The 144,179-nt window shown below is 41.7% G+C and overlaps 9 protein-coding genes across 10 annotated transcripts; 4 read left to right on the plus strand and 5 right to left on the minus strand.

Moving 5' to 3' along the window:
• The first annotated feature begins 13,154 nt into the window (after positions 1-13,154).
• On the plus strand, positions 13,155-16,738 carry LOC147858600 (DTW domain-containing protein). Of its 2 annotated transcripts, none has more exons than XM_087326500.1 (8): positions 13,155-13,539; positions 14,431-14,571; positions 14,935-15,027; positions 15,157-15,283; positions 15,372-15,475; positions 15,553-15,633; positions 15,724-15,812; positions 15,945-16,161. In XM_087326500.1, the coding sequence occupies exons 1-8, from the start codon at positions 13,168-13,170 to the stop codon at positions 15,976-15,978; spliced, it is 1,041 nt and encodes a 346-aa protein (XP_087182626.1). In that variant the 5' UTR covers positions 13,155-13,167; the 3' UTR covers positions 15,979-16,161. The 2 variants fall into 2 exon arrangements, with proteins under 2 accessions (XP_087182626.1, XP_087182625.1); XM_087326499.1 differs by lacking the exon at positions 15,945-16,161 and adding an exon at positions 16,203-16,738 and having other exon boundaries at positions 13,156-13,539.
• A 3,443-nt stretch (positions 16,739-20,181) lies between these two features.
• Positions 20,182-21,615, plus strand: LOC147858601 (zinc finger protein CONSTANS-LIKE 3-like). The gene is made up of 2 exons (XM_087325349.1): positions 20,182-20,984; positions 21,192-21,615. The coding sequence occupies exons 1-2, from the start codon at positions 20,307-20,309 to the stop codon at positions 21,501-21,503; spliced, it is 990 nt and encodes a 329-aa protein (XP_087181475.1). The 5' UTR covers positions 20,182-20,306; the 3' UTR covers positions 21,504-21,615.
• A 954-nt stretch (positions 21,616-22,569) lies between these two features.
• On the minus strand, positions 22,570-24,988 carry LOC147858602 (pentatricopeptide repeat-containing protein At2g13600-like). The gene has a single exon (XM_087325348.1). The coding sequence runs from the start codon at positions 24,941-24,943 to the stop codon at positions 23,174-23,176; it is 1,770 nt and encodes a 589-aa protein (XP_087181474.1). The 5' UTR covers positions 24,944-24,988; the 3' UTR covers positions 22,570-23,173.
• Positions 24,989-25,811: 823 nt separating this feature from the next.
• LOC147858603 (uncharacterized) lies at positions 25,812-26,964 on the minus strand. The gene is made up of 2 exons (XM_087325619.1): positions 26,877-26,964; positions 25,812-26,590 (listed from the first exon to the last, which is right to left on the minus strand). The coding sequence occupies exons 1-2, from the start codon at positions 26,933-26,935 to the stop codon at positions 26,281-26,283; spliced, it is 369 nt and encodes a 122-aa protein (XP_087181745.1). The 5' UTR covers positions 26,936-26,964; the 3' UTR covers positions 25,812-26,280.
• A 674-nt stretch (positions 26,965-27,638) lies between these two features.
• LOC147858604 (pentatricopeptide repeat-containing protein At3g53360, mitochondrial-like) lies at positions 27,639-31,105 on the minus strand. The gene is made up of 2 exons (XM_087325617.1): positions 30,966-31,105; positions 27,639-30,826 (listed from the first exon to the last, which is right to left on the minus strand). The coding sequence occupies exon 2, from the start codon at positions 30,779-30,781 to the stop codon at positions 27,680-27,682; it is 3,102 nt and encodes a 1,033-aa protein (XP_087181743.1). The 5' UTR covers positions 30,782-30,826; positions 30,966-31,105; the 3' UTR covers positions 27,639-27,679.
• Positions 31,106-58,095: 26,990 nt separating this feature from the next.
• On the minus strand, positions 58,096-63,652 carry LOC147858605 (malonate--CoA ligase-like). Its single transcript, XM_087325837.1, has 16 exons — positions 63,397-63,652; positions 63,157-63,297; positions 62,790-62,964; positions 62,627-62,715; positions 62,387-62,456; positions 62,224-62,276; positions 61,639-61,746; positions 61,405-61,503; positions 60,686-60,778; positions 60,426-60,503; positions 60,008-60,103; positions 59,735-59,825; positions 59,498-59,571; positions 58,974-59,156; positions 58,709-58,762; positions 58,096-58,500 (listed from the first exon to the last, which is right to left on the minus strand). Exons 1-16 carry the CDS (start codon positions 63,553-63,555, stop codon positions 58,456-58,458), a joined length of 1,608 nt encoding a protein of 535 aa, XP_087181963.1. The 5' UTR covers positions 63,556-63,652; the 3' UTR covers positions 58,096-58,455.
• Positions 63,653-93,379: 29,727 nt separating this feature from the next.
• LOC147858606 (alpha,alpha-trehalose-phosphate synthase [UDP-forming] 1-like) lies at positions 93,380-100,193 on the plus strand. The gene is made up of 17 exons (XM_087325484.1): positions 93,380-94,124; positions 94,481-94,578; positions 94,726-95,114; positions 95,218-95,338; positions 95,670-95,771; positions 95,872-96,022; positions 96,339-96,427; positions 96,680-96,728; positions 97,131-97,231; positions 97,390-97,577; positions 97,942-98,059; positions 98,501-98,680; positions 98,807-98,929; positions 99,007-99,094; positions 99,227-99,357; positions 99,567-99,665; positions 99,760-100,193. The coding sequence occupies exons 1-17, from the start codon at positions 93,407-93,409 to the stop codon at positions 100,126-100,128; spliced, it is 3,114 nt and encodes a 1,037-aa protein (XP_087181610.1). The 5' UTR covers positions 93,380-93,406; the 3' UTR covers positions 100,129-100,193.
• A 3,072-nt stretch (positions 100,194-103,265) lies between these two features.
• LOC147858607 (uncharacterized) lies at positions 103,266-104,784 on the plus strand. The gene is made up of 2 exons (XM_087326591.1): positions 103,266-103,285; positions 103,323-104,784. Exon 2 carries the CDS (start codon positions 103,392-103,394, stop codon positions 104,427-104,429), a length of 1,038 nt encoding a protein of 345 aa, XP_087182717.1. The 5' UTR covers positions 103,266-103,285; positions 103,323-103,391; the 3' UTR covers positions 104,430-104,784.
• Positions 104,785-107,921: 3,137 nt separating this feature from the next.
• On the minus strand, positions 107,922-116,754 carry LOC147858608 (ABC transporter F family member 2-like). Its single transcript, XM_087325521.1, has 10 exons — positions 116,337-116,754; positions 111,888-112,486; positions 111,408-111,749; positions 111,060-111,200; positions 110,798-110,977; positions 109,212-109,367; positions 108,931-109,032; positions 108,725-108,853; positions 108,302-108,406; positions 107,922-108,217 (listed from the first exon to the last, which is right to left on the minus strand). Exons 1-10 carry the CDS (start codon positions 116,572-116,574, stop codon positions 108,122-108,124), a joined length of 2,088 nt encoding a protein of 695 aa, XP_087181647.1. The 5' UTR covers positions 116,575-116,754; the 3' UTR covers positions 107,922-108,121.
• Positions 116,755-144,179: the final 27,425 nt, after the last annotated feature.

Below are 144,179 nucleotides of genomic sequence, written 5' to 3' on the forward strand. Positions count from 1 at the left end.
AAAGAAGATAGTATTAAAGGAAAGACTCCATAACTGGTGTTGTTAACCTTGAATTCCTTCAAGGTGAACTCCTCTATTTATACTACATGGCATGCATACTTGTTGCACGCATGTGAATCTACAATAGAGCATGTAGGTATGCATGCATGTGCCAAGTGTAAATACTACAAGGGAGCAACTATGCACATGATGCTAGCAAAATAATAAGGACCAATTACATACATAACTATGTACTAGATATCTTGGTTGGCTCATAATACTAGATTATAACATGGTCGTGTCAAGAGTTCGAATCTTGACATTATCCCCCCTCCTACGCCGCCTTCCCAAATCAGGCGCGGGTTTGTGGGGATATCGGTGATGAAAATCTTGGACGACCTCTGGGGCATTTTGTAAATTTGCCGATGGTTCCCACGTGGCCTCAGACATGGGGTAACCCCTCCATAGGACGAGGTATTGCAAGACTTGTCGACGGTGCCAACGTGAGTCAAGGATTTGGTCGACCTCGTATTCCTTCCCTGTTGTCAATTGCACAAGTGGTGGTGGTGGGACCTGACGTCCTGGGAGTTGTGAAGCATAATGGGGTTCGAGGAGGGAGACATGAAAAACATCGTGAATCCGGAAGTGGGATGGAAGGGCGAGCCGGAAGGCGACGGGATTGATGCACTCAATGATACGGAATGGTCCCAACTTCTTGTAATCAAGTTTCGCACATGGACGAGTAGTAGAGATGTGTCGACATAACAACAAGACCATGTCTCCAACGACAAAGTGTGGAGTGGAAGATCGATGGCGATCAGCCTGCTTCTTGTATCGTTCACTAGCAAGACTAAGCTCCAAGGATAAATCATGATGTAGTTCTTCCAAAATGCGGGCGCAATCCTCTGCTGAAGGGTTCACGGAAGTGGTAGGAAGGGAAATGTTGAAGCGAGGATGTAAACCATAGTTGGCAAAGAAGGGAGTGACGCCAATCGATGCATGGAGAGAATTATTGTAGGCGAATTCCGCGAGCGAAAGCAAGTTGACCCAATCATCTTGTTGGTAACTAACAGAGCACCGAAGATACTGCTCAAGGATTTGGTTGACACGCTCCGTTTGCCCGTCAGTTTGGGGGTGATAAGCGGAGGACAACTTGATAGAGATGCCTAAAGTTTGTAGCAGGCGTTGCTAGAAGTGGGAGACAAACTGGGGTCCGCGATCCGAGATGACATCATCGGGGAGTCCATGCAAGTGTACCACAGTGTTGAGTAGTAGATGCACCATTCCTTCTTCGGAAATGGTTTTGGAGCATGGAGTGAAGTGAGCCATCTTCGTAAATTGATCGACAACGACCAACACCGAGTCATAACTATTGACCAAGGGTAGATCAATTATCAAGTCCATAGAGATAGAGACCCAAGGACGACGAGGACATGGAAGCGGCTGTAGTAAGTCGTATGGCCGATGATGAATGGCTTTGGAGCGAGCACAAACCTCACAACTCTTTATGTATTCTTTGACCAACTTCCATGGTTGTGGCCACCAATACCCCCAAGAGATTAGCTCGAGGGTTTTCGCGACCCCGAAATGACCTGCAAGTGGGTCATCGTGGCATTCCCGCAACACCCGAGTGCGACATGGGCCCTCTGGGACGTATAAGAGATGATCTCGGAACAGCAAACCCTCTTGTATGGTGAAGGTGTCAAGATCCTTCCTTTTGGTTGCCTTGGAGGGGTTTTGCAGACTATCTCGAATCTCGTTGGCGAACACATCGGTCTTGGATGCATCAGTGATTTGTTGGAGTAAAGAATCATCCTGCAACATACAAGTGGCAAAAAGATGCAATTGGTTGGGTTTCAACAAACGTCTAGATTGTTGAGCATAAGTAGCATACCCAAGGTGGAGTGCAAGGTCAGCTCGGCGAGAAAGGGCATCAGCCTTCCCATGTTGGCCACCAGGTCGAAATACGATCTCAAAATCGTAGTCGGCGAGAAATGTCGACCAACGGGCCTGCCTTCGATTCAAAGTACGAGTGGTGGAAAAATAAACTAAATTTTTATGATCAGTCACTACCTGGACACGATGTTGTGTGCCGGCCAAGTAGGGTCGCCATTTTTCAAAGGCAACAATGATAACAGCAAGCTCCTTGTCGTAAATGGGATAATTGATTTCGGATGCCGTAAATTTTCGGGAATAGTAAGCCATTGGGTGCATTAGGTTGTTGTCGTCTGCCTGGGATAAGATGGCGCCAATGGCAAAGTCAAAGGCATCGATTTCGACTTGGAAGGGTTTTGTGGGGTCGGTATGTAGCAGCATCGGGGCAGTGATGAATGCGTGTTTGAGTGAGTCCAACGCATTTTGCGCCTCCGAGGTCCATAAAAATGGAGTGCCTTTATGGGTGAGAGCGATAAGAGGTTGTGCTAGGGTGGAAAATCCCTTGATGAAGCGATGGTAAAAATTCGCGAAGCCGAGGAAGGATTGCACATCTTTAAGTCGCCTTGGAGTCGCCCACGCCTGAACGATAGAGACCTTCTTCATATCCATGGTGATGCCAGTGGGCGAGATGATGTAGCCCAGAAATTCGATCGAGGTACGGTCGAAGTCGCATTTCTCGCCTTTGGCATAAAGGCCATGCTCGCGAAGTTTGGCAAGAACTAATCGGACTTGGCGAGTGTGCTCCTCCATGTTTGGCGAGAAAATGAGTGTCATAACTAGACTCGAACCCATAACCTGTTGTTACATGGGTCGAGTCTTTACCGTTATATTATACATTGTAATTCGAAGTATATTATTTTCATTTATATTTTATTAGGAAATGGATGTATATTCCAGATTTCTCTGGAACATTCTAGAAACTTCAGGAGTATTCCTGAAGACACTATAAAAGGAGGCGCAAGGCATTAGTTCGAACCAAATCGGTTCAACGCCAGTCTTAAGCCTTCTAGCTGTTATTGTATATTTTCCTTCACCTAATACATATATCCTTCGTATCATCATTCTCTCTCTCTGTCTCTCTCTCTCCCTCTCACTCGTTCCTTCTCTCAACGTTCTACACCTCTCATAGTACTAATCCTTCTCTGTCTTAGTACTGTTCTCAACAATTGTACTAATCCTTCTTTTAGTACTAATTCCTTCTCCGCCTAGGTAGCGTTCCTGACAGTTTGAACCGATTTTCCTCCATCTGGTCTTTCTCTCCCTCTTCCTTCCCTTTTATCCTCCTTCTCTTCATACTAATACCCTTATTCTCCCTATCAAAATGGAAACTGTTAGCGCTCAAGAATACCAATCTGTTTTCTCGGAGCTCCAGTCCTTAAAGGAGAAATTTTTAGCGCTTGAACAAGAAAATCACCGCCTGTTGGGGGATCTTCAACAAACGGCGCTGGAAAAACAGCAACAACATGGGGAGCTGACGCTACGGGTACAACAACTCGAAGCGACCATTATATCACTCCAACAACAAGGATCAGGTAATCAAGGGATTCACAGAGAACCCAAGATCGGTCTCCCTACAAAATTTGATGGGACCAGATCACAGTTTAGAGGATTCCTCAACCAGGTACGTCTAGTGATCCAAATGCATCCTTCTCGATATCCCACCGATGCATCCCGAGTGGGACTAGTTGGCACTCTACTTAGTGGCACGGCTTTGGCATGGTTCGCCCCTCTGTTAGAGAAAAACTCTCCCATGTTAAATAATTTTGAAGAGTTTATGAGCGAGTTTAAATCCTGTTTCGGAGATACTGACAGTGTCAGAACCGCCATCAACAAAATCCGGAGATTGCGCCAAGGTGAGCGGCCGGCCTCAGCTTATGCTGCGGACTTCCGTCTTCTTGCCAGCGATATTCCCTGGGATGACCAGGCATTGATGGAACAATTTCGCTTTGGCCTACGGAATGATGTTAAAGATCTACTCTTAACTTTCCCCGAAGAGCCAAAATCATTGACCGAAGCAATCAGTCGTGCGGTGCGATGCGATAACCGCCTCTTCGAACGACGCTCGGAACGTCAGTTCCAAATGCCAAGGACAAGATCGGAGCCTACCTATGCTTCAATCGTAGCAAAGCCTTTTTCAAGGGAGTCCTTCAGTACATCTCCAACGAATACTCCGACTCCAATGGAGATCGACACCACACGTCGTCGCGGACCACTATCGGAAGAAGAAAAGCAGCGACACAGGGCACATCGACTATGTTTGTATTGCGGGGGACCAGGGCATATTGCAGTAAACTGTCCCAATAGACCAAAAAGACAGGTAAACCAAATAATTGCCTGTACTAATAGTACTAAACCCGAGTCTGTTTCCCTAGGTGTGTCTGATAGTCTTAATAATACTAAAACTGAGTCTACTTCCCTAGGTATGCATGAAAGTTCTAATAGTACTTATAGTCCAAATTTAGTCAACAAATTTGATGTCCTTAGTCAGTTAGAAGAAGAGTTAAACTATTAAGTCCAGCCAAAATAGGAGCCGTTTGGTTGGACAGCCCTAGATCTGTGCAGCCCATTAGTGGTTCCATTCCCTCTAAGCAAGTTAGCGATGTGTTCGTAGCCCAAGTAGCAGTTAGTACTAAAAGTACCCCTCCAGTACATACCTTAGCACTTCTAGATTCCGGAGCTAATTCTTGCTTTATGGATAGGAATTTTGCCCAAGCCCATCAGATATCCCTCAGTAAGCTCCCGTGTCCAGCCTCAGTAGTAGTCATTGATGGTCGTCCCATTGCTTCTGGGAATATCATAGAAGAGTCAGAACCTGTTAATATTGTCCTAGATAACTTAGCATGTGTAGTGTCGTTTAATATTATTAGTATCCCAGAACATCCCATAGTTTTAGGATTACCATGGTTCGAATTACACAATCCAAACATAGATTGGAGAACAAGGGCAATCCGGTGTCGACAAACCCAAAAGACAATGGCAACCATTTCGCTACATCAGTTGCGTGAAGAAGGGCGCAAGGAGGAGATGTTCCTTTTCGCAATATCAGTAAACCCCTCCATCACCACTAAAGAAGACAGTACTGTTCAACTCCCCGAGAAGTATCGTCAGTACGCTGATGTGTTCGATAAAGTACAAGCCAACACACTTCCTCATCATCGGCCGTACGATTGCGCCATCGACTTACAACCGGGAAAAGAGCCGCCATGGGGGCCGATCTACAATTTGTCACCAACCGAGCTAGAAGTCCTTCGAGCCTATATAGAGGAGAATTTGGAGAATGGTTTCATTCGGCATTCGAAATCTCCAGCCGGCGCACCCATTTTCTTCGTCAAGAAAAAAGATGGCTCGCTTCGACTTGTTGTAGATTACCGTGGCTTGAATAAGGTTACAATAAGAAATAGGTATGCTCTTCCCCTTATCTCAAGTCTTTTAGAACGAATCAATGGTGCCAGGTTCTTCACGAAGATCGATTTACGAGGAGCCTATAACCTCGTACGAATCCGACCAGGAGATGAATGGAAGACCGCGTTTCGCACCAGATATGGGCACTTCGAGTATACGGTCATGCCGTTCGGACTCACTAATGCGCCAGCAGTCTTCCAGCACATGGCGAATGATATATTTCGAGATCTATTGGATGATTTTTTGATCATCTATTTAGATGATCTACTGGTTTATTCAAAGACCCAAGAAGAACATGATTCTCATGTACTATTAGTACTAAAACGACTTCGAGAACATGGGCTATATGCAAAGCTAGAGAAATGTAGTTTCGGGTGCAACCAGGTGGAATTTCTCGGATATGTCATCTCCTCAGAAGGCATCTCTATGGACCCAGCTAAGGTCAAAACGGTGGTAGAATGGCAAACTCCGCGTTCGGTGCGGGATGTGCAGTGCTTCCTAGGCTTTGCAAATTTTTACCGGAAGTTCATACAAGACTACTCAAAAATAGTTCTGCCTCTCACACAGCTCACCAGGAAAGGACAATCATTTATCTGGTCTAAAGAAACGGACATGGCTTTCGAGAGTCTTAAGAAGGCGTTCACATCAGCTCCAATTCTAGGTCATGTGGATCCGGAACAACCATTCATTATCGAAGCTGACGCATCTGATTTCGCATTGGGGAGCATTTTGTCACAACAGGGTAATGACGAGAAGCTGCATCCTGTGGCTTTCCACTCCCGTAAGTTTGACGCCGCCGAAATCAACTACGAAATTCACGATAAAGAGCTATTGGCAATAGTTGATTCTTTTATACAGTGGAGGCATTTTCTCGAGGGATCTCCTCATCAAGTCACTGTATTCAATGACCACAAGAACCTTGCCTACTTTCAAGATGCTCGTGTACTGAATCGACGTCAAGCTCGATGGGCCCACTTCCTCACACGCTTCGACTTCAAAATTACATATCGTCCGGGGAAGCACCAAGGGAAGGCAGATGCATTATCACGACGTTCGTATCTAACACCACGTCCCGGGGAGCCAGCTTTCGATAACCAGAAGCAAGTAATCTTGGGACCAGCACGACTACAAGGAGCACAGGTCTTTGACATGCCCATGGACTCTGACGTCACCAATACTATACGTGAGGACTTGAAGACTGACGCCTTCGCCCAAGCTATACTAGCACAAATTGACCCCTGTCGAGCGTCATGTTCACAGTCACAACCACCAGGTACTGACTATCGGCAATTTAAATACTGTGATGGATTACTCTTCTTTAAAGAACTTTTGTATGTTCCTAATGGTTCTTGCCGCCTTCGAGTAGTACAAAACTGCCATGACACATATACAGCAGGACATTTCGGTAGTACTAAAACATTAGATTTAGTACAACGATCATTCTGGTGGCCCCGTATGCAACAATTTGTCAAAGATTTTGTTCGGACTTGTGACACCTGTTGCAGAGCGAAAATGCCAAGGCATCATCCATATGGTTTATTAGAACCATTACCAATTCCAAGCAAGCCATGGCAATCCATTGCTCTCGACTTCATCACAGATCTTCCAGTCTCTAAGGAGTTCAACGCGATTCTAACAGTGGTGGATCGATATACGAAGATGGCTCATTTCTTACCATGTACTAAGGAAATATCTAGTGAAGACACCGCCGAAATTGTCATGCGGGAAGTATGTCGGCATCATGGACTTCCCGATAGTATCATTAGCGATCGTGGACCCCAGTTTGTATCCAAATTCTGGAAGCACCTTTTTAAGATGCTCAAGGTGACTTGTAACCTCTCCTCCGGCTACCACCCACAAACCGACGGTCAAGCCGAACGAACAAATCAAACATTGGAGCAGTATCTGCGGTGCTTTCTCAGCTATCATCAGGATGACTGGGCAGATATTCTTCACTTCGCCGAATTTGCCTATAATAACGCTATCCACGCATCGACTAAAGTTACGCCATTCTATGCTTATACGGGATGTCATCCCCGGTGGTCTGTCCTTGAAGTCCCAGAAGTGTCCACAAATCCGTGCGCGGAGGATCGTTTGGAGCGATTACGCAAGATACAAGAAGATTTATCTACTCAACTCCAGCATGCTCAACAATCACACAAGGACTACGCGGATCGTCATCGACTTCCATCCAGTTTTAACATTGGGGATCGGGTGTGGCTGCTACGACGACACATCAAGACTACTCGCCCATGTGAAAAATTGGATTATCGGCGATTAGGTCCTTTCCGTATTATCGGAAAGATTAATGATGTCGCTTTTCGTCTCGATCTACCTCCGCAACTTCGGATACATCCGGTATTTCATAGTTCCCTCCTTGAACCTTATCACGAGAGCACTATCCCAGGACGGATTACACAACCTCCACCTCCTATCGAGCTTGAAGATGGACCTGAGTATGAGGTTGCTGCCATCCTTGATTCCAAGATTGTTCGCAATAAGCTCTACTATCTAGTCGATTGGCTAGGGTATAGTCCCAGCGAGCGTACTTGGGAGCCGATCGAGAACGTGACCAATGCTCGTGCTCTTCTTGAAGACTTCCATCGTCGATATCCAGAGAAACCGGGTCCTCAATCTAAAACGACTCGTGGAACTCGTCGTTTTAAAGGGGGGATAGTGTCATAACTAGACTCGAACCCATAACCTGTTGTTACATGGGTCGAGTCTTTACCGTTATATTATACATTGTAATTCGAAGTATATTATTTTCATTTATATTTTATTAGGAAATGGATGTATATTCCAGATTTCTCTGGAACATTCTAGAAACTTCAGGAGTATTCCTGAAGACACTATAAAAGGAGGCGCAAGGCATTAGTTCGAACCAAATCGGTTCAACGCCAGTCTTAAGCCTTCTAGCTGTTATTGTATATTTTCCTTCACCTAATACATATATCCTTCGTATCATCATTCTCTCTCTCTCTCTCTCTCTCTCCCTCTCACTCGTTCCTTCTCTCAACGTTCTACACCTCTCATAGTACTAATCCTTCTCTGTCTTAGTACTGTTCTCAACAATTGTACTAATCCTTCTTTTAGTACTAATTCCTTCTCCGCCTAGGTAGCGTTCCTGACAATGAGAATATCATCGAGGTAAATGACAACAAAAAGATCAAGATATTCCCGGAATTTATCGTTCATCATATGTTGAAAAACTGTGGGAGTGTTAGTAAGACCAAAAGGCATTACCTTGTATTCGAAATGCCCATACCGTGTTCGAAATGCGGTTTTCCATTCATCCCCCAGCTCGATGCGTACTAGATTGTACGCTCCACGCAGATCAACTTTGGAGAAGACACGCGCAACTCGGAGCCGATCAAGGAGTTCGGGGATCAGAGGTAGCGGATAACGGTTGCGCACAATGAGTTTGTTGAGACCTCGGTAGTCGACGCATAAGCGTAGAGAGTCGTTCTTCTTCTTCACAAATAAAATGGGGGCCCTGGCTGGTGACTTAGAAGGTTGAATAAATCCTTTCTTGAGGTTCTCATCGAGATACACACAAAGGGCCTTCAACTCTGGTGCAGACAACGCATATAGAGGACCAAAGGGTGGACACGCACCTTCTTGAAGATCAATCGGACAATCGTAGAGCAGGTGTTCAGGCAAACGATCAGCATTACATTTTTCAAATACGTCAGAGAAGTGTTGGTATTTTTTGGGAATAACATGGAGTGTGTTAGAAATGGCGCCACAAACAAACCCATCTTGGACCGATGATGGGGTAGTCAATTCGGAGTCGACCGTCTCCGAAGGATAGGAAACTGAATTTACCTTCATACTGTTGCACACGCATCTTGGCTTGCTAAATGTGATCAAGCGGTTGCACCAATCCACTATTGGATTGTGCGCCTCCAACCACGTTAGTCCAAAGATGATCGGATGTCGAGGAGATGCGATGAGGTAAAAGGCGAGGTCCTCCTGGTGTGAGCCCACCCAAAGCCCTAATGGGATTGTAGCTTGAGTAATTGCACCTGACGAGAGGACGCACCCATCGATGGCTTCAACTAGAATGGGTTTTGAGAGGCCAACGACAGGTACGCCATGTGCTTGGGCAAACGCGACGTCGATGAAGCAAGAAGATGTCCCAGAATCAAGTAAAGCAACAGACTAAATGGAACTAGAGTTAAACGAAAGCCATACCTCCAATGTGAAATTGCATGATGGTCCGGCAATGGAACCAAGAGAATGTAGGCGACGGGAGATGTCCAGTTGCATGGCTCCTACTGCAACCGAACGATGTCGTTTTCCGGATGTTGGGGTCCGTTAGCTCGATGGAATTGTGGGCGAGTACTCCTAGGACAATGGCGAACGACATGGCCGGAGGCGCCACAATACATGCACAAGCCATTAGCCCGCCGAAATTGTCGTTCAACATCAGTTAATGGCTGAAATCAGGCTTGATCAATTTCCATGGGGATAGGAGCATCTGCCAAAGTAGGCGAGTGTGAGGATGCCTAGGGTTGTATGACCGGGGCATGGCGTGGAAGTGAATGAGGTGGAACCCAAGTCCGGCGCTCTTCTTGGCGAAATTCGAAAAGACGATTGTCACAATGGACTGCTTGTGAAATCGTTTGGGATAATGAGGTGGGCTCCGGAATGTTTAAGAGAAGATTCTTGACATTGATTTGAAGGCCGTGCCGAAAGTGATCAGCTAAAGCTTGATCATCCCAATTGACGTCGCATGCTAGTTGTCGAAATTCTGAAGCATAGACCGAAGCTGCACACAAACCTTGTTTGAGTGCATAAATCTTGTTAAGAGCTGTACGTTGTTGGTCCGTCTCTCCAAATGTGGCCTCTAACTCGGCGAAGAAGGCGGGAAAGTCCTCCAATAGAGGTGACGAGGTTTCTACCAATGGTGCAAACCAAGCTTGGGCTGGACCGGAGAGAAGGGTGCCCACAAGGCCGACTTGTCGAAGACCATCTCCATAACGTTGAAGTTGTAGCCGAATGATAAGTCGAATTTGATTGATGAACCCTCGGAAACGCGACCTCATTCCATCAAATTTTTCTGGGAGGCTAACCTTAGGCTCAAGAAACTGTGACGAAGCTAGGCTAAATGTTGGTAGAAGATTGGGCTCTAGGCTAGGTTGTTGTGGGAGACTAGGGTTCGGGGGTTGTGAGGATAGGGAGGTACCGACTTGAAGTTCTTGTAAAGAATTTCGAAGAGCTTCATTTTCAAGCTGTAGTTGTCGTAAGGCTACCATTATTTGGCCTAACTCACTAGTTGAGTCGGACATAGCTATGGCTTATGAGAGGGAGAGCTATGAGGATGGGAAGGTGAACAAATTGTCACGGATCATAAGCTCAAGAGACAAGTAAGAAGATAACCAAATGGACAAGAAAGAAGATAGTATTAAAGGAAAGACTCCATAACTGGTGTTGTTCACCTTGAATTCCTTCAAGGTGAACTCCTCTATTTATACTACATGGCATGCATACTTGTTGCACGCATGTGAATCTACAATAGAGCATGTAGGTATGCATGCATGTGCCAAGTGTAAATACTACAAGGGAGCAACTATGCACATGATGCTAGCAAAATAATAAGGACCAATTATATACATAACTATGTGCTAGATATCTTGGTTGGCTCATAATACTAGATTATAACATGGTCGTGTCAAGAGTTCGAATCTTGATAAATGGAAGGAGTAATAAAATGAAATAAAATAAATAAATAAATAAAATCTACAAAAAGGAGGAAGAGAGCTTGTTGTGAGGGATCAAACTTTTGACAATTAGGCATAGGCTTTGTTGACATTCATAGTACACTAATAATATTTTTATAGTAAATGTAAAAGTGTTCATTTTATTTCTAATAAATAAAAATATAAAACCATAGATTGACACATGCATGCTATTCGTGATATTCGCAATATTCGAGAATATATGAAATGGCCCCAAGAATTTATAAAACCATTTGTTTTGCAAAATAAAATATAATAAAAGTTAATTATTATTAATTTTAGGAAAAATAAAGATTAATATTAATTCACTAAAAAAAGAAATATCATTCATTAAAAGATTATGAAAATATGGTTAGTGTCAATAGAGGAGACTTGACACTAAATTAATATAAATATAATAAAAATTAATTAATTAATTTTTAGAAAATAAAAATAAAAATCAATTCACTAAATAAAAGAACAATCATTCCTTTTTTTTTTTTGTAACACTTTTATTACTAGTGGGAAACCGCAAAATGAGGTGAAAACCCACAAAGAATAAAGAAAAATATACAAGTGTCGATTAAACACTAAAGTGCTTAAAAGCACTCAAAGCAAAGGTTGTAAATTTGGAGTGTGATGTCTCTAAGTTGCCTCGAGGATTGCTTAAAGAAGCTAACTTCATGCAGTTGGTTTCGATCAAAGACCTTATTATTGCGGGTTGTCCAAATGGTCCAAAGTGCCCAAAATCGTGTCCATTGGAGAAAATAGGCATTGTCGAATAAGGTGCATGGAATTTGTCTAAATATCCAAAAGTGTTTACCAAACCTTCGGCTAGGAAATCTGTGATAAATAGATGCACTTAGTCTTTGTACAAATGTTGTAGTGAATGAACAAGTCCATAATAAGTGTGGGACTGTTTCCAACTGTCCACCACATCTTGCACAATGCAGTGAGGCTACCAATCTCTTTTGAAGATTCGACCCAGTCGGGAGCACACCCAATAAGCATCTCCATAGGAATACCCGTTGCTTAAGTGGAAGACTAGAGCTCCATAAGCTTGCAAGCCTGTTATTCCACCATGACTGTGTTTTGTGTAGGTTCCATAATGCATTTCCATGTTCGTGAAACCATGGGACAAGTTGCAACAACATATACATTGAATGTGTTGTAATGTTATGAATTGGAATAACAATGTTCCCTTTTTGTAACATCCAATCCTGAATCCTGCGATCTCCATTGAGAGGTGGCACAAGTACTAAGGAAAGCACCAACTCAGTGACTTGATTCCATATAATGCGATGATGTGGCCCAAGATTATAACGACATGTCATGTCATTGAAGTGCAATAAGTGACCTTGGTCATTTACCACATCTACAATTGATTTTAGCCCCTTCTTTGCTAAAAAAAAAAGCTTTCCTAGGCTCTTGTTCAGCTCAAATAATTCATTAATAGATTATAATAATAGAATCTCTCCTTTTCTTAGAATCTCTTTCTATACAACAAAGCAGCTCAAATCTACTCCAAGCACAAAGGGGAAGAGGATGTAGGAGTTCTAGGTGAGCATACCAACAAAATGCCTTTGAACATTGCAAGCATGAGCATCGAGTGCACATTTGAAGAAATGAACGTAGTTTCTCTTAAGGCAAGGGTGTGCTAGGGAGGCCTTTTACGAGGGCCAAGGTTAAGGGGGAGGGGGGGGGGGGGGGTCAGCGAAGAGTCTCTCGAGTTAATGCATGAACAAATATACATCCATCCAGACATTCCAAGTACAAGCATTGCATACGTAGTCAGAATATGTGAAAGGATATGTTCTTAGAGCAAGGAATGCCAAAGGAGTCAAGGCCAAGGAAGGCTTCACCAGGCTCGAACAAAATACAACCATCCCAGACATTCCAAGTCCAAGCATTGCATATGTAGTCGGAATACGTGGAAGGATATGTTCGTAGAGCAAGGAATGCCGAAGGAGTCGAGGCCAAGGAGGGCTTCACTAGGGCGAGCCCGAGCCCGAGCCCGAGCCCGAGCCTGAGCCTGAGTGTGAGCCTGAGCTGGAGCCAAGGGCCTTTCTTGGCTTAAGGTTATAGAAAGAGTTATGTTAATGGTGATCCTCCCCCTCATCATATACATATGTATATGCATAGTTTCATGAGTCACCCAACAACACTTCTGTGCAGGCCTTTAGGAACAGGGCACCCTGCTTGGCTGCACAAACTCTCCATCTTTCCCAGACGAGCATGTGAGAATCATCACAAGCCCTTTTCCTCTAGAATCCCCATGCCTTTGGGAACCCTGATCACATCAGAACCAGAATGCACACAGACCAATCCCCCTCCTTCGGGGGATGCTATGGATGTCCGAGATCTGTCTCAGAGCTGGAAAGCATTTGCAAGATCCACAGATTTGCCCCCTCTGGTGAAGAAACTCATGCTTGAAGTCGTGTCTCTTGAATCGGAACTCGGCGAAAAGCTTGTTTTCGGAGGACCTCGTGGTAACCTGCAGGTGCAACCCAAGTTATATATTTGTATATTTTCATGGTTTAGAAAGGTTGGCTGTGATCAAAGCATGACACATTATTACTATGATTGAATTTGCATACAATTTATTGAATGGGGCTTGTGGTGAAACTCTTCTAGTGCCATTAACCTTTATGTTATTGTGGCACCCCCTCAATGTCAAATTTATTCAAGAATCATATTGGCATGGAAAGAAGTTTGAGAGTAGATTCATATATGCGTTTCTTCATGAAGTTTAGAATGAGCAAAGTAATGAGTTTTTGTTTGCTACATACTTTGCTGAAAGGGTGTATTGTGCACCAAGGGTATCATATAGATTGTAGAATACAACATTAAAATCATGACAATAGAGATTTCTGTGATGGAGGTTACCCAAAGCCTGCGTCTTTTGTTTGAGATTGTGGATGGCTACTGAAACTGAAAGGTTTTCATTGGAAAGTGACATAGTTATACACTTTCAGGCATCCAGTGAGTTATATCTACCTAGTGTTCATGAATCTAAATCTGAACTTTGGTTTACTTAATATTTAGGAATTGATACTTGTCTTAGGATGATGGATAAGTACTTCATTAGGAAGATAATACTATACATTTTGAACTTCGTTGTATATATTTAGTTATCATTTATGCTGGATATCCTTGTCATATTAAATTTGAATTGTCAAGACAATGTTGATGATCAGTCTTGTGAGCAATATTCATTTCCTTCATTCCAAGTATATGTTAAAGTAGGCACTCATGGAGTAAAGTTGAACCAAACTCCGGGGAATGGATAATAAACAACAAAATTAGTCTTTGTAAGCTAAGGTATGATTGATGTGGTGTGTGAATTCCCCAATAAGTAAGTTAATTCTAATGTTGTTAACTCTTCCATCAGGGTCGAGCTAAAGCTGCAGAGGAGCATAGGCACAGGGCCTTCTATGGGCATCTTCCGGATGGTGAAGAAAAGCTGCAATTCTATTCAGCTCGACAAATTGCATGTAGAATCCTGGGGAGCAAAGGATATCTTTGTGAAAATGTATTTCCTTTTCTAGTACCCGTTGTCTTGTATACCACAAAGTTTGCAGGTTATAAGAGAAATTTATTAAAAGGATACCCACAACTTTTTGAATATTTGCCACAATAGCCCCCAGAAGTCCCTCTCTAATACAGTTTTTGGAAGATGAGGAGTGTTCTGTAATTTTGACATTCAAACAATATTCTGATAAATATATTCAGATAAAAAATATGTATTTCAATCTTGATAGAAGTAACAGCTGTGTTCAGAAGTTATGAACCTTGCTTTTATCAAGATGTTAATGATCTTTGTTTCAATAATTAACATATTGATTTTGAAATGGCATAGGAGGAGAATGATAAAACTCTTTTGATGTATATGCAGTGTTGGCTCCCATCTTTTGACTGCATTTGCAAAAAAGTAGAAAGATTGTCACTTTGGCCAGGTGTTCAATTCTGGCTCTATATGCATCCAAAGGTAAATTAATTTAAGAACTTCCAAAATTTACAAATGACAGATGGTGTTCTAATATTGTTCATATTTAAGCTACAAAAAAATGAAGCATTCTCTATATAAATGGGAACTTCCCCTGAATTTGTTTTTCAGGATTTTTTACGGAAAAACAATTCAGGAAAGTTGCTTTGGCAAACTTTTGGCGAAGATTCTGCACGCCTATGTATCTTTGGTATACAAGAACATGAGGATATCATGTGGGATGCTCTCAGAAAGTCAGGTTTTTTCTTTGTTCTTGCTTATTATTCAAATGAAAAAAACCATATATGATCGATTCATTTTACTAAATTGTACCTTCATGTGTATAGGCCAAGGATTGGTATGGTATCTTTATCCAGAACAGAGCCCAACAGACTATCATGTTGATGATATCAAAATTCCCAAGGAGTTAGCATGTCAAGGGGTTCCTACTGTAAGAAAATAAAATTCTAAATTGCTATGGTAAAATCTGTTTTGTTTCCTTCTTTTTTATTGACCTAATGGATACAGGAAGTATACAACCCTATTTTGAACTTCATACTGATCGATGGAACATGGAGCAATTCCAAAGCAATGGTTAACCGCCTCCAGGTCTTTGGCAATCATCCCTTGCGTAATAATATCATTAAGTTAATTGAGAGCATTAACTGAATTCCAAACTGCATAATATTTCTGTCTTAGGACCGTGCAAAACAAGCTTGGCCGGACCAACCATTTATGAATTCTGTTTCATTATCTCCTGAAAAGCTTTCAGTGCTACACAATCTCAGGTAAAAATAAATGCTAAAAACAAGTTATATGGAGCAAGTTGAGATTTTCAAAAAATTGCAAGTCTTTTAAAGTGTATTCGCAAAAATAGATGGTTTTTGTATTTGCTCTGACATGTCACACTTTAAGCTTAGTTATTCTGAAGATGCTGAGAATCAAACTACTTAAAACAATGTGTTGTGTTCCTGCTTAATCAAGCTGTACGGGAGTTTAGTTAATTAAGCATGCGATTCTTTGTGTTTTCGAGCAAAAGAGTGATTACATTTTAGCAAATTCAGAAGTGGTATTTTTGCAAATTACACAAACAATAAGTGGAACTTTTTTGAAATAAAAAGAATATCTCTGAAAACAACAAACACTATCTATGCTTTGAAAAACATGTTCTCCTCTAGGCCGCAACCATCTTTGGATCGGACATGCACTGCAGCTGCTGCAGCACAGTTGCTCCGTGAGTTAGACTTGAGGCAAGGATTCAAACATTACGGACTCACTGAGGCTGCTGATGGCTTGGAATATGCATTGGAACACCTTCTTGATGCATTGACTACTAGGCGTGAACGAATGGGTCGTGCGATTATCCGGTACTTGTAGTGCATTTGCCACCTCACTGGTGGTTTTTAATGATCCGTTTCGTTTTTGCATTGGATTGGAGACTTCATCATGCTTTTCCTCCCAAGGAAAAACTACCATGCACTGTGAGGCAATGTGGATTCTTTACATACAGAAAGAGTGTAACAACATTCTCCATTGCAATGCAGTTTTGTGAGTAAATTTCAACATGATCGTTACATGCGTAAAAGTGTTAACAAGATTGTTGATGCAGTTCAAGATGGGTTCATCTCTCAAGATTATTTTGTGAATCCATTCATTCCATCGAACGCACCTTACTATGATGTTTTGTTAGTAAAGTATAAGTATATTAGTTCCATTAATTGCATATTAATAGTTCTATATTTTTACATGAGTTATAAGTAGTTATAATAGAAGCTCAGCATGTTGCAAATAAAACATGTTTTCGTTGTTTTATACAGTCTTGTTATTTGGTGAAAAATCAAATTTAGGCAAGATGGTTATTGTCTCTAAGAACTTTGTTGCTTTTGATTGTAGCATGAAATATTATCCCATACTATTGTTTTAGATACTTGTTGTATCATGGGAACTTATGTTAATAACCATTCTAATAGATTAACCATGGTTTATACATTCAAGTAATTTCATTTTATGGTTTTTAATTAGGGCAAAGTACCAGGATACCCCTGGAAGTTCGTCTATTTTTTGGACATAGGGGTAGTTTGGTAAATTTGGAACTTCCAGGGGCATTCTAGTAAATAGACGAACTTCCAGGGGCATTCTGGTAAATAGACGAACTTCCAGGGGTATCCTGGTACTTTTCCCTTTTAATTATTGATGGTGATTATGGGTAGGAAAAATGAACAAATTTAGGTAATTCCTATTAACTATCAAAATGTCAAGAAGGAAATTTGTAAGGGTATTGATTAGAAACGGTTGCAAGCACTATATTAGCATATGTATCAGTGAAACACCTTTTGATATTATGAGGCAAATGTACATTATAATAGTTGTAGGTGTCATGGGTTTCTTGGATTTCCTGTGAACAAAATGTGAAAAATGATGGTTCATAGACTAGCTTATTTACTACTTAAAAATCGAGGTGTACCAAACTTTATGGCATGAAAACTCAAATCTTCCCTTCTATTTAATGGAAATCATATTTCCAATCAAATATGATGTATGAAAACTAAATATGATTATGTACTTTGACATGTAGGCGTGTTATTGCACTTGTTAGGGAGGCTATAAGAAACTTGGATTGGATGTTAAATTATCTATGTGATTGCACTTGTTAGGAAAACTACATGAAACTTGGATTAGAGTATAATTAATTTGATTGCTAGGATAATTAAGCTATATTGTCTTAATTAGGACAATGAGGCTAAGTAACCTAATATTATAAGGATTGACCGAGGCATATACAAACGGTTTTGCAAAATAATTGTACTTTTCAAAAGATGTACACATAAACAATTTCTCATGTGTTTGGTACAAAGTTCACAAACCTCACATCACCTTAAATGATGTGAGAAAGAAAGTGGCAGAAGAGTAAAAACAGTATTTGAAAGAGGTGCAACCGAAAGTGGTAGAAGATAAGAGGAAAAGTATTTGAAAGAGGTGCAACCAATGATCAATCCTAGAAAGGAGAAGTGAATTCCATCAAGAAGAAGATGAGAGAGACATATAGGTGGTGCACAAGATAGTGGGAATTTACATGGTCAAAATCACAGCCTACAATGGGGTCGTATAACACTCAATATCAGTTTATGGGATATGAGGCCTCCTCTTTGTGAAGTTCTAAAGGAGGTAGGAAACAAATAAGCTAACTATAAACATATATGTCATTAGAAAATTGGGAAGCTTCTATGATGATTGATCATTCCTATCAATGTGATGTTGACAACATTGCAAACTTGGGTTCAAAAAAACACAGCAAAAAAACAAGGACAAGTGCAACATGCGGGAGGGAGGCCTCTTTGAATGATGAAATGACCATTGAGGGTTGGGTACCTTACAAGAGTTTAGGTGGTATACAATAAAAGTTCCAAAAAGTATTGAGCGAAACAAAGAACTTTCTGACGGGTTGGTGGCAAGTCTAGAAAGAAAGAAGAATACATTAACATCTTTTAGGAGGCCAAAATAGCCAATAAGACCAAACAAGCGATTACATTGTAAGTGTTGCCTCGCCTTTGAGAACAACAAATGAAAATCATTGCTAATAAGTAAAAATGTAACTAAGATAAAAAGTGACCAAAGAATTTTGTTATCAGTACATGTAAGATTTTCTATTAAGATATATACTGTAAATATCGTCATTGAAAGACCTCTAGCACAGGTTGATTTAGAATGGATAAGTCTCCAAAGCAAGGGAATCACTTGTGGTGGTGGCAGATAATGGGGTTTATCTATCGATGACAAAGGAGGGAGGGTGGGTGGGGGATGAGCACATAGTTTAGTGACAATAAATGAGAAGAAAACCTCACCATCGAATGAATTAAAGAAGTGTGACACCCACAAGCATAGTACGTAAAATTCGTGTTCGTCTAGTATAACATTTGTTTTCCTACGTTGGAAAATGAATGCGAATGTTATTCAAACATTCTTGTGTTTTGTTTTTGTTTTTTTCCCATTTTTTGAATGTTTTTTTTTCCATTTTTAGGCTTATCTACCTCATAATAAATAGTTAATCCAAAAGTATGGTATTTATCATTCTTTGAGGGTGTTTTTCTTTCGTGAATGATTGAACCATTCGCGAATGAGAATGCATGTATGGTTCATACTATGCCCACAAGAACCATTGTATTTATTTGATAACATATAACATTAAAATAGCGATTGGGAGTGTCTGGTTTCGGCTCAAACCAGTTGAGGAGGCTCAAACTAGAGCCATTTAAAGCCAGCCCAGATAAGAAAATTGAAGTTTAAACAAAAACCTCGCAAACTCATTTAAATTGAACCATCTATTACCAAACCATTTGGCCATGAAATAAAATTCAAAACCATGAAACTTTAAAATGTAAAAAATAAAAACATTGAAGAAAAGGGAAAGATGGTTTACATATTGAATTAATACTATAAAATTGACACTAAAGATCATTTAAGTCCATGGTTTTGAGCTCGCGAAATGATTAAACGGATACAATATGAAACCTGGACTATTAATCCCTCCCAAAATCCCCTCCTTCCAAGCAAAACCAAATTGTCGAAGCCATTATGCAATTAACCATGGTTTTGTGGTTAACCGAAACAACAGTTTCAAGATCGATAAAGCATTACAGTCGGATGCATTCATTTCAAACCGAAAGTATTAATCCCCCCTGATCCGAACCCGAAAATCGTTCAAGCCATTACATCCACGGTTTCACGATTTATAGTACATATTGGCTCGATGCGGGCAAAGGGAGGCCGGGTCGCAGATTGCTGTGTCTGTGTGTGGGAGAGAGAGAGAGAGAGAGAGACAGAGAGATAAGGGTGAAGAAAAGAGAGGAATGCAGTAATGGCTGTGGGTCCCCAACAAAGACACACACACACACACAAAAGTATGTATAGGACAAAAATGATTGGGCAGGCAGGCAACCACCCAAAATAGGCTGAGTCAGCTGAAGGCAAGATCTAGCAAGCAAAAGGAAAGGAAAGCTTGTCTTCATTAGGGGCAGTGTCCTGCCTCCTACTATATGTTTATCAGATCTATTGTACCCAACACTCAACTTTCCCCTGCTCTCTTCATTCATTCATCATCATCATCATTGTTGCTGCTGCTGCCTTCCCCTTCTCCATCCATCCATCCATCCATCCATCCATGCATCTTTCATCATCACCATCACCATTGCTTGATTTCTTGATTGTTTGATTGCTTGGCTGCTTGATTTCTTGATTTCTTGATTTCTTGATTGCTAGATTGCTTGTTTTCTGTCTTGGAATCAATGCCCAAGCCCTGTGATGCATGCCATCTGGCAAATGCCCTGTTCTTCTGCAGGGCAGATTCGGCCTTCCTATGCATGGCCTGCGATTCGGGCATCCACACAGCCAATCAGCTCGCTTCCCGGCATGAGCGTGTCCTCATCTGCGAGGTCTGCGAGAATGCCCCTGCTGCCGTCGTGTGCAATGCTGATGCCGCATCTCTCTGCCTCGATTGTGATGCCGACATCCACTCTGCTAACCCCCTTGCCCGCCGACATGAAAGAGTGCCTGTCACCCCCCTTATCCCCACTCATAACAGTAACTCTAACCATAATCATACCTATGATCATGAAGATAGCCTCGGAACAGCAGTTGTAGAAGGGTCACCATGGCCTTTGTATGATGATAATGATTATCTGGATGATGGTTTTGGTGGTGTGGGCAAGACTCATGGTAACAGAGCTACTTATGGTAATGATGGCTACATGGGTAAGGGTGGTCTATTTACTGCTTCTTTTGGTGGTGATTTCGATGAGGATCGGAAAGATCAGTTCGTTGTAACCGACAGTGTAGTTCCTGTGTATAATCCTTCATCTCGGGTGCACTTTTTTGTTAATGGATCACAACCACCTTCTCTAGGTAAATTAATGGTTGAAAACAAGAGCCTCTCCATCACTGCAGCAGCTTCACAGAACCAAAGTGTAAGTACTTTGTTACATAAATCTTGTGTGTGTGTGTGTGTGTGGTGTAAATGCGCATATCCAAGATGCGACATATGTTGAGATCCGAGATAATGTCACCAACCTGAAGTACATATATATTGGATCCGATAATTAGTATATGTTTGAAATATCCAGATTTCATCATAGATATTTGTATCTGAGATTTGACTGCTATACCTCTTCCAGATCTCTTCCACTTCTGGAGATATTGGAGTGGTTCCAGATGTGAATTACTCCTATGAAAAAGCTATACCAGCAGCGCCTTTTGCATCGTTATGTGGAGTAAAGAAATTGGAACCCAATAACAGAGAAGCTAGGGTTCTGAGATATAAGGAGAGGAGGAAGAATCGTCGGTTCGACAAGACCATCAGGTATGCTTCTAGGAAAGTATATGCTGAGAGCCGACCGAGGATCAAAGGTAGGTTTGCAAAGAGATCCCAAAGCAATATTGATGAGTTAACTTCCGATTGTGGTTTTGGAGTTGTGCCTTCTTTGTAGCAGTTTTCAAGAACCATTAGGCTATCTCTTGTTAAGATATGACATTAATTATACTCATAAGTGTATCGTTTGTGAAGGAATATGCATTTCCTCTTATCATTTGCGACCTTTACATGTGTGCTTATGTTTCAGCTGGACTTTTTAAGACATCAGTAAGAAATGATATGGAAATCTAAAGCAATATGCACAACCTACATACTATTACATTATAGCAAATGTGTAGATGTGGAGATGGATCTGCTTCATCTTTACTTATAAGACATCAGTAAGAAAGTTTTACAGGAATATAATTGAATACACGCAACCTACACACTACTGAGAGTGTATATGTTCCACTTATGCTTGCAAATCTTTCGCCCATGGGTCAAGATTGGCCTCCTTGTAGACGCTAAAAATTTCTAGTTGTAGGCTTGAAGCGAACCTATCAGCAAATCTGTGGTTCAGGGAAATTTCAAAGTCAGTGTTATATCAACAAATAAACAACTTGATTTAATAACTTCTAATGTGAACCCTAACCTTGGAGTCAGTGATTATCCCAGTAAATGTTCAGCAACTTGATTATGTTTTCCCTACAAGATTAAATACAGTCAACATCGTACAAAAGGTGCACCTGTGATAAACTTATAGATTTTGAAAGAAATTCTCAAGCTACCAGCCTAAAATTCTATATTGAGCAATTTGAAGATTGTTTTATATGTTATCCAGAATATGAACCACTGCACACCCCTGCACTAACCCATGAACGAAGTGAATTCATGCATGGGCATCCATAATGCTTCAGATTTTTATATATATTTTATCTTATTCGAGTTTTTTGAAAGCATAATTGGGCAATAGTAAGCATTTTATAACGTTATTGAGCTAATTCAATGCACCAAGTTTATTTTTTAAGCATCGACTTTCATTAGGTTGAGCTCAGCTATTGTACCCCTAAAGTTTGGTTTCTAGCCAAAGATTTAACTTTCACTAGATTCAAAAGGGTTTCTCAAACAAGCCATAACAAGGGCAAGAGTATGATGTGGCAAATGAATAATTTAACATCACTGACATGCCATGGTGAGCATTGTGCCACATATCTCTTTGTTCTGAACGATGATTCTGTCATACCACCACATCCATGTATGCACCAAAGTATCATCACTAGGCTCTTTTCATGATCAGCTGGAGGGATGGATGTCCAACGTCTTGTTTCATGATCAGCTGGAAAATGCCCATGAATAGATGATTCTGAATAGCCATAGCAAGTGAATTATCAGCATCACTAAGATGTCAAGGTGAATTATTGTTTGACATGGAAACGACGAGAGGATTATGAAGTGGCAGATGAATAATTGGCATCACTAAGATGTCCTGGTGAAGCACGATTCCACATATTTGTCTTTATTCTGAACAACTATCATCACTATGCTCTCTTCACAATCAGCTGGGGAAATGGGTGTCTGACCACTTGCTTCATTAAAATGACTTCAAAAATGACCATGAAAAAAAGAGGATTCTGAATAGCCATGTCATCCCCTCTTCATAAAGTTGATAAATTCACAATGCCCTTCTTAAAAGAGTATCATTTGTACCCTTGGAATGAATTGACTGGATTCCTCTAAAACAATTCAGACACACAAGAAACAAGTGGGCACTTCAAATTTACTTCAATCTGGCATTATACCTCACCACTATTTTTCAATGCTCATCACTTCCAGCTTTCTTGCATCCTCTTTCCTACCCGCAGCAACATAAATATTTGACATCAAGACATAAGCCATTGTACTACAACCATCACTCAGCAATGCCCGTTCAAAAGCCCATCTCCCAACTTCCACATTTCCCCATTTTTCACATGCACCAAGTAGTGCAAGCCATATGTGAATATTACCATCAGAAGGAATCCTCTTGATCACTTCCACTGCCTTTTCAAAGTGTGCGGCTCGACCATAAAGACCAGCCATACAAGCATGATGGTCCATACCTGGTGTGAGACCATATTTTTCTGTCATCTCCATGTAATAAGCTTCACCCTTATCAACAAGGCCCGAGTGACTACATGCATTAAGTATACAAAGAAAAGTGGGTGCATCAGGAACAACGCCAGCTTTTTGCATTTTTTCGAAACAATTTACCGCTTCTTCTCCATGTCCTTGTTGTGCATATCCTGCAATGAGTGCCGTCCAGCAAGCCACATCATGAACTACAAGCTCATCAAACACTTGTTGGGCTTTTCCTAACACTCCACATTTTGCATACATATCCACCAAAGCAGTAGCAATAACAACATTTTTCTCCAATAAGTTGTGTTTCATAATCTCATCATGGATCTCCTTTCCTTTCTCAATATCCCCTATGCCAGCACAAGCCTTTAAGATACAACTAAATGTAATAGGATCTGGAGAGAACCCTTCCTTTTGCATTTTCTCATAACAATTTAGAGCTTCTTCCCCTTGCTCCTGTTGTGCATATCCAGTGATCAATGCATCCCAACATATCGCATCACGAACACGAAGACAGTCAAAGACTTGTTGAGCCTTGCTTAATTCACCACATTTAGCATACATATCTACCAAAGCAGTGCCAAGGGCAACATCACCATCTTTAATTAATCCATCCATAACAATATCCTCATGAATTTGTTTCCCCTTATCGATGGCTCGTGCACCTGTACAAGCCTTCAAGACACATAAATAAGTTACAGAATCCGGTGAGACAGCATCCTTTCGCATTAGTTCATAGCAATTTAGTGCCTCTTCAGTAAGTTCATGTTGTGCATATCCAAAAATAAGTGCATTCCAAGAACCCACATTCCGTATTTGAAGCTCGTCGAAGACATCTTTTGCTCTTTTAAGTGCACCACATTTAGCATACATATCCACTAAAGCAGTACCAAGAATCACATTTTTTACGAACAATTTCTTCCTATCAATCTCATTGTGAATTTGTTTTCCTTTATCAAAAGCAACTATGGAAGCACAAGCCTTCAAGGCACAAGTATAGGTTATCGAATCTGGAACAAAACCTTCTTTCTGCATTCTTTCAAAACAATTCAATGCTTGTAGCCCTTGCCCCTGTTGGGCATATCCAGAAATCAATGCATTCCAACATACCAAGTCACGAACCCAAAGCTCATCGAATACTGATTGTGACATGGCCATAGCACCGCACTTGGCATACATGCTAATTAATGAGCTCCCAAGGTAAGGATTCTTTTGCAATAAATCCTTCTGAATAATGCTGTCATGGACTCTAGAGCCTTGATTTAAATCTTTGGTTTTAGCACAAGCTTTCAATATAGCAATGAAAGGAAGAGATTCAATGCGAGAATTCGACACAATGATGTTATGTTCCTTCTCTGAACCAGAAAACCCTGGCTTTGACTTACTACAATGAGTTGAGGGTTTTCTGAAGCTCTTCTTCCACAACAACAACGGAGGAACCTTCTCTGCTGAAGACATCTCTCACACAGAAATAGATGAACACACAGACAGGGGGGGCTTTGTTAAAAATTGTACGCAAATTATGTAATGCCTCTGTTTCTAAGATTCTACATGAAGAGATGAAATGTTCTGAAACATTTACATATGTATATAGCTTAGTATATATGGGAAATTATGTAATTAGTTTACTCGAGTGGTAAGTTGTTTTACTATTAGCATAATGTCTAGGGTTCGAAACCGAATTTACTTACCTCTCTATTACCCCATACATATCCTCTTAATTTTCTCATCTCTCTCTCTCTACTATGCATTTTAAAAACAGCATAATGGTTATGGATAGCTTAGAGCAACGCCAAATGCTTTGAGAAAATGTTTCACAACGATTCCATCCGCCAAATTTTATCCCTATGGACGATAATCAAATTTGTCAATCGGTCAAAAACAATAAAATTTGGAAACAAGCTTGGTTTTTCATGTCAAAATTTGCTTCTCCTTGTTCTATCATTTTCTCCCATCTACATAGATGAGAAGAGTGCTTTGCGGTAATTGCTGGTCCCATGGGGGTCAATGATGTTGCTTATCGTCATCACCTCTCTCTTTGCAAAAGTAACATTAAAGTTCCTTTAAATTTAATTCCAGTTTATGATCATGCTCCACGTCTTATGTGAGAGAATCTATGGATCTAACCTTAAAACTCTGTAATAATATATATGTATATATACATTCTGACAAAATATTCATTTTCCACTATTGGGCCACTGCCCTTTATATAACAGCTTTCAAATAACATGAGTCAAAAAAATTTATAAAATTAATCTCGACAAATAACACGTTTTCCTACATGACAAAATAAGAGATAGTTTGTATTCCAGATTAGAGACGACAATTTTGAAATCTGCAATTCGTAATCTTATTAAATTCTTCTTTGACAAACTTTACATTGAGAATAATACATTCTTTTATAAAACCCATAAATTTAAAACATTTATGCCACAACCCCTCGATTTGCATTTGCATTTGCGCAATCCTACAACAACAAGCTTTCCAGATCCTTTTAAAACTTTGTTTTCTTCTAATTCTTTCATGTGAAGTTGATAATGGAGTTGGACACTTCCATTGGGGATCTGAAAATGAAGCTGGAACCTTGAAACAAGTCTCTCATCATAATGTCCATTTTTTTGAGAAACTTCATTAGTCAACATGATATATTCAGTGCAATCTTGCTTCAGTTCTTCCTTATTTTCAAATGAGATTGGCCTTACCTCCATGGATTCTCGCTCTTGCACTTCTCAAACCAAGTCCTGCATGTTTTCACTGGAAAACAATCTATTTTTTTGGATTCAATGAGCAGATTTTTAAGCTGACTGTTCTCCTCTTCTAGCTTGTTTATTTGTGTCAAATAGGAAAACCTTTAATGACAGTGAGCTTTGACACAATGGGCTCCATCCCATGAACTCTGGCTTTGGATCTTTAATGATTTGTTGGCATAGTGAGAGCACAAACATACACCTTAGACATAGCATAGCTGTTAAGAAATGTTGCAAAGTGAGTTCATCACACTGGCTGTCCTGCATTAAGCCCATCTTTGCTAACCACTGTAGGAATATTCCCTGCCTGTCTGGAATTTCGGGATTCTGAACTGCAGTGTAATCAAGTTCCTGCACACTGTAAAGGCAGCTGAATTAGAACATTTTCAAGAAATGAGAAAACAATTTACAGCACAACGGCAAGCAACTGAGCAGGTACTATTGAATATCACAACTCATTATTCTACACTGAGATATGCAAAATGGGTGATGAAATGCCATCTCAATGATAATTTCTTTATTGTATAATATTGATCTTGTCAGATTTCTGAAGCCAAGGAAACATCAAGTATACTGGAACAAGAAAAAGCATGCTTATAAATGTTTTGCGTGCTCAGATCTAAAAGTAAATGCTAGTATCTTACCTGTATCCCAGTGATTGCATCCCCATGATTTGGAGGTGTATATAGCTGAATAACTTCATTAAATGTTGAGCTCGATCATGCTTATTATGGAATCTTCATGTTTTCAATTTTGGGCACCGTGTAGGACTCCACCATGCGTAGTAGATGCATCAGAATCAGTTTAGGTTCCTTGCATGGTAATTGAATCAGAATTAGTTTAGATTCCTTGCATGGTATTTGAATCAGAACTGCTTTTGTTGTTTCCTGAGATTGAGACTATCACTTCTAATTATTTCTGTCAAGCATGAGTCCTTGGTTGAATCTGCCTTAAAAAACAGAAATATTTCGACATCATTTGAATGCAGATGGTAACATCAATTTTCCCATGGATGTTCCATGGATACCACTAAATGCATGTACAGAATCCATTGCATCTAAATGTTCAATCATTAGGTTTGTAACTGCTTATGCAATCCTCAACTTTTCAATATTGGGCACCACGTAGGACTCCACTATGCATAGCAGATGCATCAGCTTTAGATTCCTTGCATGGTAGTTGCATTGAATCAATTTTGTTGTTTCTTGAAGTTGAAACTGCCCCTTATACATTTTTTCTGTTGATCATATGTCTGCCCTCAAAAATAGAAATGGTTCTACATCATTCCAGTGGACATGACGACATCAATATTTCGATGGATACTGAATGAGTATGTACAGAAACCATTGTGTAAATATTCAATCATTAGGCTGCAGATTAGAGGTCATTTACTGTAATAATGTTAAAGGCCATTGCGGAATGCATGCCATTAACACCTTGCTACCTCCTATATGCTAGCATTGGCATAGATATTTGACATACAAACATAAGCTGAAGAATCACTTAGGTTCCACTCTATTAAATGTTCAAAAACCTCCCTTGCAAGCTCCAAATTGCCCCATTTTTTACAAGCACTCAATACTGTATGCCATATTATAAGACTAGGGTTATCAGAATTTTTCTTGACGATTGCCATTGCTTTATCTAGCTGACCAGCACGAGAAAATAGATCAATCACACATATATTGTGCTCTAGAGCAGGAACAAGGCCATGTTCATTATTCATGGCCTCATAGTAAGCCTGCCCCTCCTGCAATAGACCTGCATGGTTGCATGCATTTAAGACATTGAGGAAAGTAATTAGATTAGGTTCTACCCCTTGTTGTATCATGTTACGAAAGATTAAGAAGACAGTTTCGCACTGTCCAAGCTGGGCATATCCTCCAATCAGTGCATTCCATGAAAAAATATCTTTAACAGTGAGCCTATTGAACACCTCTTCTGCCTTCATAAGCAATCCATATTTTGCATACATATCAACCAAGCTGCTGCCAACAAGAACATCCTTGTCAAACCCCAATCTGGCAATTTCTTTGTGTAAATATTTGCCCTTATAACTGGCACCTAAGCTGCCACAGGCTTTTAAAGCAAAAATAAATGTAATAACATTCGGACTGACATTCTCAACCCGCATTGTTTCATAGCATTTTAGGGCCTCCTCATAAAGTCCATTTTCTACAAATCCTGTAATTAATGTAGTCCATGAAACAACATCTCGAATTGAAAGTCTATGAAAAACTTCTTTTGCTTTCTCCAATGCACCACATTTGATGAACACACCAACCAATGCATTACCAATTCTGTGGTCGCTTTCTAACCATCCCACTCTACAAATCTCAGTGTACAACTCTTCTACTTTGCTTGTAGCTACTAAAATACCATAAGCTTTCAGAATGCAAATAAAAGTCACAGCATTTGGAGAGATGCCCCTGGCTTGCATCTCTTCAAAACATCGGATTGCTTCCTCAGCATATCCCCAATTAGCATATCCTGAAATAAGCGCAGTCCATGAGAATACATCTTGCACACAAACCTTGTCGTGTACATCCTGTGCTTCCATGAGATAACCACATTTTGCATACATGTCAACTAAAGCATTGTTAACGCCAATGTCTCCTAGAAATCCCATGGATGTTACTTTACTGTGCATTTCTATACCTTTGGATATTGCTTCTATGTCAGCACAAGCTTTCAAGCTACAAACAAATGTCCCCGAATTTGGTGAGATGCCCTCATGTTGCATCTTCTCATAATAAACCAGTGCTTGCTTTGCATGTCCAGATTCACAATATCCATCGATTATTGCAGTCCATGAAATGACATTACGAACAGAAAATGTGTCAAATACTTCTTTTGCACGAGAGAGTAAGCCACACTTGGCATAAATATCGATTAATGCATTACCAACAAGCTCTCTCTCGAGCAATAATTCTTTTGCCAATGCTGCGTGCATTTCTATTCCATTAGAGATTAACTCTATATTACACGAGGCTTTTAACCTGGCAATATATGTAGTTGTGTTCGGACAAATTCCCTCTGCTTGCATTTGTTTGAAACAATCTGATGCTTCTTTGTTACATCCTTCTTCCTGATAAGCCATGATAAGTGTGTTCCACGATATTGCATCACGGTCTTGAAGCTTATTAAACATTTCTCGAGCTTCAGAAAGAAAACCACATTTAGCATACATATCAACCAAGGTATTTCCAACACGCAGATCTCTTTCCAAACCTGTTCTAACAATCTCAGAATGAATTTCTCGGCCTTTCTCGGCATCACCTATGCTACTCCAAGCTTTCAAAATGCAAACAAATGTAGCACAGTTGGGAGAAAAGCCTTCTGATTTCATGTTGTAGAAATACGTTAATGCTTCCTCATAATAGCCATGTTTCACATATCCTACCATAAGGGAAGTCCATAAAACAATATCTCTTTTGGGAAGCTTATCAAATATCTCTTTTGATGTTGAAATGGATCCACATTTCTCATAGAGATCTAGCAAACAGCTGGCAACAGAAAGATCCATCTCCAGTCCATGATTTACAACCGCAGCATGTATTTCTTGACCCTTCACCATATCTCCTATGCTACCACAAGCTTTCAAGGTACACGCAAAGCTGGAAGCATTCGGAGACACACCTTCAAGCTGCATCTGTGCAAGATAATCTAATGCTTTCTGAGAAGGTCCATAGTCAGCATAACCTGAAATAAGTGCAGTCCATGTGACCACATCTCTGACCTTAAGGTTATCAAATACTTCTTGTGCTTTTGCAATTGAGCCACATTTCATATACATATCCACCAAAGTGCTTCCAATGAAAGGGTCACTTTGTAAGAAAACCTTCTTGGAGATTTGATGGTGAATTTCAATTCCTCGTTTTATGTCTTCTACCTTAGTGCATGCTTTGAGCAATGCAACAAATGTGTATGCATTAGGGCAAACCGACGCATCCTCTTGCATCCTCTCATACACCATAAAAGCAGAACGAATGTCACCACCACTGATATATCCAGTGATAAGAGTGTTCCACAGGCATTCATCTCTATATAACAATCTATCAAAAACACATCGAGCATTGTTAATGTCTCCAATTTCAACCAAAATAATGATGAGTTCGTTTGCCACAACCGGATGTATATTGAGACCATTTCGGCACAATAATGCATGTAATTGGTGAGCAAAACCATGGCTTTTCAATCTTTTGCATGCTTGAAAGACGTGCAGAAGTTCTAGAGTTTGAGGAAAGAGAAGATAATCTTCCGTTCCAAGTGTTTCCTGAATCATTTTGATATGATCCATGTCACGATGATTCATGTCTTTGTGAGTTAGACGCAAAGGAACTTTCATATCTTGATGATTCATGTCATTTTGAAGCATAAGTGCAGAATCTTTCACGAAACATAGATCCTCTCTGATCGAACGAGAATCGAAAGGTGGTGATCTATGAAAGAGGGGAGGAGGAGGAGGAGGAAGAATAACACTTACTTCGACGCCTTGTGGATGGTGCCATTGCGAACACCATGTTTTCTCTGGCGATGAGGCCATCATCTGAATGCAGCCTATCAGTCCTAAACCCTAACCATAACCATAACCCTAACCCTAATCAGCAACTAAAAGGATGAAGGGAATTATAGCTCAAACGATCCACTTGATGCAAAAGCCTGCCATGGAAATGAATGGCCTTTCCATAACTTGGATTTGACCAATGATTCATCATCGAACGGACCCCAACCCTACCCTAAACAGAAACCAGAAGGATGAAGAGAATTACAGCTCAAACGATCCACATGATGCAAAAGCTTGCCATGGAAGGAATGAGCTCTCCATAACTAGGCATTGTCCAACGATTCATCATCCACACACATGGATTATCCGGTCATTGACCAGAATATTGCGGTCCTCAACCAGAATGCATTTTTCAGTCATTGACCAGAATCTCGCAGTCCTCGATGGGAATGCATTTTCCGGTCATTGACCAGAATATCGTGGTCCTCATCGGAATGAATTTTCCGGTCATCGACCCGAATATCGCAGTTTTCATAGGAATGCATTTTCCAATCATTGACCCGACTATCACAGTCCTCATCAAAAAGCATTTTTTGGTCATTGACCAGAACATCGCGAACCTCAATCGGAAAAAGTCGACTCTGACTAGACTCAGTTTTGGCCTCCAACCTTTAAAATGTCGATACCTCGTTTCATACACGATGACTAGAGATCCTTTCTCGGAGGACCATTCATTTAATAGTCGTTCGTAGGTAGCCCATAGTCGTCCTCACCTTGAACTTTCATAATGTGCACTTAGGCCCTGTCAAGCTTCCCCTCCAGAAAGACATGTGGCACTTGATTTCAATGTTGGTGGTTCCACCCAAGTCACTTCTAGTAGTTGATGTACATTTCTTCACTTCTTGTCTAGGCAATGAAACCATCTGAATGGGACTTCTTTTGTTGATCCTCGCAAGGGAATCTTTGCAGGTTTAGTTTTTCTCCTTACCTATCTATTGTGGTTGCATCGGGTTGTGGAAAGACCTCACATTGATGGAGTGTGTAAAGGAGCATGGTGTCTTAACATAGAGAATTATCAGGTGTTTAGTTTGAAATCAACTCCCGCTAAGTTTATCCACATGCTACTCTATAATTCATAGTTGGATATTGGACATGTGTTCAATAACACCTCAAACAACACACGCTTCAATACTATCTCTATTTGGCAACATCCCATGTGTAGGTGATTCCTCCACCTAACATTGGTGCTAGCATGATCTCCATGAGTAATTGATATCGTGGGCAACCCATAAGACAATGTTTTAGCAAATCTCATTAGTGTATCACAATAGTCGTTTCTTGTACCTAGGTTAAGCATGAGTGCATAGGTTTAATCATATGTTGATGTTATGTTTTATTGATGGTCATGCCTACTTAACCTACAACAATAGTATATCTAATTGGTTCTTGTTTGATGGATCAAAGTAGGTTACCACCCTTTTTTTTTCGTTTTTTCTTTTTCAAACTACACCATAGTTTCCATTACCAATCCAAAAAGCATATACAAGACATATAATGATACAATGTAGTGGCGGGTAAGATATCCCCCATTATGTCATAATTAACACCAACGTCCACCTATGGAGGAAACAACCATTGGAGGGTACATATTGCCAATCCATTTTGTCATTTCTCTCCACAAAAACTAACAAATCCTTTCATTTGCCTTTAAAGGATTGTTGTTTCATAAAAATCATATCTTCATTACCTATGAAGGAGTCATATTGACCTTTTAAAATTGAGATAAGCATCAACCAAATTTCCTTCACACAATGAACAAGATTTTGTGTTATTTGCTGAAACACATTTTTGCATTGATCTATCCAAATATTCCATAGAACCACCGATGATATCGTAGCCCATATTGTGGCATCCACATTCAACCGATTTGAGCTTGAGTATGGTATGTCCTTAACTTGCCTTCCCCTAGTTTGAAGGGTAAATAATATCTTTTCCCTTTCATAATTATGCTTAGGTCCATATGCAACATCAATGAGGCGCAACATACGTTTCCAAACAGAACATGTGGCTATATAGTTCCATCAGACATGTTGCATTGATCCACAAAAAGAGCAAGTTTTGGTTCCCTCTTCCCTATGCATCCATTCCAAGACTGGAAGTGCATAGTGGACACATAACCATCTAAATGATGATTTTGCGAGGAATCTGTAGAGCCCACAACCATTTCCAAAATGCCAATATTGAATGCATAGGACTATTATTATTTAACCATACCTTAGCTGCAACCGGCATATCTGGATTCCTCCTTCGTTGGAATTCCCTACCTAATTTTACCAAGTAGTCAAAGAAAGAAACCATCTTACCATTAGCATCTCTCCACCACCATTCCACCGGATCCCACTCTAACTCCAATAAGGGCTTACAATCACAAACCCAAATATCCCAGAAAGGGTTTACTTTTTCAGGATGGGGATCAATAATACATACTTTCCCTGTTTTTGCAACCACCCTAATAGGATTCCACTCCACTAATTTGAGAAGGTCATCCTCCATAGAGACCCATTGCAATTTTCCCTCCAAAACTATTATATATGCTAAGAAGGATTCATTAGATATATAAGCTCTTGCTCCAATCAAGACATTAAAAGAAGAGAATACCCCGTACCATGCATGGTTTGAATTAAACGAAGAAGGCAAAATCCTATTAGAAACATTACTTATCGCTTGGAGCATTAAAAGAAGTAGGTTACCACCCTTGTTGGTGCAACAAGTAAGATAAGGTATCAACCACTCTCGAGCATATCGGTAGAATGAATTAACTAGTTCACACAATGAACCATCTCTCCCTAATCTCGCTCTCACATGGAATTAAGAGTAATAAAGAATGCATTAACCAATAAGATTAACCTACGTTATCACATTTAATTAATCGATTATCACAAATGTAGGATCAACCAAAGCAAGCAAACACAAATCGTGAATCATTGATTGAGGATGGTAGCTGAAGGATCATGATAAATGTCCAACAAGGGGTATATGGGGTTCCTTCATCACCGGAATATAAATCCTTACACTAGACAAGTGTAGATGGTGCCTTTGTCCACAGCGGTAGATGTATGTGGATAAATTATGTAAACCCTTGACCATGTATATTGTCCTTTGGTGGTAGATGGTTGTATATAGGCCTATGGTGAACCGAGCTAGAGAGACAACTCTTGTACTTTGTATTGTACCTACTATCATGAATAATGAAGCTTACATATTTGGCATAGTGTAGTGATTCTTAATGGCCTTCCATCTTTTAGTGTTGTGTATAGCTTGTGTGATCTTGACCATTGTTTGATATTACTTCCTATAGTATTCTTGTAGCATCTTGAGTGCTCAAAGAGTTGGCTTCCCAAAATCCAACAATCTTGTCTGACAAAGACATCTAGACGAAGCGGGTGTGGTTTCAGAATATGGAACTCTTGGAGAGTGTCCTAGTATTGTTGAGTTATTTGTCTAGTTTGTCAATAGTTTCCAAAGTGGCCAGCCCTTCCTTGAGACTTATATAGTTGGGGGCATTTTAATGTAAAACTGTTTGAAAAATGGTATGATGCATTCATTATATCTACTTTATTACTCAAGTTATGCTTGATCTTGAGACAAAGTTCATGGAGATATAAAAATGATGAGAATGTTCAAGTTGACTTATTTTGTGCTATTGTGTATATAAATTCACCTCATATCTAAGTTTCATCTTCTTTCAATACAACAAGTTACAGGTATTCTTCCACATGGGAAAATGCCCATTTTATTTAATGCATCGACATGTTTGGTTGTGGGAATTTTGTTTCTTGTGCTTGTAAACAGGAAATTGATACTTATTATCACATTTAATTATTGTTTCAAAGCCTTGAAACCATGATTCATTGCTAATAACTAGCTTTGAAAACAAGAATGTGATACCAAATACTAATGTTGTTTTTGACATGTCTCGTTCAAATAATTGTTTTCTATGTTTTGGGTTGGCGGGCTATGTTTCTTTATCTCTCTATGTTAGGTTGTCCATAGCAAAGTAGATCACCAACATTAACCTAAATAAATAATATATAGTTGTTTGATGTTTTAACTAAAACTTCAATTCACAGACTTCATAGGTTATAAGGATATTGACTTTGTTTTACATGTTTTTGACACATACGTATTCTGAAAGTTTGACATTATGACATTACTAAACATCCACATTTTGTTTTCTGTGTTTATCAAACTTATTTGTTGAATAGATATTTCTCAAAATATAGCAATTTTATTAGAATGATTTAGGGGGAATCACTAAGAAAAACTTTCAAACATCACACAATTATAATGGAAAAATGGTTTAAGATGATCATCTCTCATTGCATCCTATAATATCATCCAAGAATGACCTTGAACAATATCAAACACTAGCATTCAACAAGCAATTCTCTTAATTGTTTGTAATTTGTATTGTACAACATGACTATTTGCAATTCATTAATTCAAAAACTATAAGATTATAAAATAATGGCATTGACATAGTTTCAATGTATTGTTTATTTATGGAAAGAATAAAACAATATAGGTGCTCTAGTCCATTTTCATGGTTTTGGGCCTTGGCAATTTAATGATGTCTACTATAGTAAAGTTAAGCTACATAAAGTTTACATAGAAAAGTTTTTAAAGCATGCAGATGTTCAATGACTAGTGCCGCTCAAGATGTGGATTAGGAGTTTTATTTTTTCCAAAAACAAAACTCCTTCCATTAGTTATAAAATTTTACAACTAAGAATGCTATTAATAAATCCCGGTAGGGATGTGATAGTTCTATCTTATATGGAGGCCCACTTACTCAAGAAAGGGAGAGGGCGACCATTGTTGGATGAACGCTAATCGTTGTCTTCCATCTCCATCGGATCCGCTCGTGATGCAATCGTATTAGCTCTTTAGCGTGGTTACAACGTCACTTCATATCGCCTACAAAAACATCGCTTGATGCATGGTTTGATTGGAGAAGACCCCCCTACAACATTGTTTCCAAAGAATCCATAGTGTTATTGGCTTGACCAATTCCAGCATGACTTGAGCTTTGGCATTGATGGGAGTTGATTAGATATTGTCGATGATGGAAAACAAGATCTTTTGTGCCTTTATCACCAACACCATCCCATCCTCCTAGTGTTCCTATTTGTCAATTGGGGCTTGCCATGATAACCAGCATACATCCCCCCACTTGATTGTGGCTTGCACATAGTATAATTGCAATAGTTGGCCAACCCCCTGCCATATTTGATGGGCATATGGGTAAGTCCTACAGAGCATGTCAGGTTTGATTCTTACCATTGCATTGGAGCATGCTACACAATTAGGAGAGCTAAGCATCCCACGTTTCCACACTCTAATCGGCAGTGACCTATGTGTTAATAGTCATTACCACGTGGTAATTCGCCTACATTGTTGTTGTTTCCATCATTGTTGCCAAAACTTGGTAATAATTGTATGGGGAACATGATATGTGTGCCATATCTTTAAAGTAGCCGGTTCTTTATCGGTTTGAGCAGCTAGGATGTGGCGACCCAATCTAATAATGAATTGGAAGAAGGGGATGGTTTTGCTTCCTTAGCCCGCATAAGGATTGCACCACGTCCATTGCAAAGGGTCCCAGGTGACCTTACTTAGCCATGTGTTTTCATGCGCGCATATATGCTATTCTGGTTCTACTTTGATCAAATCGGGACCCACAATCCACTTATAGCCTATATACGCGAGCATTCGAATTGTCATGTTCAATGTTGTTGGTTCCTCATTGTCTCGCAGCTCGTGGCCTTGGATCCTATATGGTGTTTCCCTACCTCTTAGAATCGAAGAACCATCTTTCTCGTTGCCTATCCACTTCTCCATTGCTGTCCTTGAACTAGCAACTTCCCTACGCAATAGAGAGTTCATAATTTTAGATCTCATAGTTCATCTACCCCAAATTTCATGGAGTATGTTGGCTTGATCTTGTAATGGTAGTGACATAAACCGCCTCCAACATTCTATACTCTTTGCCAAACCTTCTACAATGCTTCCCCATGACAACCCCTTACTTGATCCAATTAGTCCGAATTCATCTCGAATACATGGGTTCTACAAGGTGCTTTGATTGAGCCAACGTCTTATGTCACACCACACCTTCCACATGGATGCACTAAATCTATCCTCCAATTAGCATGAGAACCTTGGTTGGAGATACATGTTTAGAATTCATACCGTCTAAGGGGCCCAATTAGCCCCTATTTGTGGCTTAAAGTAAGTGAATCGTAGTTTTAGTAGCATTTTCCAACAGTCATCCCTTGGTTGGAGTCCCCACAACACAAATTTGGTGAGTAATGCTTTGGACTGTGAGAGGGGATCAATCAAACCCATCCCTCCTCACATGCCACGCCAAGGAGGATTAGAAATTTATATTTTCATTCCATATTCATGCAATGATTTCTAACATATATTTATTTATTGTGTATGTCATAGCATTAAATGAACATTTTAAAACTCTTTGTACAAGGAAAATAGGAGGGAACGTTGCAACTTTGTACCTCTCCTTGATCTTTTCTTCCAAGCCAGACAATTCATGTTAAAGAATTGCAAACTTTTAGTTGCTTTTCTTCTTCATACACTTACTACATTTTAGAAGTTTTAGGTCAATGCTCATGAAAGAGCCTATAATCACAAATATAATATAGAAATCACAATGAATCAAATTACAAAGGTATAATCAATAGAAAGCTACCATACTTGGAAAGCTTTGTACTCTAAATTGCGCATTCTATAATCTAATCTACCATGTTTTAGCAAAGATGAAAATCAATAAACATCTCCAAAAGCATTTGTGGACTTATGTGAAAATGTATTTACTCTCTTATATCTTACTAATTCATAGGGAATCTTTGCCTTGTAATGAATATTTTTAATGTTAAGTGTTTTGTTTATTATTCACACTCCTCTTAGATGCAATGGTTTACACCTTTTATTATTTTCTCTATGCTTTGATCTGCCCTTGTATGAATCCCTCATCACATAAACATGAAAGTATTTTTGACTCTTCATCACCAAAGGATATGAGCCATGGGCCAAGTGTCAAAATTTCCACTTTTTTTAGTAAATTTTATTGACATAAACTGCTAGGTTGGAATGATGATAATCATTTTCATGGAAGGCGCATGTGTGCCAAGTGCCAAAATTTCCACCTTTTCTAGTCAATTTTATTGACATAAAATGCTAGTTTGGAAAGATGATAATCATTTTCATCGAAGGCACATGTGTACGTATCACAATGATTCTCAAGCATAAGAACATTAAGTATAGAGAAAAATATACACCACATTTTTATCTCTGAATCACCAAAGGATCTAAGCCATGGGCCATGCGCCATGTGCCAAAACTTTCACCTTTGTTAGAAACTTTGCATGGCATAAAAAGGTGATATGCAAAGATGATAATCATTTTGATGAAAGGCACATGTGTACATATCATAGTTTTTAACTACAATTAAAATGATTCTCAAGAATATGATTGTTAAGCATAGTGAAAAATATACACTTCACATTTTCTTCTATCAAAGAACCATGATGCAATGACAAATTTATACTTGCAATTACGTAGGGATATAATCTTGATTCATCACGTTCACTCGTGGAAAGTTTGGATATTGGATAGGTATAGACACCAATGTGTCGTCCATTGATTGACCCTTAACTAGTCAAGTTCCTAAAAGTATATAATAATTAATGTATTTGCAGATAAAACTTTCGATCCAAAATTCTCCATTCTTTTCCAAACGAAGGCGTGTTGAACCCACTTTTTTCTTTGATTTCACATCAACGAAGGAGGAAACAACCAACACGTAAAGAACAAGAACCATATGTTTAAAATAAAAGTCTTGCGAGCTGGCCTTAGTAAGGGTAAGTTTGTCTCCTTGGGAAACATGTGAACTAGGAAAGGTGAATTGACAAAAACATCGAAGGATGAGGATAACCAAAATATGACATTGATGTTGACACGAAGGATGGCATAATGTGATGGTGCAAACATGTTGGAATTACCCATGTGGACAATAATATTGAATGTGGAAGGATATAACTGTAGGCGTAAAGTGGCTTTGATGTTGGAACTCGGAAGGTCTTTCTAAATTCTTACATTAACAATAAACGTTAAAGCCATGGAACAAGGGGGACAAAAGGCAAAGTACAAAGGACAACATGTGGAGTGTGAGGCTTGAGGGAAGAAAGTGGAAAAAGAAGAAGACGAGGGTAGAAGCAGGTGAGATAGTTAATGCGTTAAAACATATTGTAACTAGGAACATCACTTTTGTTATAATTTGTCATCCAAATCTATAAGTTCCCACCATGATACCATCTTCTGCACTCCTTCCATCTATGTTTCCGTGCTGGTAGCTAGATCAAACCCTTTTCATAGTTTACCATATGGATGGAGTGGATATGTGCATTTAAAAGTTACATTATTTATACTCATTCATCTAACAACACCCCTCCCCCCCAAAAAAAGAAAAGCTTCTCAAGGCTAGATTCCATAGCTTTGACCTCACTCCGTATGCTCTAATGTACTTTTTGCATGTAGTATTGAAGGTCATAATTCCTTTAACTCGAATCACATCTTCCTCATTATGTCCTGCTTACCTCTTGCTCTTCCTTTCATTTCCTTTGTCCTCTAATTGGTCCATGGTAATCACACAACAAACGAATAAGCAATTGAGACAACATATTCGCCAAAATATATTTGATAATTGAAAGCATCTCCTTTAAAACAAGTATGCATCAAGGCCTTGTGCAATTTATTGTGTGAATGACACATGGGTAAGCTAAACATAGAGTCAAGATAATTCAAGCATAGTGTTTAACTTTTATGTTTGTATCCGTTTTCATGGCATTCTAACATGTTAAAGCACTTCAAACATTATGATCTCCAGCATAATGCCCATACTAGGCGTTTTATGATCTTTCTTATTGTCCACCAATGGGGTACGTTTAATGTATACCTTGACAATGACTAGAGCATAAAGCAACAAATGTAAGTACCAAGTGGAGGGAATGGATACAAACTATATGGATAAGTGAGCACAACTACCATGAACCAAGCCTAAAAACATATTTGTTGGTGTTTGTGAATGTAGATGTCATGATGGTCTATGTTTCTCAAAGTTTGTTGAGTAAATTCAATCATTTCAAGTTAAAAATTACTGGATGGATGTTGAGATCGTGATCAAGCATTTAATGTATATTGAGAAGGTAATGCCATATCTCCATCCTTTGAATGCCTTTCCATTAGACAAAACTGCACCAAATACTTCGGTCGTGCTTCGAATGTTGTGGTTGATTGTCTTAAATCAATAATCAAGATTCTTTTTGTTACGTGCATAACCATAATTGATCATGAGATATATTTTATATATGTTTCCGTAATCTTATGATGAGTACATGCGGGTTAATTTTGAAAGAAATTTGGGCATGAATTCAATTACAAAGCTATTGTGCGAGATAACTATTATGTATGTTATCACTTTACCACTTCATATGGAGTAGTCAAGTGTGTGAACAAACTAAGGCCAAGGGTTTTTGCGGCCAAGGCTAGCTACCTTCTTATTGAGGGAGGTGTGGCTTATGTTGGGATTATGTGAGTGTGGATATGACTCTTGTTAACTAAGCAAGTGTGATCCTCACGGAAACCAAGGTACAACTTGTATCAACACTTACTTGATGGTATGGGACATTGAGGAGGCTTAGGTTCATCTCACGCCGTCGGTAAGGGGTGATTGGGTGGTTTGTCACACCTCTTTCCTTTCTTTGGTCTATAAATATTGATGTTTTCTTTCAATATTTAGTTTGACTCTTACACCTCTAGTGCATTGGATGGCGACTATGGAGCAACACCAACCTAGCATATCCCCATATTGGTCTTGAGTGCCTCCCTTCCAAAATTTAGGCATAAATTTCTAATCAAATCATACCATTACAAAAAATGTGTTGGTGAGGCCAACACCTTAAAATGTTGCAAATAGAAAGAATGATTGAAGATGAAGCAAACGAATGAAAGTGATGGTGCGACCTAGGCTGCAACTATGGTAATTGAGGCTTTGTGTTGTAATCTTGAAGTACTTAGTTCCCTAATAGAAATTTTCTTAAAAGGTTGGAGGATCTAGTCAAAGAAAATGATAGCCTCGAAGAAATAGTTTATCATAGATGCACTTTTTCATTGAAACAATGGAATTGCTTCTTCTAATTTTATGTTTTTATTATGGCATATATTTGCTATTCAAATAGGCCCATAGTTATGTGACTCAAAGAATGTAGCCCATCATGGGAAGAAGCTATGCATGACCTCAGTAAGACCTCCCCACAAGAGAAAGACATTGTGCCATCGTGAGGTTCAACAAAAATATATTCTTGTCGTGTAGTAGTTAAAATCCCAACAAATGAGCATCCTCAATATAAAAACTAAAAAAGTTTATGTGGCATGATAAGGAATCATCCATTAAGTCAATATCATTACTTTTACCTTTTTGGGGCCGTATGGAAATACCTTATATATAATGTTGGAATCATAAAATATCCTAAAAAAAGTGAGTCCCCTCCATGTTGATTGCATGTTAGATCCTCGTAATGTCATGTAAATCAGGTAGAGTTTGTATCATTGAAGAGTATGATCCCAATAATTATAGTTTAAGCATGACATGCAAATTATATATGGGACCCAATTGCGGACATGTAATCACTTAGTCACCCTCTTTGGTTACAAAATCTGAAATATTTGTTAGTTATCTTAATGGTGCAAGTCAAAATATAGTATTTACACATAACTTAAGTCTTATCAATAAAGCATAGTGTGCAAATTATGCATGAAAAGTCGATTGTATTGTTTCAAGGTGATGCACAATTGTAATAAGAGTGTTTATGGCACCAGAAGATGACTACAAAATGATGAATGTATTGGTATAAGTGGTGTAAAGTTGATAACTAACATTGAGCCTTGTTAATGGTTAACGTAAAATAATCAATGATCAAATAATCATGAATGTTTAAGTCCAATAACTCGTGAAAATTTAATGGAGATCAATGGTTTGCCAATTTGGATACTTAATAACAAATTCAAATTCATACCCTAGTGCTGTGGTCGTGCTTAAGTTGTAGATTTTATGATTAATTGGTTATTAGGGAAACCATTTTCAACATATTTATACTTAAGACTCACACATATATTCTCAACGCTTTGTTTGATCTTCAAGGTTACCTTTACATCCCATACTCACACATACACTATATTAAGGTTCGTTTCATTATTCATAAGCATTCGTCACTGAGTCTCTAGTCTTTGATACATCAACATGCCATGTTATCTAATGGCCATGCACAACATGTAACGTGCAAAGATTTCCATTCGCAAGGCTTTTACACATTGATGACAATAGCTACACACACAAAAACGAAAGAAACATATGACGTGTACGATCCCACCCATAGAACAAGAATCGAGAGGTGAGGAAAAAAACTCCATGAATCCACGATATTGTCAAACCAAGTGGATGCTCAAGAAGTGGCACCGCATGGGTTACTGGTCGATACGAGGACCAATTGTAAGCAACCCCAAAGAGAACTAGTGGCGCCGACTATGTGATCTTCGAGAACATACATACATACATAGCTTCCAAAGTGTGTTCCAATGATCGAAGCCGTGTCGATGTGTAAGCCGAGTGCCTTTTTTCAAAGGGAGAGAGAGAGAGAGAGAGAGAGAGAGAGAGAGAGAGAGAGAGAGAGAGAGAGAGAGTGACATTTGACATGATCATTCACCAACAAAAAGCTCAGAAAAACACACACACACACAACACAACAACAAAAGTACAAACATTAATTGGATTTGATATAATTCCTAATATAATATCATATAATACAATTCTTTATTTTATAAAGTTTTGAGGTATATATATATACTGTATACATATATATAAAGGCCCCACCCTCCTCAACCCCCATTTTACACACACTCTCACATAGCAAATTGCCCACAACCTCCACCTAGGACTTCATCATCAAATCTGCACATTCTATCACATCTTTTTGACATGATTCCTCCATCCAATCTGCTGATTATTTGTCTCCGTTAATGACTCAATCCCTCATACGATGATTCAATCAGGCCCATTATGAGTCCATCATTACATTACCAATTCCTGCCAGATGGATCGAGCTTAAACCTGGATTGGATTGAACGAGCATAAAGGATTTCCATCCTTTCGATCTGTGGATTAGCGCCAATGAAGCGGGAACCGTCGATGGATGAATTCGGCACTAGCCGTTTACATATGGCCGGGCGAGAGTATATAGTGGACAACTACAGGGAGGCTGAAGAGTATAATAATAATAATAATAATAATAATAATAATAGGCCAGGATTAGGGTTAAATGAAGGGGAGCAGTCAAATAGAAATGTGGATGATGATCATCCAGAAGCTACGATAAGCAGCTGCATAATTAGGAGTGATAGTGAGGAGAGTGAGCATGACATGGAGATAAAGAGGAATAAGGAATATAAATGTGGCGGCGGGGGCCGTAGTAGTAGTAGTCGAGGGGGGGGAGGTACGAGGGCTCCGGCCGCCACCGCCGGTCCGATGATAAAGCACCCAGTGTATCGAGGCATACGGCAGAGGCGGTGGGGGAAGTGGGTGTCGGAGATACGGGAGCCGAGGAAGAAGCGGCGGATATGGCTGGGCAGCTTCTCGACCGCCGAGATGGCGGCCCGCGCATATGATGTCGGTGCCGTGAGTGTGAAGGGCTCGGGCGCCGCGCTCAATTTCCCGGACATTGCGCACACGCTGCCCCGCCCCCTCACGCTCTCCCCACGCGACATCCAGACGGCCGCGGCCGCGGCCGCTGCGGCCTTCGCCACATCGTGTGGCCACCACCGGTCAAAGCCGGCCCCGGCCCCGGCCACATTAGAAACCCCCACACCATTGCCACGGCCCGACCACGGTACCACGAAGAATGCCCCTCATACCGACAACGACAACAACAACAAGCACACGCTCTATTCCGCCGAATCTTCGCCCATTGCCCCCCCTCCCCATGGACCCATTGGAGACACCATCAAGCTGGAGCCCCATGATGATGACAATCATTACAGCTGCATGATTACCACGGATCATGGAGATCATTACGACATCATTAGCGCGCCCGTCGCACCTAATTATGTCACGCTGTGCGGCGGCGAGATTAACGATTGCGAGATCGAATGGAATGTCTCACTCTGGGATCATGAAGAGCTTTAATTCACGTTGTCATGAATCTGATGACCCCCAACATTGTAATTAAATTGTTTTTCTGAGGGGTATCCGAGTCGTAAATCTATGAATTTAGCCAGATGAAACATTTCCATTCGTGTGTTCAAGAGTCAAAACCCCGTGGGTGGCTCAATGTCCGGACACACCGTGTCCGTCCGGACAAAACCCCATCCATATATGTGATGATTACGAGAGAGCGTTATTTGAAACAACATGGAGTGTGGTGGGGTGCTCAATTGTCTCATCCTAGCAATAGTGAATGTTATGAAGATCGAGGGGTATTTCGGCAAATTTTTTAAAACCCGAATGTTACCGGTGACCACACAACGACCAACTTATGTATGTGCTAATGCGGATAATTATTGCAGGTCATCAATACCCATGTAAATGTGCCAAGGGTGGGGCTTAATGTCCCCTAGTACTTGGAACTCATAGGTTATTTAGTGTGAGCTTAATTAGGTCTAGCAATTTGTTGTCTGAATTGCTCCTACCAATCTCTCGTTTTACTCAATTAGTTCCTCGTGGAATACCGATGTATAACTATTTAAATTTTAAAATATTTGATGTGTTATGGCTCGTTCTCTCAATCTTTGCATAGTTTGGTTGCTTGTTTCACACACTTTTTATGTAGGAATATAGGTAATGACAATCCTAACATGATCACGATGATTTTGTTCCCTAGTATGTGTCAATCTAGATACACATGGATGGGTATTATTGAAACACATTGTATTGGAGTTGGTTTAATTGCCTAGAAATTGGCTTTGATTAAAGCATGTAATTGCTACCATGGCACTAAAGTTTTGTTACTTCTAGAGCGGAAGGCTGGAGCATTTCTTGAAAATTGGTAGTGCATCCAAGTGTAAGCTTTAGATACTTGATTTGGTTTAGCCATGTCTAACTTGAAACCTTAATGTGTTATGAACTTGGCTACAAATTGATCCAATAAGAAATGTCTCGTAAAAAACTAGCTGGTTTCTCGAATTTACCTTTGCCTCATAAACTCTATATTAATCATATTCCAGTATATACTTAGGGTTTTAAAGGAGATATTTATGTACTCAAAAGTCGTTATAGATGCAATGCTTTTTAGGTGCTTGGGGAGGGGGGTAAGTCAAACATTTTTGTTAAGTAAAAGGTTATGGTTTCACTGATTTACCTTTGTCTCGCCCATTCTATATTATACTCAAAAGCAAAAATTATGCAATTATATACCTAAAGCAAAAATTTATGTATTCAAAAGTCTTTATAGAAGCAATGTCACTAATTTACCTTTGTCTTGTTTTGTCTTGTCTATATTAATCATATTCAACTACATACTTAGGGCCCTAAAGTAAAAATTTATGTACACAAAAATCTTTATAGAAGTGGTGCTTTGTATGTATAAGAATGGATGTTTTGCTTGCGGAGGAGCGAGTTATACATTATTGTTCAATGAAAAGTCTATATTAATCACGCTAGTCTATATGTTTAGGGTATTAAAGCAAAACTTAAGTCTTTAGAGAGTTGAAAGTTTTTCGTTCAAATAATTTGCCGTTAATCTTGTAAAGTGTATACTAATAATGTCTAATTATATACTTACAGTTTTAAAGCAAACATTTATATACTCAAAAGTCTTTATAGATGTGGTGCTTTCTACGTTTTACAAGCAAATGTTATGCTTGTGGGATGAGTTGAGATTTCCAAATGTGACGAGTTAGTGTAAAATTCTCTACTGAAATTGAAAAAAATCATAGTTCATAACTTCCAGGGCGTACTTTAGTTTCCCTTCCAAAATGAATGGATGATTTTGTTATAATTCCCAACACACAAGTTGTTTTTCCCAAGAAGATCTCGGTTTCATGGAAAACCTTGCTCTTGATTTTGCGAACCTAAAATTCCTCTACTTGGTATAATTTTTGGCTTATATATTTTGATATTTCAAAATTCTCATCTAGAAGCTGCCTTCAATTCTATGGGTTTAGAAAGGAGTTTTGAGTGAGCCCTCGTAATAGTAAGGAATAACATTGATAAAGCGGATTTTGCGAGGGCCATGTTCACGAGTCACGACTAACATTATTCTAGTTATGTGGAATCTTTAAATTTCATATTTCAAAGAGAACAAAGACATTCAACGTTTGGGTCCCACGGTACTTAGAGACAAGGTGCACATTTTGAGCAAGGATCTAGCAGTGATTAAATGATGGTGACACGTGCTGGCCCATGATAGAGATAGATCCATCATGAAGACCATATATGATGTCGTGACCAGCCTTTATGCCCAAAGACATGGCTTTTTGGTTTTGCCTCAACTTATTTTTCCATTTGCTTCAGGAAAGTGAAATGACAGAGAGTGTGAGAATACGAAGTGTCTTTTAATCTAGACATGTAATTCAAACTTTATCCTTCGAGCATTAAAGTTTAATGGTGTCCTTGACCTTTCCTCTCCTTGTCATAAGTATTATAATATTCACTTTTATACTCAATTGATATGTGCGGATACATGCTATACGCAATAGAACTTGTCACAATTCCTAAGTATAGGCCTTCCTAAAACCTTTTTAGCCAACTTTTTTCAAGCTCCCCTCGTGTAGTTGGAACCAAACCCTATGAGTTGTTGGACTCTAAGCTACTTTGCAGTTTCGAACATTGTATGCTTATCTCACCTTTGGTATCTTCACTTTCTAATCCTCCCCCCCCCCCCCCCCCCCCCCCAAGTTTCCAGATTTTAAATGTAATTCTCCTCCATTATAAGCAAGTCATTTCAAGAATTTTGTTGTTGTGATTCGTAGATGCATTAAATTTTACCAAAAAAATACTCATCTCGTGCGTTGGCAGATCATGCAGATGTTAAAGAGCCTTGTCTTATCCTTCACCTAATAAGAGTTTGTTCTTACACACATTAGGCAACATTCATTGTTTATTGACAAATATGTCGAAAGCGGAATGTACTATGGTCAATGGTAACATTGTCATTGTTTTTAAATTTTGTATAGAATATTCTCCTACATCATCAATGCTAGAGTGCAAAATTCCCTACATGGTCCAAGCCCCCGATGGTATAGAATGTTCGTGAGCATGCACACATTGAAAGACCTCACTTGTATTATGTAAGCATAAAAAATATGAAGGTGCTCAAAAGTAATCCTAATATTATATTGTATTATTTACTTACACCAAAGAGTGTATGGGCCAGGTACATCAAATTGTATAATTGCTACCGATATGTAGAATGGGGATTATTAATCAAATTCTATTAAATGGATTCAGACATTTAAAGAGTGTATGGGCTAGGTTTGTGATACAATCAAATTGTATAATTGCGACCGATATGTAGAATGGGGATTATTAAGCAAAATCTATAAAATGGATTTAGAGATTAAATGGATTCATGAAAGGATGGAGATAGGTTATGCGAATTATGAAAAGATAGATGATGGGGTTAAGGTAGATATGTAGGTTGAGAGCAAATGGAGGACAATGTGATTAATATGGATGGTGATAAATTATTAAGGAATAAATCAAGATTTTTGAAAAACACAATAAATTATTTTGAGTTCAAGATGTTGCTAGGCATACCTTCAACAATCATTTAAAATCTTTCACAATCAACTTTTTACCGTTGAATAGTATTCATAAAGAGCTAATTAGACTATGCTCGATTAGGGGTACTCTTTTTGTACTAGGATTGTGATATTTGATAAGCTTTTATAAAGTGAAGAAAGTGATGGTAAAGTGCTTGGGGGAGAAGGGGGAGGAGGTAATCATAGCCATTGCTTTCACATTTAGCTAAATTGTTGTGAGGTTCATTGAGCGTGAAAGTAAAGTAGAGAACCATAGGCTTTTCTTTTCCTTTCGTACTTTTCATATAATTAGAAACTAGAATTGCATGTTGAGTTAGATTTTTGAATTCATGTGCAACTCTCTTGCGTCTAATTCTGTTGGCTAGATGGTTTAGTTGTAGTAAAAAACATCATAGAGTCAATAGTTTCCAAGTTTGAAACATGGATTCATAGTAAAATGCAAGAAAGAATTGCTTGAGTGCTTGGACATAGAACTCCCTCTATTGATACATGTCTATATATATTATTACTTCGAGTCGAAATGTATATATGTATACATTTCGCTACCAAAGAAGACAAAGAACAAAAGTAGCACAAAATTGTGTTTCAATTAATTTTATCCTTTTTTCTCTAACATACAAATTACAATATTGTTTCTCCCCCCTCTAATAATAATGGTATATTAGATTGTATTGTTTAATGTCATGTTGCTTCTTGCTTGCATTGCGTAGTCTTCTTTAGGTTTAGTAAGAGTTAACATTCTATTAATAAGATCATTTTAGATTTTCCATCATTTTTTATTTATTTATGTTGATCATTATGGAGCAACAATAATCAAGTAGTATGATTGTCCAAAGTTCTTGCTGAAATGGGGTAATTCTCCTATGGTGGGCAGATCATCATCAGGGCCTCAATGGAACTACCAAGCACCCCGATGGCTGTTTCCGGTTTCCAACAACGTCTAGGTGCTATAAATCTCAAATTATTAGGTTATTGGAGTTGTTTGGATACGTTTGTTGAAAATGAGGTGGGGACTATGTCCACTTTGGTGGGAAGGCCAGAGTGAGGGCTGGTGAGAGGAACTTTGGGTGTTCTATGATGTAATTTTGTTTGCTAACTAATGCGTAGTAGTGTTTTTTTGGAAAAAAAAGAAGTAGTATGATTGTCAATTAGAAGTGATAATGAGAAAAGAGATATCATAATTTTCTCCACATTAAAACCTCAATAGTGTGACTGCCAATTAGAAGTGTTAATGAGATGGAAGGAGTTTTTTTGGGGGAAAAAAAAGAAGTGTTATTAATGAGAAAAGAGTTATCATAATTTTCTTCATATTAAAACCTCAATATAGTCCTTTGGTGAATCTCTCTTCCATAATAGGCCCTTTAGTGAGGAGAATTGTATCATTTGCGAAAATCGTTATCATAATTTTCTTCATATTAAAACCTCAATATAGTCCTTTGGTGAATCTCTCTTCCATAGTAGGCCCTTTAGTGAGGAGAATTGTATCATTTGCGAAAATCATATGTTAAATAAAATCAAACAATGAAATATATGTAAACAAAATGAATCTTTTAAGTTTTTAGAAATGTGTCGTGTACTTATTTGATTAGTATGGTATGATGGAGGCACAATATAATTGTGTCGAATCAATCTATGCAATCAAAGCCCTCACCTTGATATTGGCCACAATTATGCCTCATTGCCAATGTGACAATCATCTACTCCATCACTAGTTAAAGAGCAGATTAGTAGGTGCAACTGTCAGTCACCCTTAAGCTACTACGACTCATTTAAACACTCAAGATGAACCCTCTATCAGCTATCTCATGAGTCACCACACTCAGTTAATTACTTAAGCACTTAATAAACTTAAATAGATTAAGTAAGTAAGAGATGCACTTCAAGACAAATACACTTCCATGAATTAAGGAGTTCAAACTAAAATAAAATATTAGTGTGAACTAATACTTTAGTTGAAAGAAAGGGAGGCTCAAGTCTATAATGAGAAGAAAAACATTTGAGAGAAACTAACTCATTAGCTTTTATCCTCTTTAGGTGCATATTCCTTTTCCCCTTTTCAAGGGTGACTCATGATATCTTGCATGAGCTTGGTAACCATAAATTTGTTCATGTTGGCTATTAACCCACAGGCCGCAATGGTGGTGAATATAGAATGAAATATTGCAGTATTCCAACTTGGTGAAGAATGAGTAATAGAATTTGCAATTGGAGTGGCTACTACAACGAAGGAAGGCCTTCATCAACTTACAAAATATACACCTCAAGAAAACTAGTTTCATAAGGGCACAATCATCCTCATGTTCCAGACCAAGTTGGAAAAGTATGCCTTTGATTGGTGGACTCAAATTGTTATACTCCAGACTAGACATTCCAACTCAAAACACTGAATGAGCATATTGAGCCAAAGCCTCCAACAACTAAATCCTCAAGTGCATTCTCTCAACTAGTATGGATAGGTAAGTCTAAGTATGTACCTAAAGTTGTACACTAGGTGTGTGAGATTTTATGGATAATTCTAATTATACAACATAACCATTTCCCCTTGAGCTAGATGTGTTAGATTTGATTTTTTTTATCAATTCCATCTTGCTCTTCATTGTTAGGCTCAATTTTGGTCTATCTCAACCTCTGGCGCCTCTCTTTAGCAAATGGGCTCTTTGACATATTTATGTTAGGAAAGAGTGCCGCAACAATAATTGACAACCAAGCACAATGGAAATAGAATCAATTTTCTTTTCTTTTAATTACCATTAATAAATATGGTAACATTCAAATACAAAATCTCCCTAGATCATCAAGGGGCACATTAATTTAACAAATTACTTTCAAGAGAACACCAGTTGGCTACCACTTACCAATGTCAACACAAGCTTCTCTCTTGGCAAACACTTTGTCATCTTGTCAGAACCATTCTAATCAGTATGAGCCTTCTCAGTGTCAATGTGCTTTTCTTCAATCACATCCCAAATCCAATGGTATCTCACATAAATGTGTTTAGACCTAGAATGGAAAGTAGAGTTCTTGCATAAATGTATAACACACTATCATAATGTAGATTGTGGATTTTCTATATCAAGCCCAACTCATGTACAAACTTCTTCAACCACAACACCTCTTTACAAGCTTCTATTGCAATAATGTACTTGCCACTATCGTGGATTATGTTTGATATTTATTTTTTGAAGTCTTGAATACCAAGAGACAACTCCCCCGACAAAGATCATCAAATACCTAGATGTGGACTTCCTATGTTCAATATTACCAACCATGTCTACATTTGTGTACCCATCTAACACATTTTGGTTATCACCAAATTTTAGATAAACTCTATAAGTGTCTCTCAAATATTGTAGAATCCATTTAATTACTTCCCAATTATTTGTACCAAGATTAGAGAGAAACCAACTTACACTGACTAGATGATTATCTCCATCTTGAGCCTGTAAACCCATTTGTTTCTCAACGCTCTCTTGCCCTTAGGAGGCTTTAAACTATTTATCTTGAAAAGACTTCATCTCATATCTCATGGCTTCAAACTATTTATATTTCTAATCATGTGTCATAGCTTCTCTGAAACTCTTTGGTTCTTCCCCACTATGGTCTCTATCTTGTTGACCTTTTGATCACTTCCTCTTGTAGTAGAACTTGAGAAGTATCATCAATTTGTATAGGTGGAATTTGATCATCATCAACAACATCATTATACTCATCCTAGATGTCTACATTATGGCCTTGAATTGTTAATGACGGAACTCAACCTATGTTGATTGGAATATTAGGATGGAAATTGGGTACCTCACTTGGCTCTAGATCCTATAATGGTTGATCTTCAAGGAATACAATGTCTTGACTTCTGATACCTTTCTTAGTCATGGAGTTACACAACCTACAACCAAACTCTTTATGAACATATCTAAGAAAATACTTGGTCAACTCTTGTCATGTAACTTGAATATTTTATCTTTAAAATGTGAACATGGACGTTGTACCCAGACATTGTCCAATGCTTGTATGAGACATATTTTCCTATCCAAAATCTCCCTGGAACATCATCTTCAAAAGGAACTGACAGAGAAAGGCTAATAAGGTTAGTTGCAATCCTCATTACTTCACCACAAAAGGGTTTATGAAATTTAGAGTGTGGTAGCATACACTTCATTTGATCACAACTTCTTCTTCTTTTCCAAAAAAAAGAATATCCTTCCATTAGATAAGAAAACCAAATTTGCTACAACATACAAAGTATGTGGAAAGAAAGCCAAGATACTTCCTAAACCCCTCTTGTAAAATTCAATGGGCAACCATAGATCCTTCCCTAAAGAGGCTAAGGAGATGGATCTATATACATCCCAACTTACAACGGAGAACAACCAACAAAAGGGGGGAAACTGCTAGATCATCTTACAATCTACTCATCGAAAAACTGGAATACAACTTCAAAGCTTCTGAAAAGAAATTTGTAATAACAATGTAGAATCCATGTGTAGCAATACTATCATATTTGTCATTTGATCACAACTTGTTTTATGTCTTTATTCTTTCAACCACACTATTGTGCTACGATGGTTTTGGAACACTCCTCTCAACCCTGATACCATGAATATGACAATACTACTCAACTGAAACCCCAAATCTACTAGAATGTACTTAAACTTCCATCCAATTTCTATTTCAACACTTCCATGAAAACCCATAAAGAACTTTGAGAGAAATAATTAATATATGTAGGGAAATACAATGCACTGCCAACAATTCTATCTTTCATATAACACAAACCAACATATGCCAATTCTAAAGGATAGGATTTTCTTTCTGAGGTTAAATATTGAAAAGTAACTTTGTGTTTTTTTATTAGCCAAACACTCAACACAAGTCTCTAAGTGCATACATGTCGCCTCATGGAGTATATTCTTCCTTTTTGATGTACGTGTTGAAGTCTCTTGTGCCATAACTCAATGGAGGCATCCTTGTTAATTACAATTACCTCTCTATTTGATAACATAACATGCATAAGGTACAAAGAATTTTGCTTCTAACACTTTGCAACATTAGAGAGGCTTTGGTGAATTTCCTTCTTATTATGCATCATTCCCTTTTATTTACTAAACCAAAAGCTTAAAGCAACTACCTAAGCCTCAAGCATTGGGAGAGAGAGAGAGAGAGAGAGAGAGAGAGAGAGAGAGAGAGAGAGGCCCAAGTCTAAGGAATTCATCAAGTTCTATACCTCTTTACAAGTTGGGTGCACTTTCACAAATGTGGGGAATCGAGGTCTTTTCTTAAGTTCTACCAATTCTACTCCTCATAATACATGTCAATACCAATGTTCGAACCAATGAAAGCATTGACACATTACAAGTACTTGGAGACTAGTGTGACGCTACATATTTGTTTTGGCAAATTCTCCAAACCAACATTGATCATGGTATAGGAAGGCAAATCAACACAATTCACCATCTCCCAACATATGCGGCATTGACTTTGATTTATACAAAGCTGCCAAGAAGTCACGTGAAAGCAAAAATACACTTGTTCTATGGTACATGCAATATTTCGAACCAATTTGTTATATATATATATATATATATATATATATATAAATAAGTAATTTGTAACCCTTCGAATCCACGATCAATTGTGCATGGAAAAAGACCGAATTCGGGGAAATACATCCGGAGATGGCCCCAAGATTCTGAACACTTCATATAGCTATTAATGATGCCACACAATGCATGCCAGATAAACACCATTATGTTCAAAACCTTAAGATGGAAACATGCGCTACCTCGATCGAATATACTTTGGACTCCTCATTCCATATATCAAGCATCAATGCTGATCATGGAATCCTTTCTGATTGAAGAATCATCTAAAACCATTGCTATTTCCTGAAAGTAGTCTAATGAATTGGATTAGATGTCGTCCAACAATGGCATCGATGGATTGGATTGAATCCAGTGAACCTTACTTTCCAGGAAAGGTTTCATGCAGATAAGAGAATAATAAGCAAGCAATCAGAGACCACCAATAAACCCTTGGAACGCTCATAGGAATGACTTCATGGAGAGAAGGTAAATCCTGGCAAAAACCATTGGGCATATGTAATAATGGACTGCATATAGAACAAATGTACATAGCCTCTAAAATCACCGTTCATCTAAATATGTGTACACAAACAAGGGCTGCTAAAGCTCTTGACAGTAAATTTATTAACAAATCATCATTGTACAGACTATCTATAAACCCCCGACAGCCCCCTACCATAATCCAAAAGAGGACAACTGAAAGCACATGCATTGGTCATAAACCAGCAAAAAACATATCAAATACAGCAAACAAGAACAACTTGTTAGAAGATAGAAAAACACTACTAGAAGCATCACTTTTCCGCATATGGATTAGCACATGAATCATCGATAAAGCCCAAGAATCTCGATACGGGCAAGTTATGAACAGAAATCATGAATACTTCCTAAAGGATACGGAAACCAAATAACCAATAAGCATGCATACATGCAACAATTTTCATTATTTCATGATCAAGCAAATATTCGCGTACATTATACAAAATAATACCTTTTAACATTCATAACACATAGCAATGAATCATGACATTATACGCAACATCTGAACATCCATACAAGAAAATAATTATACCAAAACATCCATAAACAATTTGGGTATACACATGGATCCTTGATAGTTTTCCACAAGAAGGTTCATAATTAGTGCATGTCACTTTGACATCATCGCCAATCAATAACTGATCTGTACAAGATTATACGACACTCAAAACATTGGGTTCAAACACTCAAAAGAGATTTTACTATCGTAAAGAGAAGTAGCATAATTTACATTGCATGAACTACCCTCAATTTAGATAAATTATATATAACTAAGGGCTATAGAGCTTCTATTGTACCGGTAGTAGGGTTATTAGAATTGGGGGATGTAGGACTAGGTTTGTCCCATGATTTTGTGGTTGATGTTACTCTGTGGAGGCGACACCTAAATGAGCCAACATGTGTCGTGGGTGCACATAAGCATTGTCGTTTACTACTACTATTACCATCACCCGTACTAGTCCCCTTTACACCGGTAGAAACTACCACAACATTCTCCTTCACATCTGTAGATAATGAAGTTGGTGTAGACACTAGAGGTGACCTTGGTGATGAAGCCCACCAAGAAGACCTAGGTGACGAGACGTCCGGTGGAGACGAAGGAGACCTTGGAGAGGAAAGCCTAGGAGAAGAAACCCTTGGGAATAGGGCATTCTGCGAGAAGGTTCTTGACGTGGTAATTACTTTTGTCGTCGATACCCTTGGTGATGATATATCGTCTTCACTCAGAACACTTCTGCTATAGAACGAATCCATTACCGTACACTACATTCAACAATATGAAAAAACATTCAGATTGGAAACCTTGATGAAGGAAGTGTGAGTTTCAATTGCCATGTATAGTAGAGTAAGATCTTTGATATAACATTTTGAATTTCAATTACCATGCATTATACAGTAACACCTTGGATATAACATTATGAAATTCAACTGCCATATACTATAGAGTAAGATCTTATAACATTGATAACAATTTGTTGGGAGGATTGAAAAGACACAACTTTCAGTAATCTTTGCATTTAAATTTTCAATAAAAACCAAAAGAAAAACATAAATTTTGTGAAATAACCCATCCCCTCCAACAGATACAAGGAAACAGTAAAATATAAATTCTCTACATAGAAAACCAGGGTAATAATAAACATGATATATCATGACCTTGTTTTGGTTTTATTGAAACAAACTAATGAGTTTCATGACAATTTTCGAAATGTAACCCCACATATAAATGTACATAATCTTAATTATCGTATTCCTTGAAAGCATGGTACATAAAAATGCATATAATCTTAAAATAAACTCCTCCACAGGAAAATGAAACCCTATATAAATCTGCATAATTTCTGAAACCAACCCCTTGGAGAGCTCAATGAAACCCTACATAGAAGATGAATATAATCCTAAGAACCAATTCCATGAAAATCCTACCAACCAATTCCTAGCAATATACCCATGCTGTGTGATTCGTCCAGAACACAGGCTTAGATTGAATAGAATACCAGTGGCTCCAAGGTACAATGAAACCCTACATAGGGCTGGACAGTTTCTTAAACCAATCCCTCAAAAGCACGATAAAAACTCTTCATAATGAATTATGCATACAACCCTAATCAAAATTTACTTGAAAAATACATGCAGCAAAGATGATATAAACAAGGAATTCTTTGACATAAGCTTAGATTGAACGGAACACATAAAGAGGAAATTATATGCGTGTATACATCATTAAACTACAGGAAAGGGCAGTTGTAGGAGAAAACAGAGCCCAACCAAAAAGAATTGGAAGACAGAATCGAAGAAAAACAATTAGAAAAAGCACACAAAAGAGACAAATCGGAAGTCCACAGAATGGAAAGAAAAAACAATCAAAAAATCACAAAAAAACAGACACCACCCCAAAATGGGATAAATTTAAGACAACAAATTAAACACAACCTCATACGATTAAGCATTAAAGAGAAACCCCAATAAAGAACAAACCACACGAAGCATCAGGCCACCCCAAGAGAAGATAAATTGAAGAGAACCGATTAAAAATCTACACGATTAAGCATTCAAAGAGAAACCCATTACCAGAGAACCACAAGATCAAAAGCAGATACTAACCGAAATCAAGCTTTCCAGAGAGAGAGAGAGAGAGAGAGGACAAGAACAGCAAAGCAAGCAAAAATTCGTTCTCTCTTTGTCTCTTCTGTGATTCTTTCTATAAATAAACTTTTTATTTTATTTTAATTATTATATACCAAATGGGTATTTTTCATTAATAGTATTTTTGGCTTGAGAAAGAAGATGAGGTGTCATCACTACCAAGAGCTCCACCATGCAAAACCTTTTTTGTTGGCTAGGTATGGATCATGCTCTACTGTGCTGTACTTCATTGGCCAATCTCTCTCTCATTTCGGTACGGGCCGGAGACAATGATCATCGGACATCGAGTAATGATCTCGTCCTTTGGACCATGCTTCCGAACCTACAATGGCATTGGACCGTGCTCGTGGAGCTTCCAGTTATGATGCCATTGGACCATGTCCACACCAATCACAAGCTTCCATGCCCAATGCGATAAAAATGTCCATGGGTGCTGAACCTCACGGTTGTAGTTCAGCAAATTGGATACTCTTGTTGTTTTGGTCATGCCGATGACTTACAATTGTTGGTCCTGCTACATGAGAACTAATGATGTTCTTCAATGTATGTTGATCTTGGACATATACTACTAATGATCGTATTCATGCAATTGTGAGCTTCCACACACAATGAGATAATGTCATGTTGGGTAGGTTTGTGTTGTCAAGTTTTTCTTCACAAGATAATGTCATGGTAGAGTAGTAGATCGTGTTACTTGTTGTTAGACATTATATCGTGTGCTTATTCCATGGTAACAATACTCGTGCTTATGGACAATATCACCAAGCAATGTGATATCTTTGAATACAAATGTTTATATTATTCTCAAGTGGCCACATAAAGGAAGGTTTCAATTCTCATGGCATGACTAGCTCAACATACACGTCGTATTATGGTATTCAGGAATCTTTGTAATCATCTTCACATTAGTATATTTGCAATTTCTTCAAGGTACCTTTAACATAATGCATGTGATGTCTATGGGAGAAAATCATTGTGGTGACCATTCAACTTTGCCATAAGAGAGGGCCCATTTACAAGAAAACAAATTGTTGGCGGCGTTCAAACTCAATCTAGTGGAACATCCATATGAAGATTTATGTTCGCATTAGCTATTCAAACAAAAGAGAATCTCCCCAATAGAACAATAAGATCAATAGCTCTTGTTTACAGTGTGTTGTTGGTTCTCAATTGCAATGAAGCTTGACCATTTCTTGACTTGTGATTGCAAATTTTCATTGATGTGCATAATTATGGAATGAAGGTGCTCCTATTGTGTGGGTGTGGGTTTCTCATGCTTTATGGCAGTCAATTGGCACATGACCCAGCAACTTCAAAGTTGGTACATCCTAGCGAGTTTTACACATGTATGCAAGAAGTAACTATACAACCATTCTAACCAGTGATTCTCCAAAAAAACATGTGAGGGGGGACAGACGTTCAATTGAGAATACCCCTTGAATGTAGGTACACATGCACACAAAAAAGAAAACTTTAGAAGTGTGAGAACAAAATATTGCTTTCTAGATACTTACTAGCTCGATCAGTGTACTCCCCCTCATCACTATGAAAAGAGCTTATTCACACTTATCCTCACTCAAATTCTATTTCATAATCATGCGTCCAATTCTAGGATTCTCATGTATTAGAGCAGGTCGTGATAGTTGGCAATGGAATGTAAATCACAACTCATGTATGAGAGAGAGTCAACACCAGCACTAAGGAATGAATATTTCATTTAAAAGATGAATGAAAAGAATATTATCTCTTAAGGAACAAGCTGTAGATACAGATGTCGTTATCGATATCAAACACATTTAAGTTGTCATTGCACTTTGAATAGTTGAAATACTTCTTCCAACGATTATTTTGCCGAATGTGAGCAAATCATACCGTTGGCATGCCTCGAGCGAAGTTAGAGACTTTGAGCTTCTTATGGATCTCCATGCCCCAAGCCCTTCGTATGTGACATACTATTCCCAAACATTTCGTTTCCATATGTTCAACACAGTACATATTTTTGTTTTTGTGATATATCCAAACCCTTTCCTCAAACACTGTAGAGCTCTCTCCAACTCATCACATTTGGCTTAACACCAGTCTCTTCAGATCCTTTTTATTCACCTGAATTCCATTTATTTTTTTAAATCAAGTATTGTAAATAGCGAAAACACCAACAAAATACCCACAACTTTGCAAAAAATGCCAAATTATACAAACCACAAAGAGAGATGCTTGTAGAGTTTTGAGAACTGAAGGTATTCTAGTAAAATATTGAAAATGATACGAGGTGTTTTTGTGTTTTTACTGAATTCTTTCGTGAGGTAAATACCTTTCCCATAGCATTCCTAGGCATCTCTTCCCAGATGATCAACTTGCTTGGAATCTGTGGAAGTATGAAAATATTTAATCCAATGGGAATCAGAACAAAATGAATAATTCTCACCAAAAATAATCCGTTGTAAAGATGCAACCCCTTTTAATGTATTAGATATTCTTGCCCTGTCTTGTAACAGCATGTTTAATGAAATGCTCCCTTTACATGATGGTTAGAACTTTTTCCCCTATGACGAAAAAGCGCACATATATGTGCACACCTTGTAATGTGCCAATCTTTCTTTTGCCCATCCTTGAAGTTGAGGCAAAGTGAATGGAGCATCATCATCATTGCCAGTTAGTCCAGATTTGGATTCATGAGATAGCACGATCACAGCACCAATTGCTTCACCGTAATATTGGTCTGGTAATCCCAGAACAGCGCATTCAGCAATACAAGGGTGCTGTTTTCCATTCACACAAAACAAACATTGTTTGTTCACAATGCATAAGTTTCATCACCTAGAAATACATCACATACACAGACTTCTAAAATATTCCAGCCAATCAATTTTGTGAAGTATATAAGCATGATGGTGGTGTCGTAATGTTTGTGCTTTGCAACATTAAGGTTGTGGGATCAAGTCTTGGGCAATGAGTTTGATGTTTCATTCATAAAATTTATTACAGCAATGCAACATGTTTTCTCATCAATACCCATGAAAAGGAAAGAGTAACCTAACCACCTTTCATTTTTTTTATGATTAAGATCTTAACAGTATCTAGAGTCTATCCATGAGAATACCTCAATCAATACAGCTTCTATTTCAAGGGCAGACACTTTGAAACCCCCAACCTTCAAGATATCGACACTACTTCCTGTCGGGAAAAGAAACCAATAAATAAGAAGATAAATATGCCGGAAGCACCTTCATGACATTAACCTTAGCAACTCTAGTCTTACACCCTCTACTAAATGCACATATTTAATTTTAATTAATATTAGATGAATAGAAATCAATATGATTACTTCATGCCTTACTTCCTAGAATGATGTAATATCCATCCTTATCGATGGTAACTGAATCTCCTGTCTTGAAATACCCATCTTCCGTAAAAGAATCCTTTGTTGCCTGCAAGAGAAAAAACAAAGATCATAAACATTTCTGCTCACATTTGCCTACTATTTCTGTCTTTCCTTTTATTTTCTTTCATTATGTATATTGATGCTTTGACAGATAGCAACAATATGTATGTAACTGAAATTCCTTAAAAAATATTGAAAAACAAAAACAATGAATGAAAAAAAAAATACCTCTGGCCTTTGCCAGTATTCCTTGAACATAGATGGACTCTTCACATACAATTCCCCAACACCTGGTTCAGCTGGATCATCTTCCATTATTTTTACCTGGAAGTTTTCTTATACTTGTTAAAGTTAGGACATTGGGTATTTAAACGTCAAAATACCAACACACCCTTAACTTATTGAAATACCCCCAAAACCAAATCAAAATATTCCTATTCTCATTCTAAAGATACCCCCAACATTCTAAAGGGGTGCTTTGATTGTTCTTGTTTTTTCTACTATAGATGGTCATTCTGGTGAATCTTGAAAACTTAGGGCTACTCTGGTAAAATATCCGAAAAAGGATTAGGAGTTTTTTTATGGTCTTCCCTGGAATCTTTTGCATGCTCAGCACAAATACATGGGATCCTCTATCATTTCATACCTGGACTCCTGGTAGAGGCTTGCCTACAGTCCCGGCTCTTCTCTCCCCACTGCAAGGGTTTGATAATGCCATCACAAACTGCAAAGACATAACAGAAAATTTAGCTGTTACAAAACATTCAGCAAAATAGAACTGACCTAAATCTAAATTGCAGTCTACAAAATAGGATAACATGCCTATTCTATGCATCATTACATTATCAACCATATCTTCTTATTCTCACAAGAATCGGATATTTTTTCAGCTATAAGGATTCTCACCTCAGTCATACCATATCTTTCCAGTAGCCTATGTCCTGTTAACTCTTCCCATTCTTTCATGACTGGCATTGGAAGGGCAGATGATCCACTCATCTGCATTAAACATGTACACTTTATTTCCCTCGAAATATGAACTTCTGAAAAAAACCACCGACCATATGTCTCTAATGTAAACAGCTGTGACAAGTGATCGATATAGTAACTATAGCATATAAAGGCTTATAAGGAAGAATTACAATGCCATGTGCATCCAAGCAACAAAACAGCTTCTCTCTTGTTGCTCCGTTAGATGTGTCTAAAGCAATGAATTGTGTGTCTAATGTTATATTTATTGTGTAAGAATACAATTTGAGAACATTATATAAATAGTTAATCAACACGTCTTTCCTATTAAAATGGCCTTTAAAATTCACTCTCCATATAGTCCAGGGGTTTTAAAATGATCATATTCCCTAAAAAACAGCAATGATACAAGAAATTGTGTACTCAAAAGCAAGACATATCACAGACCATTGCTAAAAGAAATGGCCTACTCAAAAGCAAGACATATCACAGACCATTGCTAAAAGAAATGGCCTACTCAAAAGCAAGACATATATCACAGAACATTGCTAAAAGAAATGGCCTATTAAAAGCAAGACATAGATCACAGAACATTGCTAAAAGAAATGTTCTACTCAAAAGTAAGACATATATCACAGAAAAAAAAAATCACAAACCATCAGACGCAACTGTCGAGCAGCTGGGGCAGCGACTTTCTGTGAATCTTCATCCATGCTCTTATAACCTTGAAGCAAATAAGCATACATTGTTGGAACCTGGTTGCAGCCAAAACAGTTCAAAATATGTGGATATTAGAAAGAATATAATCCAGTACTCTACTCTAAGATTAAAAATATTAGGAAATATCTTGCAAACCAGGTCTTTGTTTTCAATGTGATTATTTTACCTACCCCTGTGAACACAGTTATGGCATTTGCATCTTTACTGCCTTTTAATGGATAAGATTCACTCCATCGTTTCCATACTCCTTTTACACTGAACTTTGGCAAAAACTCAACCTTGAAAATACACATATCTTCAGTCAGACCACGTCAATCACTTCCAAACATGTATATGCATACAAAATGATACCTATGCAAAAACAATCACCATTTACACTACTTCTCTTCATGAAGGAAATGTTTGAGAAGTGGTCAATCCTGTGATGATCTGACAAAATGTGCGCAAATGATACCTATGCAAAAACAATCACCATTGACACTACTTCTCTTCATGAAGGAAATGTTTGAGAAGTGGTCAATCCTGTGATGATCTGACAAAATGTGCGCAAATGATACCTATGCAAAAACAATCACCATTGACACTACTTCTCTTCATGAAGGAAATGTCCGAGAAGTGGTCAATCCTGTGATGATCTAACAAAATGTGCGCATTGCAGGAATGCCCACTTGATGATCTTTGCATTTGAATCATTAAACACTTAAAACATACAAATGATAACTGAAGAATATACAGAAGATATAGCTTGTTCTTACCATGGCACCCACATATAGTGGTGCAAGAAGACTATTGAATAATCCATGGACATCTATAGCAATGTTAATTCTATCAACGTAAGCAAACACGTTTTTACAATCCAAGATCTGCTTCTACATATTTTTTCAAGAGCATCTATTGAATTGTTGTCCAAAAGGATACGATGCAGTGGTAAAGTATGAAGAAATCGATCACTAGTTGTATATTCCCAAGCTTGACTCAACATTTTCACCTGTAAATTGAATCCCAAAAAATAAAGCTAAAAAGGAAACAAAGTTTTGCTACCAAGAGAATGGGAAGGGGTTAATGAAGAAAAATAGAAAAACCCACAAAAAATGGTTATCATGATCCTCTACATTATACCAATGGTCCAATGTCAACATAGAAATCCTTGGGATTTACCTGAGCACTCATGCTAGAATGAGTATGAACAGCACCTTTTGGCTTCCCAGTGGTTCCACTTGTATAAATGATCAAACCAGAGCTCTCACCTATTGTATCAACATATAGAAAATCACAAATAACATATAGAAATTTATCGAGTTAAAGATGACGTGGGCTTCACCTTCAATGGAAGACAGACTAACAATTTGATCCACAACATGGTGGTATGATTCGTGTGCCTCTTTTTCAGGATCATTTTGTACTTCTGGAAGAAGAAAAAACTTGCAAGCAGCTTTTTGAGAGACAAGCTCTAATCGTGCTTGAAAATCCGTAGTGCTAAGTACTATCGAAACTTCCTAAAACCCATAAACTCTCAGGCATCTTCAACCATTTCAAGAGACACATAATAGAGAATTTACAGATTTACCACTGAAATATCAAAATTCACCAAAAAAACACTTTGACATTTGTAAAATGACCAAATCACCATTCCATTTTCCACAAAGTTAGTTAATAAGAGTGGAAGAAAAGCAGCAATAGGGATTTACCGAATCAGTAAGCACATGTAAGAGCTCAGCTTCAGGATGGCTTATGGCAAGGGGAACTGCAATGCCATGACACAACCATATTGCCCACAATCCAGCAACAAATTCACCACATGGTTTTGCTATTATCCCAATTCTTGGTTCCTTTTTACAATAAATAAATGAATAAATATGCATAATTCTATACATCAATTAATTTAAACAAATGTAGGATGCTGACATGTTCTAAAAATTTGCACATACTTGTAGTTTTTGAGTAGATATGATGGATTTGAGATCGATCGCAATGGATAAAGCAGACCTTAAGAGATGTTCATATGTATATGAAGTTCCTTCTGAAGTAATAGCTAAAGTATCCTTCACATTGGGGCCGAGTCCAATAGCCGCTTTAATCACATCCATAATTATAAATCTAACCCATACACGGACGACCAACTCGTTATAAAGATCTATGCCTTTGTTATTTTTATATTATGAATTAAGATTAGAAACTTAGAAGATTCATACGTTCATTCATTGTCTAGAAACTTGGACAATTCATTTATTGTAGTCTTTGAGTAGATATGATGAGTTTGGGCTCGATTGCAATGGATAAAGGAGACCTCAAGAGATGTTCATATGTATATGAAGTTCCTTCTGAAGTGATAGCTAAAGTGTCTTTCACATTGGGGACGAATTCAATAGCTGCTTTAATCACAAACATAATTATATATCTAACCATACATGGACGAGCAACTCGTTACAAAGATCTACGCCTTTATGATTTTTATAGTATGAAGTAAGGTTTGAAACTTAAGACGATTCATTCATTCATTATCTAGATGAGTATCCTCTCCCATTAACTAAAACTTAAGCCAGAACTTTGAGCAAACGATGTGTAAATAACGTTAATTTAGGCCCTGTTAATGCGCAAATGAGAGAGAGATTATGGGTTATATCGTGTTTTCGTAGTCTGATTATCAATCCATAGTTAGAAGGCGAGGCGGAGGGGCTTTGTGGAAGAGATTTAAAATGGCGCGCCCTCAAAAACAAATCCAATAGTTCAATCGCCCAAAAACATATCTAAGGGGAAAACAGATCAAAAACAGGGAAAAACACAGAGAGAGAGAGAGAGAGAGAGACCTGAGTGTTTTGTTTTCCTTCTGAGTTTTTTTTTGATGTCTTTTCTTTCTTCTGAATAAGCTTCTCTAATATTAGTTTTTGTGTTGAGATGGGATTAGAAGACACAAAATAGAAGAGCAAAAAAGGAATGAATGCTATCTCTCTCTCTCTCTCTCTCTCTCTCTACACTACTTATTTTTTGTACAATACTGCAACTCTTTTAGCTTTAAGTTCTATTTTTATTTTATTTTTGATGATTGAGTAAATACCCCATTTTTGTTGTAAACCAATTGTCTTGTGGGCCAAATTTTGGCCTTAGAAGGCGTAAATATTTCTCTCTCTCTCTCTCTCTCTCTCTCTCTCTCTCTCTCTCTCTCTCTCTCTCTCAAGTCAAGTGGAGTGAGTTCAATCCTCATGACTAAAGACGAGGGCGAGGCGAAACGAGACGAGACGGGACACGATGATGATGCCTGGAAAAATGTGAGACGAGATGTCAGAGATATGTTTGCCTTGTAGCATAGCATGTCTATTGTCGATGCATCATTCCCCTCCCCCCCCCCCCCCCCCACAATTGATCTATCTCGAGCCCAACCCTCGTGACTCCATGTCCACCCCAACCTGGACGAGACAAGTCGATGCCTAACATGTCAATTGGGCAAACTGTGGCTTTGAACTATGACAAGGTTTTCCTTAGATATCTGACAGGTTCATGCTATATATCATGAGCCAATATGTCATTGATACATCTTGTCTCGTCTCTCTATTGAACCCCCCCCCCCCCCCCCTAGATTCGTCTCTAATGAGAACATCGTTTCCAAGAAAAATGTGTAGATCCATCTCCAATGAGAACATTGTTTCTAAATAATAAAAATGTGTCAGCTTTTACGTATGGGCAACTATCTTGCTTTCATTTATGACTCGTTTCTTTTTCCGCTTCTCTTTTTCGTGCGTATGTTCTACGTGGCTACCTGCACATATTTATATACATACATGTATGTGTGGTGGTCATGTGTAAGAACATGAATGTATGAGTGTTAGTAGTTGTTTGGAAGAAACTTTTTATACATCACTTGTATATCTTATGTATCTTTTTTATCACCTCAATTTGACTTGATTTATTAGTGTACCAATTTGTGGTACAATACATGCCTCATGCACCATGGTAAAGGACAACTACTTCCATTATAGAGAATATATGCACCATTTTTTCTCCTTTTAGCATTATAGATATTGGTAGGGTAAAACCTCAAACTAAGGTTATTTTTTAAAATGAAAAAATATACAAAATTGCAGTGCTCAAAGGAGAGATGGATTTCTCCAAATTGGAGACAATCATAAGATATTGTATTGAAGAGAATTTGATCAAACAAAATTTGGAGACTAGAAATATGTATTATACTTAAAACTCGAGAAAGAAAAAGAAAAGAGAGCGAAGTAAGTTTTCTGGCTACTCAGCCATCGTGCCCTTCCAACCGGGGAATGGAGCAACAAATTTGGACTGGACCCAACTTGCTACTTGTGTGGTGAAGCAACTAAATCATCTCAGCACTGCTTGTGGTCTTGCATACACGCATAGGAAATATGGAAGCGAAGTTTACGTATACTATCTCGTAACGAAGGTAATGGAGAGGTCTCATGGGTGGCAGCCCAATGGCTCACGACAGACTAGAAATCATTGTTTCCCCCATTCAACGAATCAGGCCCCTTCATGCAACTAGAGCGAGGAACTATAAGGATTATTGATTCTCCATCCTGGTCACAAACAAATTAAACAAAGCTAAAGTCATTGTGGACCATACTTGTAGGTCTAACAACATGGCAGATATGGAAGCACCGTTGGCGAAGGATCTTCCAAGGGAAGCCCATCCCGCAACAAAGGTAATCATGGAACTTTGGGATCACCTCATCACTTTCCTTCGTGGGTCATATGAATATATTCAAGGCGAACAAACTCAATATCCAGGGCATGGGCAACCTTCATTTTGAAATGGAGTGGAACCCCAATGCTTTGATTGCAAGGCGGCAATATACAATGGTGCAATCTCCCGCTGAAATGGCTCTTCCCACTGAGGACTCCCCCCATGTGACATCCCCCACCGTCCCTAGGCGGTAGAAGGATCCCTCTAGGCTTCATGTTTTTAGAGGTAATCAAAGCCAGGGAGCTCTATATGAGGCATGGCCCTTGTAAATATTATATCTCCAATATTTCTTCCTAACTAATGAGTAGCATATTTTTTTGGAAAAAAGAAAAGAAAAGAGAGCATGTGGATAATTAAAGGTGTAAAAAAATCAAAGAGACGTATGAAATATTGTTTCTTCTCTTTTTGAGGAAGCAAAGAGAGTTTAAACATAACGTTGTGTCTTAAAGAAAGCGAAGGCATTGTTGCCTTTGTACATTTTTTAGAGAAAATTTCAATGTTACTTTTGAAGTTTCCACAAATGATTGTTTGCACATTCATGAATTACTATATTAGGTTTATAATTGAATCTTAAAACATGAAATGGTGATGTTTGTGCTTTGCACCTTTGAGGTTATGGATTAATGTCTCAAGCAATGGGTTTGATGTCGGGTTACTAGTCATGATTTTAGTTTTGACATCATGCACACTAAAGATTTTCTCCTAAGGAAATGTCTACATTATGAAGGGATTGAAGGCAATGACAATGTAAAGATAATTTTAGGTTTCCAATTTGGAACATTTCGAAAGGAACAAGGAAAGGAAAGGTTTTAAAGACAAACACATAATCTATATGTTCTTTTTTGTCGCTTTAAAGTCAGTGAAATATGTTAAAGGTATTTGTTTGTAAACATTAAGTTGGTTGAAAGAAACAGATTACCAAAATATGGCTAAAGTGGTGATGAGTGATAAATGAAAGATTAGTTTCAACAAGATGGATGAACATGCACAATAATATATGATAAAGGACATAAGCGTATGATGAATGGGAAAAAAGATGATGGAATTAGGAAAGTTGGAACTCATCCACCTACCTATTGTGTAGAACACAAATCAATTTGATTATATTTTTTGGATTGCGAATTCTCAAATTGAAGAATTGTCTACTTCATTAAATTATCGATATAATCTGGTTTCCTTAGCTTGTTTAACACCAATCTACAATTAACTAGCATCTAATGTTATTGCGATGAGTAGTGAGATGTATTAAAATATTCAAAACCATGAGGTGATAAGTAGAATAATCACATGTGCGCCTATATGATAAAAATCCAATGTCATGTAGCCATTTTAAGATCAGGGCACAACCTCAAGTTGGTTGTAGAGAAAAAAATAATTCATGTGAAAGAGTGTTTACAAACACTTTTTTTGTTCAAAACAAATTATCCTTCCATTAGTTATAAAGAAAGGTCATAACGGTTACATCATACTAAGTATTTTTTCCCAAGCCCGTCTTGTGTAGACAACGGTTGAGGAAACAAATCTATGTACTCCAACATAGAGAAAACAATCCAACAATTACAATCTATTCCCTAGACACTTTGCAAGGTATCCATATCCATAGGCAACAACGAAAATAGCTCCATTCGGAAAAAAACCCTCTCAAGTCATAGTTATGAGCCATTCAATACTTCTTCAACCTATACATCTAGGATTTGAATGTGATCAACTACGTTTTTGGGTTTTTCAAGAGAACCACTTTCCACATTCATGGTTGTAAACTCAACAACTATGCTTCCTCTTTCCCCATCAACCATCTTACCGGATTACCACCAAATTCCTGTACATACAACAACAAATTAAGTCAAGTTTCCTCCTCTCCTCATGAGCTTATTCTTGTACAAACACTTTATATGGAGTAATGCTAAATAAAGTTCTCACTTGTTTATCTTTGGTCAAAAACTTTTCATAATCTTTTACATCACCTACATATCATATTTCATGTTTATATATCATTCGCCTACCAATTTGAATGTGTCTTGGTGTGTCATGTCTAAGTAAGTTCAAAAGGTTAATCAATTCAAGAATGTCTAGATCCCTACCTGTTTCCAAAATTGGTAAAGTGGTTAACATTGCCATGAGCATTGAGATTGCTCCTCTACATTCCTTAAATAAGCCCTTCTTCGGCTTCGAACTTCGCCTTCATGCTCTCACACGCCTCCCATACCAACGCCTCTAGGTCGTACTCCTCTGGTTGATTGCGCGTCGAGCTCTCTTCCGGCGGTAGTGTGTAGCCGCTCGCCGCCCTCTCTTCTCCGCCGCTCGCGGGCCACGTTGTTGCCAACCGCTCCCCATCGGGTTGCCGACATACCCACTCTAGTTTCGCGTATCTGTATGCCTCCAATAGAGCTCCCTCAAAGGACTCCCACAACTCGTGAGCTTCTTGAAGCTCCTTGACCTCTTTGTGCACCAATACAGCCGCCACTCGACAAAAATATTCTAGCCGCATCACTTCGTCCACGCCCCTCTTCGTCATCTCGGCATTGTATGCTTCCATGAACCTCGGGACATCGCCCCTGTTGAATCGGCCAACTCGATCGACCACCCTCTCGACGGCTTGTTGAGCTGCATCTTGCCTCGCCTTCTTCCGTCGGGCATCCATCACAATCTTCGCCATCATCTCCACAAAGTTGAAGTCTTCGTCTTCCATCTCCATCCTCCCTTGCCGCCTCTTCACGTCGGGTTCGCCAAAGATGTCGCGATATTCCGCAAGCACGTGTAGGATCCAAGGCAGGACTGCAAGGGTCTTGAACTAGGGAGTTGAGGAGAAGGAATAAGACACGAAACGAAAGCTTAGCTCAAGAGGAGAGGAGAATGAATATGACATGAAGATTGAACAAGAGACGGATGGAGGCAAAATACTCAACAAGTTATATTAAGAAAACACAAACGAATACATCCATGGCGGCATAGGCCAAAACCCAACGACTACAAGAAACCCTAACCGGATAAGTAAAGTAAAGAAGATGAATAAGGAAACCCTAAGTGAAACCCTAACCCTAAACCGAAATGGGAAGAAGAAGACGCTTAAAACTATGTGGTATACCTTTCAAACTAAAAAATAGTCAACCCCTTCACAAGTGACCCCTCACTCCCTTTTATAGTAGTAAAGGGTGAGCACATTACAAGAGGGAGTCAAAACCCCTTTCATTTAACGGGGAATATCTCCCTTGATCTTAAATCAGTGGGCCTTAACTCTCTCTCTCCTATCACATTCACTCTCAATGCCCACTACTCATTCTACTCTACAAAGTGCACATCACATTTATGCCTCTACGAACTTCGTGGTGCACCTTTAGCACCTTAGATTATTACCCTTCCCATTACATTTTGTTAACTTATTCTTATTACACAAATTTACAAGTGCATGTGCAATGTTGCACATCCCCATTTTATTTGTCCCTCTCGGTTTTCTCACCGTAGCCGGAAATCTTCACGACATTGCACATGTACTTGTAAAACCGAGAGGAGCCGCCCTTCTCCAACCAATATGATGGCCTCAAGGGTGGCTCCGATGGAGTTGAAAGACAACGAATAGCCTTCATCCAACAATGGTCGTCCTCTCCCTTTCTTGAGTCAGTGGGCATCCACATAAGATGGAACTTTTGCGTCCCTACAGGGATTTGTACATAATCGTCTCATTTGTAAAATTTTATAACTAATTGAAGGATTTTTTTGGGGGAAAAAAAAAGAAAAAAAAATAAAAACCCAAATGTTCATAAGTTTTCGTTATTTCCTTACAGACACTTGGTCCAACACCTCTCCATCCATCCATCATTCATTCATACATATTTGCATGTGTCAAATTCTATGTTCATAGATGTTATTACATAGAGAAAAATATCACAATTTAAGAGCTTAATAAGTCGATCAAATTTCAACTGCCTTCATGGAAAAAAAGTTGCAAACTCAAACTAAGAAGCTCACAAGAAGAAATTCCCCAATAATATACCTAAGCTTAGTAGTTACACATTAGTAACTATGTTTCTTAAATTAAATGATCAAATATTATTATGTTATCATACTTGTGTTTTTTATTTATTTAAAAGAGATATGCCTTGGTATTATAAAATCACAAGAAATATAAAAGTTGTGTTGGATAAATGAGTATACCAACCGACTCCATTGTGCTCACATCATAACTGATTTGATGTGTCTATACAAAAACTACACATATTTGTACACCATATCTCTAAGATTTTGATGGTCTACTTCTCCCAAACTGCAACTAACCACATAATGTATGAATAAGTAACAACTAGAATTCAACAATTATAACAGAAACATCATGAGTGGCGTTGTCAAATACTGATGTACATTCTAAATTACCTACATAAGAATAGATTAAATTGTCTTCCAAATAATATCATCCCTAAATTGCAAACTATCACTTACAAAAGGTTGAACCATATGTATATGAGGAGGAACTATGTGAAAGGCTTCCACTATATCCTCCTGTTGAGCGGCAAGCTCAACCGGAGCCAGATCGGCTGAATAAGCCGGAGCCGGTAAGCGAGATGGATCGGGCGAAACGGATCGGTATGACGGTGAGCAACCGAACCGGCAAGCAATGGAGGCCGGGTGCAATCCGTAACCAGCAGTCCAATCGGAAGCCTAGAATAGGATAGACTACTAGGTATCTATAGTCTTGTAGTAAGTGTCAGATGCTCGTGTGAGCATTGAAGTACATGGTACTTCTGTCAGTCCCAAGAGGACTTGTATAAATAGTGCTACTTAGCACAGTGTGTAAACACAAAGTCTTGATATAATTTTGAAATTGCGTTCTGCTCTCTCTCTCTCTCTCTCTCTCTCTCTCTATGTTGTTCTCTGTTTTACGCTTCCGCAAACACTTACGTTTACATGGTATCAGAGCGTGAGGGTTGAGAACCTCTACTGCAGACATTTACTCTTGAGAAGAAAACCCTAACAGGTCGAAAACAGACACAGTAGAAGACATGGATAGAGGCATGGCTACGTCACTCCCGGTGGAGAAGCTCGACAGGAGCAACTACGCATCCTGGTCTTACAAGATGCACCAGTACCTACTTGGACACGGGTACTGGAGTTATGTCGAAGGAGCGAATGATGCGGCGCCCGACTCGGCACACAAGGACTTCCCGGTATGGGAACAGGCGGCAAGCAGGGTGATGTACTACTTCGCATCCAGTGTCGGCGATCAGCTGCTCAGCCACATCCGTGACGCCAAGACACCGAAGGATGCTTGGGGGAACCTGAAAAAGGTTTTCGCCGCAAGCACAACTGCCCGGAAGCTGCAACTCAGACAGGAGTTGAGCAATGTTCGACAAAAGAACATGTCCGTGGAAAACTACACGGGCCGGATAAAGGAGATCTGCGACTCGCTCGCCTCTATCAATGTTACCGTAGAGGAAGACAAGATGGTGCAGGTATGCCTTGGAGGCCTAGCGTCCAAGTTCGGAGCGTTCCGGACTGCGGTGTGTACAAGGGAGAATACCCCCTCATTCTTCGACTTACAGTCGATGCTCCTTGTAGAGGAGAACCACGTCGGTGCATCAACCAGTGCATCCCCGGACAGTCGAATGTTGTACACGGGAACAGATCGGCTCCGTGGGCGTGGTGGAAGAGGTGGGTCGGCACGCAATGGAGGCGGCCGGCAAGAGCAGGAACGAAGGCACTATGAGTGTGCCGATAGCAGTTCCGGGACTTCCACAAGCAGGGGGAGTCAAGGCGGTGCCGGAGGCCGGCAAGACAAATCCGCTACGGAATGCTGGTATTGTGGCAAAAAAGGCCATAGGGAAAGCGAGTGCTGGAGAAAGCGTGCCGATTCGGACAAATCCGGATCCGGCAAGACCGGTAAGGATGGCCGGCAAAACTCGCACTACGCAAACGGATCAGGAGGATCCGGAACCGGAAAGGTCAGTAAGGGGCCAGCCTTGGTGATGAATCACAAGGCAAACTCAATGAAGAAGACCACTTCCAAAACGGAGGAAGTGTGGTATGTTGTTTCCGGCGCGTCGAACCACATGACGAGCCACAAAGAGTGGTTCTCCTTTCTGGAGAAACCGGATCAACCAGGAGTAGCCGAAACCGGAGACGACACTCCTCACCCAATCGTGCACGTCGGAGAAGTCCCTCTAAGCCACGTCGGACAGAAAGGGAAGCTGATGAACGTATTACACGTTCCGACAATCACGAAGAACCTGGTGTCCGTCGGTCAGATTGTCGACCAGGGGATGTAGGTGCGGTTTACGCACCTCGGGTGCTTCATTGAGGATGAAGGCGAAGTCATTGCGCAAGGGCGCAGAGACGGGAGGATGTTTATCCTCAACACCAATGACTTAGGCACCGCTCTGTTCGCGGAACGACAGAAGGTCGAGTCGGACATCGACCTGTGGCACAAGCTGATAGGCCACGTCAACTACCGGAGGCTTCAAGATCTGCAAACGAAACAAGTCGTTTTCGGTTTGCCGAAGTTCAGCGGCCGGAGAGCCGAAATTTGTGAAGCCTGCCAACTTGGGAAGCAACACCGGCTTCCATTCCCCACCGAACGGAACCGGAGCCGTAACAAGCTCGATCTCATCCATTCGGATGTGTGGGGACCGGCACAGCCTTGGCGGGAGCCGATACTTCGTCTCCTTCATCGACGACTATACTCAGCATACTTGGATCTACCTCATTGAGCGGAAGAGCGAAGTCTTCGACTGTTTCCGGAGCCTCCAGAAGATGGTGGAACAGGAATCAGAGAGGAAGATCAAATGCCTTCGGTCGAATGGCGGAAAGGAATATTTTTCCGGCCAATTCACTAGTTATCTGCAGCAGAAGGGAATTCGGCGAGAGTTCAGCTGCAGATACACACGGGAGCAAAACAGTGTGGCTGAAAGGAAGAACCGGACACTCGTCGAAGCGGCAAGGACAATGTTGGAGGAGAAGAGCATGCCCCAATTCTACTGGGCGGAGGCGGTCCGGACGGCCGTCTACACACAAAACCTCATTGGTAACAAGGTGTCAGCTCATGAGCTGTATTTCGGGCGCAAGCCAAACTTGAGACACCTTCGGATATTCGGTAGCATAGCGTATGTGCATGTGCCGGATCAGAAGCGGAGAAAGCTGGATGCAAAATCGGAAAAATGCATCCTAGTCGGGTATGCTGAACAGCAAAAGGGGTATAAGTGCTATAACCCCCGGACGAAGGAAGTCCGAGTTAGCCGGGATGTCGAGTTCGATGAATCGGCATCCTGGTACTCCATACCGACTCCGACTTCTGATCCCAACCCAATGTCGGAAGATCAGGCCAGTGAGCTTGAATCAGCCCTGGCAGAGGATGATGGAGCCGGGACTCAAGATGAGAGTCCGGAATCGTTACGGTTGAGTGGACCGAACGAGCGGCTGAGTCGGTTGGACCAATCAGATGTAGAGACGGCAAGTGGTGGAGACTCTGTCGTGCTCTCCCCGCGCAAGGAACCGAGGAAACGGTTCACGTGCAAAGAGAAGGGGAAGAGGAAGATGCCGGAATTCGAAACCGGCAACGATGAGTCGGATCGGTGCGTATCCGAATCCGGAAAGGAGAAAGGCGGATCTTTGGCAACGAAGACCGAACTGTCCAAGAAGGGCCTCAAATCAGGTGACGGTGCGTTGCGCAGATGAACCCACCAGAAGGATTCCGTAATACGGTACGGGTACAATGAATACATGGCGCATCATTATGCGTACATGACTAAGGTGACAGAAGTGTGCGAGCCGGAGAGCTACGCAGAAGCGGCAAAGGACGCAAATTGGCGTGCCGCTATGGACGAAGAAATGCGGGCACTCAATGCCAACGAAACTGTTGGGATTACGGTCCCTCCGGATGGGATGGTCAGATGTCCGGGGATCCGGATGACGAAGACCCTGGCTACGGAGCCGGATGATGAAGACCCGGTTACGGAGCCGGATGATGAAGACCCCGGCTACGGAGCCGGATGACGAAGACCCCGGCTACGGAGCCGGATGATGAAGACCCCGGCTACGGAGCCGGATGACGAATGTACCCGGAGAGAGATCCGGGTGCGGGGACATATTTGTGAATATGTTTGCCAAGGGCCCTTGAGGCTATATTTGTAAATAGCCCGAAAGTCATATGTGTATAAATATGACTTAGGGCAAACTGTTTTTTGCTGCTGCTGCATGTTGTTGCTTTTTTTCTGTTTTCCACTTAGAGAGAGTGAAGTGAGCAGCCGAGAGAGAGAGAGAGAGAGAGAGAGAAGAAGAGGTTGTTGCCTCTGTGTATTACCGCCGCCTGTGGCGAAGACAGTGAGCTCAAGGTTGTTGCCTTGTAGCTTCACCATTGTACATCTCTGTGTATAGTGATAGTTGGAGTCTGAGGACTCCCGTGGTTTTTCCCATTTAGGGTTTTCCACGTAAAACATCCTGTGTACTCTTCTCTCTATTGTCTTCGTGCAATTTGTATTTCCTGTCTTCTGTGAGTTGATCCTATTCCTCGGTTGTGGCCGAGCGCTGTGTTTAACAATTGGTATCAGAGCGAGGTCAACACAGAAAAATGGAAGGCGGCGGTAGTGGGCCTCCGGGCATGATGGTGTTGAACTCACAGAACTACGCCGACTGGAAGATAAAGATGGAAGACCTTCTCATCGTCCGAGACCTGTACGAACCGATCGACAATGCCGAGATACCCAAGGGGGTAATAGAGTCGGAGTGGAAGCTCCTGAACCGGAAAGCCGTAGCGACGATCCGGCAATATGTCGATGTAAGTGTTCTGCAACATGTGGCGAACGATACGAACGCCTATGAGATGTGGCAGAAGCTGTCCGGACTGTATGAGAGGAAGAATGCTCTGACCCGGACCTCCCTGATGAGGAAGATAGTGAATCTTAAGTACCGGGACGGCGAGAGCATGGTCGAACACGTCAGCACGTTCATGGGATTCGTGAACCAGCTTGCGGCGATCAATTTCCCGTTGGATGACGCAATGCAAACCATCATGCTGATGTGTACCCTCCCGGAGAGCTGGGAGAACTTGGTAGTTACTCTCAGCACCTCCTGTAAGGAAGAGAACTTGTCTTTACTAACGGTAAAGACAAGTATTCTAAATGAAGAAGCGCGTCGGAGAGATAAAGAACCGGCCTCCGACTCGAAGGCGCTGCTTACCGAATCGGAACGGGGAAGACAACGGAACCGGAGTCCGCAAAGACGGGAGAAGTCGGGGACACGGTCGCAGTCGAGGGGAAGACCTACATGCTTCTACTGTGGGAAGCCGGGGCACTTCCAGAAGAATTGTCGGCATTTCCGGAAAGACAACGGAACCGACGGTACCGATTCGAAGAAGTCACCGGAGCGAAACGGTGCATACCGGGGAGCCACGGACCGGAGAGGTCCGGATCGGCGAGGGCAGGACCGGAAAGGAACGACGGCACTCGCGGCAAGTGAAGAAGAGATAATGCTCATTACCGAAGAGAGGGAGCTGAACCTTGCCGGTGAAGAGATGACCTGGGTGGTCGATTCCGGAGCGTCGTTCCACCTGACCCCGGAGAAGAAATACTTCTCATCCTACACAGCCGGTGAGCACGGCTGTGTCCGGATGGGAAATGAAGGTACATGCCGGATTGCCGGCATAGGAGACGTGTGGCTGATGACATCAACCAGATGCAAGATGCTGCTGAAGGATGTTCGACACGTTCCGGAGGTTCGATTAAACCTGATTTCGGCCGGGAGGCTAGACGATGAAGGCTACACGGGTAGCATCCGGAACGGTGCCATGAAGTTCAGCAACACGTTCCGGAGGTTCGATTAAACCTGATTTCGGCCGGGAGGCTAGACGATGAAGGCTACACGGGTAGCATCCGGAACGGTGCCATGAAGTTCAGCAAAGGGAGCCTGATAGTGGCTCGGGCCCGGAAGGTCAACACACTGTACCTTATGAATGCCTGGTTGTGTCCGGAGGAGTTGAACGTGGCAGCCGACACTGCCGGTGAGCTGTGGCACAAGAGACTGTGCCACATGAGTGAGAAGGGGATGAAGAGGCTTGCAGAAGACAACCTTATTCCAGTGAAGCATGTGCACCTGGAGAAGTGCACCGATTGCCTGGCCGGTAAACAGAACCGAACCTCCTTCCACTCAAGGCCACCGACGAGACGTAGCGCACCATTGGAGTTGGTGCACACTAACGTGTGTCAAGTAGAAACGAAGTCACATGGCGGAGCCCAGTACTTCGTGACATTCATTGATGACCACAGCCGGAAGCTGTGGACGGCACCGTTGAAGACAAAGGACCAAGTGTTGTGCGTCTTCAAAGAACTCCACGCGAGAGTGGAAAGGGAATCCGGCAAGAAGCTGAAAGCGATACGAGCGGATAACGGAGGGGAATACCGGGGGCAGTTCGAGGAGTATTGTCGCTCGAAGGGAATCCGGCTCGAGTTTACTGTGCCGAAGACGCCGGAACTGAACGGGCTGGCCGAGAGGATGAACCGGACCATAATGGAGAGGGTCCGGAGTATGCTGGAGCATGCGAAATTACCCAAGGGGTTTTGGGCTGAGGCAATGTCGACGGCGACATACGTGATAAACAGATCACCCTCAGTACCTTTGGACGGAGACACGCCGCAGAGAGTGTGGACCGGTAGGGAAGTATCCTATCGGCATCTTAAAGTGTTCGGGTGTCTCGCATATGTGCATGTGGCAAAGGACCGGAGAGGAAAGCTAGATCCAAAGACCCGGCCATGCATATTCCTCGGCTACGGCGATGACGAGTTCGGCTACCGAGTATGGGACCCGGTCGACAAAAAGATATTCCGGAGTCGTGATATCATCTTCATGGAGGACAAGACACTCGCAGACTGGGAGTCGGAGAAGAAGATGAAGAGTTCCAAGTCGACCGGTGAGGATCAACTCTACGAGGAGCAGTCCCGACCGGCAAGGGACCGGCTAGCACTCGAGGATCTGGCTGAAGACGGTGAAGAAACAGAACCGGCCAAGGAAGATGAAACAGATACCGGAACCGGCCCCGATCCCGAAATGGATTCGGATGAAGAGGAAACGGAGGAGCCGGTTACCGAAGCTCCGGAACGGAGATATCCTCTAAGAGAGAGAAGGGCCCCCCCGAAGATTTCCGGAACCAGAGCACGTGCTGCTAACCGACGAGGGGGAGCCGGAGAGTTTTGAAGAAGCAAAGCTTGACACCCATAGCCGCATGTGGTTAAGTGCCATGCAGGAGGAGATGGATTCCCTGCATGAGAACCACACATATGAACTTGTGGAGTTGCCGAAAGGAAAGCGGGCACTTCGAAACAAGTGGGTGTTCAAGCTGAAACCGGGAGATGCCGGAAACCCCCCGAGATACAAAGCCAGGATCGTGGTGAAGGGGTTCCAGCAGAAGAAGGGCGTCGACTTCGACGAGATATTTGCCCCGGTAGTGAAGATGACCTCCATCCGGACGGTGCTGAGCATAGCGGCAAGCATGGACCTCGAGGTAGAACAGATGGACGTGAAGACGACATTCCTTCACGGTGACCTCGAAGAAGAGATCTACATGCAGCAACCGGAAGGATTCGAGAAGAAAGGGAAGGAGCACCTGGTATGCCGGTTGAAGAAGAGCCTTTACGGACTGAAGCAGGCTCCCCGGCAATGGTACCGGAAGTTCGACTCTTTCATGACCGATGAAGGGTACCACAAAACGCAGTCCGATCACTGCGTGTTTGTGAAGAAGTTCGAAGGAGGAGACTTTCTAATACTCCTCCTGTACGTGGACGACATGTTGATCGTCGGACGGGACCAGGTCAAGATACGGATGCTGAAGAAAGCACTTCACTGAACCTTCTCAATGAAGGACCTGGGTCCGGCGAGGCAAATACTAGGGATGCACATCATCCGGGACCGGAAGAAGAAGCAGTTGTGGCTGTCACAGGAGAAGTACGTGACAAAGGTGCTTCACCGGTTCAACATGTCGGAAGCAAGACCGGTCGGGTCAACCCTCCCGGCAAACTGCAAGTTGTCCAGCAAGCAAAGCCCCAAGACAAAGGCTGAGAAGGAGGACATGATGAAAGTACCATATGCCTCTGCCGTCGGAAGCTTGATGTACGCAATGGTGTGTACAAGACCGGACATAGGATATGCAGTCGGAGTGGTGAGCCGGTACATGAGCAATCCCGGCAAAGAGCACTGGAACACGGCCAAGTGGATACTCCGATACCTGAAGGGCACGGCAAACGTGTGCCTCCGATTCGGCTCCGGTAAGCCCGAACTCGACGGCTTTACCGATTCGGATATGTCGGCTGATGCAGATACCAACCGGTCCACATCAGGGTATGTGATGACGTATGCAGGGGGAGCTGTTTCGTGGCAGTCGAGGCTGCAGAAGACGGTTGCGTTGTCAACCACGGAGGCGGAGTACATGGCGGCTGTTGAAGCCGGCAAGGAAGTGATATGGATGAAGGACTTCATTAGAGAGCTCGGTATCCGGCAAGAGGAGTACCGACTCTACTGCGATAGTCAGAGTGCCATCCACCTTGCGAAGAACGCGGCCTATCACTCCCGGACGAAGCACATCCAGCGAAGATATCACTGGATCCGGGAAAGGATAGAAGACCAGGAGTTCGTGCTGACGAAGATCCACACGGACGAGAACGGGTCAGATATGCTGACCAAAGTGCTCACACCCGACAAGCTGGAAGCGTGCCGGAAGAGGGTCGGACTGGAAAGACATCCCATGCCGAAGTGAAGGGGGAGTTTGTTGGGATTACGGTCCCTCCGGATGGGATGGTCAGATGTCCGGGGATCCGGATGACGAAGACCCCGGCTACGGAGCCGGATGATGAAGACCCGGTTACGGAGCCGGATGAGGAAGACCCCGGCTACGGAGCCGGATGACGAAGACCCCGGCTACGGAGCCGGATGACGAAGACCCCAGCTACGGAGCCGGATGACGAATGTACCCGGAGAGAGATCCGGATGCGGGGACATATTTGTGAATATGTTTGCCAAGGGCCCTTGAGGCTATATTTGTAAATAGCCCGAAAGTCATATGTGTATAAATATGACTTAGGGCAAACTGTTTTTTGCTGCTGCTGCATGTTGTTGCTTTTTTTCTGTTTTCCACTTAGAGAGAGTGAAGTGAGCAGCCGAGAGAGAGAGAGAGAGAGAGAGAGAAGAAGAGGTCGTTGCCTCTGTGTATTACCGCCGCCTATGGCGAAGACAGTGAGCTCAAGGTTGTTGCCTTGTAGCTTCAGCATTGTACATCTCTGCTTATAGTGATAGTTGGAGTCTGAGGACTCCCGTGGTTTTTCCCATTTAGGGTTTTCCACGTAAAACATCCTGTGTACTCTTCTCTCTATTGTCTTCGTGCAATTTGTATTTCCTGTCTTCTGTGAGTTGATCCTATTCCTCGGTTGTGGCCGAGCGTTGTGTTTAACAATAACTTGGGACCTAGTTGATCCTCCCCGTCACTGTAAACCGATCGGATGCAAGTGGGTGTACAAGGTCAAGTACAACGCCGACGATTCTGTTAATCGGTACAAAGCCCGGTTAGTGGCGAAGGGATACGCGCAGACCCACGGAATCGACTACGACGAGACCTTCGCTCCTGTGGCGAAGATGACGACGGTTTGTGTGGTACTGGCGGTTGTTGCGGCAAGGGGGTGGCATCTTCACCAGATGGATGTGAAGAACACCTTCCTTCAAGGAGAGCTTGAAGAACCCGGATTTCACTCGGAGATGAACAAGTCGGCGGTATGCCAACTGAAGAAGTCGCTTTACGGCTTGAAGCAAGCCCCCCGAGCTTGGAACGCGAAGATCACGCACCGGTTGCGTAAGCTGGGGTTTGCTGTCTCTAAGTCGGACTCTTCGTTATTCATCCGGCAAGGCTCTGACGGTCCGGTATGTATACTCTTGTATGTGGATGATTTAGTCATCATCGGACCGGGTCTTCGCGAAATCAACCGCGTCAAGTCCTAGTTGTCGGACGCATTCGAAATGAAGGACCTAGGGGACCTTCATTATTTTCTTGGGATCGAAGTGATCCGGACCCCCGACGGCATATTGCTCTCACAACGACATTACGTGTTGAATATGTTGTATAAGTTCGGCATGACGGATTGCCGACCTGTCTCCACACCCCTGGACCGGAACCAGAAGCTTCGTCCCAACTCTGGACCGGCCTGCAATGAGAAACGGTTCCGACAGGTTGTCGGAAGCCTGATCTACTTAACCATCACCCGACCCGACATCAGCTATCCGGTCGGCATGGTAAGTCAGTTCATGCAGAAGCCGACCGTGGAGCACCTTCAGTGCGCGCAACAAATATTACGGTATGTCAGCGGCACTAAGGACCGGGGACTGCTATACCGGCGAGGTATACCCGAAGAGCTTGTCGGTTACACAGATGCTGACTGGGCCGGCGATGCGTCTGATCGCCGCTCCACTTCCGGATACATGTTCTCCATAGGTAGCGCGGCCGTTGCGTGGAGCATCAAGAAGCAGCCCACAGTGGCTTTGTCAAGCACTGAGGCTGAGTACCGGGCCGCTACCATTGCCACTTGTGAAGCCATCTGGCTTCGGCGACTGCTGCGAGACTTGCGGATCGAGGTGCCGACCCCGATCCCGATTTACTGCGATAACATGAGCAGCATGCAGCTCGCCAGGAACCCTGTGTTCCATGCTCGCACAAAGCACATCGAGGTGCACTACCACTTCGTGCGTGAGCAGGTCCTGAGCAGTGAAGTTGACCTACGGTATGTTCATGTTGCACACAGTGCTCGGCCACAACCGAGGAATAGGATCAACTCACAGAAAACAGGAAATACAAAATGCACGAAGACAATAGAGAGAAGAGTACACAGGGTGTTTTACGTGGAAAACCCTAAATGGGAAAAACCACGGGAGTCCTCAAACTCCAACTATCACTATACACAGAGATGTACAATGGTGAAGCTACAAGGCAACAACCTTGAGCTCACTGTCTTTGCCACAGGCGGCGGTAATACACAGAGGCGTCGACCTCTTCCTTTCTCTCTCTCTCTCGGCTGCTCTCACTTCGCTCTCTCGGCTGAAAACATAAAATGAGCAACAACATAAAACTGTTTGCCCTAAGTCATATTTATACAACATATGACTTTCGGGCTATTTACAAATATAGCCTAGAGGGCCCTTGGCAAACATATTCACAAATATGTCCCCGCATCCGGATCTCTCTCCGGGTACATTCATCATCCGGCTCCGTAGCCGGGGTCTTCATCACCCGGCTCCGTAGCCGGGGTCTTCATCACCCGGCTCCGTAGCCGGGGTCTTCATCATCCGGCTCCCGGACATCTGACCATCCCATCCGGAGGGACCGTAATCCCAACAAACTCCCCCTTCACTTCGGCATGGGATGTCTTTCCAATCCGATCCTCTTCCGGCATGCTTCCAGTTTGTCGGGTGTGAGCACCTTGGTCAGCATATCCGACCCGTTCTCGTCCGTGTGGATCTTCGTCAGCACAAACTCCTTGTCTTCTATCCTTTCCCGGATCCAGTGGTATCTACGCTGGATGTGCTTCGTCCGGGAGTGATAGGCCGCATTCTTCGCAAGGTGGATGGCACTCTGACTGTCGCAGTAGAGTCGGTACTCCTCCTGCCGGATACCGAGCTCTCTAATGAAGTCCTTCATCCATATTATTTCCTTGCCGGCTTCAACAGCCGCCATGTACTCCGCCTCCGTGGTTGACAACGCAACCGTCTTCTGGAACCCCTTCACCACGATCCTGGCTTTGTATCTCGGGGGGTTTCCGGCATCTCCCGGTTTCAGCTTGAACACCCACTTGTTTCGAAGTGCCCGCTTTCCTTTCGGCAACTCCACAAGTTCATATGTGTGGTTCTCATGCAGGGAATCCATCTCCTCCTGCATGGCACTTAACCATCTGCGGCTATGGGTGTCAAGCTTTGCTTCTTCAAAACTCTCCGGCTCCCCGTCGTCGGTTAGCAGCACGTGCTCTGGTTCCGGAAATCTCCGGGGGGCCCTTCTCTCTCTTAGAGGATATCTCCGTTCCGGAGCTTCGGTAACCGGCTCCTCCGTTTCTTCTTCATCCGAATCCATTTCGGGATCGGGGCCGGTTCCGGTATCAGTTTCATCTTCCTCGGCCGGTTCTGTTTCTTCACCGTCTTCGGCCGGATCCTCGAGTGCTAACCGGTCCCTTGCCGGTCGGGACTGCTCCTCGTAGAGTTGATCCTCACCGGTCGACTTGGAACTCTTCATCTTCTTCTCCGACTCCCAGTCGGCGAGTGTCTTGTCCTCCATGAAGATGATATCTCGACTCCTGAATATCTTCTTGTCGACCGGGTCCCATACTCGGTAGCCGAACTCGTCGTCGCCATAACCGAGGAATATGCATGGCCGGGTCTTTGGATCTAACTTTCCTCTCCGGTCCTTAGCCACATGCACGTATGCGAGACACCCAAACACCTTTAGATGCCGGTAGGACACTTCCTTACCGGTCCACACTCTCTGTGGCGTGTCTCCATCCAGGGGTACTGAGGGTGATCTTTTTATCACATATGTCGCCGTCGACATTGCCTCAGCCCAAAACCCCTTGGGTAATTTCGCATGCGCCAGCATACTCCGGACCCTCTCCATTATGGTCCGGTTCATCCTCTCGGCCAGCCCGTTCAGTTCCGGCGTCTTCGGCACAGTAAACTCGAGCCGGATTCCCTTCGAGCGACAGTACTCCTTGAACTGCCCCCGGTATTCCCCTCCGTTATCCGCTCGTATCGCTTTCAGCTTCTTGCCGGATTCCCTTTCCACTCTCGCGTGGAGTTCTTTGAAGACGCACAACACTTGGTCCTTTGTCTTCAATGGTGCCGTCCACAGCTTCCGGCTGTGGTCATCAATGAATGTCACGAAGTACTGGGCTCCGCCATGTGACTTCGTTTCTACTTGACACACGTTAGTGTGCACCAACTCCAATGGTGCGCTACGTCTCGTCGGTGGCCTTGAGTGGAAGGAGGTTCAGTTCTGTTTACCGGCCAGGCAATCGGTGCACTTCTCCAGGTGCACATGCTTCACTGGAATAAGGTTGTCTTCTGCAAGCCTCTTCATCCCCTTCTCACTCATGTGGCACAGTCTCTTGTGCCACAGCTCACCGGCAGTGTCGGCTGCCACGTTCAACTCCTCCGGACACAACCAGGCATTCATAAGGTACAGTGTGTTGACCTTCCGGGCCCGAGCCACTATCAGGCTCCCTTTGCTGAACTTCATGGCACCGTTCCGGATGCTACCCGTGTAGCCTTCATCGTCTAGCCTCCCGGCCGAAATCAGGTTTAATCGAACCTCCGGAACGTGTCGAACATCCTTCAGCAGCATCTTGCATCCGGTTGATGTCATCAGCCACACGTCTCCTATGCCGGCAATCCGGCATGTACCTTCATTTCCCATCCGGACACAGCCGTGCTCACCGGCTATGTAGGATGAGAAGTATTTCTTCTCCGAGGTCAGGTGGAACGACGCTCCGGAATCGACCACCCAGGTCATCTCTTCACCGGCAAGGTTCAGCTCCCTCTCTTCGGTAATGAGCATTATCTCTTCTTCACTTGCCGCGAGTGCCGTCGTTCCTTTCCGGTCCTGCCCTCGCCGATCCGGACCTCTCCGGTCCGTGGCTCCCCGGTATGCACCGTTTCGCTCCGGTGACTTCTTCGAATCGGTACCGTCGGTTCCATTGTCTTTCCGGAAATGCCGACAATTCTTCTGGAAGTGCCCCGGCTTCCCACAGTAGAAGCATGTAGGTCTTCCCCTCGACTGCGACCGTGTCCCCGACTTCTCCCGTCTTTGCGGACTCCGGTTCCGTTGTCTTCCCCGTTCCGATTCGGTAAGCAGCGCCTTCGAGTCGGAGGCCGGTTCTTTATCTCTCCGACGCGCTTCTTCATTTAGAATACTTGTCTTTACCGTTAGTAAAGACAAGTTCTCTTCCTTACAGGAGGTGCTGAGAGTAACTACCAAGTTCTCCCAGCTCTCCGGGAGGGTACACATCAGCATGATGGCTTGCATTGCGTCATCCAACGGGAACTTGATCGCCGCAAGCTGGTTCACGAATCCCATGAACGTGTTGACGTGTTCGACCATGCTCTCGCCGTCCCGGTACTTAAGATTCACTATCTTCCTCATCAGGGAGGTCCGGGTCAGAGCATTCTTCCTCTCATACAGTCCGGACAGCTTCTGCCACATCTCATAGGCGTTCGTATCGTTCGCCACATGTTGCAGAACACTTACATCGACATATTGCCGGATCGTCGCTACGGCTTTCCGGTTCAGGAGCTTCCACTCCGACTCTATTACCCCCTTGGGTATCTCGGCATTGTCGATCGGTTCGTACAGGTCTCGGACGATGAGAAGGTCTTCCATCTTTATCTTCCAGTCGGCGTAGTTCTGTGAGTTCAACACCATCATGCCCGGAGGCCCACTACCGCCGCCTTCCATTTTCTGTGTTAACGTCGCTCTGATACCACTTTGTTGCACAGAGTGCTCGGCCACAACCGAGGAATAGGATCAACTCACAGAAAACAGGAAATACAAAATGCACGAAGACAATAGAGAGAAGAGTACACAGGGTGTTTTACGTGGAAAACCCTAAATGGGAAAAACCACGGGAGTCCTCAAACTCCAACTATCACTATACACAGAGATGTACAATGGTGAAGCTACAAGGCAACAACCTTGAGCTCACTGTCTTCGCCACAGGCGGCGGTAATACACAGAGGCGTCGACCTCTTCCTTTCTCTCTCTCTCTCGGCTGCTCTCACTTCGCTCTCTCGGCGGAAAACATAAAATGAGCAACAACATAAAACTGTTTGCCCTAAGTCATATTTATACAACATATGACTTTCGGGCTATTTACAAATATATCCTAGAGGGCCCTTGGCAAACATATTCACAAATATGTCCCCACATCCGGATCTCTCTCCGGGTACATTCATCATCCGGCTCCGTAGCCGGGGTCTTCATCACCCGGCTCCGTAGCCGGGGTCTTCATCATCCGGCTCCGTAGCCGGGGTCTTCATCATCCGGCTCCGTAGCCGGGGTCTTCATCATCCGGCTCCGTAGCCGGGGTCTTCATCAACCGGCTCCGTAGCCGGGGTCTTCATCATCCGGCTCCCGGACATCTGACCATCCCATCCGGAGGGACCGTAATCCCAACAGTTCATACGGATCGGCAAGTTGCCGACATCTTCACCAAGCCGCTCGGATCGGACAAGTTGCAGCACTTTACCGACATGCTTGGTATTCAGCATCTCGACGTGCCGCACTTGAGGGGGAGAAGCAAGGGCAAAGTCTCTACCGAAACCGGCAAAGGCAAAGAGACTGTTGAACCCGTCGGTAAGAGGAGAGCCGGAAGAAGAGGAGACAAGAAGATGAAGGAAGCCGAGTCGACGAAGGAAGTCGACACATCCGAACAGGTCGGAGCAAGCGGCTGTGAAGAAGAGTTGTGCACTCAAGAAGAGAAGTGCATGCTGTGCGGAGGTCATCACGACGGTACTGACCATGATGCGGAGTCGAATGAAGAATTCGATTTCGGTTCACCGGCTGAAGAAGTCGAGGGAAGCATGGAGAAGGCCAAGACTCGTAAGTGGTCCGATGTGGTGAGAGGCCTGAAGCCGGAAGTCGAATCGGAGTGTACCGATTCGGACAAGAGCTGGAACGAGTCGGAGATAGTTGACTCAGATCAACAGATGGATCCGGATGAGACGGATCGACTGAAGGCCAAGGGGACACGGACACAGCGGAAGTCGATGCCATCGTGGGAGAACCGACGGATCGGCAAGCGCCGGAGTCACAACAACGTGAGTGTTGAGATGGGCCTATTGAGCAGACATGCCGACCGAGAGGGTCGAGGCGCGCAGAACCAAAGGGGTCGCGGCAAACGGGACCGGACCGGACGAGGAGCGCGAGCAAGGCGGAGTGACGCTAGGAGGAGTCGGTTGAAAGAACCGACTGCCATAGAGGTCGACACTACGACCCCACCTCAGGTTGAGCTTGAGGGGGAGTGTTGAGCGGCAAGCTCAACCGGAGCCGGATCGGCTGAATAAGCCGGAGCCGGTAAGCGAGACGGATCGGGCGAAACGGATCGGTATGACGGTGAGCAACCGAACCGGCAAGCAGTGGAGGCCAGGTGCAATCCGTAACCGGCAGTCCAATCGGAAGCCTAGAATAGGATAGACTACTAGGTATCTATAGTCTCGTAGTAAGTGTCAGATGCTCGTGTGAGCATTGAAGTACATGGTACTTCTGTCAGTCCCAAGAGGACTTGTATAAATAGTGCTACTTAGCACAGTGTGTAAACACAGAGTCTTGATATAATTTTGAAATTGCGTTCTGCTCTCTCTATCTCTCTCTCTCTCTCTCTGTTGTTCTCTGTTTTACGCTTCCGCAAACACTTACGTTTACACCTCCTTTTCATATAACAACAGTTGTCCCTCTAGAATGCCCCACCTAACCGCGCCCCAAGTAATCACACAATTAGCATGTATCAATATCAACAACCTTAATACTCTCTGCCAAACTTGCATAATTTTAGGACAAGACCACAATACATGCTTAATTGATTCCAGCATACATCCACAACCAAATCCACACGACTTACTATTTAGTTGTCGTAACCAAGCCCGAACCGGAAGTGCATAATGGATCAATAACCTGCGAAAAAGGACAATCTTCCTAGGAATCTACAAACTCCATAATGACTTCCAATATTTAGATGCATTCATTACAGAGGCCCCATTCACCAATCACACATTCATAGCGGATGGTGAATGCAATTTCCTACTTAAGAGTAGCTTTCGTCCCAACTTCACAGAATATTGAAAGAATTGAATAATTTTAGTATGAGACGAAGGATTTGTATGTTTTCAAAGATAATCCGATGGATCCCAATGCAAGTCAAACAACGACTTTTTTTTTAACCCATAGTTGGCAAAATAACATACTATCAGAAGGAGAAGGATCTAAAATCCACTTTTTACCAAATTTACCAATCCCTCTCACTAAATGTTGCAATGTCGTTTGCCAAATTGATGATTCCACACCAATTTGCCCTAATCTTCCTTCCTCAGATACATCAAAATAGTAACAGTCATTACTCTGCCTGCTAAAGACAACTTTGTAGTGTCCCAAATCAACAATTTTTTCCTAAGTGATAACATTAGCGAAGCTAACAATCACTCCTTATGCATATTTATACCACCCTAACAGCCTAAGTAACAAACTGAAACTCCTTGAATCCAACGAAAATACTTAGATGGTCTCCATGATGGCAACGGCCGCGTAGAAACCCAAAAACCCACTAATTTACACCAATTAACTTTTGCACCAGAGACAACACAAAATGTTTCCAATGCAACCTGTACTTTACAGAATTTACCTACTTCAGCGTGCATGTATAGTGCAATATCATCTGCAAACTCCACGTCTAAAATCATCTTGTTAGAGATCGGTATGACCAGCCCTTGGATCCTAGCACATGCTGATTTAAATATGCAGAGAATATTTCCATAACAATAAGAAATGAAAAAGGGGCTAATTGACACCCTTGACGAACTGATTGTGACATTTGAAATCTTCATCCTCTACCTCCTGCTACTTTAAAGATAGAACTATAAGCTAATCTATACAAAGCTGCCACTGCAATAATCCAAACTTCTGGAAACCCTAATCTTCTCATTGCCTCTTCTAAAAAGTCCCAATTCACTCTATCATAGGCCTTTTCAAAATCTAACAATAGAGTTACGTAAGTCCTCTTTCTTGGCCATAGTTGAGGTGGACAACTCCCAAAACAAAAATATATTATCAAATATACTCCTATCTTGCATGAAACCTGTATGTTATCATACTTGTTCATGTTATCTAGCTACTATTAAACAATATAACAAAATATGTGTTCATTTTACAATCCTAAACCATGTATATCTTTATGCTACCTACAACAACATGAACATCAAGTGCACCACCTTTGAATTTTGGAATGTTATGGGACATCTATGATGAGACATTTTAGGCACTTGAATATCTCCCTTGACACTTGCCTTTTTAGCTAGGCATTGTTGAATAAAGCGAACAAAGTATAGTGATGTGATGCTTTCCATCTTCTCTATTTGTTGAAGCTTTCTCATAAGTTGTGTAAGTACTAGTTATCTTTTACATTTTCTACATCATCATATTTTATATTATAAGAAAATAGAAGTTATAAAACCCATGCCACTCATGAGATATCCTCAAAATTACATTTAACATTAATTCTCTTGACATATGTGAAAGTATGTGGACATTTTAAGGAGATTGGACTCTTTGGAATTTATATATAACCTATCACTAGCCTATGTACATGTTGTTATGATATTAGGCGTAGACATCTCTTTTTCCATTTTCCAACCTTTTGATGCTCAACCTCGAATATTGTCATAGTGGGGTAAATCACAAAAAAGTAAAATAAAGAAGTGGTTTTGGAACAAAAAGCAATGTGAAGTAGAAAAGCAAGAACTATGGAATGAAGTTCATCTTTGGAACTATGAGAGAAATGTTGACTATCCCTAAGACATGATGGGGAAGTTCTTTGATGTAATTGATTAGGTTGTCGAATCAACGAGCTCATGATCCATTTCAAGGAAAACCAGATCCATGGCAAGTCACTCAATCCATCCGACAATCACACATAATCAATTATCATTACAAGTGAACTTTGTCTTTGGTTAATGTGTCAAAACATAGAGTCGTGTTTTGTCACTCATGATCCCTACAAACATGAGATACAATTTTATGCAATTTCAACCAAGCTATATCGTGTTGCTCAAAGTTGCCCTACTTATAATCTCTTGAAAAGAAGGTACAACAAAAAGTTGCAACCAAAATAACACGTAACAAGAATGTTGGAATGCAATATAAGAGCTATATTGGGAATACATCCAACTTAAGGCTGCTAGGAAGCTCGTTTCAATGAAGATGTGCATTCAAATGTGACTTATAATTTGGAAAATTACCAAAATGTGCTCATTGTGTATGAAATTCAAAATGTATGTTATATTTTTGTTTGTTTCGAGCTTATAATAATGGGAAATTAAGATCAAACACTCAATTAACTAAAAATCGCATACATATTTTTATACATTTAATTATCGTAATACTTACCATATATTAATAATGTGTTATGTGCATGTTAATCATTATTCACTAAAAAAGTTGGGTTGTAGAAGAATTGCCTACAAGTGATTAATTACAACAAATAGGCTAGGCATGCTTTTAGAGTTTTTAATAAATACATTGCTCATTTATTAGTGTGTCACTACTATGATGGGTTTAGGGTTTCTTTAGACAGCCCGTGAGACGGGTGCATGCTTCGCTATAAAATTCAAAACTCTTGAAAATGCCACATTCCTCATGCGTGCAATTAGTTGTAGTGATTGTAGTAGTTTTAGATTAAGTGGAACCCATTTGAGGGTGATTTTGTGCAACACAAAGATATTTTTCCCCTTCTAAAAGTTTATTAGACAATAACCATATTTATCAAAGGTTATGAATAGGAACCTAAGCTATACATAGGATATGTCGAAGGTGTTATTGAATAGGTCTTTCACTAACTTTTGATACCTTCATTGGTTATTTGAAAGCTCCACATGGCAAAATAAGAGAATTATAGTTTAAAATGTCATGTCTTGAGATATTCAAGCAATGACTTTTATTTGTAGAAACACATGCTTAATGCTAAAATTGGACAATATGGCCTCATTCGCATTATCTCATGATCACCTCTCTTAAACTCCACCACTTGGTGTGACCATGCTCGACCAATGGTATGGAATGATCACAAACAATGATGCAGTTCATTCATTGCTAGCTCCTAGGTTTGTAGGAGGCCGCCATTGTCTCTATGGAGTTAGATATCCACTCGGATGATGTATATTGTGTCTATGGTACGTGCCATCTGATATTGTGCTTGAGTTATGAATCTCAAATGAGGCCTCAAAAGAAAAGATTGCTAAAACTATTGGATGTGTGCTAAATGTGATAAAATTTTAATGCATCTTATTGCCCGCTAAATAGGGTGATTTGCATATGAAGGTGATGAGCTAATGATCGTTTGCTAATAATATATTGTGTAAGGTATAATTTCTAAATGCAACACTAATTGAAGTACTCCACCAAGTTCCTCCTAGAAGGTTTTAGTCTCGTGGTCTAGAGTTATGGTACAACGCATATGCTCATAGTACTAGTAGCATCACATATATATTGTTTCATTTTTAAGTTTTAGACCATGTCAAATGTGGTGGGTTCGATGATTGATATCACATGTGTAATTGCAAAAATGATATTAAATCGACACATCAAAGGATTACTTTAAAATTAATTTACATGTTCCATCACTTTATGGGTGATTTGCTAAAAGTTTATTTCTAAAAAATGCTTAAGGATTTGAAGAGAATTTCCATAACCTTTGCAATTTAAGAATGCCCAATGAATCAATCATTGTTCGATGAAAATAACACATTTCTAATTTTGCGTACTTCATTTTCGTATATTTGGATGAGGACCTTAGTATCACATGATATCCTCGCATCTCTTCGTTCTTAATATTTTTGAATGTCATCTGTGATGTAATTCTTGTTTTTCATTGAGGAACTTTAGGCTTTACACTCACTTTTCAAACTAGGATTCCCAAAACAATAGCCCGGATCTTCATAGGGATGATTCTACTAAAACAATGACCATGAAAATGTGATACATCATGGAGACAATGATTAATCGTGCACAAAAGTTTGTACGAACCAACAAAAGAAGATTGGTGCAAATGGTGTATTTTGAGTTTATGGTAACATATTTCAATATCCTGATATAGTGTTTGAATGAGAACATGCTTTTCTGTGGAAAACACCTGACAATACCAATTTATAACCTACATGTGGGTGGGGCCCCATTGGTCACATATCTCCACACATTTAGACAAGTGTTATTTCTTCCTTGCCAATTGGTACACATACATCTTTGTGCAAATGAACAAGTGTGTGATCTCAAGGTATGTGTTATTTCCTAACCATGACGCAAACCATTGCATTCTCAAATATAATAAAGAATCCATATCATGCTTGATTGGTTATGTTAAGCTCAAGTATATTTTCTGTTGAAATAAATCCATGTACCAAGAGAACTTACTCTCCTATAACTTAATCTTCATCTCCAAACTAGTGCAAAAAAAGTGTTGCTTGTAAATGTGCGTCCATCGTCTAACGGATAGGACAAAAGATCTCCTAAACCTTGATTAGCCTAGGGAATCACTATTTTTTTCAAAAACCAAAGATGAACATGACCACAACTTTAGAATGACGTGAAAGGTGTAGATTTTTTATACCAACGGTTGATTACTTCGACCCAAATGCTTTTGACACACCATCGATGCCCATCAAATAGCTGAAGCTTTTCATTTTGTGGGTACCACTTGAATGGGAACTTGGTAGGTTAGTCCACCTACTATGATTTTGTCACCTTGTTGCTCCATTTTAATGTGTTGTGGTCGAACAAGTAGATGTTATCACTCTTATCCTTGATTTTTAACCACCAATATCCTCACTACACTATTACGTTGTATTGCCAAAAGGTTGAGAAAATGGCATGCATTCAACCCCTCCATACCCAGGATCATCTTGTGAAGTAAAGAAAATAGGTAACTTTTGGACACAAGCTTGCACAACAATGCAAGTAAGGTAGGCCCCACTATAGCTCCATACTAATTAAAGCAACCCTACGTTTCACACTAGGTTTGTCTTGTGAATGCTAATGGATATTTTTAGTGGAGTACTTGGAATCCATCCCAACAATCATGTTTGTGGAGTAATTGGAATACACCACAACCAAATGATTTCACATTGATTGATTGAGGACTTGTGGGGATGATAGATATCATTGATCTAGCAAAAACATCAACTTTCAAACAAATATTCTTTGTATGGCAACTTTATAGTTAATTGTAAATATGCGAACTCGTGTTACGGTGCTGGTCCATACAAGGGTGGAAAATGTGATTGGCAAAAAAGGTAAGAGTTTCTATTCTCTTATTTCATGAGAGAGAGAGAGAGAGAGAGAGAGAGAGAGAGAGAGAGAGAGAGAGAGAGAGAGAGAGAGAGAGAGAGAGCAATACAATACTTACAAGTTACACCTAAGACAATACGAGTCGACAATGATGATGACATCGATGATTGGGCAAATATTATTTTTGCATCCCGATTTTTTTTTGCATGGTCAGGGTTTGCCCATAAAGTTGGGAACCACTTGTGTTGTTACGGAGAAATGATGGTCACCCCACCACTCTTAGGATAGGCCAGAATGGTATAGACCCTAAATAGGGCCAAACTACATCGTTCCTATTAAGAAATGAGGTATTTTTAATAGGTCATAATGGCCTATGAGACACTAAAGACAGAGAGAGAGAGACAACGATTACATCTTAAGATGCCGTCTCATCTCTAGGAACAAACCCCGACATAAACTTAACTAAAATTAGTAGAACGGCATATAAACTTGCCGGATAATCGCATGTGTGAACCCGTAAATAAGAGAAGAGAGTTCTGGCATTCGGGATCCGGAGATGGCGAAGCCTGCCGGCCGACAATGGCCTTCATTTTGTCCATAACATGCAAGCATTAGAGAAAGATAGAGAGAAGCCATTAGAGAGAGAGAGAGAGAGAGAGAGAGAGAGAGAGAGAGAGAGAGAGAGAGAGAATTAGAGAAAGAGAGAGAAGCCATTAGAGAGAGGGGAATATGTAGAACAGATTCCTGCTTTATTTTTGCATGTTACGAGAAAAACAGAGCACTACTACTTCTTCTTCTTCTGTATAATTAAACGTTCAGGAAAAACCCTCTTCACCATATATATGTATATATATATATATATATATACATACATACATATACATATCAATATGCATTCTAATCTTCTCCACATGAAAAACAAATAGAAAAACCCAAGTTCCTGCTTGGTTTCTCCTCTCTGTGTTCTAGTTTCTGTTTGTTTATTTGATCGATTTGAGGCCCTGCCTCTGTTCCTGATTGGTTGCTTCATTGATTCCCCTGTTTTTGATTGGTTGCTTCATTGATTCCCCTGTTTCTGATTGGTTGCTTCATTGATTCCCCTGTTTCTGATTGGTCGGGCGGTTTTGGTTCCTCTTGTCTACGGGGAGCCTGACAGATAATTGGAGCCTGACAGATAATTATCTACTCTCTGCATATGCCTCATCGCCAAGCTGGAAGATTTCACAACCGGAACAGAGGATGTCGCCCCCAGGAAGAGCCAGCCAAGGACTCTACTGCTTTTGTCCGACCAAAACTAGAGCTCGAAGATGGCAGCAGCTGCAGGCCTAGAGAGCTAGGTTTCGATGGCAAAGATAGAACTAAATTGCTCGATCGTAGCAGCGGTACACCTATTAAAGAGCTGAATGATGGTGATGGAAGGCTGGAGGAGCTAGACAATGGGAGTGGCACTTCTTCACCAGCACTAAATTTGAAGGTGAATATTGATACTTCTTCCGCAGCAGCCGTTGACTCCAATAGATTTCTCCGTGTTCCGGCAACCACCTCAACTCCAGCCGCACCATTCGATAGCCGAGATCAAACCAATACCCGAGAGAGAGCTGCCTTGTTCCGACATGAGAAGCCACCACCTCCTCATGAAGAGCAGAGACGGAGGCCCAATGCTTTCATTCAACCTGAGACAAACAGTGGGTGGGATAGAGGGGATGGGTGGCTTGGGAGAGATATTCTTATCACTGAAAATGATAGGCATTCGGCAAATTTGTTGGTTGAAGCAGCGATGGAGGAGAGCAAATCGAGAACCTGTCGGCAACGTCTTCTAGTTGTGGCCAATCGATTGCCCGTCTCTGCCACAAGAAATGGAGATGTTTGGTCTCTCGAGCTCAGTGCTGGTGGCCTTGTGAGTGCCCTTCTAGGTAAGATCACTTCTTGTGTTCACCATCTTCAGCTATGTTTTTCCGATATCTTTATTGATATAATATGCTGATGTATGTGGGGTGGTATAGTTTAGAAAACAGTCGAAAGAGGGTTTTTACTGTTTCTTTTTTTGCACCATCTTCAGTTATTTTTAATGGAAATGTATTTATGTTCCTTCTGATAGAGTAGTAGTTGTTAATGTACAATGTAGATGGGCATCATTATATACATTCTAATGGACTTTATATGAGTTCAATTCTACATAGTAGTGTTTAAGAACTTTCGACGAGTTATTTGTGCATATAAATGCTTCTGCTATGTTTAGACCTTCTGGTTTTTCTGTATTGTATGTCAGGAGTGAGACAATTTGAGACAAGATGGATAGGGTGGGCAGGTGTGAATGTGTCAGATGAAGTTGGTCAAATAGCACTGAAGAAGGCCTTAGAAGAAAAGGTTTGTGTATTCAGTATTTTCACATGCATATTTATGTATATATTTTTCATGGTTCCCTTTGATTCACATCCCTTCACATTGAGAAATGTCATAGTTCATGGATTCCTGATATGTATGTAACATGTGTGCGTGCATGTATATCTACAGCGATGTGTTCCTGTGTTTCTTGACGAAGAAACTGTACATCAATACTATAATGGGTATTGCAATAATGTTCTTTGGCCACTTTTCCACTATCTTGGATTACCTCAAGAGGACAGACTCTCTGCAACTCGTAGCTTAGAGGATCAGTTTGAAGCCTATAAAAGGGCCAACAGCAAGTTTGCAGAAGTTGTTCATTCTATCTATAAAGAGGGTGATGTTATATGGTGCCATGATTATCACCTCATGTTTTTGCCGAAATGTTTGAAAGATTATAATATGAATATGAAAGTGGGTTGGTTTCTTCACACACCATTCCCTTCTTCAGAAATCTATCGAACATTGCCATCACGTTCTGAGCTCTTGAAAGCAGTGCTTACAGCAGATTTAATTGGGTTAGCATTAGAGTTCTTTCTTGCTCCTTTTTTGTCTCATTGGTATGCAGTTCAAGCTCATTCATCTTATTTGGAATTGGTATGTTTTTTGTTCGTTTTGAAGGTTTCACACTTATGATTATGCCCGGCACTTTGTAAGTGCATGCACACGTATACTAGGACTGGAAGGTACATGTTCAGGTGTAGAGGATCATCGATTGGGAAAGCTTACTCGAGTAGCAGCAGTGCGATTCTAAACTCTTTATCTTATTTATTTATTTATTCTGAATCAAGAGATGTAGCTGATGAAGGCTTGGCTTCCAGCTTGATTGTTAGTGTTGATTTGTATATTTTATAGGACAAAACATCAAATAAAATCACCAGAATACTCCACTGTAGTAACCTTTGTACTGGAGAGGAATATTCTGGTAGTTTTCTAGAACTAGGGGTTATTTTCATAAATACCCAACAAGATAGAGGTATTCTGATGTTCTCCCACCTTTTATCAATATTTATTCTCTGGTGAATTAGGTCGTATATGTGTATGTATTGAGGTGGATATCTTGGCTTTTACAGTTCCCGATTGGCATCGACCCAGACAGGTTTCTTAAGGCCCTTGAGAGACCTGACGTCCAAGGCTATATCGACGAGTTGAAACATAAATTTTCTGGTAGAAAGGTAGCACACTCTTAAGTAACTTTAATTTTCTTTATACAAGAGGGAGAGACCAGTGTAATATTTTCACTTGATATTAAATTGAACTTTGGTTTATTTCTAGGTAATGCTTGGTGTGGATCGGCTAGATATCATAAAAGGGATACCCCAGAAACTTCTTGCATTCGAGAAGTTCCTCGATGAGAATCATGAGTGGAGAGATAAAGTACTGTTGGTGCAGATAGCGGTCCCGACACGGACAGACGTTCACGATTGTATGTTTTATCTTCATATAGTTTTATGGTGTTTGAGTGCTTGTTTTTTTATTAGCTTTTGCTCATCTTTCTGTGGCTCAAGAATCATACAAGTACCAACTTCTAAACAATTTTCATTAGTAAGCACCACTGATCTTAGGAGTTTTGAAACTAATTATTTATGCATGGAAAAGATTGCATCTCTAAAGACTGTCAGCAGACTGAAATACAGGAAATCATTAATATACTTATACTACTTTCTCTCTAATAAAGTATTTATACAGTTCACTGGCTTTTGAATTGAAATAGAAAGAAAAGGTGTTTGATTTTTGTGCAGATCAACGCCTCACGAGCCAAGTGCATGAGATTGTGGGTAGAATCAATGGGCGCTTTGGAACGCTAACGACTGTGCCAATATATCATCTTGTAAGCATTAAATTTTGATTTTGATTGTTTTATGCACACCTTCAAAAGGGAACATATCCAGCATTCCAGATGGTGAAGAATCTTCAGCAAGTCCAATGAATTTGAACTTGTAAATCTTTGGTTACGACTTTATATGGCTGCAAAAATGATGCAGCTTGTACTATTCTTGTACTCTATGCAGTTTTAGGCATATTTTGGTTATCAAAATATAGGACATCTTTCTTAATGAATTCTAACATGTGGCATTGGCAGGATCGGTCTCTTGACTTTCACAGGTTGTGTGCTCTTTATGCAGTCACAGGTGTTCACTCTCATGATATAATCTGTTTTGTTTTTACATTCCCCTCATACCCTCCAAAACAGGAAAAATAACACACATATCCTGATCATAATTGATGCCATGCATCTATTCATATGCTTCATGCATTATTCATTTCTCTTTTACTAAGATACAGAAAGAACACATGCACTGAATACGTCTAATCTGTCTCATATGTAGAGTTTGGCGTCTATTAGATGTTAATATAACTTTCTTTCTTACTTTTTTCATGAAGGGTATTTTATTTAATAATAATGCAATTGAAAATACAAAATTTCAAAGCAACACACCAATGGTTGGAGGCTATTGCTATGTACTTTATTTCAATTCTTTGTAAGCCTGGTGTTTCCAATCCTGAAATTATATAATGGCATTTAATGGCAGATGTTGCACTTGTTACATCATTACGTGATGGAATGAACCTTGTGAGCTACGAATTTGTGGCCTGTCAGAATGGGAAGAAGGGTGTCCTCATCCTGAGTGAGGTAAACATTATGACAGGTTTTCCATCGAGAATCCCCTATTCTTGCATCATATAGGTTCGTCACAAATCTAGGTAAGTTTAGTAAGCATGTATGGTTATTCTAGGGCAGCCATATATGGCGTGGACCATGAGTATACTACCTTTTTTTGTCTTTTTCAGCTAGCCGGGGCAGCTCAATCACTAGGTGCTGGTGCTATTCTTGTCAATCCGCGGAACATCAGTGATGTTGCCATTGCAATAAAGGATGCTCTAGATATGACAGAAGGTTACAGGGAAGAGTGCCATCGGCATAACTATGAGCATGTTACGACACATACTGCCCAGGTTTGGGCTGATACATTCGTAAGGTATAAGATCATTGTGTTTTATTAAAATAATCAAGTGAGGCTATGTAGAGTATTTGTGTCATGTGTCTGGATATATGGCTGCTCACACATCTACTACTAAAAAAGCCATCATTGATGGTCTCCTGTTCAGTATGAGCACCCAACCAGATGTCCCTAGTGTAGCAAAGGAAAAAACACCAAAATACCTCGAAGGGAATAAATATCCCTTTGTTGGAGTATATTTTGTAGAAGGGGGTATTCTTATACTTGTTTAGAACTTCAGGGTATTCTATTAAATACCCAATAAGTGAGGTATATTTTGGTGTTTTAAATGCCCAGATGACTTTGATTGTGTTTATATCTCTAATGGAAAGTTGTTAAGCAGTGAGCTGAAAGAGACCATTTTGGAGGCTGAGCAGCGAACCCTGCACATTCCATCTGTTCTTCCTGTACAAGAAGCTGTTGAAAAATTCCAGCGAGCACAGAATCGCCTCCTTATCTTGGTCAGGCAGATTTACTTTCGCTAAGATTAAATAGAATATTATGAATTATGTTACTCAATGCTGTTAAATTTTATTCTCAAATGGATGTAAACGGAGTCTTATGTTTTACCTAAAAGAAATGAATTCTGGTCAGGTAGATTCTCTTTAAAATTCATAGTACTCCTGAACATCCGTTTTTGTCTAGAAATCTAGGCTTTACAGCAAAAAGATCCTTAGTATTCTGAGAAATTACAAGTTTATTGACATTTTGAAGCTTTGGAGAATAAGCTTGCCGACTTGATTAAAACATGAAAACAGGTCTGAGACAATATTTTTAAAAAATCTATGAAAATGTAGGGAGATGTGGTTCAAAGTTGGGCATTGTATATGAACTTTTCGATCAACGGAATGTTACATTTGCATCATTTTTCTCGTCTTGTATATTAAGGCTATGTGTTTCAGGGTTTTAATGCTACTATAACTACACAAGTAGATGGACCTGGAAGGCGAGGACAGGAACAGATTCGAGACATGAAGTTACGTCTACACCCTCGCCTTCAAGATGTGTTTGATACTCTTTGCTGTGATCCAAAGACAACCATAGTGATACTGAGTGGAAGTGAACGTAGTGTTCTTGATGAGGTGAATTCATGGCTAATTTTATTAACTACATTTCAATATATTAACTACACACTTGTCTAAGGTGTACTAGATTATGCATTTTTGGGATCATGAAATTGATTAATTTGGTCAAAAATATTTAAACAGGCATTTGGGAGATTTGACCTATGGTTAGCGGCTGAAAACGGAATGTTCTTGCGCCACACTCGGGGTGATTGGAAGACCACTATGCCAGAGCACTTAAACATGGATTGGATGGATAGTGTACAGGTTAGGAATGAAAGAAAAAACATAAATTTCTCATTACTTCTTTCAATATTTCTTTACTCTTTTTTCCGTCTTCACAGCCAGTTTTTGAATATTTCCGTGAACGGACTCCTCGTTCCTACATCGAAGTTAGAGAAACATCCCTACTTTGGAACTACAAATATGCTGGTGTGTGGTTGTTTGTGTAGTTTCTGCTGGATTCTCATGTTTATCTCATCTCTTTACGTCGCATATTTGAACCTCTGCTACATGATTGTATATTTTCCTGTTTATGTTGGGTTTGGAATGGAATATACGTAGATGTTGAGTTCGGCCGAGTGCAAGCGAGAGACATGCTACAACATTTGTGCACGGGTCCAATTTCGAATGCTGCAGTTGATGTGGTACCGGGCGGGTGGTCCGTGGAGGTTCGACCAGTGGGCGTTTCGAAGGTAACTACTATTCTATCAATTTACTATCTCAATGCTTCACTTCTTAAATATATATATAAGAGAGCTTTATGTAAAGAGCATTATATTTATTGTTATCAATTTCAAGTGATTGTGTAAAATTTGCCAAATGTTATGGGCAATTATGCCAGTAGTCAGGATTGATCATTATTCTTGATATTTCAATCTCGGAAGCTTTGATTTGGTATCAGGGTGCTGCAATCGACAGAATCCTTGGCGAAATTGTACATAGGAAGCGCATAACAAGGCCAATAGATTATGTTCTTTGCATTGGTCATTTTTTGAGCAAGGTACAGTTTTACTTGGATCATGCGTTTTTTTTACACTTCATTTTTTTCTATTATCTTTGTCCTTACACACATTTTGTTTGTTCAATCTTTCAAGGATGAGGATATATATACATTTTTCGAACCCGAACTTCCTTATGACCGTGAATACAATGGGAATGGGAAAATTGTTGATGGTAAGAGTGTGATTGAGAAGCACATGGTACATGGTCACATGAAAACCTCAGTCCATAGTAATGGGAATATGGCCAAAACTTTGGTAAGTAAAGAGAAGAGTGTAAAAGAAAGTGAGTTGAGGACACAGGAAGGTTCTTCAGTCCTTGACCTCAAAGGCGAGAATTACTTCTCTTGTGCTGTTGGATGTAAAAGATCAAATGCTCGTTATTTGCTCCCATCTTCGGAGGATGTGATTTGTTTTCTCAAGTCCATTGCCGCTAGTTATAGTTACCATACCCTCTCTCATTGAGAGGAGATTTGGTTTAATTGTGTCAACATTTTTTTGTAATGTGTAAAATAAGGTTGCCAACATCACTTCCTTGTTTAGTATCAATGGATTGAAATGATGAATGAAGGTATGTGAAAAAGTCATTCAAAACCTAAAAGTTTTTTTAGCAAGTCTTGTCTAATTTCTGTACAGGTCTTGTTGTCTATTAAATTTAGCACACTAAAGAGCCAACATATTTGATTGAAGTAGTAATGATGGTTTGGGTTTTCGAGTCTTTGACAAAACGCAAAAGATGTGAACAATGCATTGATGGAAACGTGAGGAGAGTAATCTTATGTCTGCATCATAATGGTGCTCAATTGAACCAATACTTGTAACAGAACAATCTTAGTGCTCTCATCTTATCGGGGTGGTAGAATGGAACATTAGAGAATGTACCATGTCCTTGGAAATCTTTCATGCAGTTGATTTGTTTTTGGGATCATATTTGGTATGAGAAAATGGTACTAGAGATGGCCAAAATAGTTGTGTGCGGATATGATGTTGCCCTGAAGTGTGGTTTGAAACAACATTTGACAATTTGCTAGAGTTTAGGCCATCAATGGATTGACTAGGACCATTAGAAGCAAACCAATCCATGTTATTGTAGGTATGGATTGAGCATCGTTTCACAGGTGAAATGAGTTGAAGGTTTTTGTATTATGGTACACAAGAACTAATTGCATGTCCTTTGTATTTAGAATACCAGATGAACCACAAGCTTATTATTCTCTTAAATCATACTGAGAATATTGTAGATGTAGGTTGTCACATGCACATGCGTTCACTCCAAAAGAGAGGACAAAGATGGGGTTGTGTTATCATAATGATCACCTAGATTGCCAAAATGATCACATGATTACTGAAGATGGCCAAAATGGTGGTTGAGTGAGTAGGTTATGATGAAATCAATAATGTTTGTCTAAATAAGTGAAAGAATTTGGACATTAATATGGATAAGTAGGAATTTTAAGTCATGTATGTGAGGACACAAGCCTTAAGAGTAGTTGTTACAAGAGTACAAGAACCTTGAGTGTGTGGAATATAGATTATGTGCTTCCAAGTACAAGCAAGACACTTCATTGTATGGGCAAACTCAAGGTAAGGTTCCACACAAATCATTGAAAGTGTGAATGAAAGTTTGATGTAAGATAAGAACCCCAAGCACCCCGATGGCTGTTTCCGGTTTCCAACAGCGCCTAGGTGCTGTAAATCTGTATAGATATGGTACAAATTATTAGGTTATTGGAGTTGTTTGGATACGTTTGTTGAAAATGAGGTGGGGACTATGTCCACTTTGGTGGGAAGGCCAGAGTGAGGGCTAGTGAGAAGAACTTTGGGTGTTCTATGATGTAATTTTGTTTGCTAACTAATGCGAAGTAGTGTTTTTTTGGAAAAAAGAAAGAAAGATAAGAACCCCAAGAAGGTTCTAAGTGATGACATTGATTTAAAGGTTATGTTTGTCAAAAGGATTAACACAAGGGAATGACTCAAAAATATTCATCATTCTTGGTGTTTATGTAAAAGAATGTTGCTTTAAACTTATTTCTTTATGCACCATAATTTTCTTTTTGAATGCATTCTAGCATGTTCCTTGATCAATCCCTTGTGGCACTATGATAATAAAGTGTTAAGTTTATCCTATTTATGTGCTAAAAAGAATGTTAACCTTGGTATATGTTATTTGATGATATTTCTTTTATTCAAAAAGCAAGTCTTGTCCTACATGATTATGTGGCATTGTGCATTTTGAAATGTTCTTAGAGATGAGTGACCTCTTGTCGTTGTTTATACATGGATCCTTCAATGAGGCTATTCTAGCTTATAGGCCCCACACATAATTCAATGAAACTATTATTAGATACATCTCTCAGTTAGAAACAAGTTAATGACACCTATATTTTTGGTAGCAATTCGGACATCATTCAATGTTTGTGACATATGGATAGATTTTTGGGCCTTTGAGCAGTTATAAAAAGAAAAACAAGTGGAACAGGCATCAATCAGGTGTGGATGATATTTAAACATTTTATGTGGCTTCATTGTACTTCAATCACAAAAATCAATCCTCAAACTGATTTGAAAAGTCAAAGAAATTGCGTACCTCTCGAGTTAATAAGATACATAGTCATTTCAAGGATTGCTTGATGAGAGTCTATCATCAAATAAGAATATCAATTTGACAAAGTCATGGTCTTTCTTGCTGGGATAAGCTTATTGACTTTGTAGAAACTTTAAGGTATCTCAGGAGGCCTATACGATAATTCAAGGCTACCGTAAAAGGGACTTGTGGTTCATAGGAGCTTGATCTCTTATATGATATATCAAATGCATCAATCATCCATGCACCTTTACAATTCATCAAAATTATGAAAAACAAATGTTTCATTGTGAAAGGGCTTCTTTCCTCGATTGTGACAGACACACATTGCTTTCATTGGGGAGGGAATAGATATAAATTTTAAGATTAGGAGGAAAATCTATATGAAAATTTCTCCATACATCGGAACTCAACCTATCTAGCGATATTAATAACATTTGGCAAATAATAATCAACTGACAAGAATTTATAGTAAAATGGCACGAAATTCTATAGTTGGTTGAAAGAAAAGAGAAGGTTGTGGGCTTCAAATCGTACATAGCCAAAGGGTTGTCTAGATGAAACAAAGAAACGAGTGGCTTTCGAGCCAACTCGATTAAAGGTTCGCTTGAAACATAATGTACCCTTATGCACGGTAGAAGGAGAAAAGTGTGTAAAAGGGAGAGTAAAAATACTCAAGAGGGAAGAAAAATCAAAATAAATTGGTGTATGTTGTCCAGGGAAACGAGAGGGTTAATTAGACAACAGGAGCCCGAAAAAAGAAAACACTTGTCGGACGAAATGGGGAATTGTGGGACCGGAGAAAAGTGTCTGCGAGCACTTGAACAATGGGGCCTCGACGAAAAAGCAAATTTCAAAGAACTTCAAGGGAAGGTTTGATTCTACGTGGCACCTTTGAAGGATTCCTAGGGGCAGACTTGTTGACTGCCAATGTAAGCCAGCCCACTTTACAAAATAAATCTCTCCACTCAACTCACTCTATATATATATGTGTATGACCCTATGATTTCTTGATCATCCCTTGCCTAAGACCCAAGTGTGCCATAGAGCTCCCTTGCCTAAGTAAGACCCAAAGTGTGCCATAGAGCTCCACACCATCAATCTATCTGGTTATCTATCTAGATCATTAATCCCCATTGAGCAAATGGCCCCTAGTGTCTCACCCTCTTCCCCTAGGCGCGATAAGCTAGGAGTCTCGGGCACCAAGCGCCGCTCACGGGCGGGCAACAAGCCGCCCATCCGCGTTCTCTCGGCCGACAAATCCAACTTCCGAAACATGGTCCAAAAGCTCACAGGCATCCATCCGGCTGCCCAAGCCCCAGCCCCAGCCTCAGCCCCAGCCTCAGCCCCAGCCTCAGCCCCTGCCCTAGCCCCTGCCCCTGCCCACATGGCTACTGGTTTTAACCATGACCTTCAATATGGGCATCAACTTTGGCCTTCTTATGTGAGCAGCCATTCCCAAACAAACACCCAAATTTCCCCTCTTCATCCATCCCTCTTTAAGCCCAATGCCACATGCTCTTATGCCCCCCATCCCCATCCCCACATGGATATTGGCAATGTCTCGAATTCGATCAATGCCCGCCTGGGCATGTCCAATGATGGTGGTGTCGTCACATCGAACCTCGCCCATTGCAGCATGGCCAATGATGGCACCATGCCATTGAACCTCGCTCGCCATGGTCATGGTGTTGTAATCGATGCGGACGATGTTATGGCATCGGATGTGAACCGTGGGGGTATGTCCGGAGGCGACAATATCTTCGGATCCATCCTCGGCGGGTGGGGCATGATCAATGATGATGGCATAGGCCATTACTCCAATGGCAACACCAAAGTTCTCCATGTCAATGGGAGCACAATGATCGGTCACGGTCACGGTCACGGTGGACTTGTGGATTTGAAATCCTTGTTTGGTGCAAGCCAATATGTGGGTCATGATGGCTCAATGGGTGCTTATGAGGGAGGGGCTGCTGCTGCTGCTGCTCCTCCTCCTCATAGGCATGTGAGCATAAAAATAGACAAGCTCCAAATGATGAGGCAAGTTGCTGAGTTGGAGAGCTTGCTCATGAGCAATGATAAGATGGATGATTTTGGGTTCTCCCCTACCAATGTCCCAATGCCTATGTGGCCCTCTACCGATGTCCTCGTCCACACGCCCCCGCCCAAAGTCATCGCTTGATCCCCGAGTAGCCTTCCTTTCGCTTGCACTTGTGTCCACCGTACTAGTCCCTCCTTCCTTCCATTTCCATTATGTGAGAGACATGTGTCCAACAAATCAATCTCCAATGCAATCGGTTACAAGGTGTATGCCTATAATTCAATGTTTGGGTAGTGCATACCTTAAGTAACATACTAGATTGTGTCCTAATTAATCACCTTTTAGCTCATTAACACATTACCATGCCTTAAGGGCAGCTTTTCCTCATGAGCAAACCCACAATACACACAACTTGACCATCAAGTCAAGGTGTTGGTGGTCTCTCATACCTCTTTAATACCAACAATATGTGCATGTTCTAAATTTCTCTAATCTCTGAAGTAGCTCAATCTCCACCAACCTTTGCTCTCTTCTATTCATTAACTTATTATGGCATGAAAACATCTAAGAGGAAATCCTTGCACCTATACAATTTGCAATGTGAGGTTCTTGATCTTGTCTCAATCTATGAACCAATTGTAATGCTAATCATTACTTATGCTTGAAATACAAAGTTTTACATTAAATTTTCATTGATACCATAATGAGGATAGATACTTTCAAAGGGAGCTATGAGGACATTATCATTATGGTTTTTTTAGCTCCATTAGGGTTGTTGAATTGTCGATTTTGAGCTAGATTCGTGCTCATAGAATATCGATTAGATGGACCTATATCATAGTAGATAGTCCGCATAGCATTCCTACGTGTTACCGTGTGCCTAGGAAAGTCTTTTGGTTCAATCAGTAATAATGACCTTATTTAAAGGACGTAACAAATTCTTTGTGCTAGTGTTTGAACTCTTTGTGTATTGCACAAATTCTTTGAATATTTATCCTTCTATTTTTTTCTTAACCATCCATTAAAAGTTGAGAATAAAGTCATACCCAAGTTCCTATTGTTTGAAGGACCAAGTTCAAGTAGCCCCTTATATATACTACATTATTTTCTCTCTCATTCCTCAAGTCTTGATCTCAAAACCTAGTGTCACGCTTACATGTTATAATTTTAGTGCTTGAATATGATAAACTCATAAATCTTTGTGTAATAATCTATATGAACATGTAATGTCCCCTATACTATATGTATAAAAGCCAATACTGTGAGACCATGCTTTGTACTTGCCTATAGACATCAATTACCTACTTGGTTTCCATAATAAAATCACGACGTGCCATTACCATGCTCTATGTCCTTTGTACTTATAAAAGAAAAATGGTATGATCGTTGATAGGAAAAAGAAAATATTTATGGCAACATTCAAGTATGGATAAAAAAAGGATGGTGCAAATTAATGACAGGGTTATATTAGGTGAAGTCATATATCTTAGAACTTGTAGAGAACACAAAGGCAAGGGGAAGAGTTTTTTCAAGAGAGGGTTTTGAAATTTAACAAAACAATGGAAGAGCTTTCACAACTAGGATTGGATCGTGGAACTTCGAAGTTTTCAATAACGTATGTTGAGGAACAATGGTAGTTTCTTAGGTCGTACTGTCAAATTTCACCAAATGTTTTCGAACAAACCTTCTAGAGGACGGGTCGTTTTGTTAGGTCAAGCTTTAATGTTTTATAATGGACAAAGGTGTAGAGTTATAATACGGACAAAGGCTTAAGTTTATAGTTCAACTTTATTTCATTTGAAATACCAAGAGAGTTTTTTTAGGGTTATAATTAGCAATGGGCACTGTTTTGGCTCAAACCGAACCAAACTTTTAAGCCGTGGTTTAATGGTTTATTGGTTCCAAATAATAATAATGGTTTGGATTTTCGATAAACAGTTCGGTTCTAAAACTCGGGTTTATAGATTTATAGGTTTGGTTTAAAGGTTTATAGGTTTTTGGTTACCTTTTTTTCTACCTTGATAGTTTATTAATTTAATGGTTTAATTAATGGTTTTTTATTGATTTAATAAATTTAACTTAAATGTTTATTTAATTTAATGTATTTTTGTTTATTTAAATGTTTAATTAGTTTGACTTAAATGACGATGTATTTTTTATTAAATGGTTTGGTTTACTTTTTCTTAAATGGTTTGGTTTAAATACTTGAGAGTTCATAAACGGTTTGGTTTAAATACTTGAGAGTTCATAAACGGTTTGGTTTGGTTTTTGTTTTATATAAACGGTTCGGTTTCTTTGCCTTGCCCATTGCTAGTTATAATATGATTTTCCTGAAAAGTTTCCTTTTATGTGGCTAATATTTGTTTTAAGAAAAGATTGCATGATGGTTTATATTCTCATGCTTTTGTAGCAACCTTTCACAAGGTAAGTCGTCATAGAAAACACGCCATTTTCTATGTTTGTCATAAGTAGAGCCATTTTTGCGTTTACATTCCTTTGTAATTTTATAGTGTGTTGTCAAAAACGACTCAACCACAACTTAATTCACATTATGACAATGAACTTATATGTATATATATTTATGTATGTATGTGTATCAACAATACTATTGCACTCTTAACCTACAAAATATTTCTTGGATGGCTTGCGGTTGCTAGAGTTCGACTAGTTTTGTTCCTCAAACTTTTTGCTTTGCACGATCTATTTCCCTAAACCATATTCCCTTTATGAATATTATTTTAAACTTCACAACATGCCCCTCAATATTCGCTTTCACACATGGATATTAAGTTTAGTAGAGATTATTTCTAATGTAAGCATGAAATAAAGAAATAAATGATAGGTAGATAAGAGAAAGAGATAGAAAGAAGGGTGCCGATCCACTCGACTACCTTGAGTAAAGGGATTGAGACGAACTCGAGCCTTGATCGACATCCCATACCACCACCATGGGATCAAGTCGTACCTAGTATTAGCGCGCTCACTACAAGAGTCTATTCACCATAAGATCACAATCTTGATGTAATCGAATAAGGTGACTAATGAGGGTAGCTAGGCGTCATATTTATAGCAAGACCTAAGGCCCCAGGCAAGTTCACTTGGCCCTTACATGTTGTCTCAATTCCTAGAATTAAAAATAATCCTCCCTTCTTTACATTCTCAATTAACCCTCATACTTTATTCTCATGTGTAGAATACAACAATACAACTTACCATGGGATAAATTATGGTCATGGTCATAACAAAGTCTCATTGGCTACTTTTTTTGGTGGAAAAATGTATTGAGTTTGCTTTATTGTGAAATAGATGAAGTGCTCCACACATTCCCTTCAGTTTTATAGCATCATTGGGCTTAACGATTATGTGTTGTGCTTTTGTGGGATAGCCTTACTTAATAGCAACCAAGTTGTGGTGCTTTGTCGGTTACAACTTCAATGGTTAACTATAATTTGTATCCATCTCGAAGTCTCGCGTGATCTATGGCACCAAATTATGAAAGAGGTAGTATTCCAACTCATGACGTAATGAACATTAAAAGCACCATTTGAAAGCTTTACATTGGCATAGAACATAAAGGAGGATACATATGTAGATTGTGTGCATGACAGCGCATTGAAAAAAGTACAAGAGAAATTAGAGGAATTCAGTAAATTTGAATTTAATGAATATACGATACAAATCGATGTCCGATTCCCCCTTATATCTATCTATTTACAACTGTGCTAACATATATGGGACACTTTCAAAAAAAATCAACTAGCCATTTTTGTTTCCACAATTCTACTTCAGCATTCTGTGATACATGCCTTTGGCATTCCTTTTTTGAAGTAACATCAATTCCATCTCTTGGCATTCTTCGAGATTTTCCCTTTTGCTTTGCTTGCTTGAAAAGCTTGTGATTTTTGCTTCTTCTGAAGTTCCTTTTCAGCCTGGAGAAGAAAATGCCAATGAATTTTCAAGCAAATCATGTATATGAACTTACTTTTTGAAGTTCACAATGCTGTCATTCTAACCTTAGACATCTTCGATTTCGCTTTCACAATCGGGGCCTTCGCATCAAGCTCTTTGTTCCTCTCTATCTCCATTTGTTGAGCTTCAAGGTTTTGCTCAAGGTAATACTAGCAAAGGTGTGAACAAATAAAAAAGTGTTCTTTTATTTTATTTGTTTCAGGGTTTGGACTAGTAGTTCAGACCCTTGCCATCTAAAGAAAAAGTTGGGAGGACTTAAACTCCCTAGCCCATCCCCTACTGCCACAAATGGCAATCAACATATACACATACACATACACATGCATATATAAATACACATTTTACAAATGTGTATGTACATATTTTATTTTCTTCATTCAATTTATTTATATATTTGTATTGTTTGTTTTTTCTTTTGGTTCGTATACTTGTAGAAAGAAAACTAGTTTTTCCAGGGAGAGCCTTACATTGTAGTCTCCTGCATAGTTTTGGAGCTTTCCATCCTTCACCTCCACCACTCGATTCACAATTTGCCTAAGAAAATATCGATCATGAGAAACTGCAATCACAGTACCTTTGTATTCCCGAATGGCTTCCTACAAGGATACACCAATTATATCGGCAACATTACACGCAATATATCTTTCAATAGGCTTATCATAAAAGAAAGCACCTCAAGCATCTCTTTGGAGGGAATGTCCAAGTGATTTGTAGGCTCATCTAAAACAAGAAGAGTTGATGGAGTAACCATAAATTTGCAAAGAGCTAATCTTGCCTGTAAGAAAAAGCCACATGCATCCTCCCTTCAAAGAAAGCATTAAGACTTAAAACTGAAAATGGTATCTTCAATTTGGTAACCCAAAGTCAAGAAGATATAGCGAGTTTACATAAATCTGGTGTGTCTGGGTAATTCTTATATATTGATATGCCTTTAATACACATATAAATAATCACCTTTTCACCTCCACTTAACAATGCGACTTTCCTCTCGGCCATCTCGGCTTTAAAATTGCAGCGACCAAGTAATCCCTTGATATCATTCAGGTTCCAATCTTCAGCAGCCTCAATTATGGTTTGCAAAACTGTCTTTTCGAGATCGAGCACTTCAGCCTACAGAAATAAGCCATGCCCTCTTATTTATATATTTCATATTGATGTCATCATGTTATCTTTCTTCCTTCCAGTTATATACACTGCACCATTCTTTAGTAACAACACAGAGAGTGGTTCCCCAATTTCCAACCATAGGTAGACCCACACTTTCGGACCTCTGTTAAGCTCTAACACAACCCACGGTATGTTAGAAACACCAAGCATAGCCCACATTAGAGCCAAGTTCAGCACTGAGAAACAAACAAAATCCTCAGACCTAGACCAGAGAAAAGCATCTGTATGTACGACAGAAAGAATTAAGGATTCATCAAGCTTCTCTTGCAACATATATGTTGGAACATACAGAGCACCATTGCAGATAGTATAACTGGCACTGAAGTGGGAAGTTATAAACTATCTGTCCACCTTCTGAGGGTGACCTAAAGCATAAGCTCACAAGATAACAGCAAACACAGGCTCAGGAACATAAGGTCATGGCAGATTTGGTGTCACTGCATCGGGTTCATGAGTGTGAAGGGAGCATGCGAAGAACAAGTAAACCAGGTTTCAAAAGGTCTTCATAATAACTGTAGGAATAGTCTGAAGAGACAGGACACTTAAACAAATAAGCCGAAAGAAGGTGATTGCTAAGAACTATGAAATGATACGAACCCCCACAATTTTGTGAGTTTCATATCAAAGTCAAGAGGGGCCACAAATATAGTTTTCAGACTAGAATTGAGGAAACGTTTTCAAAAACCTAGTCAACATCATGACAGAACCATTGTTGAAAGTGCCTAATGATGTCCTCTCCCTCTGGTAACATTTAAGCGGGGATGTCAGGCCACTGCCCAATCCCAGTAAATCCAAACCGAAAATTTATCATACAACAGTACCAGGAATCCACCTTCCAAGGATCACATGCCAAAACCTTTCCAAATTATTCTAAAGCAATCCTGACAAGATATTTCCTTCTTGTGGGTGGATATCTTGTACATTACAATCATCCTACTAGAAATTGCAGTTTTCTCTTGCGGAAAAGCGTGTATAGAGAGTGATTCCTTGCATGAGACTCTCTACTTGCGAGATAACAAACATACAATTCATGACACATATGATCAGCTCTTATAGGTGAGCTGTGGCCTGATGCTATAAAAGATTTCAAATGGTATCACAACCTTAGGTTCATAGTTAAATTCTTTCATAGAACAGGTTATCTTCTAACAATTTCACTATTGTAGCCCATGAACAGCAGAACATCAATGAATTAGAATGACCCTGGTGCATGCTCAAACAATGGTCCATTGAAAATATTAGAAATCCTGTATTGATCTTACGGTCTCCATTTGTCATTTATTACTTGTACTGTTAAACTCTATAGAAAACAGCCATAATGTTTTCTTTACCAAAAAAGAGCTTATAATAGCTGCTGAGAAAAGGGACCATACCTGGTTCTGCTCAAAATAATTTGGGATGACACGGTGTTCACCAAGTTGTACTTCCCCACTAGATGGAACCTCCATTTTCATCAATAACCTTAGCAGTGTGCTTTTGCCACACCCATTAGGTCCAATAATAGCAATTTTCTCACCTCTCTCAATAAGAAGATCAGCCCCATCAAACAATGTCTGCCATCCAAACCAGAATAAGACACAAAAACATGAACAAAACACCAAAACAGAGAACTAATTTGATCTCATCACTACTTACTGTCCCATCATACTCCATGTACAACTTTTTTATTTCAGCAACGATAAGACCACTGCGCTCCATCTCAGGAAACCGAAACCTAATCGATTTATGCTCAAAAGGTTTGTCAACCTGACCCTCATTTTGAATCTTCTCCAATTGCTGGAAATAAATGTAGCAAAGGAATGTATTAGATGAGTACTTTGAAGAGAAAAGTTAACAAATGTCCCCATTCAGGCATTTACACATCACTCAAACTGATTATTCAAAGGCATGTCTCGATCCTTTAACTAGAAGAGGAAAAGAATCTCTAATTTTCAAATAGATCTTAAAATAACTTAGTACAGAAAAATAATAGTTCTATGGAACCTTTCCGGCCGTAGTTGCGCGTCCAGAATTTGCCCCACCACTAAGGCGTTGGATGATGTCTTTTGTTCTTGAAATTTCCTTCTGTTGTTTCTCCCAGGCCATTCTTTGTGCTTCAGCTCGTTCTGCCTTTGCTTGCACAAATGCACTATAGTTCCCTTCATATGTTTGTGATACACCAAGATCTGTTTCAACTATCTTAGTGCAGAGCTGATCCAAGAAAGCTCGATCATGTGAAACGATTACCATTGGCACATCCTGCCCCTTAAGATAACCTTCAAGCCATTCAATCGTTGCAAGGTCCAAGTGATTTGTGGGTTCATCCAATAGTAGTAGATCTGGATCCTATACATCAAATTTAAACAGGACTTGAGTAAGTACAAATTCTCTTGTACAGTGAAACTGGGAACTGATCAGTAAATATGTTATACAGTCCTAGGAATGCATAAAGATATGCATATTATTATTCATTCATTATCAGACCTGTAGTAAAATCTTGCCAAGAGACATCCTCATTTGCCATCCACCACTGAATGATGCCACCAGTCTATCGGCATCTTCTTGTGAGAAACCCAACTCAGGCATCATTTTATTTATTTTGAAATCAACATCATACAAGTCTACTTGTTGTGCTTTCTTCTGAAGTTCATCAAGCTCATCTAGAAGACTTCCCATGACTTTCATGTCCTCTACTGATGATTCTAGCGCTATTTGCACTTCTTCCATCCTTCGAGAGACCTTCATCTGCTCTTCAAATGCACTCATAAACTCCTCTCTTACCGTTCGACTTGGTACAACTTCAAATTCTTGAGTAAGAAAGGCAATCTTCATATTCTCTTTAGCTTTAATGATATTGCCACCGTCAGCCTCTTCTTCACCTGCAATCATTTTCAATTGCGTGGTCTTACCTGCTCCATTTACACCCACAAGACCCACCCTCTCTCCTTTCTTCACATCCCAACTCACATCTTTGAGGACAGTCACACCTTTGAAAGTCTTGGTTATGTTCTCTAACTTAATACCAGAGGATACACTGGAGGCACCTTTGAAGCTTCTTTTTGAAACCCTTTCTTGATTGCTATCTGTATAAACAAAACCCAAGATTTGTAAGAAAAAGTGAGACATGCATAACGCAAAAAGAACATCAGTGAAAGGCAACATCCTTTTGAGAGAATGAATAATCATTCTAAACCAGCTTCTACAGTATTATGTGGAATTCATCTACTCAGCCTTGTCCACGTCAAGTTTGTGCTTGTAATAATGTATATGCAGACTTAAAAATCAGCTACATCATGGATCTATTTCCATGTTTCAGCCCTAACAATCAAGGCAAGATTTAAAAGAGCTGCTAAACCACACAAAAGAGAAGGTGAACAATTTGGATGAATACATCAAGGTCAAATTTCAATGTTGATTCTCAAACGTTGCAAGTGAATCGATTGGATCAATATGTCAAAGCTAACATTGACAAATCAAACATAAAATATTCATAAAATACAAAAAAAGCAGTAATCAAGTGGACCCTCTACCCAAACTCATTGTGCAAGACTTCATTGCAAAGGTGGAAGAAATAAACATGCAAAAATAATGATGAATGGGAAATTCAGGAAAGTAGAAGTCTTGGAGGATGAAAAGATGGGGAATGACACCTATCATACTGATTATTAAGAACTCCTAGGAAAGGCCTGTCATGAAATCCCGTCCATTGACAAAGGAGGTTCCATGTTAACAATAAAGCTACTTTGAAACAAGGTGAAGGTCTATGAAGCCAAAAAAACCAGAGAAGAGTGTGATGCATCATCACAGCATGCCCATTATCGAAGAATTTCGGATATCTCAAGGTAACAAATGTTGATTTTGAATGATGGAAATGCACACCCTGGCTATTGCATCCTCAGAGTGATTAGCTCTAGTGACTCTCACCATACTTGTCTTAACCTGTGGACCTAGACTCAAATCCTGCTTTACTAGAATTCCACGCAGGCTACAGGGGGGGTTTAAATGAATAACCTTGTAGTCTCCATTGGAGAACCTTACAGACTGAGCTACAGCCTACTGGTAACCCCTATTTTTATTAACCTGTACACTTCAGATGTACACCCTGGCTATTGCATCCTCAGAGTGATTAGCTCTAGTGACTCTCACCATAATTGTCTTAACCTGTAGACCCTGACTCAAATCCTGCTTTATTCGAATTACATGCAGGCTACAGAGGGGGTTTAAATGAATAACCTTGTAGTCTCCATTGGAGAACCTTACACACTGAGCTACAGCCTACTGGTAACCCCTATTTTTATTAACCTGTACACTTCAAATCTCACTAATCTCTTTAAATTGCTAGATGACCTTCCAGGATGTAGGGTTGAGCTCATTCTTAGCACAACCCATGATATGTCCTCTAACAAGCATTGCAATCAAGTATTAGCACAACCTGCAATATGTCCTCTACCAGAAATCAACAATCAGGTATCAGCACAACCGACAATATGTCCTCACAATCAAGTATTGACACAATCCTCTCCTCTTTTTTTTGTATTTGGGCCAAACCATAGTGGCAAGCCATTTGTTTACTGGTCTATACACTTGGATTCAAATCTCTCTAATAACACTACTTTACTAAAGGACACTGCAGAATCTAGGGGATTGACATACCATCTTCTGGTTTCCGAACCTGCGCTGGCAATTAGCCATTCGTACGCAAGTTGCAAGTTGTTTTTCATAACTCCTTCTTAATTTACCCAAAATCATTGTCATTGCTTCCCACTTAATGTCATCACAAAAATTGATTGTAAAAATTAAAATTATTTCAATTAGTGGCCTAAGGCTACCCCTTGAAATGAAATGAAAGTGCCACCTCTCTTCATTAAAGAAGCAAAAATGGTATGCTGACTGGGTAAAATAATGGCAACATATTGAAGTGAAAACCCTGGCACAATGGTCCAAATTTACCCTGAAATTATTCTCTTTCATCTTAAGCAGCCAAACATTTAGCCATGCCTCACTTACAAACTTGGAGCTATTGAATCTATGAGTTCCTTCACAGGTTCAATACTTAGGCATCCACATCCACAACAACCATGATTGGGGCACATGCATAAAACAATGTTTGGAAATATGAGCAAACTACTATATTTTTTTATCTAGATGCAATCTCATTATCCTTCAGAGATGACATACAAAGTAATCCAAGTCTTGATATGTGGGGTGGTGGCTTGAGTACGAAGTACCCCCCTCCTAGATGGAAAGACAATGCAAAGGTACAAACGATTTTCTTATGCCATCACCATGGGCTCAAGGCAACCATGTCATATTCAGTGATGCTGCTTGAAATGGGGGTGAGACTCATCACACTTGAGGGTCTAATGAGAGTTCACAACATGGAAAAAGTAAAGAATGTGGAGGCATACTGCCTACCAATACAAGTTTTGGATGATAGCATCAAAATTGCTAAAGACACATAAGAGAAAAAAATTCTAATCTAGTTGGGCAGTGGGGACATGTTACGGGCATGACCATATAATATCCCGTGGTGAGAATTTACCGTAGTATTCTATAAACATGGATAAGTGTGAGGGTTAAACGAGAGTGTAAAGAAGGGGAGGATTACATTTAATCCTCGGGATTGAGACAACCCATTAGGCCAAGTGTGAACTTGCCTAGGGGCCTTGGGTATCGCTATAAATATGATGCCTAGCTACCCTCATTTCATCATCTTTTGACTACGTCAAGACTCTGACGTTGTGGTGAGTCAACTCCTGTAGCGAGCGCGCCAGCACCAGGTACGACTCGACGCCACGGCAGTGGTATGGGACACCGATCGTAGCTCAAGTCCATCTCGATCCCTTCGCTCGGGGGTGGTCGGGTGGATCGGCACCCTTCTTTCTCTCTCTCCTTTCTACCTATCTATCTTTTATCCTTATCATATACTTACTTTAGATCATAACTCTAACAAGACATAACGCACACATATATAATTTAAAATATAGAATGTGGCAACACACAAAAAAGCCTACTAGTTAAAAACTATTTCCATGTTGTTGAAACAACAGCGGGAAATGACAGGTGGGAAGTATTCTGACCAACAGACACGTGAAAGCCATGGGAGTTCAATTATTTCTTCTCTATTGATCCTTGTCCTCAGGAGGAACAGAAATGCAACTACAATCATAAGAATTTTCGAAAAGCTACAGAAACAAAGTGGATGCTACCCTATTGAGGTCTATTGGAGTTACTAACTCCTTAAAGTTTATTTTTCCAAATTGAATATCAAATAAACTGGACTTCGCATAGGTGACTACTTGTGATGCCTACCAACAATATGTTCTTGACAGGCATGGAATCATGCCTTATAGATGCACTCACAACGAAGTGGAATGCGGATGCCAAGAATAGGACATTGAAGTAATATTACAGTAACATAAAACCAGCATGTTGAAGCACCCACAAGGAAATGACAGGACTCAACCAGTCATATCTTCTGACCCCACACCATTGAATATGAGAAGGGAAATCACCATCCTTAGCGCCCATAGTCATGATCTTCGAGATAAGAATGGAGATTGAAGAGAAGTAGCTAGGGCAATCAGCATCCGCACACTCTTCATTAGACAGGAGAGTGGAGATGTGGGCCATCTCTAACTATGATGTGAAGCATTCATGGCCATCCAACAATGCTTCCCACCATCAATTACTGTATGCACTAACCTCACAGAACTTCTCCAAGTCAGACACACCAACCTTTGTCACTTAGACAAATAGTAGAGTGACCTTAAGGAAATACAGGAGCCACACATGGCTACAACTTCTGCAACAGCAGCAAAGGAGATTCTTGCATCGGTCAAATAACCATTACCAATTAACTATTCTCTCTCTTTCTCTCTCTCTCTCTCACACACACAAACAAACAAACAAACAATAAGCATGGTTCCTCACCTGTAGAGATGGTGTTATCAACTTGGGTGTCTATAGCTACGGCAAAAGCCCGAGTCCATCTACTTCTGCCCGGGTTTTGTTCATGTCCTTTGAGACGAACCCCTGTAACATCGCCATGGAATGCAGAAACCCACAACAGCTGCTTCACTGACAGGTGCTTTAAACCCCTTCTCTCGTGTGTACAGAGCCGATGACCTTGTATAGCTGAAGAAGAAAAGCTCAGAAGAGCCATATCCATTTGGAGGATTCAAGCTCAACTTACTGCTTCTGAAAGGTTTCCTTGTTTCCCCCTGTCTGTCTGTCTGTGTGCTGAAAGCTTTGTCAATTTCTTCTACGTCTTTCTTCTGATTCTTATTGTTTCATGGCTATGGAAGTCGCGCAGACAATCAGTCTGGCTCTCTCCCAGCCACAAGTAAATGTGAGACTTTCTTCTGTGTTCTTCAGAGGAGAGAAGAAAATATCCATTTAATAAATTGCAAGATTGCCCTTTTGCCTAGCAGTTTCTACATATTCCAGAAGTACCCCTTAGATCAAACTACAAGAGGAATGAATATCTAGAAGGCTGAGACAGATTGATAGATATCCTTTTTAACGTCCATGGTAGATCAATCGTGAACTTCAGTCTGTCACTTTGATGCTATGACGTAAACTACAAAGCCAACAACCGACGAAAGAGAGACTCCAAGCATGCCATGGGAGAACCACTTTATGTTTTTGGGGATCCTTGCGAGAAAACATTATGAAAGCTATCCCAAATGTAGGAATTGCTTGTTTATAGGCTCGAGCTTGAAGATTAACATGCATGAATCGGTTCTCGTCTCATGTATAGAGAGAAATTTGGAGGATCTTGGTTGGACATGGGTGGTAGTATGACATTATATGATTTGTCGTCATTTAGGATGTCCTACATGGTTGGGGTGTGTCTAATGTGAGAATCCTACATTGGAAATCTACTCAATTTGTAGAAAATAGCATGGCTAGTTGTTTCATGTTTCAACTAAAGGTGGTCCAATGAATCATGATTCCTATGATATCATATTATTTACCATGGTAAAAAAAGGCTATCGAGAAAGCTAGCAACCTCAACAAGGTTCATGTTACTCCCTCCTGGAGAACACCTTTGATTACTCCTCTTGGGTAATCGGGTCAAGGAATCGTGGTGCGTAGAGACTTGTGCCCTGAGCCAATCATATCATTCTTGATAAGAGGAATTACACTCTACAAGATCGACTACAACCGATTCGCAATACGACTTACACAGACCGAACATAATTATATAAGTTAGATCAATGGAGACAGACACAGTGCTTGCCCACAAAGTATATAGATATCCGATTAAAATAGAATGCGATAAAATTATCGAGTATAATTGGTACAACACTCACTCACTCACTCACTTCCTAGTCTAAGTTAGTGTTCTGAGAGTTCTTAATCTCTCTTCTAGTCTTATGATCTCCCTGGTCTCTCCTATGATTTTCCGATCCCCTCTGAGTTCGTTATTTCCTTGATTATATAGCCTTCCCTTGGCTTGGCTCTTTTCCAACTACTCCCTCCTTAGATATTCGGATTCTACCTTCGGCTGTTTGTATTCGGCTTCTTTTGGCCTTTTCACATTTGTCCCTCAGTCCTTTTCATGCTTGTCCTTCGTGATCCCTTCACACTTTGTCCCTTTTGTCCCACCGGGTAATAGTTCACATTATGGAAGAGGAAAAGAAAGAGTGTGCCTTAGTTGGGTGGCATGGAATCGTATTTTAACTCTAAAAAGATTCGATGGGCGGCAATGTTAAATCCACTTAAACATATGGTGGCTCAAGATTCTCCTTTCTTAAGAAAATGTCGCTTAATTTATTGGAAAGGAAGGTAATAGGCATGGAAAGACAAAGATTGTAGTTTCTTAGTGGCATGTGGCACCTAGTGATAAACAAAAAAAATGTGCAAGGTCATTGATAACTCAACATTTATTGGACTCTCAATTGTGTGCCTTGGGTTTTTTATTGTCGCATCCATCATGTGAAAAGGGAAAATACAAATTATTTGCAATTGGAGGATTTGACAACATCTCATATTTTGGGATGGGAGGATATGAACTTTCATTTACCCTAGTTTAATAGTGTGACGTGCTTGGGTTTGGTTAATGCGTGCGATGCCATGTTATGAACCCATAGAAAAATTATGGTTTTCTAAACAACTAGGAGAAGGCTTCATACTCTAGAAATTACCCAAGCTATATATCTAATTGCAAGAAATGCCAACTTTGGAATATCCAATTCTAGATTTGGCAATCTTGTTTTCCTTTCAATGCTAAGATGTTTATTTGGAAGGTATCAGTGGATGGATTACCTCTAGGGGTTGCTTTGCAAAGATGAAGTATTTCTTTTGAAGTGTGTTTGTTTTGCAAAATTTCAATTTATCTCTAGGAAGTTGGAACATAATAGACATCAATTTATTAGTTGTCTAGTGGTAAGGGCTATTTGAAATTTTATATCTATATTGTGGGCTTCTATGAGTGGATTGTTGAAATCCTTGTTTCGATGGGTGTTTGGCCATGTGCAATAGAAAATGCCTTATCCACATATTGAGGTAGAGATATAATCGGCGTATGTAGAACACCTTTGTTTTTAATGCTCAATACGAAGACAAGCTTAACAATAAAAAGGCAATTTGGATGGCAATTTTCCTTATTGGAAACTTTAGAGATGTTGTCATAAGAGGAATTAGGCCTTTTTAGGTTGGCATGACATCATATCCATCATTTGCATGGGTCTTTATCACATAGGGCTAGGTATGCCCATACCTATATATCTAGAGAAAGGTATGGTTTGGGAACCCTCATAGTTTTTTTGGCGAAGGATATCATTATCCATCCATTGTAATTGAACTTCGTAATTAAAATATTACTATTTATGGGAAACAAACATCTTGCAAAGGAGATTGAGATTTGTCATTAGTTGTACCATTCCCCTTTCTAGAGTAGTTATTTATTGGGCTATCATTTGCTTGCCTTACCGAGCAACAAAATATCATGGTGTTGTATGCAACCTCATAGAGAGGGTACTTAAGCAAGCATATTCATGCATGCCATTAACGTGTTCCTATACAATCAAACACTATTGCATAATTGTTTGAGGATAACTCTTGACTTATTGTCAAGCATGCTTGTTGGATTTGTGGAGTTTTGTTTTTGTTCACGACTCATGGGCACGAGGTAGAAAGCGTGTACGTTGATGGTAAGTATCTTTGACTTAACAGAAACACATGAAATGCTATATGAATGGTTTTGAAAGGCCGACGTGGCATTGACATTAATGGAAGGGTATCTAAACATATTCAAAAGGCCAAAGAAGGTACTTATACAATGGCATATATTAAATCCATACATTAATTCAATAGATCACATTTAGTAAAAAGAAGGGAAACTTTTGAGATTTGGAATAGGCTACACAAGTCAACATAAACATTGCCAACCATCAAGGTTACACACTTGAGTAAAACCTTTTTGGAGCTCCTTAGGGACTAATTCACTATTTGGAGATTGAATGGACATAGAAACCTTACAATTGGTAGTCTATCATACTTTTCTCAGGATTTATCGTTATTCATCCCAAGATTAGTGAGTGAAGGAGAGGCGTTTAAACATATATATTAGTTTTATGAGAAATAAACACTCAAGATTGGGCCATAGTCGAGTTGATTGTGTCGATGGTGAGGTTGTGACTTAATAATTGATGCAACATATAGTTTATGAACACAATAGATGGTGTAACAAAATATGTGCGAAAGTCGTGAATGGAAAAAAAGTCCTCATGTTGGTGTGAGTCAGTTACCTAAGACTTAAAATTAAATATAGAAGGGGATTAATGCTACGACAGAGGACAAGCCTCACAACATGCTATGCCTATTTATTTGCATTGTCATTGCCATTGTTCTTGTTCTTATTCTTTAACTTCACCACACCAATGAGTGTGAGGATCATGACAATTGGTATCAACAAGTTTGTCACTTGGATTAATTGTTGCATATTGAGAGGGCATGGAGAACCAGTACATTCCATAATGGCATCAATAAATGGTGCAAATAGCATGTAGAACAATAAGCGAAAAACGTCGAAAACATCCTTAGGATTCTCCATTGGGCCATCCCTACTACCAAGTAGGGGCATTTGTGGAGATAAATGAGAACATGTAATTCATCAAGGTTTTGCACTTCTCCCTAATCCCTTAATTGAAGTGCAACTTGAAGAGACCGGTTATCACACATTTTGTTTGTGCATGAACAACGTAACGTGATTATATTAGAAAATGAAACGATGCATGTCAATGCCAAGATTGTCAGAGAGCTACACAGATAGGCTTCTTTAATCAGGAAAGCGCGCGTGCAAATGGACCGTCATTTGCGTGATTAAGAACCTTATTATTGCATGGGCTCAATAACATGTAGGATCGATTACGTTTTTACGTAGTGTTGGCTCCCCGCCCTTTTAACTGCCTAGATGAGAGAAGCTACGAAAGCACTTCGTGGCATTTTGAAGGTTGGACCGAACACAGCATTGTAGAACCTCGTATTTTGTTGCGTCTGGCCATATATGGTCACAGGACCTCTTCTCCTGTAGCCGCCCGCCTGCCACCCGAGCCAGCCCAAACGGAGCTCAAACCGGTTAAGGAAGCTCAAGCCTAAACCGAACCGCCAAAATGTTAAAACGGTTCGGTTCAGGCTTTAGCCGAGCCGTTGCCGATTCCCCTGTAGGGGATCCTCCTCCCCTGTTCTTCTCATCAACTCTCCCAACCCAAGCTTCCGCCTGCTGCTGATCTCCTGCTCCTCCTCGCCAGGCGAACCATCCTCTCGCTCATCACTTACTCTGCAGGTAAGCTATTTGCTTAATCCCTGGTCGGGAAAAAAATTCTATCCCTTTTCAGGGTTTGAGATGGCCTCACAACCATCTGAAGTACAAACCTCCCCAAACATGTAACTTCTGTGAAAGACGCACGAACTCTGTCTGTTGCTTGAGGCCGTTTGATGACGCTAAACATTGTTTCTGCCTTCGATCTTTGTGAAATAACCAGGAAAAAATGCCCCCCTTTTCTAGGGTTTAAGATCCTCTTAAGAATCACTGCCTTTCAAGATCATCTTTGGTTTTTAGGGTTTGAGGTGATGTAAGCATCACCTTTTCATGGAATCAAAAGCTGATACAGTTCCTTCCGTAATCTAGTGCAATCCATGAAGGATCTTCCTACTTTAGAGGTTAAGATCGTTAAAGAATCACCATTTGTGACACTCAGAAACTTACACAGTCTTAACCTTTGAAATTCTTAGGGAGTCTTCTAACACCATAAAGAGGAACATGTAAGTGTTCTTCACATTATTAATTGAAATCATTTAAACATATTAGAACTTTGTACTTTTGAATATATGAAACTATATTTTGAGGGTATCAATTGAACATGTGTGACTGGTAATTAATGACTGGCATTTTTGGAATATATAAAGAAAATGCATGAGAATGTCACAAAAGGTCTAGATAATATTTGATAGAACTCAACAATAATTTCATTTGGTATACAGTAATGGGATTACAATAGTTACCATGGGTAGTCACCAGTAAAAACTCATTTGTCTTAATTTCATTTTAGGTTAAGCAGTTGATCAAGTACTCCTAAATGAAACTTCTAATAAGCAGTCATAAGAAGAAAAAAAGATGCCCTTAGAACTCTAAATTGCATATAATTTTGTGTCATGAAGCAAGCATGAATCAAAACTCTGATGGCACTTGCAAGAAGAGTGCCCATCAATGTATTATATTTCTCTTTAGTAAGACTTATCCATAGCATGCAACTAATTTAGATACTACTTGTCGGATTATCCATACATTTCAGAAGTGGCGAACCACAAAACGGAAATATTCCTCTCAATAATCTTCGCTCTCCCATTAAGATGGGAGGATAAATATATGTGAGTTGATAGAGCAATGTAGTTGATGCTACGAGTTCATATAGGAACATGTGAAGGTAGTTAAAGTCCCACAACTTGATATTACTAAATCTAGCCATATTAATAGTTTGTGAATATCTTAGTCTTGATAGATCCCGTTGTCTATCTAATGTAGCTAGGTGTATGCAGCTTATACTGATTCCTCTTATAAGGTGGGGACACTTTGGATATGGTTTTTACAAGCTTTTGCATCTGGTAAGAGAAAACTCATGCTGAAATATGATGCAAGTTTCTTTTCTCTCTTCCAAAAGAATTACTCCATCATTACAAAATATATTTGGAGCAATGTAAGAATTTTAGTAGATTATGTCTTGGAAATTGTTTCAAGCTTTATTATTGTTTTTTAGGTTCAGGGTGGTTAATGGGTGGTGTTTAGAAATAATAAAGGAATTTGCTAGGTCTTCCACAAATGTGACATGAGCTACGGCAAGGTTCAATATTCAAGTTTAGATCGTTAGGTTCTCATGCAACATTATATTCGAAGAGCTTTAGATTTCACACCATGGCAAGCTCATGACTCTCATCAAATACGATAAGCACATTCATTGATAAAACACAACGTAAATCCACATAACATGCTTATCAAGTTATATTCTAGGAGCTCAACTATATGAAGTATATTTTATTTTTTGGAAGAGGGTACCTATGAAATGTCAGTGTGTGGATTCACTCAATCTGTTATGCACTAAAAGGTTTAGACATCAGGAATCTTTGTTTTGTTATAGATCGTAATACCCAACATTCACATGTTTACCATGAAGGATTCAATGGTAGTAGTGGGTATAAGCTCAATAGCTGAATAACTCACATGCATGGCATAAAATGTTAATAGTCCTCTCTCAGTCATTCTTGTAGTAATAATTTACAACTTCCAATTAATACCCAATATTATGAAAAGATTTAGTTTGGCTGGTATCTGAATATCCATGCCCAAAAGTGGGAGATGCCATTACACTCATAGATTGACCCATGCGTGATATTCGAGGTATTCAATATCTGTAATATTCGAGAATATAAAATGACCCATGAATATTACAGAACCATTTGTTTATTTATTTATTATTTAAAAAAACAGATATTTTTACATCTATTATATAAAAATACTATTAGTGTGAGGTCACCATTTTATCGTCAAGAGAGTAAAAAGTGGAGAATTAATGAACCTTTTATTTATTTATCTATTAAAAATAAAAACAAATACTTTTAAGGTTTTCATCTATTATAAGAATATTTATTAGTGTCAGGTCCCCTTTTAAATGTTAGATAAAAATATGAAATTTTATTGGAACCTTTTGTTTATTCTATTTGTTTATTTTTTGTTTTATTAAAAAATAAAACAAATACATTTAAGTTTTATATCTATTATAAGAATATTATTAACGCGAGTTAAAAATATGAAATTTTATGAGAACCTTTTATTTGTTTTATTTATTAGGGAAAAGTATCAAGATACCCATGGAAGTTTGTCTATTTATCAAAATGCCCCTAGAAGTTTCAAATTTACCAAACTACCCCTATGTCCAAAAAAATATACTTTATAAAGTAAGTACAAAGGACCCAAAGAATCTCTTAAGTAAAGAAATGTGTGTTTTAAGGGTATTCTGGTAAATAGGGCTTGTAGATTTGAGTGTATAATTAGTTTATAAAGTGTATTTTTTTGGACATAGGGGTAGTTTGATAAATTTGGAACTTCTAGGGGCATTTTGGTAAATAGATGAACTTCCAAGGGTATCCTGGTACTTTTCCCTATTTATTATCTATTTTTTGTTTTATTAAAAAACAAAACAAATACATTTAAGTTTTATATCTATTATAAATTTTTTATTAGTGTGAGGCTCCCTTTTAATGACAGATAAAAAATATCAATTTTTGTGGGAGGGAAGTGGGGAATTAATGAACCTTCTATTATTTATTAAAAATAAAACAAATACTTTTAAGTTTTCCATTTATTATACGTAAGCTTCATCTGCCGAGTCTTTGGCGAAAAACTTTCTTCGAGCTGCTTCAGTCAGGATTGCGCTCATGACTTCGGAGTACTTAACGACAACTGTTGAAGCATTGCACACGGTTGTAACGAAAGTTTCCCATGAAAAGGGGAGACTACTCATGAGTATCATTGCTCTGAGTTCATCCTCGATTGCCGTCCCTTGAGACAAGATTTGGGAGCTTATGCTTTAGTACTCGTTAAGGTGTGCTTGAACCGCATCAGATTCTTTCATCTGCAAGTTGTAGAGCCGCCGTATCAGATACATCTTTGTTGCCGCGACCTTCTTTTCATAAGTTTCTGATAGTGTTTTCCATAGTTCAAAAGCTGTCGTGCATGATTGCACTGTGAAGTACACTGACTCCGACAAGTGCATCCGAATCGTGGTGCGGACAATTCTATCCAGCTATAACAACTTATTTGCCTTGTATGCTTTTGGAGGATTTTCATTCTCAATCGAGTCTATCTAACCCTTGACTATGAGATAGTCCTGCATTTGTTCCTTCCAGAAGTTGAAGTTCGAATAGTCGAACCTCCTTAGACTCATCTCCGATGAGCCGGATGTTGATGCCATTTGCTTCGGTTTCGGTTGGTAAGACTTGGTTCGGAGTTGACTACGAACCTTAGTGGACTGCAGTCGGTCGGTTCACGTGATATCGTTCTAGTCGGTTTTGAACCTGAATCAGTTTGGTTTTGGATACTCGTTGCTGAACTTGCTCCGAGTGACTCTGGTGTCGCGAAAATACGACGAGGATACGTGAACTTGAGGCAAGACCCCGAGGCCTCGTCCGGTCCGCGTCCAACCTCGTCCGGTCGTCGGTTCCGCTCGATCACCAATTCTGTCTGATCGTCGGTTGTCGAATTTGCTCAGTTTTCGACACCATCCAGTTGCTGATTTTGCCGGTTCCGATTTGCTTACCGACTGGTTCCTGTTTGCTTCCCAACTGGTTCCGGTTTGCTTACCGACCGATTTCATATTGCTTACCGACCGGTTTCGGTTTGGTTTTTTGGTAACTTGGCCACATTCATCCATCTAGACAAAGTGGCCAAAGTGCTCTTAGCACAAATGAAAAATGAGGGATCTCAATGTGCTTATATAGTTGTGGCCTTAAGTTTCCTATCTATGTGGGATAAATCATAGTTCTATTTTCCTTATCTTCTCAAACTCCATGTTCTCATAACTTCCATTTTGTATATAGTGAAATGTGTTTTAAAGTTCTTGAGTACATCCTGTTGGGAGACAGGTCCCTCCGGATGGGAAGAGAAAAGAACAGTGCTGATGAACAAACTCGGCCGAGGCCGATAGGCCGAGGTCGAAACTGTATGAGGAGTACCCGACTACGGAGAGCCGGATGATGCAGATCCGGTGAAGACCGGATGAGGATTACTCGGCTACGGAGAGCTGGATGATGCAGACCCGGTGTGAACCGGATGAGGAGTACCCGGCTACGGAGAGCCGGATGATACAGACCCAGTGTGAACCAGATGAGGAGTACCTGGCTACGGAGAGCCGGATGATACAGACCCGGTGTGAACCGAATGAGGAGTACCCGGCTACGGAGAGCCGGATGATACAAACCCGGTGTGAACCGGATGAGGAGTACCCGGCTACGGAGAGCCGGATGATCCGGATGATACAGACCCGGTGTGAACCGGATGAGGAGTACCCGGCTACGGAGAGCCGGATGGTGCAGACCCGGTGAGAACCGGAGGAAGAGACATATTCGTAAATATGTTTCTGAGAGCCCATCGAGGCTATATTTGTAAATAGCCGAAAAGTCATATTAGTATAAATATGACTTAGGGCAAACTTTTAGTTGTGGTTGTCATTTTCTGTTTTGCACGAGATTAGTGTGCGTAACTGTACAGAGAGAGAGAGAGAGAGAGAGAGAGAGAGAAAGAGGTCGTTGCCTCAGTGAACTCACTGTTGTACATTCTTACATAGTGACAGTTTGCAGCCTGTGGGCTGCCGTGGTTTTTCCCCTAGTTTGGGGTTTTCCACGTAAACCTCTTGTGTATCTTCCTCTTCTTTGTGTCGTGTTTTATTTCCCGTTTTTTTGTGTATCATTCTAAGCTTGGTTGTGGCCGAGCATTGTGCATAACGAGCGTTGAGTTCCCGTCAAGTGGTATCAGAGCAAGCGACACAGAAAATGGACGATTCGTTTGGCGGCATGTTCAATCTCACCGGCTCCAACTATTCAGTGTGGAAGTCGAAGATGAGGGACATGCTCGTGGTTAAAGACCTCTGGCTGCCGGTTCAGTTCGGGGACAAGAGACCAGACAAAATCGACGCCGCGATATGGGAGGTGATGCACATGAAGACAACGATGTACATACGGTGCTTCATCGACATGAGCATGTACAACAACTTCAATGAAGAGAGCAAGGCTCATGAGCTCTGGGAGAAGATTGGCATAATGTTTCAAAACAAAAATGTTGTTAACCAGGTTTTGGTATTCCGGAAGCTAGTAAGACTCCGGTACCAAGATAGCTCCAGCATGGCAGAGCATATGAATGCCTTCCAGGGGCTGATACACCAGGCAACTTCATTAGAAGTACCTCTCGCCAATGAGGTACTTGCGCTACTCCTGCTCGGTTCCCTCCCGGATAGCTGGGAGACGTTGGTTGTCACTTTGGGCAACGCCGGGCCGGAAGGAAAAGGGTTATCCCTAGCAAGAGTAAAGTCGAGCTTGCTAGATGAGGAGGCGCGTCGGAAAGACAAAGATACGAGCTCCGACTCCAAAGCGCTTCTTACCAAATCGGAACGCGGAAGACATAGAAACCGTAGTCCCCAGAACCGGGAGAAGTCGGGGACACGGTCAAAGTCAAGGGAAAGGCCTACTTGCTTCAATTGCGGCAAACCGGGGCACTTCTAGAAGAACTGTCGGCATTTCCGGAAAGACAAGGAAACCGACGGTACCGATTCGAAGCGGACACCGGACCGGAACGGTAAAGACTGGAGGGGGCCGGACCGGAAGGGAACGACGGCAATCGCGACAAGTGAAGAGGAGTTGATGCTCATCACCGAGGAGAGTGAAATAAACCTTGCCGGCGACGAGATGACCTGGGTGGTAGACTCCGGAGCATCGTTCCACCTTACCCTGGACCGGAAATGCTTCTCATCCTACTCAACCGGTGACCACGGCTGTGTTCGGATGGGGAATGAAGGTACATGCCGAATTGTCAGCATAGGAGACGTGTGGCTGTCAACACCAACCGGGTGCAAGTTGCTGCTGAAGGATGTCCGACACGTTCCGGAGGTTCGACTGAACCTGATATCAGCCGGTCGGCTAGATGATGAGGGCTACATGGGTAGCATCCAGAACGACGTCATGAAGTTCAACAAAGGGAGCCTGATTGTGGCTCGGGCCCGGAAGGTAAACACATTGTACCTGATGAATGCTCGGTTATGTCCGGAAGAAGTGAACGTGGCATCCGACACTGCCGGTGAGTTGTGGCACAAGAGACTGTGTCATATGAGCGAGAAGGGGATGAAGAGGCTTGCAGACAACAACCTCATTCCAGTGAAGAACGTGCACTTAGAGAAGTGCACTGATTGTCTGGCCGGTAAGCAGAACCAGACCTCCTTCCGACCAAGGCCACCGATGAGACGTAATGCACCACTGGAGTTGGTGCATACGGATGTGTGTCAAGTAGACACGAAGTCACATGCCGGAGCGCAGTACTTCGTGATGTTTATAGATGACCACAATCGGAAGCTGTGGGCCACACCGTTGAAGACGAAGGATCAGGTGATATCTGTCTTCAAAGAGCTCCACGCGAGAGTGGAAAGAGAAACCGGCCGGAAGCTGAAGGCGGTTCGAGCAGATAACGGAGGAGAGTACCGGGGGCAGTACGAGGAGTACTGCCGCTCGAAGGGAATCCGGCTCGAATTTACCGTGCCGAAGACACCGGAACTAAACGGATTGGCCGAGAGGATGAACCGGACCATAATGGAGAGGGTCCGGAGTATGCTAGCGCATGCAAAACTACCCAAGAAGTTTTGGGCTGAGGCATTGTCGATGACGACATATGTGATAAATAGATCACCCTCAGTACCCTTGGACGGAGACACGCCACAGAGAGTGTGGACCGGTAAGGAAGTGTCCTACCGGCATCTGAAGGTGTTCGGGTGTCTCGCGTACGTGCATGTAGCTAAGGACCGGAGAGGAAAGTTAGATCCAAAGACCCGGCCATGCATATTCCTCGGTTACGGTGACGATGAGTTCGGCTACCGAGTGTGGGACCCGGTCGACAAGAAGGTATTCCGGAGTCGAGATATTATCTTCATGGAGTACAAGACGCTCGCCGACTGGGAGTCGGAGAAGAAGATAATGAACTCCGAGTCGACCGGTAAGGATAGACTCTACGATGAGCAGACCCAACCGGCAAGAGACCGGTTAGCACTCGAGGAACCAGCCGGTTACGGTGAGGATACCGAACCGGCAGAAGAAGAAGTAGAGGAAGCTGAGACCGGAACCGGCTAAGACCCCGAATCGGATTCGGATGAAGAGCAAATGGAGGAGCCGGCTACCGAAGCCCAAAGACAGAGATATCCTCTCAGAGAGAGAAGCCACCCCTGGAGATTTCCGGATGCAGAGCATGTTCTGCTGACCGATGAGACAAAGGTGCTTCACCGGTTCAACATGTCAGAAGCAAGACCGGTCGGATCGACACTTCCGGCAAACTGCAAGCTATTCGGCAAGCAAAGCCCGAAGACGAAAGCAGAGAAGGCGGATAAGATGAAGATTCCATATGCCTATGCCGTCGGGAGCTTGATGTACGCAATGGTTTGTACTCGACTGGATATAGGATACGCAGTCGGAGTGGTGAGCCGGTTCATGAGTAATCCCGGCAAGGAGCACTGGAACGCGGTCAAATGGATACTCCGGTATTTGAAGGGCACTTCAAATATGTGTCTCCGATTCGGCTCAGGAAAACCTCAACTGGACGATTTCACCGATTCGGACATTTCGGCTGATGTGGATACTAGCCGGTCTACATCCGGGTATGTAATGACATATGCAGGGGGAGCTGTTTTGTGGCAGTCGAGGCTGCAGAAGACGGTTGCATTGTCAACCACGGAGGCGGAGTACATGGCGGCTGTGGAAGCCGGCAAGGAAATATTATGGATGAAGGACTTCATCGGAGAGCTCGGTATCCGACAAGAGGAATACCGACTCTATTGCAACAGTCAAAGTGCCATCCACCTTGCTAAGAATGCGGCCTACCATTCCCGGACGAAGCATATCCAGCGGAGGTATCACTGGATCCGGGAAAGAGTAGACGATCAGGAGTTCGCACTGACGAAGATCCACACGGCCGAGAACGGGTCAGATATGCTGACCAAAGTGCTGACACCCGACAAGCTGGACGCATGCCAGAAGCGGATTGGACTGGTAAGACACCCCATGCCGGAGTGAAGGGGGAGTTTGTTGGGAGACAGGTTCATCCGGATGGGAAGAGAAAATAACAATGCTGATGAACAAACTCGGCCGAGGTCGAAACTGTATGAGGAGTACCCGGCTACAGAGAGCCGGATGATGCAGACCCGGTGAAGACCGGATGAGGAGTACCCGGCTACGGAGAGCCGGATGATGCAGACCCGGTGTGAACCGGATGAGGAGTACCCGGCTACGGAGAGCCGGATGATACAGACCCGGTGTGAACCGGATGAGGAGTACCCGGCTACGGAGAGCCGGATGGTGCAGACCCGGTGAGAACCGGATGAGGAGTACCCGGCTACGGAGAGCCGGATGGTGCAGACCCGGTGAGAACCGGATGAGGAGTACCCGGCTACGGAGAGCCGGATGGTGCAGACCCGGTGAGAACCGGAGGAAGAGACATATTCGTAAATATGTTTCTGAGAGCCCATCGAGGCTATATTTGTAAATAGCCGAAAAGTCATATTAGTATAAATATGACTTAGGGCAAACTTTTAGTTGTGGTTGTCATTTTCTGTTTTGCACGAGATTAGTGTGCGTAACTGTACAGAGAGAGAGAGAGAGAGAAAGAGGTCGTTGCCTCTGCTGTAACCGCCGCCTGTGGCGAAGATCTGTGAGCACGAGGTCGTTGCCTCAGTGAACTCACTGTTGTACATTCTTACATAGTGAGAGTTTGCAGCCTATGGGCTGCCGTGGTTTTTCCCCTAATTTGGGGTTTTCCACGTAAACCTCTTGTGTATCTTCCTCTTCTTTGTGTCGTGTTTTATTTCCCGTTTTTCTGTGTATCATTCTAAGCTCGGTTGTGGCCGAGCGTTGTGCATAAGGAGCGTTGAGTTCCTGTCACATCCATCTTTCTATAACAAGCTACGAATCTAATCTAAAATAATTATTCATTATTTTTCTACATAGTTTTCATATCGTGTGTGAAAAACCACACGACACCGGTTAGTTTCCGATTGTATGCCGAATATTGATTACAGGAAACCGATTGTTTGGGCGGATTCTACTTCGGATGACTGCAACGATGAGAGGGACGGATCCAACTGATCCTCCCGAATGTCGATCAGCCGAGTGCAACACGAATTTGGTTGTTGCCTGGAGACCAATTTGCAGCAGGTGGTTACAACATGCAGGTGAATAGTGTCCGGTGACCTATTCGGATGTTGTTTAACCGAATGAAGCACGATTGGGTCAGTTGTTGCTCAAGGAGCTCCCCTCAAGCGGTTACAATTATAGGAACAGAGTACAACCGACTGACTTACTCCAGTTTGTGATTTAACACAGTGAGGTGCGAGCTTTTTGTTTATTTTTTTTTTCTCCCTTGTTCTTAAAAGAAAACGAAAACGGAATGTTGTGTGGTGTACTATGACGGCTGACACGGAGTTGAAGAACCTCCAACGCTCTGATACCAAATGTTGGGGAACAAGGCCGTCAATGTGGAAGTGCAAGCAACATTCGTGATGAAGAAGAACCTATGTATGCGCATAAGCAAGAGAGAGAGAGAGAGAGAGAGAGAGAGAGAGATAGTCACAAAGAAAACGTTATATTCCAATAGCAACAGTTACAAAGAATGACAACCAACCTTTTCTAAAGGTTACAAAGTCACTTTATATAGTGAATGTCCTAGGGCAACTACACTTTATGCTATTTACAAAAATAGCCCAAACTTGGGTTGTCCAAAGGGACAGTGTGAATACGGCCATTATACACTTGTATTCGACACGTATTGCGTCCTTTAGGGTTGGGGGCCACCATAACCCACTTCGCCATATCTTCCGAGCGGTAGGGTCTCCGGCATAGTGTCCTCCGGCAACTCCACAGTGAGCTTCGCGTAATATTGCTTCCTTCTCGTCACTCTGGACCACATGTCGCCAGATTCTGTCAGCTCCCTTGTGATATAGTGTGTCTTGCACCAAACAAAAATGTCGGCTTTGTACCGCAAGTCATTTCCGCTCGTCCGGCTCAGTTCTTCCAGAGGTAATCCGGTACTTAAAAACTGTTGCATGTCCGTGAGCCACTTATCTTCTCCGGCAACCATTTCATCCACCGTTGCCTCCGCAACGACCTTGAATAACTCCCCGTTCGAAAACTCGTTACGGACCTTGTCACCTGCCTCACTGGATTCTAACTGGCTTCAGTAGTCCGCTACAACATGTACTCCAGGTCGATGGTATATATCAAATTCAAATTCTTGTAGTAATAGGGTCCATCTTGCTAGCTTGCCGGTTAGTTACACATTAGACTCCAGGTAGACCAACGCAAAGTGGTCAACATGAAATGATAACTTTCGGCCTAACAAATAGTGCCGGTACTTGGTTACACTGTATACCATTCTGAGGGCTTCTCTTTCCGTGATGGAATAATTCCGTTCAACTTTGGAAAGTTTTCGGCTTGCGTTGTCGAGGAAATCCTGACGGATGCGTAGAAGTTGGGCAGGATCGCGGGGGTCTTGAACCAAGGAGCCAAGAAATGAGGAGGAAGAGTCGGTGGTTTACGCGAGCCCTGAGACCACGGTTTAAACAGAGAAGGTTAGCGAAACGAGAGAGATAGTGTAAGAGGATCGTGTGTAGCCACAGGCGCAGACAGGGATGCTAAGAACAACTTGCGTTTGATAGATAAGTTTCTATTAATCAATATATGCGTGTAGCGTTGTGGCTGATTACAACCGGATCAGTGCCGGTGATCGAGCGTAGGCTCTATAGTAGTCAGATACTAAGTGAAGTACGCACACAGAAGGTTGATCCCCATGTCGGGAGCACTCGGGCGTCTGACGCGAGCAGGGGAAGCGCCTTCCGGTGATCTATCGTAGGACTCCTCGTCTGGTCTCCTTTTCCGCTTCTTTTCTGACGGAAATTATCGAAACTTTCCAAACTTCACCTCTCGGCCACAACCAAGGAAAACACACGAATCGTTGTTGCAGAAAATGGGAAATGCAGTGGACACACGATTTAACGTGGAAAACCCTGTACGGGAGTACAAAACTCCAAACCAAAACTATGCACAGAGAAGTATACAATGGCGAGCTGCAAGGCGACGACCTTGAGCTCGCTGTCCTCGCCACAGGCGGCGGAAATACACAGAGGCGTCGACCTCTTCCTCTCTCACGCTCTATCTCTCTCTCACGGCTGCTCTCTCTTCACTCCTCTTGAGTGGAAAAACAGAAAAATAAGAAGCAACATTAAAACTGTTTGCCCTAAGTCATATTTATACACATATGACTTTGGGGCTATTTACAACTATAGCCTCAAGGGCCCTTAGCAAACATATTCACGGATATGTCCCCGCATCCGGATCTCTCTCCGGGTACATTCGTCATCCGGCTCCGAAGCCGGGGTCTTCATCATCCGGTTCCGAAACCGAAACCGGGCTCGTCGGCATTCATCTCCGACATCCGACCATCCCATCCGAAGGGACCGTAATCCCAACAAACTCCCCCTTCACTTCGGCATGGGATGTCTTTCCAATCCGATCCTCTTCCGGCATGCTTCCAGCTTGTCGGGTGTGAGCACCTTGGTCAGCATATCCGACCCGTTCTCGTCCGTGTGGACCTTCGTCAGCACGAACTCCTTGTCTTCTATCCTTTCCTGGATCCAGTGATATCTTCGCTGGATGTGCTTCGTCCGGGAGTGATAGGCCGCGTTCTTCGCAAGGTGGATTGCACTCTGACTGTCGCAGTAGAGTCGGTACTCCTCCTGCCGGATACCGAGCTCTCTAATGAAGTCCTTCATCCATATTATTTCCTTGCCGGCTTCAACAGCCGCCATGTACTCCGCCTCCGTGGTTGACAACGCAACCGTCTTCTGCAGCCTCGACTGCCATGAGACAGCTCCCCCTGCATACGTCATCACATACCCTGATGTGGACCGGCTGGTATCTGCATCAGCCGACATATCCGAATCGGTGAAGCCGTCGAGTTCGGGCTTACCGGAGCCGAATCGGAGGCACACGTTTGCCGTGCCCTTCAGGTATCGGAGTATCCACTTGGCCGCGTTCCAATGCTCTTTGCCGGGATTGCTCATGTACCGGCTCACCACTCCGACTGCATATCCTATGTCCGGTCGGGTACACACCATTGCGTACATCAAGCTCCCGACGGCAGAGGCATATGGTACTTTCATCATGTCCTCCTTCTCAGCCTTTGTCTTGGGGCTCTGCTTGCTGGACAGCTTGCAGTTTGCCGGGAGTGTTGACCCGACCGGTCTTGCTTCCGACATGTTGAACCGTTTAAGCACCTTTGTCACGTACTTCTCCTGTGACAGCCACAACTGCTTCTTCTTCCGGTCCCGGATGATGTGCATCCCTAGTATTTGCCTCGCCGGACCCAGGTCCTTCATTGAGAAGGTTCGGTGAAGAGCCTTCTTCAGCATCCGTATCTTGACCTGGTCTCGTCCGACGATCAACATGTCGTCCACGTACAGGAGGAGTATTAGAAAGTCTCCTCCTTCGAACTTCTTCACAAACACGCAATGGTCGGACTGCGTTTTGAGGTACCCTTCGTCGGTCATGAAAGAGTCGAACTTCCGGTACCATTGCCGGGGAGCCTGCTTCAGTCCGTAAAGGCTCTTCTTCAACCGGCATACCAGGTGCTCCTTCCCTTTCTTCTCGAATCCTTCCGGTTGCTGCATGTAGATCTCTTCTTCGAGGTCACCGTGAAGGAATGCCGTCTTCACGTCCATCTGTTCTACCTCGAGGTCCATGCTTGCCGCTATGCTCAGCACCGTCCGGATGGAGGTCATCTTCACTACCGGGGCAAATATCTCGTCGAAGTCGACGCCCTTCTTCTGCTGAAACCCCTTCACCACGATCCTGGCTTTGTATCTCGGGGGGTTTCCGGCATCTCCCGGTTTCAGCTTGAACACCCACTTGTTTCGAAGTGCCCGCTTTCCTTTCGGCAACTCCACAAGTTCATATGTGTGGTTCTCATGCAGGGAATCCATCTCGTCCTGCATGGCACTCAACCACCTGCGGCTCTGGGTGTCATGCTTTGCTTCTTCAAAGCTCTCCGGCTCCCCCTCGTCGGTTAGCAGCACGTGCTCTGGTTCCGGAAATCTCCGGGGGGCCCTTCTCTCTCTTAGAGGATATCTCCGTTCCGGAGCTTCGGTAACCGGTTCTTCCGATTCTTCTTCATCCGAATCCATTTCGGGATCGGGGCCGGTTCCGGTATCATTTTCATCTTCCTCGGCCGGTTCTGTTTCTTCACCGTCTTCGGCCGGATCTTCGAGTGTTAACCGGTCCCTTGCCGGTCGGGACTGCTCCTCGTAGAGTTTATCCTCACCGGTCGACTTAGAGCTCTTCATCTTCTTCTCCGACTCCCAGTCGGCGAGTGTCTTGTTCTCCATGAAGATGATATCACGACTCCGGAATATCTTCTTGTCGACCGGGTCCCATACTCGGTAGCCGAACTCGTCGTCGCCGTAACCGAGGAATATGCATGGCCGGGTCTTTGGATCTAGCTTTCCTCTCCGGTCCTTTGCCACATGCACGTATGCGAGACACCCGAACACCTTCAGATGCCGGTAGGATACTTCCCTACCGGTCCACACTCTCTGCGGCGTGTCTCCGTCCAAAGGTACTGAGGGTGATCTGTTTATCACGTATGTCGCCGTCGACATCGCCTCAGCCCAAAACCCCTTGGGTAATTCCGCATGCGCCAGCATACTCCGGACCCTCTCCATTATGGTCCGGTTCATCCTCTCGGCCAGCCCGTTCAGTTCCGGCGTCTTCGGCACAGTAAACTCGAGCCGGATTCCCTTCGAGCGACAGTACTCCGCGAACTGCCCCCGGTATTCCCCTCCGTTATCCGCTCGTATCTCTTTCAGCTTCTTGCCGGATTCCCTTTCCACTCTCGCGTGGAGTTCTTTGAAGACGGACAACACTTGGTCCTTTGTCTTCAACGGTGCCGTCCACAGCTTCCGGCTGTGATCATCAATGAATGTCACGAAGTACTGGGCTCCGCCATGTGACTTCGTTTCTACCTGACACACATCAGTATGCACCAACTCCAATGGTGCGCTACGTCTCGTCGGTGGCCTTGAGTGGAAGGAGGTTCGGTTCTGCTTACCGGCCAGGCAATCGGTGCACTTCTCCAGGTGCACATGCTTCACTGGAATAAGGTTGTCTTCTGCAAGCCTCTTCATCCCCTTCTCACTCATGTGGCACAGTCTTTTGTGCCACAGCTCACCGGCAGTGTCGGCTGCCACATTCAGCTCTTCCGGACATAAACGGGCATTCATCAGGTACAGGGTGTTGACTTTCCGGGCCCGAGCCACTATCAGGCTCCCCTTGCTGAACTTCATTACGCCGTTCCGGATGCTACCTGTGTAGCCTTCATCGTCTAGCCTCCCGGCCGAAATCAGGTTCAATCGAACCTCTGGAACGTGTCGGACATCCTTCAGCAGCATTTTGCATCCGGTCGGGGTTGTCAACCACACGTCTCCTATGCCGGCAATCCGGCACGTACCTTCATTTCCCATCCGAACACAGCCATGCTCACCGGCTGTGTAGGATGAGAAGTATCTTCTCTCCGGGGTCAGGTGGAACGACGCTCCGGAATCGACCACCCAGGTAGTCTCATCGCCGGCAATGTTTAGTTCACCTTCTTCGGTGATGAGCATGATTTCTTCCTCACTTGCCGCGAGTGCCGTCGTTCCTTTTCGGTCCTGCCCTCGCCGATCCGGACCTCTCCGGTCCGTGGCTCCCCGGTATGCACCGTTTCTCTCCGGTGACTTCTTCGAATCGGTGTCGTCGGCTCCGTTGTCCTTTCGGTAATGCCGACAATTCTTCCGGAAGTGCCCCGGCTTCCCACAGTGGAAGCATGTGGGTCTTCCTCTTGACTGCGACCGGGTCCCCGACTTCTCCCGTCTTTGCGGACTCCGGTTCCATTGTCTTCCCCGTTCCGATTCGGTAAGCAGCGCCTTCGAGTCGGAGGCCGGTTCTTTATCTCTCCGACGCGCTTCTTCGTTCAAAATACTTGTCTTTACCGTTTGTAGGGACAAGTTATCTTCGGTGCAGGAGGTGCTGAGAGTCACCACCAAGTTCTCCCAGCTTTCCGGCAATGTACACATCAGAATGATGGCTTGCATTGCATCCTCCAGCGGGAACTTGATCGCCGCAAGCTGGTTCACGAATCCCATGAACGTGCTTACGTGTTCCACCATACTCTCGCCGTCCCGGTACTTGAGGTTCACTATCTTCCTCATCAGGGAGGTCCGGTTCAACGCATTCTTCCTCTCATAGAGGCCCGACAGCTTCCGCCACATCTCATATGCGTTGGTGTCGTTCGCCACATGTTGTATAACGCTCACGTCGACGTATTGCCGAATGGTTGCAACGGCTTTCCGGTTCAGAAGCCTCCATTCCGACTCAAGTACCCCCTTCGGTATTTCCGACCTGTCAATCGGTTCGTACAGGTCCCGAACAATCAGAAGATCCTCCATCTTGATCTTCCAGTCGGCGTAATTCTGCGCATTCAGCACCATCATCCCCGGCTGCCCGCTGCCGCCGCCTTCCATTTTCTGCAGCAGTTCGCTTTGATACCAGATTGACGGAAATTATCGAAACTTTCCAAACTTCACCTCTCGGCCACAACCAAGGAAAACACACGAATCGTTGTTGCAGAAAATGGGAAATGCAGTGGACACACGATTTAACGTGGAAAACCCTGTACGGGAAAAACCACGGGAGTACAAAACTCCAAACCAAAACTATGCACAGAGAAGTATACAATGGCGAGCTGCAAGGCGACGACCTTGAGCTCGCTGTCCTCGCCACAGGCGGCGGAAATACACAGAGGCGTCGACCTCTTCCTCTCTCACGCTCTATCTCTCTCTCACGGCTGCTCTCTCTTCACTCCTCTTGAGTGGAAAAACAGAAAAATAAGAAGCAACATTAAAACTGTTTGCCCTAAGTCATATTTATACACATATGACTTTGGGGCTATTTACAACTATAGCCTCAAGGGCCCTTAGCAAACATATTCACGGATATGTCCCCGCATCCGGATCTCTCTCCGGGTACATTCGTCATCCGGCTCCGAAGCCGGGGTCTTCATCATCCGGTTCCGAAACCGAAACCGGGCTCGTCGGCATTCATCTCCGACATCCGACCATCCCATCCGAAGGGACCGTAATCCCAACATTTTCTCCTCCCGATGATCTCCCTCCTTCTTTTCCTCTCTAGATGGCCTCCTTAAAACAGCCAAAGGTCGCCCCCTTTATAGCACAAGGAGCGACCGTTACAAAGCATTCATGACTTGTCCCTTGATTTCCCCCCCCTGATTCGCTCTCCTCGTAACTCTCCCTACTTACGCGATGTCTGAATCCCTATTAATGTCTTACCTACCCAATACACCTTCTACCTATGCCTAGTACTTACACTATTTAATTCACTAAGGGCGTGCACTCGTGCACACCGGTGTTCTTGCGCGTTTCACATTGTTTCCACCTATGGCCCGGAATCTTCATGACATCCACCCCCACTAAACCTCACATACTCCGTTATGTGCTGGGTAGCGAAGTTAGTGAGGGATTCCGACCATCTGCTACTCGTTCTCCCCTTCTAAACTAGCGCTTTCGGCTCCTGGGTCTGGTTCTGCCTCGCTCCTGCTTTTGAAGGCCTTTATCCGCTTCCTGGCCATTGGAGTCATCATTTTGGTCCCGTCGAGCTTTGTGAGATTATACGTTGCGTTATCGTTGATGCTAATTACCACATATGGCCCGAACCATCGCTTCACGAACTTACGCGTAGACCTATGCTAGTTGTCGAGGCTGCTATCGTAGACTAACACCCAATCGCCTTCCTCGATCTTCCTCGGTCGGAGCCGGTGTGTTCGGTCGAACCGGGCCTTGTTCCGGATTCTCACTTCTTTCACCCTCGCCGTGGCCCGCTCCACGTCTTCTGGCCTTAGCTCGAGTTGCCGGATTTGGGTCGCAAGCATATTCTTCTCGGCTCATTTCGTTGGCCCAATCGATCGCCGTCCACGAGGCGATCGTTCGCTCCACTGGCATGATGGGTTTCTGTCCATACATTAGTTCCGCCGGCATGTACCTTGTCACCGAGCTATGGGTAGTCCTGTCCGCCCATAGCGCGTAAGGGAGCAACCTCGGCCAATCGCCGACTCGTCCTTTGCATGCGCGTACAATGGCTTTTATGATCAGGCTGTGGCCCCGCTCAATCTTTCCATTGGCCTCCGGGTTGTACGCCGTCGTGAGGGATAGTTTTACGCCTAGCCGATCAAACAGTTCCTCGGCCTCTTCCGCGTCTAGCTCTCCTCGGTCAACCACGATTTTTCCCACGCACCCGCATTGGCATATGACATCTTCAATCAGAAACTTACATACTGCCGTTGTGGTCTTGTTTGTTAGTGCTCGACCCTCTACCTGGTTCATTAGGTCTTCTCTAGCCAGCACTAGGTATTGCTTCTGACCCTCTCCCATCGGCATCGTTACTAAGTTGACCATCCATTTGAAGTGCAAGACCGAGGGGTATGTTGCGTGCAGCTCGTCGTGGTGTCGAACCACTGAGTGCATCTGGCAGCTTTCGCATGTGGACACGAAGTCATGCACGCTCCTATATACCCGGCCACCAGTATTTCTCCTTTAACTTCTCGAATGTGGCCCATGTACCCCGGTGTCCAGACCAAGGGCTTTCGTGGAACTCTGATATTAGCTTCTCCTGATCATTTGCCCGCGCTATTACCTGGAGCGGCGCGTCGTTTCGCCTTTTTGGGACCCTCCATATTTTCCCATTTCGTAGGAAATATCGATACGCCCTTTTTCGAAGCTGTCCTGCTTCCTCCCTAGTCATCGAGGTGTCCGCTGTCATCGTTTTTAGAAATCTTCCGATGAGAAGCCACTCCCCGTCATAGTCGTCTTCGTCGAACTCGTTCAGGGGTGGAGCGCTTCGCCCTTTTATCCTCATCCTTGTTGATTCGAAGAAGTCCGCACCGACTTCTTCGTCCTCCGATACCATGTCGTCCTTGTCCTCGAACCTTGCTCTGGAAAGCATATCGGCCATAGCGTTGTCTTTACCCGAGATGTGTTATATCTCTGGGACTTGATGTACACAATCCACCTGAGCATGGCCAGGTCAGGAGTTGCGCATCCAGAGACCATTCCGAGAATCGACATGCAGTCCGTTTCTATAATCACTTCTATCCGAATTAGGTAGTCTTTGTCGACCTTAATTGTTGAAACGATACCTCATAGCTTGTGCTTGACTTGGGCATATCCTCGCTGTCGCTCACTCAGTACCTTTGTACCAAACCGGATAGGGAAACGTGTGTCGTCTTCATCCTCTTGATTTATGACCCATCCTATCCCGGTCGGGCTGGTGTCCACCATAATGTAGACCGGAGTTCCCGGTGCGTATTCTGCTTTAGGTAAAGCTGGTGCCGTGGTGAGCGTTCGTTTTAGCCTCCGAACCGCCTCGGTATGTTCCCTTGTCAATTCGAACTTCCTGTTCTTCTTTAGCAAGCCGTAGAGCGGTTCGGCGATGTGTGCATAATGAGGGATCCATATGTGGTAGAAGGCGCATGCTCCCAAGAACCGTCGGACCTCCGTGATTGATCCGCAGTTCGCCTTCATTGCCGAGATGGCCTCTACCTTGTTCGGCATTGGCTTCCGGCCGTACAACCCACATAGATGGCCCACTACTAAGATCTCTGGCTGTCTGACATTGAGGAACAGTCGGATGTGGGTTGTGGCGTCGGTTTCGCCGTTGAAGCGGGGATAAGCAAAGGCCATGATGGGTGCTACGGCGGGTAGGGAAAGACCACAGTGCTTTTGTGGTGAGCGCGCTTCCTGCGTATCGCCAAGGTATTTGGAGAGCGAAAAATCGTCTTTGTGGTTCTGACATGTAGTACTGTGGTTACTGAGGCGAGATTTTTGCCGTGCGCGTGCCTAGCGTGTGATGGACCATGTGATTGGTCGGTCTTGTCGTGTTGGTTCTTTGGGGCTTCTGTGGCTAAACATTCATTCGTCGTTGTTCGTCTGTGAGAAGACACAGATCACCAAGAGTGCTAAAAAGTGTTACCGATTAGGAACACGGTCTATGGTTAGTCCTTCGACCTAGACCTCAAAGTGACTGTGTGACAATGAGTGGTAGCGTCTGTGCGTAATACTTAGTGGGATACCTCCCGTAACCTAGCAACGTATAAGGGAGACGGCTACAACCGAGCTCCTTAGACAGTGGGCTAGCGCACACACCATTACTCATGCCTACGCGCTTAAGGATTACATACACACAGTAGATTAACCATAGATACGCATAGATATCAGAGAAGATAGAACTCTATTAAGATACGCCTTTTACATTTAGAATTACACGCTCGCTCTATTAGAGGTTTTTTGCCCTTTATATAAGCATGGTCTTTTAGCCATTCACCCTTCCCGCATGAACCGTTTACATGCGTTACAATATTATTCTATTCCATATTATTGCGCTCTTGTCTGTTGATTACTATTCCGGCGGACAACACTTTGCTCGTTTTAAGCACGGTTCGGTCCAATCTAGAGAGCCGCGGGAACCGTGACTCGAACTCCTGGAGGAGCGTCGAAGCGTTCTGACCCTTGTCGAGGCTGTTGACCCAATCCATAAAGTCCTTTCTCGAGAACTTCCTCCGTGAACTCCGCCCAATCACGGCAACCCGCTTGTATTTCGGTCATCTCCGTATGGATGTGTGGTGTCATGAACCAGGGAAACCTTGTCAGCCGTCTACCCTCGGGTATATTCCTCATCTGCATTTCAGATTTGTAGGCCTCTAAGTAGCTCGTGGCGTCTTCCCCACTGAACCGGCCTATCTTGTCGACTGTTGCTTCTATGGCCCTGTCGAGGGCACTCACGCCCTTGCGAGCACTAACTAGGCGGTCTACCACCACCGCCATTGCTTTTGCAAGTTCGCTCCCCCTCATTTTCAGATTCCTTTGCCGCCCCTATCACATCGGGTTCACCAAAGATGTCGAGGAAATCCTCACGGATGCGTAGAAGTTGGGCAAAACCGTGGGTGTCTTGAACCAAGGAGCCAAGAAATGAGGAGTGTTGAGCGGCAAGCTCAACTGGAGCCAGATCGGTAAGCTGATGAGCAACCGAGCTGGCAAGCAACAGAGTCGGTGAGTTGGGGAGCCGGTTAGCCGGATCCAATCGGTAACCGGAAGCCTTAGACTAGGCAGTTATAGTCTCGTAGTAAGTGTCACATGCTCGTGTGAGCATTGAAGTACGGGGTACTTTTGTCAGTCCCACAAGGACTTGTATAAATAGTGCTACTGAGCATAGTTGTAATAATAGAGTGTCTATATTGTTTTGAATATAGCTTTTACGTTCTGCTCTCTCTGTCTCTCTCGTGTACTCTATGTATTCTCTGCTTTCTTTGTTTTTAACGCTTCCACAAGTAATCGTTTACATGGTATCAGAGTGCGAGGGTTGAGAACCTCTGCAGTCGACAAACGCTTGAAAGCAAACCCTAACAGGTCGTAAGAACAACAGACAGCGAAGTGATGGATAGAGGAATGGCTAGCTCGCTCCCTGTGGAGAAACTCGACAGATCCAATTACGCATCTTGGTCGTACAAGATGCACCAGTACTTGCTTGGGCATGGCTACTGGAGTTTCGTCGAAGGAGCCAACGAAACAGCACCTGATGCGGCACATAAGGATTTCCCAGTTTGGGAACAATCGGCAAGCAGAGTGATGTACTACTTCGCGTCCAGTGTCGAAGACAAGCTGTTGAGCCACATCCGAGACGCCAAGACCCCGAAGGAGGCTTGGGGGAACCTGAAGAAGGTTTTCGCCACGAGCACTATAGCACGGAAGCTGCAACTCCGACAGGAGTTGAGCAATGTCTGACAGAAGGACATGTCGGTGGCGGATTACACAGCCCGGATCGAAGAGATATGTAACTCGCTTACCTCTATCAACATTGCCGTAGAGGAAGAAGAGATGGTACAAGTCTGTCTTGGGGGCCTAGCGTCTAAGTTCAGAGTGTTCCAAACGGCGGTGTGTACAAGGGAGAATACGCCGTCATTTTTCGACTGACAATCGATGCTCCTTGTAGAGGAGAACCACGCCAGTGCGTCAACTAGCGCACCCATTGACAACCGGATGCTGTACACGGAAGCGGATCGGTACCGTGGGCGTGGTGGACAAGGCAGGTCGGCACACAATGGAGGCGGCCGGCAAGACCAGCAAACAAAGGCATAGAGAACGTGCCCGACAACAGTTCCGGACCCTCCGGGAGCAGGGGGAGTCATGGTGGCACCAAAAGACGGCAAGAGAAGACTGCAACGGAATGCTGGTATTGTGGCAAAAAGGGCCACAGAGAAAGCGAGTGCTGGAGAAAACACGCCGATTCAGACAAATCTGGATCCGACAAGGCCGGCAAGGATGGTCGGCAAAGCTCGCATTACGCGAAGGGATCGAGAGGATCCAAGAACGGTAACGGGCCAGCCTTGGTGATGAAGCACGAGGCGAACTCGATGAAGAAGACCACTTCCAAATCGGAGGAAGTGTGGTATGTTGATTCCAGTGCGTCAAACCACATGACGAGCCACAAAGAGTGGTTCTCCTTTTTGGAGAAACCGGATCAACCAGGAGTAGTCGAAACCGGAGACGACACTCCTCACCCAATCGTGCACGTCGGAGAAGTCCCTTTGAACCACATTAGACAAAAGGGGAAGCTGATGAACGTATTACACGTTCCGACAAGCACGAAGAACTTGGTGTCGGTCGGACAAATCATCGACCAGGGGATGCATGTGCGGTTTACGCACCTTGGGTGCTTCATCGAGGAAGAGGGCGAAGAGACGAGAGGATGTTTATCCTCGACACCAATGACATTGGCAGCACTCTGTTTGCAAAAGGACAGAAGGTCGAATCAGACATCGACCTGTGGCACAAGCGGATAGGCCATGTCAAGACCTACGGAGGCAGTCCAAACGGCTGTGTACATCCAAAACTGGATCGGTGACAAGGTGTCAGCTCACGAGTTGTATTTCGGGCGCAAGCCGAATTTGAGACACCTTAAGATCTTCGGTAGCATTGCATATGTGCATGTACCGTATGAGAAGCGGAGGAAGCTGGATGCAAAATCGGAAAAATGCAGCCTAGTCGGCTATGCTCAAGAGCAAAAGGGTTATAAGTGTTATAACCCCCGGACAAAGCAGGTCTGAGTTAGTCGAGATGTCGAGTTCGATGAATGGACATCGTGGTACTCCTTACTGGCTCCGACTTCTGAATCCGACCCGATGCCGGAGGATGAGGCTAGTGAGCCTGAACCGGCCGAGGTAGATGAGGATGAAGCGTGGACTCAGGATGAGAGTCTGGAATCGTTTCGGTTGATCGGGCCAAACGAGAGACTGAGTCAATCTGACCAGTCCGATGAGGAACCAGCGAGTAGTGGAGACTCTATCGTGCTCTCCCCGCGCAAGGAACCGAGGAG

The sequence above is a fragment of the Azolla caroliniana genome, unplaced genomic scaffold, assembly GCF_043228905.1.
Source record: "Azolla caroliniana isolate FFs.n. ecotype wild unplaced genomic scaffold, voAzoCaro1.0.p SCAF_10, whole genome shotgun sequence".
In the NCBI taxonomy this organism is placed as follows: domain Eukaryota; kingdom Viridiplantae; phylum Streptophyta; class Polypodiopsida; order Salviniales; family Salviniaceae; genus Azolla; species Azolla caroliniana.

Bases quoted from the DNA above. Each gene is read 5' to 3' on its own strand.
- LOC147858600 (XM_087326499.1), top strand. From the start codon at position 13,168: ATGTATATGCATAGTTTCATGAGTCACCCAACAACACTTCTGTGCAGG. The intron at 15,284-15,371 runs GTTTTTTCTTTG...TCATGTGTATAG, and splicing joins GGATGCTCTCAGAAAGTCAG to GCCAAGGATTGGTATGGTAT. The intron at 15,476-15,552 runs GTAAGAAAATAA...TAATGGATACAG, and splicing joins CATGTCAAGGGGTTCCTACT to GAAGTATACAACCCTATTTT.
- LOC147858601 (XM_087325349.1), top strand. From the start codon at position 20,307: ATGCCCAAGCCCTGTGATGCATGCCATCTGGCAAATGCCCTGTTCTTC. The intron at 20,985-21,191 runs GTAAGTACTTTG...TACCTCTTCCAG, and splicing joins CAGCTTCACAGAACCAAAGT to ATCTCTTCCACTTCTGGAGA.
- LOC147858602 (XM_087325348.1), bottom strand. From the start codon at position 24,943: ATGTCTTCAGCAGAGAAGGTTCCTCCGTTGTTGTTGTGGAAGAAGAGC.
- LOC147858603 (XM_087325619.1), bottom strand. From the start codon at position 26,935: ATGAAGTTATTCAGCTATATACACCTCCAAATCATGGGGATGCAATCA. The intron at 26,591-26,876 runs GTAAGATACTAG...CTGCCTTTACAG, and splicing joins ATGCAATCACTGGGATACAG to TGTGCAGGAACTTGATTACA.
- LOC147858604 (XM_087325617.1), bottom strand. From the start codon at position 30,781: ATGATGGCCTCATCGCCAGAGAAAACATGGTGTTCGCAATGGCACCAT.
- LOC147858605 (XM_087325837.1), bottom strand. From the start codon at position 63,555: ATGGATGTGATTAAAGCGGCTATTGGACTCGGCCCCAATGTGAAGGAT. The intron at 60,779-61,404 runs GTTTGTGATTTT...TGTTTAATGCAG, and splicing joins CTCGACAGTTGCGTCTGATG to ATGAGTGGATCATCTGCCCT. The intron at 59,157-59,497 runs GTATTCTCATGG...AATGGAAAACAG, and splicing joins TAGAAGCTGTATTGATTGAG to CACCCTTGTATTGCTGAATG.
- LOC147858606 (XM_087325484.1), top strand. From the start codon at position 93,407: ATGCCTCATCGCCAAGCTGGAAGATTTCACAACCGGAACAGAGGATGT. The intron at 94,579-94,725 runs GTTTGTGTATTC...GTATATCTACAG, and splicing joins AGAAGGCCTTAGAAGAAAAG to CGATGTGTTCCTGTGTTTCT. The intron at 96,023-96,338 runs GTATGTTTTATC...ATTTTTGTGCAG, and splicing joins ACGGACAGACGTTCACGATT to ATCAACGCCTCACGAGCCAA.
- LOC147858607 (XM_087326591.1), top strand. From the start codon at position 103,392: ATGGCCCCTAGTGTCTCACCCTCTTCCCCTAGGCGCGATAAGCTAGGA.
- LOC147858608 (XM_087325521.1), bottom strand. From the start codon at position 116,574: ATGGATATGGCTCTTCTGAGCTTTTCTTCTTCAGCTATACAAGGTCAT. The intron at 109,368-110,797 runs GTATGGTCCCTT...TTATTTCTGTAG, and splicing joins ATTATTTTGAGCAGAACCAG to GCTGAAGTGCTCGATCTCGA. The intron at 108,407-108,724 runs GTAAGGCTCTCC...CACCTTTGCTAG, and splicing joins ACTATGCAGGAGACTACAAT to TATTACCTTGAGCAAAACCT.